Source organism: Ranitomeya variabilis, chromosome 4 (assembly GCF_051348905.1).
Source record: "Ranitomeya variabilis isolate aRanVar5 chromosome 4, aRanVar5.hap1, whole genome shotgun sequence".
Taxonomy (NCBI): domain Eukaryota; kingdom Metazoa; phylum Chordata; class Amphibia; order Anura; family Dendrobatidae; genus Ranitomeya; species Ranitomeya variabilis.
In genome coordinates, this window is record NC_135235.1 from 440838783 (window position 1) to 440972145 (window position 133363).

At 45.3% G+C, this 133363-nt stretch overlaps 1 protein-coding gene across 1 annotated transcript; it reads left to right on the plus strand.

Moving 5' to 3' along the window:
- Positions 1–52586: 52586 nt before the first annotated feature.
- On the plus strand, positions 52587–116922 carry USP36 (ubiquitin specific peptidase 36). The gene is made up of 19 exons (XM_077251466.1): positions 52587–52931; positions 56379–56629; positions 57747–57965; positions 59580–59690; positions 66241–66343; positions 75864–75931; positions 76012–76082; positions 82349–82431; positions 82719–82830; positions 82934–83074; positions 86660–86760; positions 87338–87476; positions 101945–102553; positions 105438–105568; positions 107103–107678; positions 111639–111793; positions 112219–112383; positions 112535–112650; positions 116645–116922. Exons 2-19 carry the CDS (start codon positions 56386–56388, stop codon positions 116771–116773), a joined length of 3273 nt encoding a protein of 1090 aa, XP_077107581.1. The 5' UTR covers positions 52587–52931; positions 56379–56385; the 3' UTR covers positions 116774–116922.
- The last annotated feature ends 16441 nt before the right edge of the window (positions 116923–133363 follow it).

Here is a 133363-nt window from a genome sequence, read left to right on the forward strand (position 1 = left end):
AGGTACCTCTGGCTAGCAAATGGAGGGCTATGCAGCTCTCCAAAGAAATACCTCCCCACACCATTACTGACCCACTGCCAAACTCATCATGCTGGTGGATATTGCAGGCAGCAGAATGTTCTCCATAGTGTCTCCAGACTTATTTCTGTCACATGTGCTTAGTGTGAGCCTGCTTTCATCCGTGAAGAGCACAAGTCACCAATGTCAAGCACAGTGAATATTCATTTGTCTTTAGCAGCGGGCACAGGCTTAGCCTCAGCAGCGGGTTCCTGCCTTCTGTGACCAGCTGCTCTGCCGCTGCCCCTCCCCCTTCATCTTCTGGGACCCTTACTCAAATATAAGCCGAGGGGAGCTTTTTCAGCACAAAATATGTGCTGAAAAATTCTGCTTATACTCGAGTATATATGGTATTCTACAAAAATCTGTGCTCCAGAAGGCAAATACCGCTCCGTCCCTCCCGACTCTCTCCGTCTGGCTAAGCAGTACTGTACAGCCACATATGGGGTATTTCCAAGTTCAGCAGAAATTGTGTAACACATTTTAGAAGCCATTTTTATGTGCGAAAATGTAAAATCTGGGGCTAAAATAACATTTTTGTGGTAAAAATTTAATTATTTTTTCTTCAAAGTCCAATGGTATAAAATTATGTGACATACCTGTAGTGTCAATACGATCATTGCACCCTTAGATTAATTAATTGAGAGGTGTACAGTGGGGGGAATAAGTATTTGCTCCTTTGCTGATTTTATAAGGTTGCCCAGTGACAAAGACATGAACAGTATATCATTTTAAGGGTAGGTTGATTTTAACATTGAGAGATTGAATATCAAAAATAAAATCCAGAAAATTCAAATTATATAAATAAATTATACATTTCTTTGCATTATGCAGTGAGAAATACGTACTTGTTGGCAAGCACAGCAGTCAGACTTTTTTGTAGTTGATGATGAGGTTTGCGCACATGTCTGGAGGAATTTTGTCCACTCCTCTTTGCAGATCATCTCTAAATCTTTAAGATTTTGAGGTTGTCGCTTGGCAACTCAATGCTTCAACTTCTTCCATAAGTTTTCTATGGGATTAAGGTCTAAAGACTGGCTAGGCCACTCCATGACCTTAATGTGCTTCTTTTTGAGCCACTCCTTTGTTGCATTGGCTGTACGTTTTGGGTCATTGTCTTCCCGGAAGACCCAGCCATGACCCATTTTTAATGTCCTGGTGGAGGGAAGGAGATTGTCACTCAGGATTTTACGGTACATGGCTCCCTCCATTCTCCCATTGATGCAGCGAAGTAGTCCTGTGCCCTTAGTAGAGAAACACCCCCATAACATAACCTTTCCACCTCCATGCTTGACAGTGTTCTTTGTGTCATAGGCAGCATTTCTCTTCCTTCAAACACGGCGAGTTGAGTTAATGCCAAAGAGCTCAATTTTTGTCTCATCTGAATACAGCACCTTCTCCCAATCACTCACAGAATAATTCTGGTGTTCATTTAGTGGTGTTTAGACAGGCATGCACATTTGCCTTCTTAAGCAGAGGGACCTTTGCGAGCACTGCAGGATTTTAAACCTTTATGGCGTAATGTGTTACCAATGGTTTTCTTGGTGACTGTGGTCCCAGCTGCCTTGAGATCATTAACAAGTTCCCCCCATGTAGTTTTAGGCTGATCTCTCACCTTCCTCATGATCAAGGATGCCCCACAAGGTGAGATCTTGCATGGTGCCGCAGATCGATGTTGATTGACAGTCATTTTGTATTTCTTCCATTTTCTTACTATTGCACCAACAGTTGTCTCCTCACCCAGCATCTTACTTATGGTTTTGAAGCCCATTCCAGCTTTGTGCAGGTCTATGATCTTGTCCCTGACATCCTTAGAATGCTCTTGCCCATGTTGTAGAGGTTAGAGTCTGACTGATTAATTGAGTCTGTGGACAGGAGTATTTTATAAAGGTGATTATGTAAGACAGCTGTCTTTAATGCAGGAAACGAGTTGATTAGGAGCGTCTACCTGGTTTGTAGAAGCCAGAACTCTTAAACTCTTTCTGACCTCGGACGGGATAGTACGTCCGAGGTCAGAACCCCCCGCTTTGATGCAGGGCTCCGGCGGTGAGCCCGCATCAAAGCCGGGACATGTCAGCTGTTTTGAACAGCTGACATGTGCCCACAATAGCAGCAGGTGAAATCGCGATTCACCCGCCGCTATTAACTAGTTAAATGCCGCTGTCAAACGCAGACAGCAGCATTTAACCGGCGCTTCCGGCCGGGGCGGGCGGAAATGAGCGCATCGCTGACCCCCGTCACATGATCGGGGGTCAGCGATGCTTCTGCATTGTAATCATAGAGGTCCTTGAGACCTCTATGGTTACTGATCGCCGGCAGCTGTGAGCGCCACCCTGTGGTCGGCGCTCACAGCACACCTGCAATTCTGCTACATAGCAGCGATCTGATGATCGCTGCTATGTAGCAGAGCCGATCGCGTTGTGCCTGCTTCTAGCCTCCCATGGAGGCTATTGAAGCATGGCAAAAGTAAAAAAAAAAGTAAAAAAAAATGTGAATAAAATAAAAAAAATATAAAAGTTTAAATCAACCCCCTTTCGCCCCAATCAAAATAAATCAATAAAAAAATCAAACCTACACATATTTGGTATCGCCGTGTTCAGAATCGCCCGATCTATCAATAAAAGAAAAGCATTAACCTGATCGCTAAACGGCGTAGCGAGAAAAAAATTCAAAGCGCCAGAATTACGTTTTTTTGGTCGCTGTGACATTGCATTAAAATGCAATAACGGGCGATCAAAAGAACGTATCTGCACCGAAATGGTATCATTAAAAACGCCAGCTCGGCTCGCAAAAAATAAGCTCTCAAACGACCCCAGATCATGAAAAATGAAGACGCTAGGAGTATCGGAAAATGGCGCAATTTTATTTTATTTTTTGTTAGCAAAGTTTGGAATTTTTTTTCACCACTTAGATAAAAAATAACCTAGTCATGTTAGGTGTCTATGAACTCGTACTGACCTGGAGAATCATAATGCCAGGTTAGTTTTAGCATTTAGTGAACTTAGCAAAAAAGCCAAACAAAAAACAAGTGTGGGACTGCACTTTTTTGCAATTTCACCGCACTTGGAATTTTTTTCCCATTTTCTAGTACACGACATGGTAAAACCAATGATGTCGTTCAAAAGTACAACTCGTCCCGCAAAAAATAAGCCCTCACATGGCCAAATTGACGGAAAAATAAAAAGTTATGGCTCTGGGAAGGAGGGGAGCGAAAAACGAACACGGAAAAATGGAAAATCCCAAGGTCATGAAGGGGTTAATGGTCGGTAGGGGATCAAATACTTATTTCTCACTGCAAAGTGCAAATAAATGTATATAATTTATACAATGTGATTTTCTGGATTTTATTTTTGATATCCCATCTCTCAATGTAAAAATTAATCTACCCTTAAAATTATAGACTGTTCATGTATCTGTCAGTGGGCAAACTTACAAAATCAGCAAGGGATCAAATACTTATTTCCTCCACTGTAGTTTGTAAAATGGGGTCACCTATGGGGGTGGGGTGTTCTGCTGTTCTGGCACCTAAGGGGCTCTTCCACTGGGACATGGCACCCACAAGCCATAACAGTAAAATAGTCACTATAATATGGCGCTCCTTCCCTTCTGAGCTTTGTACTATGACTGAAAAATATTCATGTGAAGGTGATAACGAATTCTTCCATTGGCTACAGTCACTTGTTTTTTTTGCCTTCCTCTGAAATTATGTTTTCAACCCAAATAACTATGTTATTATTCAGCTTTTGGCATTGAACAAAAATGTATACTCTGACAAGTGTTATACTTTAATATCATATTGTTTCAATCTCAATTTGCCTTAAAAATACATTCATTTCCTAATTCCAGCACTATTTTCTTTCTGTAAGAAAATTCCAGACATATTTTTGTGATGAGCATGTTTCATGGACAGTGTATTTTTAAATTCTGTTGAAAAATGCTGTTGAAGAAATTAAAGTGAACAATTAAGAAAAAATGTGTAACTAAAAATAACTGGGTTTTTTTTCATTCTATTGTTTTGCACTGTGCAGCAATTGGAATCAAATTTCAATATCCATCTGTTCCTTATCTGAGACTTTGTGAAATTGTTGCTATGAAGCTTTACTGTCATCCTAGAACAGCAGTTTCCAAGAAAATAGTAAATAAAAAAAAATGAGAGTGGGAGTTAAAAACATTAGATGGGTTGTCTGTTGTGAATTTGGATTCTGGGCTCCCCCGGTGGCTACTGGTGGAATTGAACTTGTGACATCATCTTCCCTGTTCACCTGTTCTGATTAGATCTGGGTGTCGCTATATAACCTGGCTTCTCTGTTAGATGCTTGCCGGTCAACAATGTTATCAGAAGCCTCTCTGTGCTTGTTCCTGCTCCCAGACATCTACTAGATAAGTTGGACATTCGTCCATGTTTTGTTTTTGTATTTTGGTTCCAGTTCACAGCTGCAGTTTCGTTACTGTGTCTGGAAAGCTCTTGTTGATCAGGAATTGCCACTCTGGTATTATGAGTTAATGCCAGAGTCCTAAAGTAATTTCTGGATGTGTTTTGTTAGGGTTTTCTACTGACCATGAAAGTATGCTTTCTGTCTTCTGCTATCTAGAAAGCGGACCTCAAATTTGCTAAAACTATTTTCCTGCTGCGTTTGTTGTTTCATCTCATATCACCGCCAATATATGTGGGGGGCTTCTGTCTCCTTTTGGGCATTTCTCTAGAGGTGAGTCAGGTCTTATGTTTCCCTCTGCTAGCATTATTTAGTTCTCCGGCCGGCGCTGGGCATATAGGGATAAAAAGTAGGACATGCTACCTGGCTACTTCTAGATGATGCGGTAGGTTTAGTTCATGGTCAGTACAGTTACATCTTCCAAGAGCTTGTTCCTATAGAGGCTTATGCTAGTTCTCTGGCCATGGAGATCATGACAGTTTGACCGGCCCACTAAAGGGTTAAAATCCTTGGCTGAGAAAGGAGAGAAATAAGAAGTCTGCTGAGAGTTTTTTTTTTTTTTTTTTTCCCTCTGTGCTCTTAATTGGATCACTTGCCAGTCTGTCTATGCTGCAGTCTTTCTTTTTTTTCTCTCTCCTTATAATCTTTGAATGGCTTTGTGTTCACCTGTTAATAATGGATCTTCAGAGTGTAACTGCAGGTTTGAATAATCTCACCACGAAAGTACAAAATTTGCAAGATTTTATTATTCATGCTCCGGTATCTGAGCCGAGAATTCCTTTGCCGGAATTCTTCTCAGGGAATAGATCTAGCTTTCAGAATTTTGGAAATAATTGTAAGCTGTTTTTGTCCCTGAGATCTCGTTCTGCTGGAGACTCTGCACAGCAGGTTGGGATTGTGATTTCCTTGCTCCGCGGCGACCCTCAAGACTGGGCTTTTGCATTGGCACCAGGGGATCCTGCGTTGCGCAATGTGGATGCGTTTTTTTTGGCCTTGGGCTTGCTGTATGAGGAACCTCATTTGGAACTTCAGGCAGAAAAAACTTTGATGTCCCTATCGCAGGGGCAAGATGAAGCTGAAATTTACTGCCAAAGATTCCGTAAATGGTCTGTGCTTACTCAGTGGAATGAGTGTGCCTTGGCGGCTACTTTCAGAGAGGGTCTCTCTGATGCCATTAAGGATGTTATGGTGGGGTTCCCTGTGCCTGCGGGTCTGAATGAGTCCATGACAATGGCCATTCAGATCGATAGGCGTCTGCGGGAGCGCAAACCTGTGCACCATCTGGCGGTGTCCACTGAGAAGACGCCAGAAAGCATGCAGTGTGATAGAATTCTGTCCAGAAGCGAGCGGCAGAATTTTAGACGGAAAAATGGGTTGTGTTTCTATTGTGGGGATTCTACTCATGTTATATCAGCGTGCTCTAAGCGTACTAAAAAGCTTGATAAATCCGTTTCCATTGGCACTTTACAGTCTAAATTTATTTTGTCTGTGACCCTGATTTGCTCTTTGTCATCTATTACTACTGACGCCTATATCGACTCTGGCGCCGCTTTGAGTCTTATGGATTGGTCCTTTGCCAATCGTTGTGGGTATGATTTAGAGCCTTTGGAAACTCTTATTCCTCTGAAGGGGATTGACTCCACCCCATTGGCTAATAATAAACCACAATACTGGACACAAGTGACTATGTGTATTAATCCGGATCACCAGGAGACTATTCGTTTTCTAGTGCTGTATAATCTACATGAGGATTTGGTGCTGGGATTGCCATGGCTGCAGTCTCACAACCCAGTCCTTGACTGGAGAGCTATGTCTGTGTTGAGCTGGGGATGTAAGGGGACTCATGGGGACGTACCTTTGGTGTCCATTTCATCATCTATTCCCTCTGAAATCCCTGAGTTCCTGTCTGATTATCGTGACGTCTTTGAAGAACCCAAGCTGGGTTCACTACCTCCGCACCGTGAGTGCGATTGTGCTATAGATTTAATTCCGGGTAGTAAATACCCAAAGGGTCGTTTATTTAATCTGTCTGTGCCTGAACATACTGCTATGCGAGAATATATAAAGGAGTCCTTGGAAAAGGGACATATTCGTCCATCGTCATCTCCCTTAGGAGCCGGTTTTTTCTTTGTGTCAAAAAAAGACGGCTCTTTGAGACCATGTATTGATTATCGGCTTTTGAATAAAATCACGGTTAGATATCAATACCCATTGCCGTTGCTGACTGATTTGTTTGCTCGCATAAAGGGGGCCAAGTGGTTCTCTAAGATTGATCTCCGTGGGGCGTATAATTTGGTGCGGATCAGGCAGGGGGATGAGTGGAAAACCGCATTTAATACGCCCGAGGGCCACTTTGAGTATTTGGTGATGCCTTTTGGTCTTTCTAATGCCCCTTCAGTCTTCCAGTCCTTTATGCATGATATTTTCCGCGATTTTTTGGATAAATTTATGATAGTGTATCTGGATGATATTCTGATTTTTTCGGATGACTGGGACTCTCATGTCCGGCAAGTTAAGAGGGTTTTTCAGGTTTTGCGGTCTAATTCTCTGTGTGTCAAGGGTTCTAAGTGCGTTTTTGGGGTTCAGAGAATTTCCTTTTTGGGATATATTTTTTCTCCCTCTTCCATTGAGATGGATCCTGTCAAGGTTCAAGCTATTTGTGATTGGACGCAGCCCTCTTCTCTTAAAAGTCTTCAGAAATTTTTGGGCTTTGCCAACTTTTATCGTCGATTTATTTCTGGTTTTTCGGATGTCGTTAAGCCATTGACCGATTTGACTAGACAGGGTGCTGATGTTGCTAATTGGTCCCCTGATGCTGTGGAGGCCTTTCAGGAGCTTAAGCGCCGTTTTTCTTCTGCCCCTGTGTTGCGTCAGCCTGATGTGACTCTTCCTTTTCAGGTTGAGGTCGACGCTTCTGAGATCGGAGCTGGGGCAGTGTTGTCGCAGAAAAGTTCTGACTGCGCCGTGATGAGGCCTTGTGCCTTCTTTTCCCGTAAATTTTCGCCCGCTGAGCGGAATTATGATGTGGGGAATCGGGAGCTTTTGGCCATGAAGTGGGCGTTTGAGGAGTGACGCCATTGGCTCGAGGGGGCCAGACATCAGGTGGTGGTATTGACTGACCACAAAAATTTGATTTATCTTGAGACCGCCAGGCGCCTGAATCCTAGACAGGCGCGCTGGTCATTATTTTTTTCTCGGTTTAATTTTGTGGTATCGTACCTACCAGGTTCTAAGAATGTTAAGGCGGATGCCCTTTCTAGGAGTTTTGAGCCTGATTCACCTGGCAACTCTGACCCCACAGGTATTCTTAAGGAGGGAGTTATCTTGTCAGCTGTTTCTCCAGACCTGCGGCGGGCCTTGCAGGAGTTTCAGGCGGATAGACCGGATCGTTGTCCGCCTGATAGGCTGTTTGTTCCTGATGATTGGACCAGTAAAGTCATCTCTGAGGTGCATTCTTCTGCGTTGGCAGGTCATCCTGGAATTTTTGGTACCAGGGATTTGGTGGCAAGATCCTTCTGGTGGCCTTCCCTGTCACGAGATGTGCGAGGCTTTGTGCAGTCTTGTGACGTTTGTGCTCGGGCCAAGCCTTGTTGTTCTCGGGCTAGTGGATTATTGTTGCCCTTGCCTATTCCTAAGAGGCCTTGGACACACATCTCGATGGATTTTATTTCAGATCTGCCTGTTTCTCAGAAGATGTCTGTCATCTGGGTGGTGTGTGACCGTTTTTCTAAGATGGTTCATTTGGTTCCCCTGCCCAAATTGCCTTCTTCTTCCGAGTTGGTGCCCCTGTTTTTTCAAAATGTTGTTCGTTTGCATGGTATTCCTGAGAATATCGTTTCTGACAGAGGAACCCAATTTGTGTCTAGATTTTGGCGGGCATTTTGTGCTAGGATGGGCATAGATTTGTCTTTTTCGTCTGCTTTTCACCCTCAGACTAATGGCCAGACCGAGCGGACTAATCAGACCCTGGAGACATATCTGAGGTGTTTTGTGTCTGCTGACCAGGATGATTGGGTTGCTTTTTTGCCATTGGCGGAGTTCGCCCTCAATAATCGGGCCAGCTCTGCCACCTTGGTTTCCCCGTTTTTCTGTAATTCGGGGTTCCATCCTCGATTTTCCTCCGGTCAGATGGAATCCTCGGATTGTCCTGGAGTGGATGCGGTGGTGGAGAGATTGCATCATATCTGGGGGCAGGTGATGGACAATTTAAAGTTGTCCCAGGAGAAGACTCAGCTTTTTGCCAACCGTCACCGTCGTGTTGGTCCTCGGCTTTGTGTTGGAGATTTGGTGTGGTTGTCTTCTCGTTTTGTCCCTATGAGGGTCTCATCTCCTAAGTTTAAGCCTCGGTTCATCGGTCCGTATAAAATATTGGAGATTCTTAACCCTGTTTCCTTCCGTTTGGACCTCCCTGCATCCTTTTCTATTCATAACGTTTTTCATCGGTCGTTATTGCGCAGGTATGAGGCACCGGTTGTGCCTTCCGTTGAGCCTCCTGCTCCGGTGTTGGTTGAGGGTGAGTTGGAGTACGTTGTGGAAAAAATCCTAGACTCCCGTGTTTCCAGACGGAGACTCCAGTATCTGGTCAAGTGGAAGGGATACGGCCAGGAGGATAATTCTTGGGTCACTGCATCTGATGTTCATGCCTCTGATCTGGTTCGTGCCTTTCATAGGGCCCATCCTGATCGCCCTGGTGGTTCTGGTGAGGGTTCGGTGCCCCCTCCTTGAGGGGGGGGGTACTGTTGTGAATTTGGATTCTGGGCTCCCCCGGTGGCTACTGGTGGAATTGAACTTGTGACATCATCTTCCCTGTTCACCTGTTCTGATTAGATCTGGGTGTCGCTATATAACCTGGCTTCTCTGTTAGATGCTTGCCGGTCAACAATGTTATCAGAAGCCTCTCTGTGCTTGTTCCTGCTCCCAGACATCTACTAGATAAGTTGGACATTCGTCCATGTTTTGTTTTTGTATTTTGGTTCCAGTTCACAGCTGCAGTTTCGTTACTGTGTCTGGAAAGCTCTTGTTGATCAGGAATTGCCACTCTGGTATTATGAGTTAATGCCAGAGTCCTAAAGTAATTTCTGGATGTGTTTTGTTAGGGTTTTCTACTGACCATGAAAGTATGCTTTCTGTCTTCTGCTATCTAGAAAGCGGACCTCAAATTTGCTAAAACTATTTTCCTGCTGCGTTTGTTGTTTCATCTCATATCACCGCCAATATATGTGGGGGGCTTCTGTCTCCTTTTGGGCATTTCTCTAGAGGTGAGTCAGGTCTTATGTTTCCCTCTGCTAGCATTATTTAGTTCTCCGGCCGGCGCTGGGCATATAGGGATAAAAAGTAGGACATGCTACCTGGCTACTTCTAGATGATGCGGTAGGTTTAGTTCATGGTCAGTACAGTTACATCTTCCAAGAGCTTGTTCCTATAGAGGCTTATGCTAGTTCTCTGGCCATGGAGATCATGACAGTTGTCCCTTCAAAAAGCAGCTATGTTAGTTATGTGCTAAAAAAATGTAATGTGCTAAAAAAATGTATTAATTTACTTGTGGTCAGAAATAAAAAAAAGTTTTAAAATGGTTTTGTTTTCTTGTTTTTCTTTTAGTGTTCATAGTGCAGACATGTTAACTATATTGAATGCATTGGAATGATTATAGCTATATCACCACTGCTGCGCAATAGCAGCTATCGGATCTCTATACACAGCGATAGCTGCTACTGCGCAAGTGCGATGGGCGCGATTTTCAAATTGACTTTTTTTCCACCTCGCTTAATTAAATAAGCAAAAGGGATTAAGTGCACAGTAAACATGCGATTATGCTGCAGCGCAGGTGCCACAACCGGCAACTGTCTGCAGAAGTGTTTTTTTTGTATTCAGTATGTACTGATATTCATTATGCAAACTAGGGGGCGGGTCAGTGAGGGCTCAGTGACCTGTCAGCAGTCTGTATTATGAATATATATTCAGAGCACCACAAGTACCAAAACCACCTTAGGCCAGTTTGACATGTCAGTGGCTCCGGTACGTGTGGTGACAGTTTCCTCACGTACCGGAGACACTGACACACGTAGACACATTAAAATGAATGTGTCTCTGCAGATGTCAGCATGTTTTCACAGACCGTGTGTCCGTGTGCAAAACACGGAGACATGTCAGTGTTCGTGGGAGCACACGGATCACACGGACCCATTAAAGTCAATGGGTGCGTGTAAACACGTACCGCACACGGATGCTGTCCGTGTGCTTTTTTTAAAGTCATAGGGTTAAAATTGAATCAAATTGTTTCAATACACGGACACGGACAGCACACGGACGATAAACATGGACACACGGATAGCACACGGATGACACATGGATGGCCTACGTGCACACACGGACACAGATAGCTCCGAGACCGTTTCTTCCGATACCGGAAATATCTGGACGTGTGAGACCGGCCTTAGGGCATGAGAATTTCATCAACACAAAACTGAAAAAAAAGATTAAGAAACAACCACAAGTCGGATTTCATCAACCAAAGTATCATTTTATTCAGTATAACGGTGCCGACCTGGCACTATGTGTAGGTTACTATGCATAATCCTGACAGGTTCCCTTTAACCTCTTTCCAACATCGGGCGTAATAGTACTCCGATGTCGGACTCCCTCCCTTTGATGTGGGTGAGCCCACATCTTTCCCGTCAGCTGTTTTGAACAGCTGACATGTGCCCGGAACAGCTGCGGGTGGAATCGTAATGCACCCGTGGCTATTAACCCATTAAATGCCACTGTCAGACGCTGACAGCGGCATTTAACAAGAGCTTCCGGCAATCGCGCTGGAATTCTGCCCACCGGTGACCCCATCACGTGATCGCGGGTCACTGGTGGGTTGGCATGGCAACCAGAGGTCTCCTGGAGACCTCTATGGTTGTCACTGCTGGCTTGCTGTGAGTGCACCCAGTGGCCGGCGCTCATACCAAGTGAGTAATTCACCTACATATACTGTAGGTGATATGATCATCACCTATATGTAGCTGAGCCGACCAGGTTATGGCAGCTTATAGTCTCCCATGGAAACTATTAAAGCATGCCAAAAGTAAAAAAAAAAAAAAAAAGTTTTTAAAAATCGAAAAAAAAATAAAGCTTCAAATCACCCCCCTTTCGCCCCATTCAAAATGAAACAATTAAAAAAAAAAAAAGTCAAACATACACATATTTGGTATCGCCACGTTTAGAATCGCCTGATCTATCAATTAAAAAAAAGGTTTATCTGGTGATCATTAGCCTGTTTGCATTTAAAAATGATTGTGAATCGAGCATTCTTAAGAATGTGTCTTTAAGATTATCTTTGTAGTTGCAGCTAAGCTTCAGCAACCAAGAGGTGCGTATGTGCAGAAAAAGCAGAAAGATAAACCTACATAGGGCTAACCTGGGGTTCAACCTAGAAGAGGGCAGATGAGGTATGTGTGTAAGAGGGTGGTGCTGTTATGGACAGTAAGGAACATGCTGTCACTTTAAGAGACTGCACCCCCTTGTCTGGCGTGATGAAATGTTCTGCTTCTACCCTGCAATAGACTGTGTGAATGAACTGGACTGTGCAGAGGGTGGGGGTGGAGCCTGAACAGCGTGTGTGAGCTGGAGCTGCTGCAGAGAGAACTTTGTGCTGTTTTGCTGCAAGAGAAGATCCACAGCCTGTAACGTAGTGGACTTGTGAAATTTGACAGACTTCTCCGGGTGCAGCGAGAGTGGCTGTCCTGTGTGAGTTTGAGAAGCCACGAAGACACCGAGAAAGGGATTTACAATTTCCAGAAGCATCTCCAGGACTCAGAAGCAAGGCGAAGACTACGTTTCACGGAGCTGGCAGAAAGCCTTGTGCACTACCGTACTAGACTATAGGGGGCCCCCCCGGGACTGGATCTGAGTTCCCAACATCACCGTGAGTTTGTTCCTGTTTGGTGCACATGTTAGGGCCTAGTGTAGGCTTCAATAGACAGTACACGGGAGCCGTGTGGCCTGCTTAGTAAAGGCTAGGGAGGTTATACGTAGAGTAGCATCATTATTTGTTTATTGTTTGCATTTGCTTGTGTGGCATATATTGAATCTGTAACAGTTGGAGCACCGTGCTATTTGACGGACAGGCTAAAGAATATAACTCTTGTAAATTATCTTTTGGTATTGCATACCCATTTGCATCTTCCTCATCCACTTCAATCCTTGCCTTCCAATAAATTTATCCTTTGTTGTTTGCACCTCATCTTGTGTACGGTAGTCTTCCTGCAGCGTGGTGGTCCCCCGGCCATCGCTTCAAGTGGCGCTGCGAGCAGGGTACTGTCACCAAGATCGAGACAGCAGACAGCAAAGGCAGGAATGCTAATGTTAATGGAGATGCTGTGGGCATTGGTGGAACCCCTGCAAGGACACTCCCTATGAGCACCATATTTAGTGTGCTACCAAAGTTTGACAGCAAAAATATGCCACTGTCCGACTGGGTGTCCCGGCTGCAAAGCACCCTGAAGATTTATAACATCAGCCCAGACCTTGAAGCGGACATTGCTTTAACTGCCCTAGAGGGAGAAGCCCATAGAAACGTCTGCTTACAACCAGAACTCACCCGCAGTACCCTGAAGGAGCTAGTGAAAATCCTGGAAGAGATCTACGGCAAGACTGCTAGCGCCGGACACCTTTGCACCAAATTTTTCTCTAGGCTGCAGCGGGAAGAAGAAGGAATTTCTCAGTATGCAACAGCACTGCTAGAAGTGTTAGTGGAGGTGCAGAGAAAGGAGGCGGATGGATTTGGCAGCATGGGCTCTAAAGACTGGATACTCCGGGAGCAATTCATTCTGGGACTGCACAGCACATCCTTGAGGCGAGCACTGTCAGAACGGGTCCAGGCAGATCCGGCTCTTACGTTTCATGATGATGCATGTCCAGAGTGCCAATACCAGAAGGAACCCAAACGATCAGGAGGTGCTGGTCCAGGTGGTGCAAGACTTGCAGCGGTCCCTTGTCAATGTGCAAGAGAAACTGACCCAGATGGAGCGAAGGGTGGGGGAACTACAAGTCTCATCCACTGAACTCATGCAACCATTCTTCGGCCCGACCGATAAGTGATCAGTGGGAGCAAGCCCCCTCCCATCAGGCATCGGAGGCACGAGGACAGGTTCGAGGTGCCCCTCGGCGAGGAGGAGGCATACAATGCTGGAAATGTGGAGGATGGGGGCACCTTGCCAGAGACAATTGAGATCAGTGTGGGTATAAGGGACAGTTTAAAGGCACAGTATTTCAGCATGTATGCAAGAGTGGCAATTGTGTAGATGGGGAACATTTTAGAGACTAGACAGGCAGACAGTGTGAGGTGACAGCGTGAAGATGGGGTTCAGTGTGGAAAGGCATCAGCTTGTGGAGACAGTGTAAGGGTACAATGTGAAGAATAAGGGACACTAGCTTACAAGGTGGACATTGTGCTGGGTTATAGCTAGTAAGGGTGGACAGTGTGACGGTTGTCGCTAATAAGGGCAGACAGTGTTGTGGTTTTCACAAATAAGGATGGACAATGTGAATAGCCAGCCCAGTATGGAAAGATGGCAGGATGGAGAGGAGACTAAAGATAGACACAGGGTGGTGCTTATAGCTAATAAGGGTGGACATTAGTAAATATAGCTAAGGAGGGGAGGCAGAATAGTGGCTATAGCTAATAATGGTGGACAGTGTGGCAGTTAGGCCGGCGTCACACTAGGCGTATGAAAATACGGTCCGTTTTTTAAGGCCATAATACGCAGTAATTGTCCCAAAACACTGTTCCGTGTTCAATGCGAGGATGCGATTTTTAAGCACAAATTTATCCGTGTGTCATCCGTATGGCTTCCGTACGGCGATTTTTTCTCGCAGGCTTGCAAAATGGACATGTCATGGATCCATCGGCTCAAATATTCTTAAAAACATATATACAGTATATATATCTATATATATAATTGTCTAAGGGTTTTTCTGTCTGTCTCTCTGTCTGTCTGTCCTGGAAATCCCGCGTGGCGGCCTCGACCAATCAGCGACGGGCACAGCATGGCGACGATGATGTCATAAAGGTTGCCTCGACCAATCAGCGACGGGCACAGTCTGCCGCGAATTCGCCTCGACCAATCAGCGACGGGCACAGTATCGACGTAGATGTCATAATGGTTGCCATGGCGACGATGATGTCATAAAGGTTGCCTCGACCAATCAGCGACGGGCACAGTCTGCCGCGAATTCTGGAATCATCATTGTCCATATACTACGGGGACATGCATATTCTAGAATACCCGATGCGTTAGAATCGGGCCACAGTCTAGTATATACAGTATATATATATATATATATATATATATATATATATATATATATATATATATATGTCAGTGAGACACATATACCGTATTTTCTGGTGTATAAGATGACTGGGCGTATAAGACGACCCCCAACTTTTCCATATAAAATATGGAATTTGGGATATGCCCGCCGTATAAGACGGGGGTCATCTTATACGCCCAGTCCTTATACGGCGTGTGGTTCCCAGGGTCTGGAGGAGAGGAGACTCTCCTTCAGGCCCTGGGATCCATATTCATGTAAAAAATAAAGAATAAAAATAAAAAATATGGATATACTCACCCCTCCGACGAACCCTGGCTGTCACCGCTGCAAGCGTCTGCCTCCGTTCCTAAGAATGCAGTGAGTGTAGGACCTGCGATGACGTCGCGGTCTTGTGATTGGTCATGTGACCGGTCACCTAACCGTGACCTATTCTATGTGTACACATTTATTCTACCTATTCTATTCTGTCAGTGTGATTTTACTGTACACCGCACTGAATTGCCGGCTTTTCTATAGAACACCGCTGCGTATTTCTCGCAAGTCATACGCATGGTCTGTGTGTAATCCGTAATTTTCTCGCCCCCATAGACTTTCATTGGCGGATTTTTTGCGCAATACGCTGACAAACGCAGCAAGCTGCGATTTTCTACACCCGTAATATACCGTATATTACGGATGCATAATATACGGCAGATAGGAGCTGCCCCATAGAGAATCATTGGGCCGTGTGCAATGCGTATTTTCTGGACGTATTTTCTGCGCTCATACGTCCGTAAAACTCGCTAGTGTGACGCCGGCCTTATAGTTAGTAATGGAAATACAAGTTGCTGAGCAGAGGCACTGGGAGACAGAGCGGTGTAAATAAGCAGATGGCTGCAGAGAAAAACCTTGAAATTTCAATCCAAGTGAATCTGAAGCCTTTATTCAATTTTTAGTGAAGTCAGTTATGCTTAATTGTGTAGTGGGAGGAGGCTGTATTTTATCACCCTTTATTACAGGTTGGTGGTGGTGTTTCAATATAATCTGAGTGCCTGCTGAAAACTTTGGACTTCATTATCTTTGTGCTTAGATAGGAGATATTTAATTAAACAATACACTGCAATACTATTAGAGTAGCGCAGTGTATTGTACAAAGTCCCCTTAATGAAGTAAATTCTGAAAATAAAGGCATGTCTGTAAGGCTGCCGTCACACTATTAGTATTTGGTCAGTATTTTACATCAGTATGTGTAAGCCAAAACCAGGAGTGGAACAAATAGAGGAAATAATAATAATAATCTTTATTTATATAGCGCCAACATATTCCGCAGCGCTTTACAGTTTAACAGTTTCAAACACAACAGTCATAGGTAACAATGTTAACAATACAGCAATAAAGCAAAATAAGACGACCCTGCTCGTGAGAGCTTACAATCTACAATGAGGTGGGGAGATACAAAGTACAGGTGGGTATTTACAATGATGTATTTACAATTATGGTCCAGCCATCTTCAGGGGGTGGGGGATAGATGGAGATAGTGAATGGGCTACACACACACATAAAATGACTGATTAGGGAACGTGATAGGCCGCTCTGAACAAATGAGTTTTGAGCGAGCGCCTAAAGCTATGCAAGTTGTGGATGGTCCTAATATCTTGGGGTAGAGCATTCCAGAGGATTGGCGCAGCACGGGAGAAGTGTTGGAGTCGGGAGTGGGAGGTACAGATTAGTGCAGAGGTTAGTCGAAAGTCGTTTGCAGAGCGCAGCGGTCGGCTAGGCCGATAGACAGAAATGAGGGAGGAGATGTAAGGAGGGAGGAGAGGAAAAGTATAACAGAAACATATGCTCCACTTCTGCATTTATCACCCACTCCTGGTTTTGGCTTACAAATACTGATGTAAAATACTGACCAAATACTGCTAGTCTGAGGCAGCCTAAAAGTGTAATCTTATAAAATGTAACAGGTCACTGAAATAACTTGAAGCTGACAGAAATAATTTTCAATTTAAATTTACTTAATATCAACTAATGAAAATCAGACATTGCTTTTAACCCCTTAACGACCAGAGGTATTTTTGGTTTAGCATTTTAATTTTTTCCTCCCCTTCTTCCCAGAGCCATAACTTTTTTACTTTTTGGGTAATATGGCCATGTCAGGGCTTGTTTTAACATGTCGTGTATTCACATGTTCCTCTCGCTTCTGAGCGCCCGGCGCTATGCAGAAGCGAGAGTTCGGCGCTCATCTTCCAGACTGAGACTCCAATGCAGTAGCGTAGCTACTGGGGGGGCAGAGGGGGCCATCGCCCCGGGCCCTGTCACATGAAGGGGCCCACCGGGAGCCAGGGCCAATTCTGTGAGGAGGCAGAACACCGCATAGGAGCAGAGCAGTATAATGTCTGCTCCCATCTGATGTCTGCACGCTGCTAGCACCCTAAGCACAGTGGCCGGCTGCAGTCTCCCTCCTGCAGTGAATTGTTTCGCCCGTGTGGCCTGATGATGAAGCTTTTCCCCTGCTGCAGTTTTCTTCACTCTGTGCACGCTGGGATTGGCTCAGGCACGCTGGGTCCTAGTGCCCACACCCTGCATTACACTTACACTTCCTGGTCCTGCCTGCAGTGCAAACGTTATCAGTAAGTGCTGGGGATGGAACATGTTAGGTTTATTAAATTCAGGTATGTCACTGAGACCGTTGGGGTACTGTGGGGGCTGAAAGTGAGTGAGGGGGGACAGGGTACTGGGGGGTAAATGTGAGACCATTTGGGTGTTGTGAGGGCAGAAGGTGGGTGAGGTGGGACAGGGCACTGAGTGGGTGGATGTGAGTTGATGGGGGTATTGGGACTGAAGTGGGGGAGACAGGTCACTGGGGGCTGAATATTATAATGTTTAATTCTGATATTATATGTACTCCATCATGTAATATTTGCTGTCTGGGGAGGCTGGAGATGGGGGGGGGGGGGGTAGGGGGCTACACTGTGTTCCAAATTATTATGCAAATAACATTTCCTCATATTTTCTAAATTACCTATCTGAATTGCAGTCATTGTTATTTTCCATTCATCTACTATTCTAGTATAATTGCAATGTTTTGGAAAAAACTGCCTATGAAAACAGGATCTTTTTAAAAAAAAATAAACACTCAAAATGCATGTTCCAAATTATTATGCACAGCAGAGTTTTCAACCTTTTTTTTTTTTGAACAAAAAAATGGTCAATTGTGAAGTTATAAGCATTATCAGCTTATTACAAAATGAAATCAAACAGTTTTCAAGTGAAAACTTTATTCTAGGTGATGTTACATTTGCCCATAGGACCCCTTGTTGGAAAGAAGCTTCTGAACTCTCTCGTCCATTGAATTTGTCAGTTTTTGGATGGTTTCTGCTTCAATTGTTTTGCATGTGGACAGAATACCCTCCCAGAGCTGTTGCTTAGATGTGAACTGCCTCCCGCCATCATAGACACTCCTTTTGATGATGCTCCAGAGGTTCTCAATGGGGTTGAAGCCAGGGGAAGATGGTGGCCACACCGTAAGTTTGTCCTCTTTTATGCCCATAGCAGCCAGAGATGCAGATGTGTTTTTTGCAGCATGAGACGGTGCATTATCATGCATGAAAATGATCTTGCTGCGGAAAGCACAGTTCTTCCTCTTGAACCATGGCAGGAAGTGTTGTTTTAGAAACTCCACATAGATTATGGAGTTCATCTTTACCCTTCAGGGATCATAAAGGGGCTGACAATCTCTCTCCCCATGATTCCAGCCCAAAACATTACTCCACCTCCTCCTTGTTGGCGCCTTAGCCGTGTTTTCATGGGGTGTCCATCAACCAGCCATCCTCCACTCCATCCATCTGGACCATCGAGCGTTGCACGGCACTCGTCGGTGAACAAAACAGTTTGGAAGTCAGTCTTCATGTATTGTTTGGCCCACTGGAGCCGTTTCTGCTTGTTGCAGTGGATAGAGGTGGTCGACAGGATGGCTTACGCACAGCTGCAAACCTCTGAAGGGCCCTGCATCTTGTTGTTCTGGGGACGTTGGAGGCACCAGCTGCTTCAAAAACTTGTCTGCTGCTATGACAAGGCATTTTTGCAGCTGCTCTTTTAACCTTACGCAATTGCCTGTTGGAAAGAGTCCTCAATTTTTCCTTATCAGCACGCACACGTGTGTGCTGGGAATCAGCTACATACTTCTTGATTGTGCGATGATCACGATGAAGTGTCTTGGCAATGTTGATTATAGTCATACCTTGACCTAAATACTCCACAATTTCTTGCTTCTCAGCAGCTGACACATCCTTTTTCTTTCCCATTTTGGCAAAAAATGTAGGCTGCTTAATAATGTGGAACAGCCTTCTTAAGTAGTCTTGCCTTTATTTGGACACACCTTCCAAACTAATGTGCACAGGTATCTGCAATTGCTTTCAGTGATATAAAGAGCCCTGACACACATCACCATCAATGAGTTTAAATGACAAGCAAAAAAATTCTATCCTTATCACTCCTAAACTCTATGTGCATAATAATTTGGAACACAGTGTATTGATACGTACCACCTGGGTCTTTTATGAGTATTAGTATAAGGAGCCGGCATACAGTAACCAAGAGCTGCATCACATTTACAGAACCACTCCAGCATTATTTTTTATTTCATTGCTGGAGCGGTGCTGAAAATCCCCGTCCCCTGCCCCCTGTCTGATACTCACCTTCTGGCGTCTTCATCTGTTTTTGTCTCCCCTCAGCTCCGTCTCCTGCAGTTTGTGGCCTGTCCGAGGCTCCAGTGTTTCATGGAGCAGCGCAGAGGTCACTAATCAATGTAAGTCTATGGGAGCCTCGTTCTGGCCTCTTTCTCACTCTCAGGCTATGTGCACACGGTGCGGATTGGCCGCTGCGGATTCGCAGCAGTTTTCCGTCTGTTTTACAGTACCATGTAAACCTAAGGAAAACCAAATCCACAGTGCACATGGTGCGGAAAATATCGCGTGGAAACACTGCGTTGTATTTTCCGGGCCCATCATACTGTGTATAAGGGAGCTGCGGGCCCATCATACTATGTATAAGGGAGCTGCGAGTCCATCATGCTGTGTATAAGGGAGCTGCGGGCCCGTCATACTGTGTATAAGGGAGCTGCGGGCCCATCGTACTGTGTATACGGGAGCTGCGGGCCCATCATACTGTGTATAAAGGAGCTGTGAGTCCATCATACTGTGTATAAGGGAGCTGTGAGTCCATCATGCTGTGTATAAGGTAGCTGTGAGTCCATCATACTGTGTATAAGGGAGCTGTGAGTCCATCATGCTGTGTATAAGGGAGCTGTGAGTCCATCATGCTGTGTATAAGGGAGCTGCAGGCCCATCATACTGTGTATAAGGGAGCTGCGGGTCCATTATACTGTGTATAAGGGAGCTGCGGGCCCATCATACTGTGTATACGGGAGCTGCGGGCTCATCATACTGTGTATAAGGGAGCTGCGGGCCAATCATACTGTGTATAAGGGAGCTGTGAGTCCATCATGCTGTGTATAAGGGAGCTGCAGGCCCATCATACTGTGTATAAGGGAGCTGCGGGTCCATCATACTGTGTATACGGGAGCTGCGGGCTCATCATGCTGTGTATAAGGGAGCTGTGAGTCCATCATACTGTGTATAAGGAAGCTGTGCACACATCATACTGTGTATAAGGGAGCTGCGGGCTCATCATACTGTGTATAAGGGAGCTGCGGGACCATCATACTGTGTATAAGGGAGCTGTGAGTCCATCATGCTGTGTATAAGGGAGCTGCAGGCCCATCATACTGTGTATAAGGGAGCTGCGGGTCCATCATACTGTGTATACGGGAGCTGCGGGCTCATCATGCTGTGTATAAGGGAGCTGTGAGTCCATCATACTGTGTATAAGGAAGCTGTGCACACATCATACTGTGTATAAGGGAGCTGCGGGCTCATCATACTGTGTATAAGGGAGCTGCGGGACCCCATCATACTGTGTATAAGGGAGCTGTGAGTCCATCATGCTGTGTATAAGGGAGCTGCAGGCCCATCATACTGTGTATAAGGGAGCTGCGGGTCCATCATACTGTGTATAAGGGAGCTGCGGGACCATCATACTGTGTATACGGGAGCTGCGGGCTCATCATGCTGTGTATAAGGGAGCTATGAGTCCATCATACTGTATATAAGGAAGCTGTGCACACATCATACTGTGTATAAGGGAGCTGCGGGCTCATCATACTGTGTATAAGGGAGCTGCGGGACCATCATACTGTGTATACGGGAGCTGCGGGCTCATCATGCTGTGTATAAGGGAGCTATGAGTCCATCATACTGTATATAAGGAAGCTGTGCACACATCATACTGTGTATAAGGGAGCTGCAGGCTCATCATACTGTGTATAAGGGAGCTGCGGGACCATCATACTGTGTATACGGGAGCTGCGGGCTCATCATGCTGTGTATAAGGGAGCTATGAGTCCATCATACTGTATATAAGGAAGCTGTGCACACATCATACTGTGTATAAGGGAGCTGCGGGCTCATCATACTGTGTATAAGGGAGCTGCGGGACCATCATACTGTGTATACGGGAGCTGCGGGCTCATCATGCTGTGTATAAGGGAGCTGAGTCCATCATACTGTGTATAAGGAAGCTGTGCGCACATCATACTGTGTATAAGGGAGCTGCGGGCTCATCATACTGTGTATAAGGGAGCTGCGGACCCATCATGCTGTGTATAATGGCGAGTTTGTTGATTTAAATTTACTAGTTCTTTATTTCGAATATTGTATTTGTTCCCTGTATGTTTTTTTTACTTTAAAATGAGATATGTGTAGTGTACATAGGGATTTTCACAGTTTTTTTTATCGTCCGGCCTTCCAATGGTCTGAGGGACAGTGAACTGGCACCCTGTGTAAAAAGTTTGGGGACCCCTGGTGTGGTGGATCGTATATGGACCTTTTGTACTTTTGCCTAAATAAAGGTCTTGGGATTGTTCACTCTTCGCTGGCTCTGTTGATTGTGTGATACCGGAGAAGGACCCCGTGCCGTGACAGCCCCTAATTGCATGTTAATGCATGTTGTGACGACCAAAAAAAGTAATTCTGGCGTTTTTACTTTTTTTCTTGCTACGCCATTTAGCGATCAGGTTAAACCACACAAAAACAATAGTAAATAACATTTCCCTCATGCCTATTTTGCATCAGCACCATTTTCAAAATGTTTTATTTTATTAACATTTTAAAAGGTTTAAAAATGTAGCAATAATTTTTCATTTTTTTAAAGGAAGTTTACAAAACTTATTTTTTTTTGGAACCAATTTAGTTTTGAAATGACTCGGGGGGGTCCGATATACTGGAATCCACCAAAAGTGATACCATTTTTAAAAAAGCATCCCTCAATGTATTCAAAATTGCTTTTCAGGTAGTTTATTAATCCTTCAGGTGCTTTTCAGGAAATAATGCAAAGTCACATGACAGGAACGAAAAAATGTATTTTTATCACCTACAGTAGAGACCAAAAGTTTGGACACACCTTCTCATTTAAAGATTTTTCTGCATTTTCATGACTATGAAAATTGTACAATCACACTGAAGGCATCAAAACTATGAATTAACACATGTGGAATTATATACTTAACAAAAAAGTGTGAAACAACTGAAATTATGTGTTATATTCTAGGTTCTTCAAAGTAGCAACCTTTTGCTTTGATGACTGCTTTGCACACTCTTGGCATTTTCTTGATGAGCTTCAAGAGGTAGTCACCGGGAATGGTCTTCCAACAACCTAGAAGGAGTTCCCAGAGATGCTTAGCACTTGTTGGCCTTTTTGCCTTCACTCTGCGGTCCAGCTCACCCCAAACCATCTCGATTGGGTTCAGGTCTGGTGACTGTGGAGACCAGGTCATCTGGCGTAGCACCCCATCACTCTCCTTCTTGGTCAAATAGCCCTTACACAGCCTAGAGGTGTGTTTGGGGTCATTGTCCTGTTGAAAAATAAATGATGGTCCAACTAAACGCAAACCGAATGGAATAGTATGCCGCTGCAAGATGCTGTGGTAGCCATGCTGGTTCAGTATGCCTTCAATTTTGAATAAATCCCCAACAGTGTCACCAGCAAAGCACCCCCACATCATCACACCTCCTCCTCCATGCTTCACGGTGGGAACCAGGCATGTAGAGTCCATCCGTTCACCTTTTCTGCGCCACACAAAGACACGGTGGTTGGAACCAAAGATCTCAAATTTGGACTCATCAGACCAAAGCACAGATTTCCACTGGTCTAATGTCCATTCCTTGTGTTCTTTAGCCCACACAAGTCTCTTCTGCTTGTTGCCTGTCCTTAGCAGTGGTTTCCTAGCAGGTATTTTACCATGAAGGCCTGCTGCACAATGTCTCCTCTTAACAGTTGTTGTAGAGATGTGTCTGCTGCTAGAACTCTGTGTGGCATTGACATGGTCTCTAATCTGAGCTGCTGTTAACCTTCGATTTCTGAGGCTGGTGACTCGGATAAACTTATCCTCAGAAGCAGAGGTGACTCTTGGTCTTCCTTTCCTGGGGTGGTCCTCATGTGAGCCAGTTTCTTTGTAGCGCTTGATGGTTTGTGCCACTGCACTTGGTGACAGTTTCAAAGTTTTCCCAATTTTTCGGACTGACTGACCTTCATTTCTTAAAGTAATGATGGCCACTCATTTTTCTTTACTTAGCTGCTTTTTTCTTGCCATAATACAAATTCTAACAGTCTATTCAGTAGGACTATCAGCTGTGTATCCACCAGACTTCTGCACAACACAACTGATGGTCCCAACACCATTTATAAGGCAAGAAATCCCACTTATTAAACCTGACAGGGCACACCTGTGAAGTGAAAACTGTTATGATCTGGTGGCCTAAGAGCAGCATGAGACGTACTCTGGAGAAGGTGGTACCTGTACTGACCGCAGACCCTGAACTTAACACCGCAACTAGAAGTAGCCGTGGAATGTACCTATCTCTCCCTAGACATCTCGACACAGCTGGAGGACTAATCACCCCTAGAGATAGAAAAGGGAAAACTATCTTGCCTCAGAGAAAATCCCCAAAGGATAGACAGCCCCCCACAAATATTGACTGTGAGAGGAGAGGGAAAAAACATACACAGACTGAAATGAGAATTTAGCAAAGGAGGCCACTTCTAGCTAAATAGAAAGGATAGGACAGAGTACTATGCGGTCAGTATTAAAACACTAGAAAATATCCACCACAGAAAATACAAAATCTCCACAGCTAACTAAAGATATGGAGGGTATAGCTGCATCTCCAGAGATACCAGCTTGGCTAAACAAATCCTTATACAGACCAAGCTGGACAAGACAAAAACATGGAAAAGAACTGAACAATAAGGCCACAGCATGTGGACAGCAAAAATCAAGGCCAGAACTTATCTTTGTTGAAATGAACTGCAAAGCAGAAGAGACCAGGCAGGGATGTGAATCCTTAGGAACAATGGACAACTGGCACTGACTAAAGGGTGAAGCAAGACTAAATAGCCCAGTCAAAATTGCAAAAAGTGAACACACCTGATAAATGCTGCGATTCAGAAACAGCAGCGCTACCACTTACAACCACCGGAGGGAGCCCAAGAGCAGAATTCACAACAGTACCCCCCCCTTGAGGAGGGGTCACCGAACCCTCACCAGAGCCCCCAGGCCGATCTGGACGAGCCAAATGAAAGGCACGAACCAAATCATCAGCATGAACATCGGAGGCAACAACCCAAGAATTATCCTCCTGGCCATAACCCTTCCATTTGACAAGATACTGAAGCTTCCGCCTCGAAAAACGAGAATCCAAAATCTTCTCAACCACATACTCCAACTCCCCATCAATCAACACCGGGGCAGGAGGATCAACAGAGGGAACAACGGGCACCACATATTTCCGCAACAAAGATCTATGAAAAACATTATGGATGGAAAAAGAGGAAGGGCCAAACGAAAAGACACTGGATTGATAATCTCAGAAATCCTATAAGGGCCAATAAACCGAGGCTTAAACTTAGGGGAAGAAACCTTCATAGGGACATGACGGGAAGACAACCAGACCAAATCCCCAACCCGAAGCCGGGAACCAACACACCGACGACGGTTAGCAAAACGCTGAGCCCCCTCCTGAGACAACACCAAATTGTCAACAACATGAGCCCAAATTTGCTGCAACCTGTCAACCACAGAGTCCACCCCAGGACAATCAGAAGGCTCAACCTGCCCCGAAGAAAAACGAGGATGAAAACCAGAGTTACAAAAGAAGGGTGAAACCAAGGTAGCAGAACTAGCCCGATTATTAAGGGCAAACTCGGCCAATGGCAAGAAAGCCACCCAATCATCCTGATCAGCAGACACAAAGCATCTCAAATAAGTTTCCAAAGTCTGATTAGTTCGCTCGGTTTGGCCATTTGTCTGAGGATGAAATGCGGAAGAAAAAGACAAATCAATGCCCAGCCTAGCACAAAAGGCCCGCCAAAACCTAGAAACAAACTGGGAACCTCTATCGGACACAATATTCTCCGGAATGCCATGCAAACGAACCACATGCTGAAAAAACAACGGAACCAAATCAGAAGAAGAAGGCAACTTAGGCAAAGGTACCAAATGAACCATCTTAGAAAACCGGTCACAAACCACCCAGATAACTGACATCCTCTTGGAAACCGGAAGATCCGAAATAAAATCCATAGAAATATGCGTCCAAGGCCTCTCAGGGACCGGCAAAGGCAAAAGTAACCCACTAGCGCGGGAACAGCAAGGCTTGGCCCGCGCACAAGTCCCACAGGACTGCACAAAAGAACGCACATCCCGTGACAAAGAAGGCCACCAAAAGGACCTACCAACCAAATCTCTGGTACCAAAAATCCCAGGATGACCAGCTAACACAGAACAATGAACCTCCGAAATCACTTTACTAGTCCATCTGTCAGGAACAAACAATTTCCCCACTGGACAGCGGTCAGGTTTATCAGCCTGAAATTCCTGAAGAACCCGTCGTAAATCAGGGGAGATGGCAGAAAGAATCACCCCTTCCTTCAGAATACCGACCGGCTCAAGGACCCCAGGAGAATCAGGCAAAAAGCTCCTAGAGAGGGCATCAGCCTTAACATTCTTAGAACCCGGAAGATACGAGACCACAAAATCAAAGCGGGAGAAAAACAGGGACCATCGGGCCTGTCTAGGATTCAGCCGTTTGGCAGACTCGAGATAAATCAGATTCTTATGATCGGTCAAGACCACAATACGGTGCTTGGCCCCCTCAAGCCAATGTCGCCACTCCTCAAATGCCCACTTCATAGCCAACAACTCACGATTGCCGACATCATAATTGCATTCCGCAGGCGAAAACTTTTGAGAAAAGAAGGCACACGGTTTCATCAAGGAACCATCAGAATTCCTCTGAGACAAAACGGCCCCTGCCCCAATCTCAGAAGCGTCAACCTCAACCTGAAAAGGAAGAGAAACATCCGGCTGACGCAACACAGGGGCAGAAGTAAATCGGCGTTTAAGCTCCTGAAAGGCAGAAACAGCCGCAGAGGACCAATTCGTCAAATCAGCGCCTTTCTTCGTCAAATCGGTCAGGGGTTTAACCACACTGGAGAAGTTGGCAATGAAACGGCGATAAAAATTAGCAAAGCCCAAAAATTTCTGAAGGCTCTTCACGGATGTGGGCTGGATCCAATCATGAATGGCCTGAACCTTAACCGGATCCATTGCTATAGATGAGGGAGAAAAAATGAAGCCCAAAAAAGAAATCTTCTCTACTCCAAAGAGGCACTTAGACCCCTTCACAAACAAGGCATTATCACGAAGGATCTGAAATACCATCCTGACTTGTTTCACATGAGACTCCCAATCATCTGAAAAAATCAAAATATCATCCAAATATACAATCATGAATTTATCAAGATAATTCCGAAATATATCATGCATGAAGGACTGAAACACAGATGGAGCATTAGAGAGTCCGAATGGCATCACAAGGTATTCAAAATGGCCTTCGGGCGTATTAAACGCAGTTTTCCATTCGTCACCCTGCTTAATACGAACAAGATTATATGCCCCTCGAAGGTCAATCTTAGTAAACCAACTAGCCCCCTTAATCCTAGCAAACAGATCAGAAAGCAAAGGCAAAGGGTATTGGAATTTGACCGTGATCTTATTCAAGAGGCGATAATCAATACAGGGTCTCAAGGAGCCATCTTTTTTGGCAACAAAAAAAAAATCTGCTCCCAATGGTGAAGAAGATGGCCGAATATGCCCCTTCTCCAAGGACTCCTTAACATAGCTCCGCATGGCGGTATGTTCTGGCACAGACAGGTTGAAAAGTCGGCCCTTAGGGAACTTACAGCCTGGAATCAAGTCAATAGCACAATCACAGTCCCTATGCGGTGGAAGGGAACTGGACTTGGGCTCATTGAATACATCCTGGAAATCTGACAAAAACTCAGGAATTTCAGAAGAGGGGGAGGAGGCAAAAACACAACCTATTCTGACGTCTGAATCCTTGTCGTTCAGCTCTAGACACAATCCTATCACACTGCATAGGCTCAGGACTCCACTCGGAAGACAATGCCATAGTGTGCACAACTCTGCGCTCGCGCAAGCGCCGATCAATCTGAATGGCCAGAGACATAGAATCACTCAGACCAGCAGGCGTGGGGAACCCCACCATAACATCTTTAACGGATTCAGAAAGACCCTTTCTGAAGATTGCCGCCAAGGCATCCTCATTCCATTTAGTCAGTACAGACTATTTTCTAAACTTCTGGCAATATGATTCTGCCGCTTCTTGACCCTGAGACAGGGCCAACAAGGTCTTCTCAGCATGATCCACTGAATTAGGTTCGTCATACAATAACCCATGCGCCTGAAAAAAGGTGTCTACATTAAGCAACGCCGGATTCCCAGGTTCCAGGGCAAATGCCCAATCCTGGGGGTCACCACGCAGCAGAGATATAACAATTTTGACCTGCTGGATGGGATCACCAGAGGAACGGGATTTTCAGAGCAAAAAACAGTTTACAGTTATTTTTAAAGCTCAGAAATTTGGACCTATCCCCAAAAAACAAATCAGGAGTTGGAATTCTAGGCTCTAAAACCGGAGTCTGAACGATATAATCGGAAATACCCTGTACTCTAGCAGCAAGTTGATCCACACGAGAAGCCAATCCCTGAACATCCATACCAGCGCCGAACTCCTGAGCCACCCAGAGGTAAAGAGGGAAGAAAAAAAACACAACAGACTACAGAAAAAAAAATGGCTCAGCACTTTCCTTCCCTTCTTCTGAGATGCGGTTAACTCATTGTTGGCCAGTTGTACAGTTATGATCTGGTGGCCTAAGAGCAGCATGAGACGTACTCTGGAAAAGGTGATACCTGTACTGACCGCAGACCCTGAACTTAACACCGCAACTAGAAGTAGCCGTGGAATGTACCTAGCGCTCCCTAGACATCTCGACACAGCCGGAGGACTAATTAACCCTAGAGATAGAGAAGGGAAAACTATCTTGCCTCAGCGAAAATCCCCAAAGGATAGACAGCCCCCCACCAATATTGACTGTGAGAGGAGAGGGAAAAAACATACACAGACTGAAATGAGAATTTAGCAAAGGAGGCCACTTCTAGCTAAATAGAAAGGATAGGACAGAGTACTATGCGGTCAGTATTAAAACACTAGAAAATATCCACCACAGAAAATACAAAAATACAAAATCTCCACAGCTAACTAAAGATGTGGAGGGTATATCTGCATCTCCAGAGATACCAGCTTGGCTAAACAAATCCTTATACAGACCAAGCTGGACAAGACAAAAACATGGAAAAGAACTGAACAATAAGGCCACAGCATGTGGACAGCAAAAATCAAGGCCAGAACTTATCTTTGTTGAAATGAACTGCAAAGCAGAAGATACCAGGCAGGGATGTGAATCCTTAGGAACAATGGACAACTGGCACTGACTAAAGGGTGAAGCAAGACTAAATAGCCCAGTCAAAATTGCAAAAAGTGAACACACCTGATAAATGCTGCGATTCAGAGACAGCAGCGCTGCCACTTACAACCACCGGAGGGAGCCCAAGAGCAGAATTCACAACAGAAAACCATTCCCGGTGACTACCTCTTGAAGCCCATCAAGAGAATGCCAAGAGTGTGCAAAGCAGTCATCAAAGCAAAAGGTGGCTACTTTGAAGAACCTAGAATATAAGACATTTTCAGTTGTTTCACACTTTTTTGTTAAGTATATAATTCCACATGTGTTAATTCATAGTTTTGATGCCTTCAGTGTGATTGTACAATTTTCATAGTCATGAAAATGCAGAAAAATCTTTAAATGAGAAGGTGTGTCCAAACTTTTGGTATATACTGTAAATGTTTCTAACGTCTGAAAAGATCGCTATAGCTAGAAGACTTTAAGGCTGTTTTTTGCCCAAAAATTGCCACGCAAACATCACGACCACATGATCAAGATCTCAGGGTGCCAATGGGGTTAAAAAGGGAGCCCCTACACTTTGTTAATCATCTAGATGCTGTAGTCACTATTTATAGCAGTATTTAAAGGGTTAAACAGCCATGGTCGGTGCCAACACTGATCATGGCTGATGCAGCAAGTTGTCAGCTATACTGCACAGCCGACAGCTACTCGATTGTCACCAGTCGGAGAATGCTATTCTCTTTTATCTCAGCTAAGTTTTAAGTGGTATTGGTGGTCATTAACGGGTTAAGGACTGGTATGAAAAATTTCAATGCAAAGTATAAAACCCATTTTATGTTTATATTTGTGCAAGGATGCCATCTTGTGGTGAAATTTGGATGCTTATAAATATTTTAAGAACCTTTTACAAGAGCATCCATTCTATTCCCTGTCTAGTGGAAACAAGTCTGAAGATCAAATAATTAAACAATTGTTAATTGCATCTTAACCCCTTAGCGACCACAGATACATTTTAAAACGGTGGCCACTAAGGGAACTTATTCCCTCATCACAATCGGGAATAAGGTTGTAGCGACCCCCAGAGTTGGAAAATCTCCAGTCTCGTCTACGAGGGACATGATCAGGGCCGGATTTTCCGGTGTTCGATCACATGATCGCCATTCAGTGAATAACGGCGATCACAAAAAAAAAAAGAAGTGTGCAGACTGCTTCAATCATTTCTCTCTTCTGATATACATGTCAGAGGAGAGTAAAATGATGTCCGGCGACACCCTACATACCTCCATCATCCCCCAGTCCTTCCATATCAGTCCCCCGCCCAGCTTCATCTTCCTGGAGAAACAAATGGCAGGCGCATGCGCAGTGCACCCGCCGAGATCTGCCGGCCAGTACCCAACGACAATAGGTCATTTTTCCTATTAGTTCCTTTTGATCAGTGTGATAGACCCCATCACAGTGATCAAAATTAAAAAAATAGTACATCAACCCCCACCTCATTTGTCACCCTCTTCGTTAGATAAAAATTATAAAATAAATGTTTTAATTTTTTTTCCATTCTTTGCAGTTGGGCTTAGTGTTATGGCTATGTTAGGGTTAGGGGTGTGTTAGGGGTGAGGTTAGAATTGTTTGTTTTTTTTCAAAAGTAAAAAAAATTATGATCACAAGTGCTTGCTACTCGTGTTTACATTGGGTGCTTGAGTATGCACAGAGTAACATGGATCCCCGCATGTTTTTCTTTGGGTGTCTAACACCTGCGAAACATGCGGGGCAGGCACCAGCAATATTCGGTGCATATTCAAGCCCCCGATACAAACTGGAGTAGCTAGCAGTTGAGCTGAACACTAATGACGACATATTACCTGTGGGTTCAAAATGCTCACTATACCCCTGAATAAAATCCTTGAGGTGCGTTGGTGGGTTCTACTGTTTAGGCACAACAGGGACTCTCCAAATGCAACATTGCGTCCGCTAATTATTCCAGTAAATTTTACATTGAAAAACTCAAATGGCGCTCCTTCCATTCCAAGCCCTGCTGTACGCCCAAAATAGTAGATTCCCCCACAAATAAGGTACTGGCATATTCAGGAGAAATTTCACAACAATTTTTTGGGTACATTTTCTCCTGTTACCCTTGCAAAAAGAAAAAAGTTTTAGTTCAAAGTAATTTTTTTTAGAAAAAAATTAAATGTTAATTTTTCCTTCCACATTGCTTCAATTCCTGTGAAGCACCTGAAGGGTTAATAAACTTCTTGAATGTGGTTTTGAGCACCTTGAGTGGTGCAGTTTTTATAATGGTGTCACTTTTGGATATTTTCTGTCATATAGGCCCCCCAAAGTTACTTAAAATGTGATGTGGTCCCTAAAAATATGATTTTTGGAATGTTGTTGGAAAAATTAGAAATCGCTGGTGAACTTTTATCCCTTATAACTTACTAACCCCAAAACTTATGTTTCAAAAATTGTGCTTATGTAGACATGTGGGAAAATGTTATTTATTAACTATTTTATTTTACATGACTCTCTGATTTAAGGACATAAGAATTAAAGTTTGAACATTGTGAAATTTTCAGAATTTTCCAAATTTCCATTTTTTTCTCAAATAAATGCTAGTCATATTGAAGAAATGACTCCACTATCATTAAGTACAATAAATCACGAAAAAAACAGTCCCAAAATTAGTGAGATACGTTGAAGTGTTTGAGAGTTATAACCTTATAAAGTGGTTAGAATTGTAAAATTTGACTTAGGCATTAAAGTGAACCTGTCAGCAGGATTGGGCCCTGAATAGGGAAGGGGGGTGGACGTGCACTGGTCAGTCCTCACTGTACACGAAACAGAAGGGAGACAAACAAGGGGGAGGCAACTAATCTTGAACAGACTCAAGAGAGGTAACACCAAACGTCCTCCCACGGCACCAGAGAGAGGAAATTAGCTGACTGATATAGCTCCCAAGCCTTCACAAGGGAAAATGTGAATATCACCGGCGACTCCCTGCAGCAGACTGGGAGTCTATAAACACCCAGGTCCAGGTGTATCAATTAGAACTAGAGGGAGGTTGCCACTAGGTCCAAGTCAGAAGGATTAAGAAGGGTATGTTCCCACGGTCAGTAAACGCTGTGGGTTGGACGATGCGTACATCTGCAGGGTCCAACCCGCAGCATCCAGATGTTACAGCATAGCGGATGGGATTTCAAGAAATCCCATCTCTACTATGCGTGCACCAGCGTCCGCGGCTTACCTTCAGAGATGCACATGTGGCACTTCTTTCCAGACCGCAGCATGTCTATCTATCTTGTGGAGACGCGAGTCTCCACAAGATAAATTTCACCCGTCCAATGTATTTGGATATAAACATATGCCCCAAACCCATTACCACACACTAGGGATGGGTAAAACACTCTATTGAACCATTAAACATACTGATCCAACCAACAGTTATTGAACTGTGCACTGAATCAAGAAGTGTTACACTGATTTTTTGATAAAAAGATGTAATTTTATTAAGACATACAACAAATATAATAAAACAATGCCTCAAAACCATTTGAAAAATTATACAGGGCAAGTAGACGTGAAAACAATTCTATTAGTGGCAGGGAACTCCTAGGAATACGTGTAATTTAATGATTCATTACTTATTTACGCAAAGCAAAGCATACCAAGAAAATATCTTGATTTAAATTCTTCACTTAATATCAAAATTACTTGTTTAGATTAATGATAAAAATATCACAAGCACAATTTTCCTGTTAATCTAATGCTGAGCTAGGAAAATGATGTAAAGAAATCTAAATAGCTGCAAACGTCACCCTGTGGGCTAATTTAGTCACCACTGTTTGAGCATACCGATGTTATATATCTCATATATGCTGGATACAGATAAATCAAAAGCAAAACGGTAATCCAAAGTAGTGCTCAAAACCATGGAGATAATATAAACTGATTACTCCCTTTGAGGAACATGATAAAAAACTTCTAATTTCATACCTTTTGGATCCGTCGAAATTAGTGAACTTCTTAGTTTTGACACAATTTGCACACGCCTTACAGCGGCCACAAGGAAAAAACCCAATCAAATCATGTTTCGCCCCTTTATTCCTGCTAACTGGCTCATAAACCACAGTTGGCGTATATTCACATTCATGTGTGTGAATATTACCGTTATATATGTTTGTGTTAAAAACATTCCGCTGATGTGGAAATACTTACCGATATTATGTTTACACTTATCATTATTGTTATGTATACATGTAGATTCATCTTGGTAATACTGCTATAATGTGCAGATACCGCAGATATGGAGGACTTGTCGCTATCAAGCTTCAAGCGGTCAGAGATATCTAACCTTGTTTAGGTCTTGTTCATTGGCTGAGGGTTGCTATAAAGTTCTGTGACGCCTCACTATAGACACACCCCCAAGAGGAAGCTAACGCGAAACGCGCGTCGGGGTTTACAGGCGGGGAGTGGCGTGTCACGAGTGGCTGGAAGTGGTGAACACCTTATTGTCAGGTAATACGTATATTATAGTTTTTCATTATAGTTTTTCATGTCTTTTGTTAGTTGCCGTTGCTATATCCATGGCACAGTTTGTAGGGCTGCTAGATCCTTAGTTGGCGTGTGCCCGTAGCTGTAGCGGTGCAGGTGTATTCTCTAGCGGTGTCAGCCCTCATGATATTCAGACTTGTGCCTGTAGCTGCAGGAGCTTTATCTGGCTTACGCCCATAGCTGTAACGGTGCAGGTGTATTATCAAGCCTGTGTCAACTTTAACATTTTCATAGCCTTATGCCCGTAGCTGCATGAGCCTTATTTTGTCTGTGCCGGCAGGTGTAGTGGTGCAGATGTATTCTTAAGCTTTGTCAGTTTATATTATCTCCATGGTTTTGAGCACTACTTTGGATTACCGTTTTGCTTTTGATTTATCTGTATCCAGCATATATGAGATATATAACATCGGTATGCTCAAACAGTGGTGACTAAATTAGCCCACAGGGTGACGTTTGCAGCTATTTAGATTTCTTTACATCATTTTCCTAGCTCAGCATTAGATTAACAGGAAAATTGTGCTTGTGATATTTTTATCATTAATCTAAACAAGTAATTTTGATATTAAGTGAAGAATTTAAATCAAGATATTTTCTTGGTATGCTTTGCTTTGCGTAAATAAGTAATGAATCATTAAATTACACGTATTCCTAGGAGTTCCCTGCCACTAATAGAATTGTTTTCACGTCTACTTGCCCTGTATAATTTTTCAAATGGTTTTGAGGCATTGTTTTATTATATTTGTTGTATGTCTTAATAAAATTACATCTTTTTATCAAAAAATCAGTGTAACACTTCTTGATTCAGTGCACAGTTCAATAACTGTTGGTTGGATCAGTATGTTCAATGTATTTGGATGCAGTAATTCCGCACAGTTCAATGAACACATGCAGAATCACTTGCGTTCAAAATCCGGCTGCGCTTTGGACACAGAGGACATGTGCTGCATCCAAAGCGCTGCCTAATACTGAACGTGTGGACATACCTGAAGGCATCTGCAATGCCAAAAGCAGAGACGATCTGCAGCTAGATGCAGAGCAACAGTAGCATCTGACACACCCGTGACATCTGTGTTAACCCCTTCATGACCTTGCCGTTTTTTGCAATTCTGACCAGTGTCCCTTTATGAGGTAATAACTCAGGAACGCTTCAACGGATCCTAGCGATTCTGAGATTGTTTTTTCGTGACATATTGGGCTTCATGTTAGTGGTAAATTTAGGTCGATAATTTCTGAGTTTATTTGTGAAAAAAAAACGGAAATTTGGCAAAAATTTTGAAAATTTCGCAATTTTCACATTTTGAATTTTTATTCTGTTAAACCAGAGAGTTATGTGACACAAAATAGTTAATAAATAACATTTCCCACATGTCTACTTTACATCAGCACAATTTTGGAAACAAATTTTTTTTTTGCTAGGAAGTTATAAGGGTTAAAATTTGACCAGTGATTTCTCATTTTTACAACAAAATTTACAAAACCATTTTTTTTAGGGACCACCTCACATTTGAAGTCAGTTTGAGGGTTCTATATGGCTGAAAATACCCAAAAGTGACACCATTCTAAAAACTGCACCCCTCAAGGTGCTCAAAACCACATTCAAGAAGTTTATTAACCCTTCAGGTGTTTCACAGCAGCAGAAGCAACATGGAAGTAAAAAATGAACATTTAACTTTTTAGTCACAAAAATGATCTTTTAGCAACAATTTTTTATTTTCCCAAGGGTAAAAGCAGAAACTGGACCACAGACGTTGTTGTCCAATTTGTCCTGAGTACGCTGATACCTCATATGTGGGGGGTAAACCACTGTTTGGGCGCACGGCAGGGCTCGGAAGGGAAGGAGCGCCATTTGACTTTTTCAATGAAAAATTGGCTCCAATCTTTAGCGGACACCATGTCGCGTTTGGAGAGCCCCCGTGTGCCTAAACATTGGAGCTCCCCCACAAGTGACCACATTTTGGAAACTAGACCCCCCAAGGAACTTATCTAGAAGCATAGTGAGCACTTTAAACCCCCAGGTGCTTCACAAATTGATCCGTAAAAATGAAAAAGTACTTTTTTTTTCACAAAAAAATTATTTTAGCCTCAATTTTTTCATTTTCACATGGGCAACAGGATAAAATGGATCCTAAATTTTGTTGGGCAATTTCTCCTGAGTACACCAATACCTCACATGTGGGGGTAAACCACTGTTTGGGCACATGGTAAGGCTCGGAAGGGAAGGAGCGCCATTTGACTTTTTGAATGAAAAATTATCTCCATCGTTAGCGGACACCATGTCGCGTTTGGAAAGCCCCTGTGTGCCTAAACATTGGAGCTCCTCCACAAGTGACCCCATTTTGGAAACTAGACCCCCCAAGGAACTCATCTAGAGGCATAGTGAGCACTTTAAACCCCCAGGTGCTTCACAAATTGATCCGCAAAAATGAAAAAGTACTTTTTTTTCACACAAAATTTCTTTTAGCCTCAATTCTTTCATTTTCACATGGGCAACAGGATAAAATGGATCCTAAAATTTGTTGGGCAATTTCTCCTGAGTATGCCGATACCTCATATGTGGGGGTAAACCACTGTTTGGGTGCACGGCAAGGCTCGGAAGGGGAGGCGTGCCATTTGACTTTTTGAATGGAAAATTAGCTCCAATCGTTAGCGGACACCATGTCGCGTTTGGAGAGCCCCTGTGTGCCTAAACATTGGAGCTCCCCTACAAGTGACCCCATTTTGGAAACTAGACCCCCCAAGGAACTTATCTAGATGCATAGTGAGCACTTATAACCCCCAGGTGCTTCACAGAAGTTTATAACGCAGAGCCGTGAAAATAAAAAAATAATTTTTCTTTCCTCAAAAATGATTTTTAGCCCAGAATTTTTTATTTTCCCAAGGGTAATAGGAGAAATTGGACCCCAAATGTTGTTGTCCAGTTTGTCCTGAGTATAATGATACCCTATATGTGGGGGTAAACCACTGTTTGGGCGCACGGCAGGGCTCGGAAGGGAAGGCACGCCATTTGGCTTTTTGAATGGAAAATTAGCTCCAATCATTAGCGGACACCATGTCGCGTTTGGAGAGCCCCTGTGTGCCTAAACATTGGAGCTCCCGCACAAGTGACCCCATTTTGGAAACTAGACCTCCCAAGGAACTAATCTAGATGTGTGGTGAGCACTTTGAACCCCCAAGTGCTTCACAGAAGTTTATAACGCAGAGCCGTGAAAATAATAAATGTTTCCTTTCCTCAAAAATATTTTTTTAGCCCAGAATTTTTTATTTTTGCAAGAGTAACAGGAGAAATTGGACCCCAAAAGTTGTTGTCCAGTTTCTCCTGAGTACGCTGATACCCCATATGTGGGGGTAAACCACTGTTTGGGCACATGCCGGGGCTCGGAAGGGAAGTAGTGACGTTTTGGAATGCAGACTTTGATGGAATGGTCTGTGGGCATCATGTTACGTTTGCAGAGCCCCTGATATGCCTAAACAGTAGAAACCCCCCACAAGTGACCCCATTTTGGAAACTAGACCCCCCAAGGAACTTATCTAGATGTGTGGTGAGCACGTTCAACCCCCAAGTGCTTCACAGAAGTTTACAACGCAGAGCCGTGAAAATAAAAAATCATTTTTCTTTCCTCAAAAAAGATGTTTTAGCAAGCAATTTTTTATTTTCACAAGGGTAACAGGAGAATTTGGACCCCAATATTTGTTGCCCAGTTTGTTGTGAGTACGCTGATACCCCATATGTGGGGGTAAACCACTGTTTGGGCACACGTCAGGGCTCGGAAGGGAAGTAGTGACATTTGAAATGCAGACTTTGATGGAATGGTCTGCGGGCGTCACATTGCATTTGCAGAGCCCCTGATGTGCCTAAACAGTAGAAACACCCCACAAGTGACCCCATTTTGGAAACTAGACCCCCGAAGGAACTTATCTAGATGTGTGGTGAGCACTTTCAACCCCCAAGTGCTTCACAGAAGTTTATAACGCAGAGCCGTGAAAATAAAAAATAATTGTTCTTTCCTCAAAAATTATGTTTTAGCAAGTAATTTTTTATTTTTGCAAGGGTAACAGGAGAAATTGGACCCCAACAGTTGTTGCCCAGTTTGTCCTGAGTACGCTGGTACCCCAAATGTGGGGGTAAACCACTGTTTGGGCGCACGTCGGGGCTTGGAAGGGCTGGAGCACCATTTGACTTTTTGAACGCAAGATTGGCTGGAATCAATGGTGGCGCCATGTTGCGTTTGGAGACCCCTGATGTGCCTAAACAGTGGAAACCCCTCAATTCTAACTTCAACACTAACCCCAACACACCCCTAATCCTAATCCCAACTGTAGCCATAACCCTAATCACAACCGTATCCCCAACACACCCCTAACCACAACCCTAACCGCAACACACCCGTAACCCTAATTCCAACCCTAATCCTAACCCTAATCCCAACCGTAACCCTAATCCCAACCCTAACCACAACTGTAACTCCAACACACCCCTAACCCTATCCGTAACCCTAACCACAAGCCTAATCTTAACCCTATTTCAAACCCTAGCCCTAATTCCAACCCTAACTCTAATTCCAACCCTAACCCTAAGGCTATGTGCCCACGTTGCGGATTCGTGTGAGATTTTTCCGCACATTTTTGAAAAATCTGCAGGTAAAAGGCACTGCGTTTTACCTGCGGATTTACAGCAGATTTCCAGTGTTTTTTTGTGCGGATTTCACCTGCGGATTCCTATTGAGGAACAGGTGTAAAACGCTGCGGAATCCGCACAAAGAATTGACATGCTGCGGAAAATACAATGCAGCGTTTCTGCACGGAATTTTCCGCACCATGGGCACAGCGGATTTGGTTTTCCTTAGGTGTACATGGTACTGTAAACCTGATGGAAAACTGCTTCGAATTCGCAGCGGCCAATCCGCTGCGGATCCGCGGCCAATCCGCTGCGGATCCGCGGCCAATCCGCTGCGGATCCGCGGCCGATCCGCTGCGGATCCGCGGCCGATCCGCTCTGTGTGCACATGCCATAACCCTACCCCTAACCCTACCCGTAACCCTAACCCTACCCCTAGTTCTAACCCTAGTTCTAACCCTAACCCTAGTGGAAAAAGAAAAAAATATATTTTCTTTATTTTATTATTGTCCCTACCTATGGGGGTGATAAAGGGGGGGGGGTTATTTATTATTTTTTTATTTTGATCGCTGTGATAGAACCTACCACAGCGATCAAAATGTACTTGTAATGAATCTGCCGGCCGGCAGATTCGGCGGGCGCAGAGCATGCGCCCGCCATTTTGGAAGATGGCGGCGCCCAGCGAGGAGACGGACCGACACCGGGAGCCTCGGTAAGTATAAGGGGGGGGAGATCGGGGCACGGGGGGGCGTCGGAGCACCGGGGGGTGACATAGGAGCAGGGGGGGCGGGCAGGAGGACGGGGGAGCGGAGCACAGGACGGAGGGGACCGGACCCCATAACGGAGCACTGGGGGGGCGATCGGTGGGGTCACTTCAGGTTTTCCAGCCATGGCCGATGGTATTGCAGCATCGGCCATGGCTGGATTGTAATATTTCACCAGTTTTTTAGGTGAAATATTACAAATCGCTCTGATTGGCAGTTTCACTTTCAACAGCCAATCAGAGCGATCGTAGCCACGGGGGGGTGAAGCCACCCCCCCTGGGCTGAAGTACCACTCCCCCTCTCCCTGCAGATCGGGTAAAATAGGAGTTAACCCTTTCACCCGATCTGCAGGGACGCGATCATTCCATGACGCCACATAGGCGTCATGGGTCGGGAAGGGGTTAAAGTAAGCTGGTGTCACGAACCAATTTTGGATTTGTGGCAGATCTGGTTTGCCTCAGTTTAAGTCCTTTTTTCCTTTCTGGCCATCAGGGGTCAATGCAGTTTTCCCCACCCAGTGGACGCTGGTGTTATTGCATTGCATTGCTGCTGGGTCAGCTGATGTTGGTGGTGACCACTCTCTCCATCCTTTGAGAGGTCACCTGGTTCATCAGCAGACTGTCGGTGTTACTTCATTCTTCAACGACCAAGCTGGGAGTAGGAGCTTGCTGGGAACAGTTGTTCTACTGCTGTGTCCGGTGAATCTGGTGTTTCTTTCCGCTGTGCTGTGCCTTGCAGCATTAAGCTAAGTGTTTTTTACCTTTACCTTGTCTGTATTTCCTTACCCCATGTTGTATTAGTGCAGCGGTGGGACCAGTGCTCTCATCTGCCAGTTCCCTACTTAGGGATAGGTACAGGGCAAGTGAGGGACTAGGTATCCTGGTCGGCGACGGGTTGAAAGAACCTGTATAGGGACGGTAGCAAGATCAGGGCACATCTGCAGGCCAGTGCAGGAGGTGCCCATTCCCCCAGTCCCTACTGACAGGGTCCACTGTTATAATTGTGTCCCCGGTGTTCCCTTTTGTGTTGTGCTGTTTGTGACAGACCTACGGTTGGGTCATTTTATACCAGGTCAGTCACTTCGTGACATTAACACCGACCATATTTTTTCTGGTGAGCCATGGCTCAAATGCAGGCCTTTGCCCAACTGCTCCAGACTCTCACCACTGAGCTTATTGATCTGCGTGGTGAAGTGGTGCAGCAGCTGCAGCAGTTGTTGGGGTTCTGGGCCTCGGCTCAGGTACAGGCTCTACCAGAACCCAAGATATCTCTCCCTGACAGGTTTTCTGGAGGGAGAGATACATTTTTGGTTTTTAAGGAGGCCTGCAAGTTATACTTCAGGCTCTGCCCTCGTTCGTCAGGGAGAGAGGAACAACGGGTGGGAATCATCTTTTCCCTTCTTAAAGGTGATCCCCAATCCTGGGCCTTCTCCCTGCCGACCGGTTCTCCATCTCTACTGTCAGTGGACGAGTTTTTTGCCGCTCTGGCACTGGTATATGGTGACCCGGATGGTGTCTCCTTGGCGGAATCCCGACTCCGTAAGATCAAGCAGGGGGGCTGGCCAGCAGGGGACTACTGTTCAGAGTTCAGGAGGTGGGCCACTGACACACAGTGGAATGACCCGTCCCTTAGGAGCCATTTTGTGCAGGGTCTGTCCCCTAGGTTGCAAGATACTCTAGTACAGTACGCCGCCCCCAAGTCTTTGGAGGCCACCATGACCCTTGCTATCCGGGTGGATAGACGCTTGAGGGAGAGGCATACACCAAATGTGCCCCCTGTAGTCCTTGCTAGGGAGGACACACCTGATCAGGCGGATGAACCCATGCAGGTGGGAGGAGTTGGTTCCCAAACGGGGTTGTCTGGGGCTCGCCGTGGTGTGGGAGCATATTTTTACTGTGGGCAGACTGGTCATTTTATCAATGTCTGCCCAGCTTGCGCCAAAATACCTGTTCTATCTAAAAAGCTTTGTCCCCATGGTTTTGTGGAAGGATGCGACCAGGAAGTGTATATTTCCTCCATTTTCTCATCTCAGTGTACCTTACCTGCTGAGGTGGTTGTTGGTGGTGTAACTGAGAATATTCCGGTGCTTGTGGACAGTGGAGCAGGAGTCAATTTGGTGGATGCTCATTTTGTCCAGACCCATGGCCTGATGAGTAGGTCGCTAGCTAGACCCCTAAGCATCCAGGTCATTGACTCTGCCCCGCTCAGCCAGGGAAGCATTACCCAAGTCGTAGACAATATACATCTGCATATAGGGGCTTGTCATGAAGAGTCCCTGTCATGCTACGTCTTGGAGGGCATACCAACACCCATGGTCTTAGGACTCCCTTGGTTGAAAAAACACAACCCGGTCATAGACTGGCGGTCCAGGGAAGTAGTCAGCTGGGGTCAGTCGTGTGAGGACTGCTGCCCGGGAGCTATGATCTCTGCCGTCCTTCTACAACCTACCCCTTCTTCTCCAGTGGGGCAGTAGAGGTGCTTGAAGGGAGTGGGAGCAAGACTCTACCCTCACTACATGCTAACCCGGTATGTCAGAGACCTCTTAGGAGGAGGGGTCAGAGGAGGGTGGAGGTTCCCTCGGTGCATAGTGGGGGTGTGAGTTTGGTGACACAGGGGGACGCCTCTGTTGTTGGTTCTGTAAAGAGTTCACCATCTTGTGGCAGACGCATGCGTGAAAATAAACATTCAGGTCCGGACCTGTGTGTGAATGATTACGTATGGGTGTCCACCACAAATATCAGGTGGAAGTGTGGTACTGGAATCTGGAGTTCGAGGGTAATCGGGCCATATCTGGTGTCAGCCATTGTCAGCCCGAAGACTTACCAGTTGGAGTTACCCTCAGTAATGCCCATACACAACTCATTCCACAGGTCAGCGCTCTGGAGATTTGTGCCGCCTACGTTGTCATCTCCATCGTGCTGTGTCCACCGTAAACCTGAGGGTCAGGTGACTGATGAGGTGAACTCTGGTGAATCAAGACGTCCTCACTGTAGGTTGTTTACTGGTGAGGTCCAGTGTTGAGGGTCCAGAGGCCCCTCATTGAAAGGGGGGTACTGTCACGATCCAATTTTGGATTTGTGGCAGATCTGGCTTCCCTCAGTTTTTTCCTTTCTGGCCATCGGGGGTTAATGCAGTTTTCCCCACGGTGGCCGCTGGTGTTATTGCATTGCATTGCTGCTGGGTCAGCTGATGTTGGTGGTGACCACTCCCTTCATCCTTTAAGAGGTCACCTGGTTCTTCAGCTGACTGTCGGTGTTAGTTGATTCTTCAGCGACCAAGCTGGGAGTAGGAGCTTGCTGGGAACAGTTGTTTTACTCAACCAGGGAGGCCTGGTTAATAGTCTCAGGTTTTGCAGAGCAGAAACAGCTTAGACTGGTTTCACACTTGTGTTTTGATCTGCAGCGTTTTTTTAAAAAACGCATGCGGTGAAAAAACGCATGTAAACACGGCAAAACGCCGCGTTTTTAGACGCATGCGTTTTTGCATGCAGAAAAAAAAACGCGGCGTTTTGCGGCGTTTACATGCGTCTTTTCCTGCGTTTTTTAAACGCATGCTGAGAAGTGTGTGACAGCTGCCAATCATCAAAATCAACTAGAAAACCCACTAAAAACAGAAATAGCTAGGGTTAGGGTTAGGATCCCTAATAACCCTAGGGATCCTAACCCTAACCCTAGGGATCCTAACCCTAACCCTAGGGATCCTAACCCTAGGGATCCTAACCCTAACCCTAAGGGTTAGGATCGTAACCCTAAGGGTTAGGGTTAGGATCCCTAGGGTTAGGGTTAGGATCCCTAGTAACCCTAGGGTTAGGGTTTTCTTGTTTTTTCTTGTGTTTAGGGTTAGGGTTTTCTTGTTTTTTCTTGTGTTTAGGGTTAGGGTTTTCTTGTTTTTTCTTGTGTTTTTCTATAAAAACGCATGCGTTTTTAACGCAAGCAAACGCATGTGCTTAAAAACGCATGCGTTTACATAGACAGCAATGCATTTTTTTGCCGCGAATAAACACATGCGTTTTTTTGCGGCAAAAAAACGCCGCTAGAAATTACTACAGGTTGCATTTCTGCAAATTAACGCATGCGTCAAAAAACGCATGCGTTGCCGAAAACGCGTCAAAACGCACGCTAAAAAACGCATGCGTTTTTTAATGTTAAGTATAGAAAAAAAACACATGCGTTTTTTAGCGCTAAAACGCTGCAGATCAAAACGCAAGTGTGAAACCAGCCTTACATGTCCAGCAAATGCAGATGGAAGTAACACGAGCAGCAGATGAAGGAGGATTACTGAATACTGGTGTATGCAGCAGGAACTCAGAGCAGAGTGTCAGGATCTCCAACACAGGTTCACAGGAGCAGGTGCAAGGCCAGGGAGTAATCAAGAGCTGGATGCAAAGCAAAATAATCTAGCACAGACTGAAGGCTGGGGTGGAGTTTTATAGCAGGTAGACAAGTGCACATGAGACCAAAGACGCCATGTTGGAAAAGGGCAGTAATGCACAAAAGGTAAAAAATTTTCAGATTCCTGACATTACTCCCTCCTTAGAAGCGGCCTCAGGACGATCCTGGACCTGGTTTCTCAGGGAATCTCTGATGAAAACGAGAAATCTTCTGTTGGGCATTGATGTTTTCCACAGGTTCCCAAGAGTCTTCCTCAGTAGGATATCCCTGCCATCTTATCAGATATTGGAGCCTTCCTGCGAATCCTGGAATCAATAATTTCCTCCACCACGAATTGTTCTTGCCCATCAATCACCACAGGCTGCGGAGGTGGCACAACACGTCCCTGGAAGGTATTAGGAGATACAGGCTTTAGTAAAGATACATGAAAAACTGGGTGTACCTTCATTGTCCTAGGTAGCTTCAGCTGGCAGGCCACAGAGCTCACAATACCGTTGATCTTGAAAGGGCCAATGAATTTCTGTCCAAGTTTTTGTGAAGGAACATTTAACTTCAGATTCTTAGTTGCTAACCACACCGAATCTCCTACCTTGAACATGGGTGCAGGTTTACGGAATCTATCAGCCGATCTCTTATAACGTTTTTGAGCCGTGGTCAGGGATTCCTTCAGAACCTCCAGATTTTGTCTCATCGCAGTTAGCCTTTCCTCCACTGCTGGAACCGGAGAATTAATTGGAGACCTAGGTAAAATACACGGATGATAACCCAGATTGGCAAAGAAAGGTGTAAATTTAGTGGAGGCGCTCTGAGAATTATTATATGAAAATTCGGCTAACGGCAACAACTCCAACCAATCATCCTGGAGATGGCTGACATAGCATCTTAGATATTGTTCAAGTGTCTGGTTGGTACGCTCAGTCTGACCATTTGTCTGGGGATGGTAAGCAGAAGAGAGACAGACATTAATATTGAGTGCAGAGCAAAACCCCTTCCAGAATCTTGAAGTGAACTGTACTCCACGGTCAGAGATGATCTCATCCAAGACCCCATGCAACCGAAAGACATTCTGTATAACCAAGTTCACTGTATCTTTAGCAGAGGGGAGGCCGGTGCACGGAACAAAATGAGCAGCTTTAGTCAGGCGATCAACTACCACCATGATTGTAATCATGCCCCCGATGTAGGTAGCTCCACAATAAAGTCCATTGATATAGACCCCAAGGGCGGGATGGAACAGGTAATGGTTGTAGAAGACCCGTAGGTGCCACATGAGGAGTCTTGTAACGGGCACATACCTCGCAAGAGAGAACATAGTCCTTGGTATCCTTCAGGCAAGTTGGCCACCAGAAGAATCGGCTCAGTAACTCTTGTGTCTTCTGTACCCCCCTGTGACCAGCCAACTTGGAGTCATGTACCAACTTGAGGATCTGCAGACGGACGACCTCCGGGATCTAGATACGTCGATCTCTGAACCACATGCCACCCTTAAAGACAAGATTAATATCCACAGGTGGGTTGGCCAGAAATACATCACCTTCATAGGCCTCCCTGCACTCCTTCCACAAGTCCTGAGCGTGGATAACTCCGATGAAATTGGCATCAGATAGAATGGTCTTGGACGGGGCTCCAGGTACGGAATCCGCAGCATGGATTCGGGATAAAGCATCAGCCTTCCCATTACGAGAACCTGGACGGTACGAGATAACAAAGTTAAATTGATTTAAGAATAAGTTCCAACGAGCCTGACGAGGAGAAAGACATCTAGCGGATCTAAGGAACTCTAGATTGCGATGGTCAGTTAGCACTATGATCTGTTGTGCAGCTCCTTGCAGATGATGCCTCCATTCTTTGAAAGCCGCAATAATAGCCAGCAATTTCTTGTCTCCCACGTCGTAATTCTTCTCTGCTGAGGTTAGTCTACGGGAAAAGAAAACACAAGGATGTAGCAGACCCTTCTCTCCAGTTCTTTGGGAGAGAATAGCCCCCAAAGCATTATCAGAAGCGTCCACCTCCACAATGAAAGGATGTGTTGGATCTGGGTGTATCAACAGCGGTGCTGATGTGAAACAGATCTTCAGCCGATCAAAAGCTTCTTGAGCCTGTGATGACCACTTAAAATGCTTTTCCTTCTTTGTCAAGAAAGTAATGGGACGGACAATATCAGAAAAATTGCGAATGAAGCGTCTGTAGAAATTTGCAAAACCAATAAAACGTTGGACGTCCTTAACGTTCTTGGGTGCCGGCCAGTCAAGGATAGCCTGAATCTTACCAGATTCCATGTTCAGCCCCTGGGGAGAGATGATATAACCCAAGAACTGTATCTCAGAACGATGGAACTCGCATTTCTCCGGCTTGATATACAGTTGGTTCTCTTTCAGATGTCTTAAAACAGTTTTGACATGTTCTTCATGTTCCTGTAGAAAGTCAGAAAAGATTAGTATATCGTCCAAATAGATCACCACAAACTGGTCCAACAAATTTCTGAAGATGTCATTAACAAGGTATTGAAATGCTGCAGGGGCGTTACAAAGCCCGAAGGGCATCACAAGAGATTCAAAGTGTCCATACCGGCATCTGAATGCTGTCTTCCACTCATCCCCTGGACGAATACGCACCAAATTATAAGCCCCACGAAGATCCAGCTTAGAGAACACCTTAGCGTGGCAGACTCTTTCCAGTAATTCGGGAATCAGAGGCAAAGGGTAACGGTTTTGTACGGTTACCTTATTGAGTTCCCGATAGTCAACACAGGGTCTCAGGGTCCCATCCTTCTTCTTTACAAAAAAAAATGGGTGCCCCTGCTGGTGAGGAATAAGGACGTATGAAGCCTTTGGCCAGATTTTCATCAATATACTCCTTTAAGGCTTGAAGCTCAGGTGCCGCCAAAGGGTATACGTGACCAAAAGGAATATCTGCCCCAGGAAGCAACTCAATGGAACAGTCATAATGCCTGTGTGGAGGAAGTTGATCTGCATTCTTCTTGTCACAGAGGTCAGAGAACTCTTTATATGCTGGAGGTAAAGAAGATACCTGTACATGTGGTTCCATAGCCGTGGACTCAGGGACAGCTTCTGTTAACGCTGAGTTGCTCCTTGTTGGAAAGATAATCTCCTTTGTCTCCCAGTTGATAATTGGGTTCTGAGAACGCAACCAAGGAATGCCTAAAATCACATGAAAATGAGGAGAAGAAATTAGCAAGAAAGAAAGTCGCTCCTGATGATTAGGCTCCAACAAAATTTCAAGGGGTACGGTCTCCTGATCCACAGGTCCAGAGATTAAAGGTGACCCATCCACTGTTTCCATGGTAATTGGAGAGGCTCTTTGCTGAATTTTAATACCATGTTCCTTGGCAAATGCGATATCCATGAAATTGCCACCTGCACCAGAGTCAATCATAGCTGAACTGGAAATCCACTTTCCTGAACACAGGATCTTAATAGGGAGAGAACAGTGAGAGTTCTTTTCCTTCAGCTCCTTGGGGGGTGAAGTCATAGAAAGTGAATGGAATACAGCGTTTAAAGGCAGGCTACATTCAGAGATGTCAGATTCATCATCACAGTTGTCATACTCCCCTATTGCTGCTAGCACCTTGTTAGGCCGTCTAGGACACTTAGGACAATTGATCAAGAAGTGGTCAGACTGGCCGCAGTAGAAACATAGACTTTCACGAAGGCGATGCTCCCGGCGCTCATTGATCTTGCGTCTCTGAACGGAATCAATTTGCATGGGCACCTCTTCCACTTCCCGAGATGTTTTACCTGCAGGCTCTTTGGAAGGAAGGGAAAAGTTAGAAATACGGTTATATGCAGCAAAATTTCTCCTGTCTACGCTCAGTAAGGCGAATGTCTATGCGCACACAATGCTGTATAAATGTCTCTAGTTCTTGTGGTGACTCTGAGCGAGCTAGTTGATCTTTTATAATACTAGACAGACCCCTTTTAAAAATAGGCAATTGTGCATAACTGTCGCAATTGGAATTTACCGCCAATCTCCTGAATTCAGTGGCATACTCAATAACAGAACGTTTAGCCTGGCGTAAAGACAACAAAGCAGATTCAGCAGTTGCACGGCGATTAGGGTCATCAAACATTAATGCCATAGCGGCCAAGAAATCATCCAAGTCATTTAACCGTGGGTCACAAGACTCAATCATCGGATTCGCCCAGGCGAGCGCTCGTGAGGTCAGTAGCATTATTACACACAATACTTTGGATCTATCAGTAGGAAAACGGTCAGCATGCACATCAAAATATAGCATACATTGATTCACAAAGTCACGAAATTTGTCGCGATCACCATTAAATCTGAATGGGGGCAACTTAGGTGGGCTAGCTGGTGGCGGTTGCCCAGAGGGTAAAGTCACTTGTGCAGCTATTTGCGAGCTTATGTCCTGAAAAGCCCGTCCATACTGGGACTCTATGCCAGCAAGTTTGTTTTCCTGGGCTGCCATGCGATTGCTTAAGTCCTGCAAAGTTTGTCCAAACACTTATTGATTGTGTTCAAAGCTTCCAAATTTCTTTTGCAGACCTTCCACATCTTTCTGCAGTGATCTAATTATGGAAAACACCTGCTCTAATCTGCTCTCTGCAGTCATATTGTTCCAGCAGTCTCCTTTTTTTTATGGCTAGATTATCCTGTAATAATTATAGGGGATAATTCAGGAGACTCTTTGCGTGGAACAAGACAACAGGACACAGTTTTATAAGTGGTAAAGTTTATATTATCAAACGGTGATTCAAGCAGGTGCAGAGAGAAACTCAAGTCCACAACACTTGGTGCAAATAATAAACGCAGCTTAGCAGTCAATAGGAAACTTCAGAGGTAGATGCAAACAAACAGAAAGTCTATGAAGCACAGTTATACTTGAGGAAACTTGACACGAATAGATCCTTGACTTAGTCCAGACACAGATAGATATGCTATTAGGCAGTTCAAATCATATCTTAGCTCAACCAGGGAGGCCTGGTTAATAGTCTCAGGTTTTGCAGAGCAGAAACAGCTTACATGTCCAGCAAATGCAGATGGAAGTAACACGAGCAGCAGATGAAGGAGGATTACTGAACACTGGTGTATGCAGCAGGAACTCAGAGCAGAGTGGCAGGATCTCCAACACAGATTCACAGGAGCAGGTGCAAGGCCAGGGAGTAATCAGGAGCTGGATGCAAAGCAGAATAATCTAGCACAGACTGAAGGCTGGGGTGGAGTTTTATAGCAGGAAGACAAGTGCACATGAGACCAAAGACGCCATGTTGGAAAAGGGCAGTAATGCACAAAAGGTAAAAAATGTTCAGAGTCCTGACACAACCGTGCTAAACTGCATGGCTGAGTCACTGAATCCATAAAATTTTTAACGAAAATATTTTGAAAGTGTAGTTGATGTACTCTTACAGTCATAAAGGCTTTGCAGAGAGTGCAAAGCCAGACAGAGAATATTACTAAGGTCACCATAGACCCCTGAAAGGCAACATCTGGTGGGCCTCATTAAAATATTGAATATTACAAACACTTCATGATTTGCTGTCATCTGGTTGTGTGGAAAAGGGTCGGCTAATTCAGACTATTTTCATTTTACTGAGAGTGAGCCTGTCTTTATTCTCCGACAGACAAAAGCTCCTGTCTGTTATGACCCCCCTTGGTGGCACTAAAAACCTGCTCAGGAAAGACACTAGAGGCAGGGCAAAACAACACCTCCAAGGCATAGAGGGACAGCTCATGCCTGATGTCCAGCTTTGAGACCCAATAGTTGAAAGTCACAGCATAATTAGGGAGTACACTGGTTTGGTCGGCCAGCTATTGCTTGACTATCTTTAAAAACGTTTCCCTCCTTGTCAAAAATACCTGGTCATAATGCCATGGGCTCGTGAAATTGGCCCACACCTTCGACAGTATACCCTGCCTCTGCTGTGTCTCTCTGGCCTCTCCTCCCTGGTTGGTCAAGGAAGCTTGCCCCTTGCCGATAGCGTTGTCTGATGGGAATTTTTTCAACATACTTTCCACAATGGCCTTCTGGTATAGCACCATTTAAGGAGACCTCTCAACATCAGAAATAGGAGATGCAAAGCTCTTCTTTTAGCATGGGTCTTGCAGGGTGAACAACCAGTACTTTTTTTGGCCAAGATGAATGTAACGCCAGGGTCATGGAAAAGGCAGTGGTAAACAAAGTCGGCCAAATGTTCCAAACTCCATTCAGTCAACAATTCCCTGTCTTCACCATGATGACTATCCATCTCGTCCCTCTCTTCCCATCCTAAGCCCATCCACGCAGGAAAGATGGGGCGAAGGTTGATGTGGGTGCTAGACACTAGCGCCTGTTCATCCTTATTGTTACCCAATCTACGCTGAACAGATGAGATGAGGCTGTGCTGGCTACAATCCCTCTGTGTTATGTCTTCCTCCATCCGTACCTCATCCCCAAGCAAATCTTTGTGAGCAGTGACTGCTTAAGTAGGCACAGAAGCAGGCTTTTTGCGTTGACTATGGCATCATCACTGCTCGCCATCTTTGTGGAGTCCTCAGTCTTGGACAACTAAACAAATATCAGACATCCATGCACACTCTTCAGTTGTTATGTGCGGAGCCTGACCAGAATATCGACGGGCGTGTTGGAGATGGTACTCAACCAATGGTCTCTTCTGCTCACAAAGCCTTTCCAGCATGTGCAGTGTGGAACTCCAGCATGTGGTGAACTGGCCCTTGTTTGCACTGCTGAAGCACTGCCAGAGCCACGGCAACTGTAGCCGACTTGCGGAAATAATCACTGATGCAGCGTACCTTGACCAGAGCTCTGGCAAATCTGGGTGTTTTCAGAAACCGCTGAGCTACCAAGTTGAGCACATGTGCCAAGCATGGTACGTGTGTGAGCTTGCCATGTTTCACAGCCGCCACCAGGTTATGCCCATTATCACACACGACCATGCCTGGTTGGAGGTTCAGCGGCAAAAACCTGTTCTGGTGTGTTATTCCATTAAGTATGTCTGCTGCGGTATGCGGTTTGTCTCCTAGACAAATTAGTTTCAGCAGAGCCTGTTGCCGCTTTGCTGAGGCAGTGTTGCAGAGCTTCCAGCTGATGTGGATGACATGCTCTGAGATAGATGTAGGGGGTGCAGGAACTGCTGCAGGAGGTAGAGGAACCCCTGATGGAAGTAGGGCCCGTTTAGCATTTGGGCTTGTGGGTGGGTGGCTGGGAACTTTCTTTTTCGTTCCAAGGCCTGGGACAGCGACAGCTGAACGCTTTGCTGGGACAAGGATTTGAAAGTGCCTAATGATGGCAAGTCAGAATGTGCAATCATAGATTTAGGGCAGAAGGCATCTGTGCCAGTGTTTTGGACAGGGGATTAGGAAGCACAGGAGAAGAGGCAATGGTGTCACCCGATAGCTTTAATCGTGGACCCAGGTGTTGAGTCAGGTGCTTAGATGACATGTGCCTGATCATGCTGGTGGTGGTTAGGTTCTTAGTGCTCAGGCCTCAATGATCATGGCATGGCACAGGTTGCAAATGGTCACTTTGTCTCTGAACTTTCTTTAAAAAATTCCCAGACTGGTGAACACCTCTTTTAAGGAGAAATTCAGGAGTGTTGGTGCTCTATGGAACAGTTGCCCAACTTCCGCCTCTGGTCACCCCACTGCCTCTTCCTGTTTCAGTGCTGCTGATCTCTCCCCCTCAGCGCTGATGGCCTAGCTCTGCTTGCCAGCTTCCCAAGTTGGGTCAGTGACTCATCATCCCCATTTTGTCTTCCATCACTGCACTCTAGTCCACCTGACTTTGTGATATAACAACAATATTTAGTGGCAACTGTATCTCCTCATCTTCCTCCTCATCCCAAATTTGTTGTTCCCCACCATGGCTGCTGTAGGTTTTGTACATCACTAAACATCATGTCCTCCTGTCCCTCTTGGAGCATGCAGGTTGAGAGGCCTCAATCAAGAAATGTGGCAAAGAGCTTCCTGGAGTGTCCTAGTGTGGAATCAATAGTCTACTGGGACTCAACATGGTGGGAGGAAGGCGGATTAGGATTAAATGATCCAGGCTTTAGGCTGGCGAGTATGGACTGTGTGGTGCTGCCAAGCCTGCTGAAAGCATTATCTGCTATGCAACGGACCACCTGTTCGCACCGCTTTGGTTTCAGGAGTGCAAAGTGGGACAGGATCCTATGTGTCGTGGATGGGTGTATTTCTTGTGCTCCAGTAACAGGCATGGTCACACCTGCCCTACGTCTTCGACATCTGTGTGCACCATCATCAGCACTGCCACTTCCCCATCCCTTAACGTATGCCTTATGCATTTTGTAATTGCTAGGTCTCTTGAAACCAAGTTTATTTTTTATAAAAAAGTTGGTCTCCTGCAGCAAAGCATGTTTTGGGAGTTTACTCCACTATATTTTAACAGAAAGAATGCAAAAATGTATGGATGACAACCAAATTCAGTTCAGAAAAATGTTTCAATGCTTTTGTTCACAAATCACGTAACACTGCATGTCTGAGAAATGGAAGCCTACAACATTTTTAAAAGCTTTGTAGCAGTTTTACAGATCACAGAAATGTACTTCACACTACAGAATAGTGTATGGCTGAAAATTTTGTCCAGGAAAATGTTTCAATGATTTTTGGGTGTGTTATATAACACAGATAAGGACCTCAAAGCATATAATACTTGATGGATCAAAATATATTCAATTTTTTCAGCCCCCACAAAAAACTGCAGCTATTTGACTGCACAGCCCTAATCCGTGTCTACAGACTGGATTCTGCCACTCTCCCTGATCTTGGGACTCTCTAGGCTAAATGCAGATTGTATGTGATACAAATAATTAGCTCTTAGGGCTGTTAGTATGATTGCTCCTCATCTTCATCACCAGTATCAACACTACAGGCCTCTGATTCATTATACTGTGCACACACAGGCCTAGAAAAGCACTCTCTGACTCCAATATGAAGGGTCGCAGAGCTGTGCGATGGCGTCAGTGTGCCTAGCCGAGCTGTGCCCGTCCTCCTATAACTTATGATGCCACACCATCACAATAATGCCACAACCAAGATGGCTACATTACAGTGGCTTACAGGCAATGCCCGCATGCTCATTTAGTGGCTGCCATACTAGGCTTCTAAGACGTGGGACGGGGATTCAAGTGTTACATCGAGCACAGCCCATTGCTCGCCGAGTAAAAAGCACATCAGAGCACCGTGATACTCGAGTGATAACCACTCGGCCCTAGCTCAAATAAAAAAAAAAAAAGGCAGGAAGTGCAAGAAACGAAATTGCCAAAACAAAAATTGACTCCGTCATGAAGAGGTACATATACTTCTTTGTCTTGTGCCCGTTGCTTTTATGGGACTAAAGTAAATGTTTACCCAGAAGTTACGGGAACTCTGACACTTCTGACAAGTACCTCAGAGGCAGCAGCGTCACTTGCTGTGTGGGTCCCACCATGCCCCCACTAGACTGCAGCACAGCAGTTCCCCAGCAATAACTGACATCACCGCCTCAGTACAGGCACTTTCCAGTAAGCAGCGCGCAACTGCGCTCCCATTGGCCCCACAGACTGCCCACAAAATGGCGGACTCCACAGGCTGCTGTACGAGGCCCCCGCACGCAGCAGACGACAGAGGTTGCGGCTCACATTCACATGCCAGTCTGCAGTAGCGCCGCCTGCACCGTCTCCCATAGCCAGTGTCTGACGCCGGACTACGCCATGATGGCGGAAGCGCGGCCACTATAGCAGTGTATCACTGAGCGCAGTCCGGAGCATTGCCATTCCCGAGACGTTATGGTTAGTGACGGTGTATTTCCAGCATAACGCCACAGTGCCATGAGGTAGCCATCGTCCCGGGAGCCGACATTACCGGGGCGGAACAGGAAGTACAAGCCTGGAGAGGAGACCCGGGCCGGGTGAGTGTTGTCGCCTGTCCCACAGCTGTATAGCGGCATTCCAGGTAGTGCCAGCTGCTCCCTGCCTGGCCCAGCAGGTGGTGGTGCCCGCACATGGACTATGGCGCTGCCTGTGCTTCCTCAGGAGCCTGACCTCCGGCACCGCAGGGCCTGTACCTCCCGTGTGCGGCCATGATGCATTCTATGCGGTGTGTGCAGGTGGCAATGTGCCACGTGTTGTAGCCACACTGCATGGTGCCCCCCGTGTGTGTAGCCACACTGCATGGTGCCCCCCGTGTGTGTAGCCACACTGCATGGTGCCCCCCGTGTGTGTAGACACACTGCATGGTGCCCCCCGTGTGTGTAGCCACGCTGCATGGTGCCCCCCGTGTGTGTAGCCACGCTGCATGGTGCCCCCCGTGTGTGTAGCCACGCTGCATGGTGCCCCCCGTGTGTGTAGCCACGCTGCATGGTGCCACCCGTGTGTGTAGCCACGCTGCATGGTGTAGCCACGCTGCATGGTGCCACCCGTGTGTGTAGCCACGCTGCATGGTGCCACCCGTGTGTGTAGCCACGCTGCATGGTGCCACCCGTGTGTGTAGCCACGCTGCATGGTGCCACCCGTGTGTGTAGCCACGCTGCATGGTGCCACCCGTGTGTGTGTAGCCACGCTGCATGGTGCCACCCGTGTGTGTAGCCACGCTGCATGGTGCCACCCGTGTGTGTAGCCACGCTGCATGGTGCCACCCGTGTGTGTAGCCACGCTGCATGGTGCCACCCGTGTGTGTAGCCACGCTGCATGGTGCCACCCGTGTGTGTAGCCACGCTGCATGGTGCCACCCGTGTGTGTAGCCACGCTGCATGGTGCCACCCGTGTGTGTAGCCACGCTGCATGGTGCCACCCGTGTGTGTAGCCACGCTGCATGGTGCCACCCGTGTGTGTAGCCACGCTGCATGGTGCCACCCGTGTGTGTAGCCACGCTGCATGGTGCCACCCGTGTGTGTAGCCACGCTGCATGGTGCCACCCGTGTGTGTAGCCACGCTGCATGGTGCCACCCGTGTATGTAGCCCCGCTGCATGGTGCCACCCGTGTATGTAGCCCACTGGGGGTCTCCTAGTTACTGGTATAACGGCTGTGACCCCTATTATCACTTGCTTCCAAAGATTGCTGTGTGTCCCTGCGTAATGCGTATAGATGGGGTCTCGTGACCCCCAAAAGTCTGACTTTCTGCTGGGGGTAATATAGCGACCCCCGTACTGCAATCGTTACCGCACGTCCTCATCACGTGTAGCCCCAGCCTGAGTCGTACATGCCTGCTGTATACCCCTGTGTTGTTTTTTTGCATTTTTAAACAGTGTGATGGGCAGAGGTCTATTAATGTTAGTGTGGGTTACCCATTCAGTAACATATGGGCACACAGGAAAAGAAAACCAATATGATTCAGCCACAAAAAATGTAATTTTTCTGCCACTTTGTAAAACATTGCGTGTTAGGTGAACACATGCAGAGGTGTGTGTGTTTAACCAACCTGTACTTAAATATGGAACTCTCAGGGCTTGTGAGCCCCATTGGGGACAGCAATGATAATGTATGTAAAGCGCTGTGGAATACAAAGGCTCTATATAAGCCTAGAATAATAAATCAAAAGGGGTTCTTCGACCTGAAGCTGCAATTTTGCTCCAACACTGGGACCTGGCAACTACTGATATGCATACTTGCAGGAACATTCTGATTAGACACATTTGGCTTTGCTCAATACACTTGTACTGAGCGAGGCCGCGCACGTCTAGTCTACACGTGACCGCATGTATGCAAATCGCATACTTTAGGTCATGTATTGGAGATTCCTAATACACGCTGTGAGGATTCACAAGTACACAGTGACTGCAGACTTGTAGCCTAAGGGCGGATAACCCCTTTAAAGGGAACCGGTCACCCCCAAAATTGAAGGTGAGCTAAGCCCACCAGCATCAGGGGCTTATCTACAGTATTCTGTAATGCTGTAGATAAGCCCCCAATGTATCCTGAAAGATGAGAAAAAGGTTAGATTATACTCACCCAGGGGCGGTCCCGCTGCGGTCCGGTCCAATGGGTGTCGCGGTCCGGTGCCTCCTATCTTCTTACGATGACGTCCTCTTCTTGTCTTCAAGCTGCGGCTCCGGCGTACTTTGTCCTGTTGAGGGCAGAGCAAAGTACTGCAGTGCGCAGGCGCCAGGTCTCTGTGACCTTTCCCAGCGCCTGCGCACTACAGTACTTTGGTCTGCCCTCAACAGGGCAGACAAAGTACGCCGGAGCCGCAGCGTGAAGACAAGAAGAGGACGTCATCGTAAGAAGATAGGAAGCCCCGGACCGTGACGCCCATCGGACCGCAGCGGGAACGCCCCCGGTGTAAGTATAATCTAACCTCTTTTTCTCATCTTTCAGGATACATCGGGGCTTATCTACAGCATTTCAGAATACTGTAGATAAGCCCCTGATGCTGGTGGGCTTAGCCACCCTCGATTTTGGGGGTGACAGGTTCCCTTTAAAGATCAGTTGTTCCCAGTGGCAGCCAGATGTGATCAGTTGCAGAACAGCTCAGCTCAGTCAGCTGTATTGTGGCCATAGCTGGTACTGCAGATTCACCCCGTTCGTTTCAATGAGGGCAGATGTGCAGTACCCCACTCTGGATGCTATACAGGTGACGGAGCCGAGCTGTTCTGCAGCTGATCACATCTGACTCTCAGTGGGAACAGCTGAATAGTGAGGGTAATATTGATGACCTGTTCTAAGGATAGACCATCAATATAGAAGTCTTGGCTTCTCTTTTAAAAGACAAAAATATATATTTTTATGAATCTGCTTATACCTACCCATGCCCTATATTAATGACCATCACAGATCACTAAATTTGAAGTCTGCTGATTATTCACCGATATGTCCCCAGATCCCTCTCTACTGATGGTCTCATACTTCCATTTTTTTTTTATAACGTTTGTTACTTTAACAGTAGGATATAACCCATGTTGTACTATTATATCCTGTGAAGAGCCATAACAAGATGAGTAGATTTGCTATAAAGCAAAGTGATGAAAATGTTGCTACACGTGGTGACGCAGTGTGCGTTTACTGAGGACGGCAGCACATGGAGTGTGTATAGATCAGAAGTCACAACATTTCGTGCCATCAGCAAAGCTTAGATGAAGACCACTGCTGTAATATGTCATGTCCAGCTGCTCACCATCATTTTTTTTCCTCTATATGGAATTGGGAAAATCCTGTGTCAGGCCATGATGATTTTGAGTGACAACTGCAGTTCACAGGAGTGCATGATGTTGCATCCAACCTGGTGCAGTTGTGTAGCCCCGGCCTAGGTACAGTGCTGTTTATATGTGCCATTGTATCCTTGTGATACCGATCATGAATACACCCATTAGTGTTGTCAAATGTGTAATTTTTGTTTTATTTTTCCATCTCCCATTTATAGAGCAAAGATGCCGATTGTGGAGAAGCTAAAAGATGCCTTGAAGCCAGGTCGGAAGTATTCTGATGACGTAGACCTGGGGAAGTTGCTCACCTCCTCTGCTAAAAAGATACTTTTACAAAAAATTGAATTCGAGCCTGCAAGTAAAAGTTTCTACTACCAACTGGAGACACTAAAGAGCAAATATATCCTACTGAGTCCCAGTCTGCAGCCTTCCACATCCCAGAGAGGCTTGGAGGGAGGCCTGAAGCAAAGTATGTAATAGTAAACGTTCTTTTATTTCCTTCATCATATAATCTGTGCATACTGGGTCTCAGCATAATTGTGATAACACTTAAAATGCGTCTATTCCCCCTCAATGATGATTGACAGCTGCTGTGTGTAAAGGCATATTCTACAACAGTCAAAGGAAGAGGAGAGATGCATGGTTTAGCTGTGACTATATACATGAAGGAGCAATTATTCAAATAAAAACTTCTTTTTTTTAAATTAACATGGTCACTGCTGGATAATACTAACGCAAACATCCATAAAATGATTGGTTTAAAGAGGTTTTCCATTTTAAGAAAACTCCTGTCCCAAAGCACTTTTGTTTAAAAAAAAAAAAAAAAAGTCCAGCATCGAGTCTCCTCTGCTGCTTCCAGTGTCTGTTATTGTGTGCTGAGCTCACATCATGACGACAGCTCTGCAGCCCATTAGTGAGCTCAGAGACACCAGCCGCTAATATCACTGATGGGCTGCAGCACTGTTGTCAGCTCTGCAGACAATAAGGGTATGTGCACACGTTGCGGATTTTGCTGCGGATCCGCAGTGGATTGGCTGCTGCAGATTCACAGCAGTTTTCCATGCGTTTTACAGTACCATGTAAACCTATGGAAAACAAAATCCGCAGTGCTCATGCTGCGAAAAAAACGTGCGGAAACGTAGCGGTGTTTATTCCGCATCATGTCCATTCTTTGTGCGAATTCCGCAGCGGTTTACACCTGCTCCATAATAGGAATCCGCAGGTGGAATCCACCAAAAAAATCGCAGGAAGTCCGCAGTGCGGTTTACCTGCGGGTTTACCAAAATCAGTCCAGAAAAATCTGTAGAGTAATCTGCAGCGAGTGCACATACCCTAACAGACACTGGGGGCAGTGGCAGAGACTCGACATTAGAACTGAGGAGGAGTATGAGCAGTTTTTATACAACAAACTGCAGCTAAGCGAAAAGTGTTTTCCAAAACCGGAAAAACCCTTTAAGTCCTATAATACTACTGCTACATGTAAATAGGTGAAGAATGATGGTGCAGCTATTGATACTTGTTTTGTGTAGCCCAAACGGTTTTAAGGGTCTTTTTTTTTTTTTTTTTTTTCTCCCCCTTTGTTTCAGGTGGTGATCACACATCAAATAGCACAGATGGAATTCCACATCCTCAAAAGATTCTCTTTCCAGTCGAGAAGCTAACTATGAAATGGGAGCGAATCTCCAGAGTGGGAGCAGGCCTTCAAAATCTGGGAAACACTTGCTTTTTAAATTCTACTGTCCAGTGTCTGACATACACCCCTCCTCTAGCGAACTACCTACTGTCTAAGGAGCATAGTCGCAACTGTAAGTATATTTTCACATATGCTGATTCTATTTGCATGACATTTATTTTTGATCACCATTTAAAGAGGTTTTCCCATTTCATGAAGTGGTGTCCCCTGGATGTTCCGGTTCAGCCAAACAGTTAAATAAATAAATTTAAAAAAAGTTTGGTTCAGGTACCAAAACAGTACCCGGACCGCATTTAGATGAATGGGGGGCCCGAACATCTGTTGCTTGCCATGTGTCATATACATGACAGCGTGGCAAACATTGCCTCTGATCGGCGGTAGGATCATTACCACTGGTCAGAGCTGCAGTTCCCATGCTGTCAGATGACAGCGTGAGCCGGCAGCTGTGACCGGAGGAAAAAAGTTTATGGTCGTCTTAACCCCTTTCTGACTTTGGGTGTAATAGTACCCCCGCACCGGAAACCCTCCCTTTGATGTGGGCTCTGGCTCTGAGCCCACATCTTTCCTAGCACGTCAACTTTTTTGAACAGCTGACATGTGCCTTTAACAGCCGTGGGTGGAATCACGATCCACCTGCGGCTGTTAACTTGCGATTACCGGAAGCACAATTCCGCCCGTCAGTGACCCTGTTGCATGTCACGGATGGGTTGGCATGACAATCAGAGGTCTCCAGCAGATCACTATGGTTGTCATAGCCGGATTGCTATCAGCGCCGCCTGATGGTCGGCTATTTATTTTTATTTTTTTTTTACCAAAGTTTGGATATTTTTTTCACTTACATAAAAAATAACCTATACATGTTTGGTGTCTATGAACTCCTAATCACCTGGATAATCATAATGGCAGGTCAGTTTTAGCAGTTACTGAACATGGTAAAAAAAAAAAACAGCAACTTTGAAATTGCACCTTTTTTTTTTTTTTTGTTTTTTTATGCTATTTCACCGCACATTTAATTTCCTCCTGTTTTCCAGTACACGATATGTTAAAACCAACAGTCTTTCAAAAGTGCAACTTGTCCCACAAAAAACAAGCCCTCATATGGCCATTTTTTTTTTGTAAAGTTAAGGCTCTGGGAACAAGGGGAGCAAAAAATGAAAATTTAAAAACGAAAATACCTCCGGTCGTTAAGGGGTTAAATACTAATCTACATGATCAAGTGAACTGTTCTTCAATATAAGGCCTCTTTCACACTTGCGTTGTTTGGCATCCGTCGCAATTCGTCGTTTTGGCAAAAAAAATGGATCCTGCAAATGTGCTCGCAGGATGCTTTTTTTCCCTGTAGACTTGTATTAGCGACGGATGGCAACACGTCGCGTCCATCATGCAACGGATCCGTTGTGTTTTGGCGGACCGTCGGCAAGTTCAAGTGAACTTTTTTTTTTGTCCGTCGTGTCCGCCATTTACGACCGCGCATGCGCGGCCGAAACTCCGCCCCCTCCTCCCCGGACTTCAGAATGGGCAGCGGATGCGTTGAAAAACTGCATCCGCTGCCCACGTCGGGCATAAATTTCACAACGTACGTCGGCCCGACGCATAGCGACGGACCTATACCGACGCAAGTGTGAAAGTAGCCTAAGTGGTTCTGCTTTAAATGATTTCCATCATATAATGAAGGCTGTTCTTCATAGAGCGCATTGATTACAAGACCTTTCTTCCTTGTTTTCAGGTCAACAGGGTGGATTCTGTATGCTATGCATTATGCAGAACCATCTGATTCAAGCCTTTGCCAACAGTGGAAACTCTATCAAGCCCGTTTCTTTTATTCGCGAACTGAAAAGTACGAATGTGTGAGATTTTACATTGTTTGCACCAATTAATAGCTGGGTTCATTGCTTTAGATTAGCTGCTACACTATGATAATAGGACGCTCTCGCAACATGTTTTATCTTTAGATAGTAAATCTATAACTAATTCTTTTTACCTACTTAAGGCTGTACCTGTAATGATTTTTTTAATTGCTGTTTCTCATTTACTGGCCTTACATTGGCTTATTTGTATTTGCATAGAACTCCATGTGTAATTTACATATACATTAACCCCTTCCCGACCCATGACGCCTATGCGGCGTCATGGAATGATCGCATCCCTGCAGATCGGGTGAAAGGGTTAATTCCTATTTTACCCGATCTGCAGGGAGAGGGGGAGTTGTACTTCAGCCTAGGGGGGGTGGCTTTGCCCCCACGTGGCTACGATCGCTCTGATTGGCTGTTGAAAGTGCAACAGCCAATCAGAGCAATTTGCAATATTTCACCTATGAAAATGGTGAAATATTGCAATCCAGCCATGGCCGATGCTGCAATAGCATCTGCCATGGCTGGAAATCATGTACTGGCCCCCCCCACCGCCCCCGATCTCCTCCCCAGTCGTCCGTTCTGTCAGGTACCCCCCTCCGTCCCCCTGTTCGCTCCCCCGTGCTCCTGTCCGCTCCCCCGTGCTCCTGTCCGCTCCCCCCCGTCCTCCGATCCCCCCCCCCCCTGTGCTCCGATCCACCCCCCCACCACCCCCTCATACTTACCGATCCTCCCGGTGTCCGGCCGTGTCCTCGCTGGGCGCCGCCATCTTGGAAAATGGCGGGCGCATGCTCAGTACGCCCGCCGAATCTGCAGGCTGGCAGATTCGTTACAGGTACATTTTGATCGCTGTGGTAGGTTCTACCACAGCGATCAAAATAAAAAAATAATAAATAAACCCCCCCCCTTTATCACCCCCATAGGTAGGGACAATAATAAAATAAAGAAAATATTTTTTTTTCTTTTACCACTAGGGTTAGGGTTAGAACTAGGGTTAGGGTTACGGGTAGGGTTAGGGTTAGGGGTAGGGTTATGGCATGTGCACACAGAGCGGATCGGCCGCGGATCCGCAGCGGATCGGCCGCGGATCCGCAGCGGATCGGCCGCGGATCGGCAGCGGATCGGCCGCGGATCCGCAGCGGATCGGCCGCGGATCCGCAGCGGATCGGCCGCGGATCCGCAGCGGATCGGCCGCGGATCCGCAGCGGATCGGCCGCGGATCCGCCGCGGATCGGCCGCGGATCCGCCGCGGATCGGCAGCGGATCGGCCGCGGATCGGCAGCGGATCGGCCGCGGATCCGCAGCGGATCGGCAGCGGATCGGCCGCGGATCCGCAGCGGATCGGCAGCGGATTGGCCGCGGATCGGCCGCGGATCCGCAGCGGATCGGCCGCGGATTGGCCGCGGATCGGCAGCGGATTGGCCGCTGCGAATTCGAAGCAGTTTTCCATCAGGTTTACAGTACCATGTACACCTAAGGAAAACCAAATCTGCTGTGCCCATGGTGCGGAAAATTCCGTGCAGAAACGCTGCATTGTATTTTCCGCAGCATGTCAATTCTTTGTGCGGATTCCGCAGCGGTTTACACCTGTTCCTCAATAGGAATCCGCAGGTGAAATCCGCACAAAAAAACACTGGAAATCTGCTGTAAATCCGCAGGCAAAACGCAGTGCCTTTTACCTGCAGATTTTTCAAAAATCGTGCGGAAAAATCTCACACGAATCCGCAACGTGGGCACATACCCTTAGGGTTAGGGTTGGAATTAGGGCTAGGGTTGGAAATAGGGTTAAGAATAGGCTTGTGGTTAGGGTTACGGATAGGGTTAGGGGTGTGTTGGGGTTACAGTTGTGGTTAGGGTTGGGATTAGGGTTACGGTTGGGATTAGGGTTAGGATTAGGGTTGGAATTAGGGTTACGGTTGTGTTGCGGTTAGGGTTGTGGTTAGGGGTGTGTTGGGGTTAGGGTTGTGATTAGGGTTATGGCTACAGTTGGGATTAGGATTAGGGGTGTGTTGGGGTTAGTGTTGAAGTTAGAATTGAGGGGTTTCCACTGTTTTAGGCACATCAGGGGTCTCCAAACGCAACATGGCGCCACCATTGATTCCAGCCAATCTTGCGTTCAAAAAGTCAAATGGTGCTCCCGCCCTTCCAAGCCCCGACGTGCGCCCAAACAGTGGTTTACCCCCACATTTGGGGTACCAGCGTACTCAGGACAAACTGGGCAACAACTGTTGGGGTCCAATTTCTCCTGTTACCCTTGCAAAAATAAAAAATTACTTGCTAAAACATAATTTTTGAGGAAAGAACAATTATTTTTTATTTTCACGGCTCTGCGTTATAAACTTCTGTGAAGCACTTGGGGGTTGAAAGTGCTCACCACACATCTAGATAAGTTCCTTCGGGGGTCTAGTTTCCAAAATGGGGTCACTTGTGGGGTGTTTCTACTGTTTAGGCACATCAGGGGCTCTGCAAATGCAATGTGACGCCCGCAGACCATTCCATCAAAGTCTGCATTTCAAATGTCACTACTTCCCTTCCGAGCCCTGACGTGTGCCCAAACAGTGGTTTACCCCCACATATGGGGTATCAGCGTACTCACAACAAACTGGGCAACAAATATTGGGGTCCAAATTCTCCTGTTACCCTTGTGAAAATAAAAAATTGCTTGCTAAAACATCTTTTTTGAGGAAAGAAAAATGATTTTTTATTTTCACGGCTCTGCGTTGTAAACTTCTGTGAAGCACTTGGGGGTTGAACGTGCTCACCACACATCTAGATAAGTTCCTTGGGGGGTCTAGTTTCCAAAATGGGGTCACATGTGGGGGGTTTCTACTGTTTAGGCATATCAGGGGCTCTGCAAACGTAACATGATGCCCGCAGACCATTCCATCAAAGTCTGCATTCCAAAACGTCACTACTTCCTTTCCGAGCCCCGGCATGTACCCAAACAGTGGTTTACCCCCACATATGGGGTATCAGCGTACTCAGGAGAAACTGGACAACAACTTTTGGGGTCCAATTTCTCCTGTTACTCTTGCAAAAATAAAAAATTCTGGGCTAAAAAAATATTTTTGAGGAAAGGAAACACATTTATTATTTTCACGGCTCTGCGTTATAAACTTCTGTGAAGCACTTGGGGGTTCAAAGTGCTCACCACACATCTAGATAAGTTCCCTTGGGGGTCTAGTTTCCAAAATGGAGTCAATTGTGGGGAGTTCCTACTGTTTAGGCACATCAGGGGCTCTGCAAACGCAACCTGACGCCCGCAGAGCATTCCATCAAAGTCTGCATTTCAAAACGTCACTACTTCCCTTCCGAACCCCGACGTGTGCCAAAACAGTGGTTTACCCCCACATATGGGGTATCATCGTACTCAGGACAAACTGGACAACAACATTTGGGGTCCAATTTCTCCTATTACCCTTGGGAAAATAAAAAATTCTGGGCTAAAAATCATTTTTGAGGAAAGAAAAATTATTTTTTTATTTTCACGGCTCTGCGTTATAAACTTCTGTGAAGCACCTGGGGGTTATAAGTGTTTACTATGCATCTAGATAAGTTCCTTGGGGGGTCTACTTTCCAAAATGGGGTCACTTGTGGAGGAGCTCCAATGTTTAGGCACACAGGGGCTTTCCAAACGCGACATGGTGTCCGCTAACGATGGAGATAATTTTTCATTCAAAAAGTCAAATGGCGCTCCTTCCCTTCCGAGCCTTACCATGTGCCCAAACAGTGGTTTACCCCCACATGTGAGGTATTGGTGTACTCAGGAGAAATTGCCCAACAAAATTTAGGATCCATTTTATCCTGTTGCCCATGTGAAAATGAAAAAATTGAGGCTAAAATAATTTTTTCGTGAAAAAAAAGTACTTTTTCATTTTTACGGATCAATTTGTGAAGCACCTGGGGGTTTAAAGTGCTCACTATGCTTCTAGATAAGTTCCTTGGGGGGTCTAGTTTCCAAAATGGGGTCACTTGTGGGGGAGCTCCAATGTTTAGGCACACGGGGGCTCTCCAAACGCGACATGGTGTCCGCTAAAGATTGGAGCCAATTTTTCATTGAAAAAGTCAAATGGCGCTCCTTCCCTTCCGAGCCCTGCCGTGCGCCCAAACAGTGGTTTATCCCCACATATGAGGTATCAGCGTACTCAGGACAAATTGGACAACAACGACCGTGGTCCAGTTTCTCCTTTTACCCTTGGGAAAATAAAAAAAATTTCGCTAAAATATCATTTTTGTGACTAAAAAGTTAAATGTTCATTTTTTACTTCCATGTTGCTTCTGCTGCTGTGAAACACCTGAAGGGTTAATAAACTTCTTGAATGTGGTTTTGAGCACCTTGAGGGGTGCAGTTTTTAGAATGGTGTCACTTTTGGGTATTTTCAGCCATATAGAACCCTCAAACTGACTTCAAATGTGAGGTGGTCCCTAAAAAAAATGGTTTTGTAAATTTTGTTGTAAAAATGAGAAATCACTGGTCAAATTTTAACCCTTATAACTTCCTAGCAAAAAAAAAATTTGTTTCCAAAATTGTGCTGATGTAAAGTAGACATGTGGGAAATGTTATTTATTAACTATTTTGTGTCACATAACTCTCTGGTTTAACAGAATAAAAATTCAAAATGTGAAAATTGTGAAATTTTCAAAATTTTTGCCAAATTTCCGTTTTTTTCACAAATAAACTCAGAAATTATCGACCTAAATTTACCACTAACATGAAGCCCAATATGTCACGAAAAAACAATCTCAGAATCGCTAGGATCCGTTGAAGCGTTCCTGAGTTATTACCTCATAAAGGGACACTGGTCAGAATTGCAAAAAACGGCAAGGTCATGAAGGGGTTAAAATGCTAATTACTAGGGAATACAATAATGGGTAGAACATATAAAGGTGTCAATGGTTTTACATTTCAAAGACACGAATGCTCATATATGTTTGGGAGGGATATCTTACAGACAGATTTCTTTTAAAACTGTCTCAATTGAAATTATAATGTACCGTATATACTCGAGTATAAGCCAACCAGAGTATAAGCCAACCAGAGTATAAGTCAACCCCCCCTAATTTTGCCACAAAAAACTGGGAAAACTTAACGACTCCAGTATAAGCCTAGGGTGGGAAATGCAGCAGCTACCGGTAAATGTCAAAAGTAAAAATAGATACCAATAAAAGTCAAATTAATTGAGACATCAGTAGGTTAAGTGTTTTTGAATATCCATATTGAATCAGGAGCCCCATATAATGCTCCATAAAGTTTGATGGCCCCATAAGATGCTCCATATTAAAATATGCCCCTTATAATCCTGCATAAAGGTTAAAAATGGCCCCATAAGATGCTCCATAGACACATTTGCCCCATATAGTGCTGCACAAATCTTGATTATGGCCCCATAAGATGCTCCATACAGACACGCCCCATATAATGCTCCACAAACGTTAATTATGGCTCCATAACGATATTTGCGCCGTATAGTGCTGCACAAACGTTGATTATGGCCCCATAAGGTGCTCCAGAAAGTTTATGATGGGCCCCATATAGTGCTGCACAAACCTTGATTATGGCCCCATAAGATGCTCCATACAGATACTTGCCCCATATAATGCTCCACAAACGTTAATTATGGCCCCATAGGATGCTCCATACAGATACTTGCCTCATTTGCTGTTGCGATAAAAAAAAAATCACATACTCACCTCTCCGTCGCTCAGGCCCCCGTCACTTTCAATATTCACCTGACTTCGTTCCGGCGCCGCTCCATCTTCAGCGTCTTCTGCACTGACGTTCAGGCAGAGGGCGCACACTAACCACGTCACCGTGCCCTCTGACCTGAGCGTCACTGCAGAAGACCGAGCGGCGCCGGAACGAGGAGCAGGTGAATATCGTGCAGTGCTCCCCTCCCCGTATACTCACCTGCTCCTAGCACAGTGCAGTCCATGCTTCCCCGGCGCTGCAGCTTCTTCCTGTATTGAGCGGTCACCGTTACCGCCCATTACAGTAATGAATGTGGCTCCACCCCTATGGGAGGTGGAGCCGCATATTCATTACTGTAATGAGCGGTACCATGTGACCGTTCAGTACAGGAAGAAGCTGCAGCACGGGGAACCAGGGACCGCGCAAGGAGCAGGTGAGTATAATTAGACAGCCCCCGCTCCCCCTCCCCTGCCGACCCCTGGGTATGACTCGAGTATAAGTCGAGAGGGGGACTTTCAACCACAGAAAATGGGCTGAAAATCTCGGCTTATACTCAAGTATATACGGTATGTCATACACTGCTGTGCTAGGTCCTCCAGAAAGAGTGAAGTCTTATTTAGTTTATATGTACTCTTTAAAAAAAATATTTGCCTCTCTGCAGATTCTATAGAACTGAGCACTGCATTTCAGCAGTCATTAGCTTGTGTATGGTCTGTCCTATTAACCCCCTTCCCTAATATGGTGCACCAAAAAGGTGTAACCATCGGATCATTTATTTTAAAACTGTATTTCAAAAGTCTGCCACACAGTCCTAATCCACCCTTTTACTTTTATCATTCTCACCTTAGAAATTGCCCGTCATTTCCGATTTGGAAGTCAAGAAGATGCACATGAGTTCCTGCGGTATACAATTGATGCCATGCAAAAGGCTTGTTTAAATGGCTATGCCAAGTAAGGAGCTAAAAAACTTGTAGTGATTGTTATATTTCCATATCAATGTATCACATCAGAGGCACCTTACAAGGGATAACATAATTTGTAAATCTAGTTCTTTATTATATATTATGCTGTTATAATATTTATTGTGCTTACGTGGTTGATACAAAGAGCTCGTTCTGAACGTCTTCTGAATATTGAGATAGATGCTGTGCCTGGAATCCATCTGAAAGGGACTTTTGGGTGCTGCATAGTGAGCAGCTGTCTTACAACTAGCTTCAAGCAGTGCCTCTCCAAATGTCGTCTTTTTATTTAGGTTGGAATCGCAATAGCAGTTTTATAAGCCAAAGGCAGTAATGGATCTGAAGGGAAAGACTGATACTTCTGCACTTCTTGTAACACGCCATTCCAGTTTTCGGAAATTTTGAAATTTTAACCTGTTCTATATTTCCCATTCTTTCTGAATCTGTGTTTGGCTGTGAATCAAAAACGTCATGTGTCTGAAATCACCCTTGAAGAGGATCTGGCACCAAATTTCACAATACAAACTACACACATTGTTTTTCTTCCTTATAATAAAATTAGCAGCTCATCTTAATATCTGGCTTATACAGTCCTTCTGACATGGACTTTTAGAGTAAGTTCCTCAGCAATGTATGCAGCTTGTATTGTGAAATCTGATGACAACTCTGCTTTACTTGCATGCGGGGCACCATATACTTACAGATGCATCTCACAAAATTATAATATCAAAAAGTTAATTTATTTCATTTCTTCAATACAAAAAGGGAAACTCCTATTTCTCTTTTACCTCATTGGGGGATACAGGACCATGGTTCATGCTGTGTCCCCCAATGACTGACTCGGAGAAAAGGATTTTACAGTGAGTACACAAAAATCCATGTATTAGTCATTACAAACAGAGTGAAGTATTTCAAGTGTTTCTGTTAATATTGATGACTATGGCTTACAGCCAATGAAAACGCAAAAGTCATTATCTCAGTAAATTAGAATACTTTATAACACCAGCTTGAAAAAATTATTTTAAAATCCGAAATGTTGGCCTACTGAAATCTATGTTCAGTAAATGCAGTCAATATTTGGTCGGGGCTCCTTTTGCATCAGTGCGGCATGGCATTGCTGAGGTGCTTTGGAAGCCCAGGTTTCTTTGATAGCTTTCAGCTCGTCTTCATTGTTGGGTCTGATGTCTCTCATCTTCCTCTTCGCAATACAGGTCAGGCGAGTTTGCTGGCCAATCAAGCACAGTAATACTGCTGTTTTTAAACCATGTATTCATACTTTTGGCAGTGTGGATAGGTGTCAAGTCCTGCTGGAGAATGAAATTTCGATCTCGAAAAAGCTTGTCGGCAGAGGGAAGCATGAAGTGCTCTAAAATTTCTTGGTAGACGTCTGTGCTGACTTAAGTCTTGATAAAATCCAGTGGACCTACACCAGCAGATGACATGGCTCCCGAAACCATAATTGATTGTGGATACTTCACACTAGACCTTGGAAATCCAGGTCCCAGAGTCTGGAGGAAGAGTGGAGAGACAGACAATCCAAGCTGCTTGAGGTCTAATGTGAAGTTTCCACAATCAGTGACGGTTTGGGGAGCCATGTCATCTGCTGGTGTAGGTCCACTGTGTTTTATCAAGACCAAAGTCAGCGCAGCCGTCTACCAGGAAATTTTAGAGCACTTCATGCTTCCCTCTGCCGACAGGATTTTTGGAGATGGAATTCTAATCCTCTGGCAGGACTTGGCACCTGTCCACACTGCCAAAAGCACCCAATTCCTGGTTTAAAAACAACAGTATCACTGCTTGATTGGCCAGCAAACTCATCTGACCTTAACCAAGAGGAAGATGAGACATCAGACCCAACAATGCAGATGAGCTGGAGGCTGCTATCAAAGCAACCTGGGCTTCCATAACACCTCAGCAGTGCCACAGGCTGATCACCTCCAAGCCACACCGCATTGATGCAAAAGGAGCCCCGACCAAGTATTGAGTGCATTTACTGAACATACATTTCAGTAGGCCAACATTTCGGATTTTAAAATCATTTTTCAAGCAGGTGTTATAAAGTAGCTCAGTAAATTAGAATAGCGACTTTTGGGTTTTCATTGGCTGTAAGCTATAATCATCAACATTAACCGCTTACCGACATCGGGCCTAATAGTACACCGATGTCGGCTCCGGTGGTGAGCCCACATCTTTCCGGGGACATGTCAGCTGTTTTGAACAGCTGACATGTGCTCGCAATAACTGCGGGTGGAATCGCGATCCACCATCGGCTATTAACCAGTTAAATGCCGCTGTCAAACTCTGTATCGCGCTTCCGGCCATCAGCCGGATCACGTGATCGCGGGTCACCAGTGTGTTGGCATGACAACCTGAGGTCTCCGGGAGACCTCTATGGTTGTCAGTGCCAGCTTGCTGTGAGCGCCACCCAGTGGTCGGCACTCGTAGCAAGTGAGCATATCTGCTATATAGGGGCCATCTGAACATCGCTTCTATGAAGCAGAGCCGATCGAGCTATGGCAGCTTCTAGTCTCCTATGGAGACTATTGAAGCATGCCAAAAGTTTAATATTTTTTATTTTTTTATTTTTTTTAAAGTTCAAATCACCCCTCTTTTGCCTTATTCAAAATAAAACAATAAAAAATAAAATCAAACACATATTTGGTATCGCAGAGTTCAGAATCACCCGATAAATAAAAAAAAAAAAATATTAACCTGATCGCTAAACAGCGAAGCGAGAAAAAGTCAACGCCAAAATTAAATTATTTTTTTTCTCCTATGCCTCTTTGGGGGACACAGGACCATGAGTGTTATGCTGCTGCCACTAGGAGGACACTAAGTAGATAAAAAAGATTAACTCCTCCTCTGCAGTATACACCCCTTCACTGGCTACAATTTCAACCAGTTCTTGCTTAGTGTCTGTAGGAGGCACTTGGGTCTTTTTTTCAGACCCCAATTTTCTTATTTTATTTTTAATTTTTAATTTTTCCGTAAATTTTTATTTTTTATTCAACGGAGTGAAGGGGGCGACAGATCCCTTTTATAGGGCCCGCTCTCCCCCGAACCAGCAACAGGTGAGCACGGCGAGTATACCTCCCCGTCCCTCTCCTGCGACGCTGGAGCACGCCAATTCTTTTCTGGGGCGACGGTCTGCCATCTTTGGTCCCGATCTCCCTTCCCCCTACAAGATGGCGAGTACATAGAGCCAGCTCTACTGTACCTCTCCGGGGGCCCGACATACAAGGCCCACTTTACACGGCGTTGCACAAAGGGAACGTACCAGTTCCAGAAGAGGATCCGAGGAAGGATGGAGCGCGCAGGGTCAGGGGGACCCGCACCGGCAGCCATGGAGGCCGCACTGTGAGTACACAGGAGTTCCTCCTGCGCTCCGGTTTTCTTGCCGCCGCCGCATCGTCGGGCAGGCCGGAAATTTAGCCCCCGGCTTTTCAGCCGGTGTAGGCCGCAGTGGCCCCTATCTTGCGGCAGAGTCCCTGGGGAGAGGCGCCGGCGGTCGGGAGACTGCGGCGGTTAGCGTCGCTCTGTTGCGGCCGCCGCCGCCGGGCAGGCCGAAAATTTAGCTCCGGCTTTTCAGCCGGAGTAGGCCACAGTGGGCAGATCCCTCCCACGGCCGTAACCCCGCCCCCTATATCGGCGCTTCTCGTCTGGGACGAGAGGCGCCCTACAGATCTCGGGGGCCATATTGTTCCTCTCTCCCTGCAAGGAGCCCTACTCCAGAGAACCGCCACGGCTAATTCCTCCCCGGGGACACAGGCACAGGACCGTGGGTAAGCTGCTTCAAGAAAGCTTAACCCCTTCCCTGCATATACTGCCCGCTCTGTCTCCAAAGACACTATGTCTCAATCCACGGAGACTAAAAGGGGTAACAAGAAGCACACAGTATTTTTCACTGTATGTGCCACTTGCAATGCGGCCCTGCCCCGAGCTCACACTAGTCCTTTGTGTGCGGATTGTGTCCCGGCCTCTGTGCAGCCGCCTCCTGCCGATGTTGCCGCTGCCGCCGACGACGACCCTGTGGAGCCTAGTTTCCCTGAGTGGGCAGCTTCTCTGACACGATCTATGGATTTACTAGTTAGGGCGGTTGATTCCCTCCGGGGCCCCCCTTCAGGTCAGCCCGTGGTGGATTCGTGCGACGGTACGGATCCGTCTACCAGCAGGGGGCGTACTCTATCTCCTCCTTCTCGGGGTTCCAGAAAACGGGTCCATGTTCCATCCCCTGACCACGAGCCAGTTGGATTTTCAGCGTCGGCGACCTCCGCTTCCCGGTCCCCTTCTCCAGACAACCCGAACGATTCTGAATATGAGTCCGACGATTCCTACGTTCAGGATTTCTCCCCCTCTCAAGAGACACTCGACTCTCTCATAGAGGCGGGTTAACCAGACCCTGAAGGTGAACGAGGAATCCGTACCTACCCCCGAACACGTGGTGTCGTTCAAAAAGACTAAACGTGTCCAAAAGTTTTGTCACTCATCCTGAGTTCAAGGAAATTGTACAAAAACATAGGGATCGTCCCAATAAACGCTTCATGGGTCAAAAGCCCATAGAGGGCAAATATCCTTTTTCTCAGGACCTAATCAAGGACTGGCTGCAGTCCCCCTCAGTCGACCCTGCTGTGTCACACCTCGCTTCCAAAACCATCCTATCCCTGTCAGACGGCTCCTCTGTTAAGAACCCCTCGGACCGCCAGATTGATTATCTGGCTCGCTCCGTCTTCGAGGCCACAGGAGCCTCCCTCTTCCCATCCTTCGCTGCTTCCTGGGTGGCTAAGGCTATGGTCGCTTGGGCCGAGTCGCTTTCCACGACCATGCAAGTTAGAGACTTGCCTCCAGAAGCGGTCAACCTGGCTAACCAGATAGCCCAGGCTGGGGACTTCGTAGTCAATGCCTCAATAGACGCAGCCAATTGCGCGGCACAGGCAGCCGCGAATGCAATCTCCATTAGAAGAGCCCTGTGGCTCAGGGATTGGCGAGCAGATTCGGCCTCCAAACGCTCTTTGACATCTCTGCCCTACCAGGCTGGTCGTTTGTTTGGAGAAAAGCTAGACCAAATGATCTCGGATGCCACCGGGGGAAAAAGTAAATTTCTTCCCCAACAAAAGCCTACCCGGCCGTTTCGGTATCAACAACAATCCCGATTTCGGCTTTTTCGTAACAATACCAACTGGTCTTTCACTCCCTCTACCTCCGCATCAGGGCAAGGCCCGCGCGGTGGCCGAGGCTCCCCAGTCTCTTACAGACCTAACTGGAATTGGAAACCCAGACAGAGACCACCCGGGTCTAAGGGATCCACATCCCATAGATCCTCCACTCAATGACTCTTTGCGGCTTCCGGGGGGCACCAACGGGGTAGGAGGGCGTTTACTTTTGTTCCGCCAGACCTGGCTTTCAGTCGTTTCCGACGAATGGGTCAGGGAACTGGTATCCACCGGATACAAAATAGAATTCCCCGCCCCCCACCGATGCGCTTCTTCCAGTCTTGCCCTCCAAAATCAAAGTCAACAGCTCTTTTTCAGGCCATACGGGCACTTCAAGGGGACGGAGTCATCATTCCGGTTCCCCCAGACCAAAGGTTCGAGGGGTTCTACTCGAACCTATTCGTGGTCCCAAAGAAGGACGGATTGCTCCGTCCGATCCTGGACCTAAAACTGCTAAACAAATTTGTAAAAATCCGTCACTTCAGGATGGAATCCCTCCGATCTGTGGTCGCGTCCATGGAAAAAGGAGAATTCCTGGCGTCCATAGACATCAAGGATGCTTACCTCCACATCCCAATTTTTCCTCCGCATCAACAGTTCCTCCGCTTCGCATGTCGCGGAGAGCACTTCCAATTTGTGGCCTTGCCTTTCGGTCTCGCCACCGCTCCCAGGGCCTTCACGAAGGTCATGGCGGCTGCCATGGCCATTCTTCATTCCACGGGAGTGGTGGTACTTCCGTGCCTGGACGACCTACTGATAAAAGGTCCTTCTTACCCAGCCTGTGTAGAGTCCGTCGCTCTCACGGTGGATACTCTTTCGCGCCTGGGTTGGAAGATAAACTTTGAGAAATCCTCTCCGATTCCGGCTCAGCGGATCTCTTTTCTTGGGATGACTCTGGACACTTCTCGCGGTCTGGTCATCCTCCCTCAAGACAAGGCCTTGTCCTTGCAGGAGGGAGCTCAGAGTCTTTCCCGTCCAGTCTCCCACTCCATCCGATTCAGCATGCGCGTTCTCTGGCAGATGGTAGCTGCCATGGAAGCGGTTCCATTCGCGCAATTTCACCTCTGTCCCCTCCAGCATGCGCTACTGTCGGCGTGGGACGGCAATCTGTCCTCCCTCGACCGCCGCTTCATCCTGCCCCCACGGGTCAGAAAGACCCTCAGGTGGTGGACGTTGAAGTCCTCCCTAACCCAGGGAAGATCTTTTCTCCCTGTGCAGTGGCTGGTGGTGACCACCGATGCCAGCCTCTTAGGCTGGGGGGCGGTTTTCAACCATCACACAGCTCAGGGGCGGTGGTCCGCTCGAGAGTCTCGCCTTCCCATCAATATCCTGGAGATACAAGCTATCAGACTAGCATTGTTCCAGTTTCACCACCTTCTGGCGGGTCTCCCAGTCAGGATTCAGTCCGACAACGCCACGGCCCTGGCGTACATCAACCGTCAAGGGGGAACCCGCAGCAAGACGGCTATGCTCGAGGTGTCCCACATCCTGCACTGGGCGGAATCCAATCATTCTCCCATCTCGGCGATCCACATTCCAGGGGTGGAGAATTGGGCGGTGGACTTCCTCAGCCGCCAGGGCCTCGCCTCGGGCGAGTGGTCCCTTCACCCGGAGGTTTTCCAGCAGATCTGTCTTCGCTGGGGGACCCCGAATGTGGATCTCATGGCATCCAGATTGAACAACAAGGTTCCACAGTTCTTTGCTCGGTCACTCAACCCACGGGCCATCGGAGCAGACGCCCTGGTCTTGCCTTGGCACCAGTTCCGCCTCCTGTACATTTTTTCCCCCTCTTCCCCTGCTTCCGAGGGTCATCAAGAAGATCAGGGCAGAGGGGGTACCAGTGATTCTCGTCGCACCGGACTGGCCGCGCGGGGTATGGTACGCAGAACTGGTTGAGCTGGTCGCCGACGCCCCCTGGCGTCTTCCAGATCGCGTGGATCTTCTCTCACAGGGCCCGATTTACCACCAGAACTCAGGGGCCCTGTCTTTGACGGCTTGGCCGTTGAATCCTAGATCCTAGACCAAGCGGGTTTCACTCCCAAGGTGTCTTCCACCATGATCAGGGCTAGGAAACCTGTCTCCATGCGCAGTTACCACCGTACCTGGCGAATTTTCTTCTCATGGTGCGACGCACAGGGGCGATCTCCTCTGGTACTTTCTATCCCTACCATACTGGAGTTTCTTCAGTCTGGACTAGAGTCGGGACTTGCCCTTAGCTCTCTAAAGGGTCAGGTTTCGGCATTGTCAGTCCTTTGCCAATAGGTTGCCGGTGAAGACTTTTTTCCAGGAAGTCTCCCACGTGGCGCCTCCCTACAAAATGCCCTTGGATCCGTGGGATCTTAATTTAGTTCTCGGAGCTCTCCAGGAGACTCCCTTCGAAATGCTACAGGACGTTTCCCTGACCTTCCTCTCCTGGAAGGTAGTTTTCCTAGTGGCCATTACGTCCATCAGACGGGTTTCGGAGTTGGCTGCACTCTCCTGCCGCCCTCCGTTTCTAATTTTTCATCCGGACAAGGCAGTATTGAGGACCTCTCCCGCTTTTCTGCCCAAGGTCGTATCTTCCTTCCACCTCAATGAGGAGATTGCTCTACCTTCGTTCTGTCCGGCACCTGTCCATCGCATTGAAAAGGCTCTGCACACTCTTGATGTGGTAAGGGCTCTTCGTCGGTACGTCTCGCGGACGGCTCCTTTCCGCACGTCGGATGTCCTGTTTGTACTTCCAGAGGGGCCAAGGAAGGGTTCTCCCGCTTCCAAAGCTACTCTAGCTAAATGGATTCGTTCGGCCATTGAAGAGTCCTATCGTGCCAAAGGCGTTCCTATCCCAGCTGGGATCAAGGCCCATTCTACCCGGTCGGTGGGCGCCTCGTGAGCCGTTCGGCACCAGGCGTCAGCACTGCAGGTCTGCAAGGCTGCGACATGGTCCAGTTTGCACACTTTTACCAAGCATTACCACATTCATTCTCTCTTCTGCAGATGCCGCCCTTGGCAGGCGCATTCTGCAAGCGGCAGTTCCTTAGCCGCAAGCCAGTGGTACATGGGGTATTAGCATATTGCTCCCCACCCAGGGACTGCTTTTGTACGTCCCATGGTCCTGTGTCCCCCAATGAGGTGTAGGAGAAAAGGAGATTTTTGTGTACTCACCGTAAAATCTTTTTCTCCGAGCCAATCATTGGGGGACACAGCACCCACCCTGTTAGCCTGTTTGGCTTGTTGTTACTTCCTTGGTTTTGACATAATTTGTCATTTGTTCATGCTCCTACTGCTTTACTACCGAACTGGTTGAAATTGTAGCTAGTGAAGGGGTGTATACTGCAGAGGAGGAGTTAATCTTTTTTATCTACTTAGTGTCCTCCTAGTGGCAGCAGCATAACACCCATGGTCCTGTGTCCCCCAATGATTGGCTCGGAGAAAAAGATTTTACGGTGAGTACACACAAATCTCCTTTTTTTTTTTTTGTCGCCGTGACATTGCCTGTTATTGCATTTTAATGCAATCAAAAGAACGTATCATTAAAAATGTCAGCTAGGCACCCAAAAAATAAGCCCTCACCCAGCCTGGGATCACGAAAAATGAAGACTCCACGGGTATTGGAAAATGGCACAATTTTTTTTTAATTGTTTGCAATTTTTTTTCACCACTTAGATAAAAAAGAACTTAGACTGTTTGGTGTCTATGAACTGGTAATGACCTGGAGAATCATAATGGCAGGTCAGTTTTAGCATTTAGTGAACCTAGTAAAAAAGCCAAACAAAGGACAAGTGTCGGAGTGCACTTTTTTTGTAATTTCACCGCACTTGGAATTTTTTCCCTGTTTTCTAGTACACGACATGGTAAAACCAATGGTGTCGTTCAAAAGTACATCTCGTCCCGCAAAAAACAAACCCTCACATGGCCGTATTGACGGGAAAGTAAAAAAATTATGCTTCTGGGAAGAAGGGGAACGAAAAACCGAAAGAAGCTCTCGGGGCTAACAGAAATAAACACTGCAAATAGATCACTCTGTGTGTAATGCCTCTATATAATGAGTTTCACTTTTTGTATTGAAAATCTGAAATAAATTACCGGTAACTTTTTGATGATATTCTAATTTTGTGAGATGCACCTGTATATAGTTCTCCTTCTCCCAGGATTGTGGTTTTGGAAGCTAGCTCAAAGCACTCACTACTTTAACCCTTAATTGGACATCTATTAGATGCTCTTTAAACTTTGCTAATTGTGTCAATAGCTTATTTTATTGAATTTACTTGGTTGTAAAATTCTCTTGAAAAAACGATTAGTTGCATAAATTGTTGTCCTTCCTAGGTTGGACCGCCAAAGTCAAGCAACTACTTTAGTTCATCAGATATTTGGAGGCTACCTGCGCTCTAGAGGTGAGTGTGGAAATGGGTGTCTTACAAAATAGTTTGAAAAAGATGTAATATACTTACACTTTTTTTTGTATCTCTTTTAGTAAAATGTTCAGTTTGTAAGAGTGTCTCTGACACATTTGACCCATATTTGGATATTGCACTGGAGATACGGGTAATTTTTAACTTCTTTATCTGTTTTATTTTTATGGCCACCAAAACTGCTTTTTTTTTTTTTTTTTTCTTTTGTGTACTTTGTCTAAACTGGCACTGCACTAATCTTAAAAGCTCCTTAGATAAAACTGGAATGTAAGAGAAGAATATTGCCAGATGAGATTCTCCACTAATGCAAATTTGCCTTGTCACTGCCACTAATGACACTCTCAAGCACATTGGCTTTAGATTCATTATTGCAGAATAAGAACCGTATGTAAGTGTCCCATTGCTCTAAACAAAATTTTAATACTGTAAGTGAGATGCTTTTTCAGAAGTAAAAAAATCTGACAGTCTTTGGCTGTCAAAATTTTTAGCTAAAAGCAATTTAGCAACAGCATCTGCCAGGTAAGGCTTCTTTCACACTTCCGTCGGTACGGGGCCGTCACAAAGCGTCGGCACGAGTTTGCCTGACAGTTTAATGTGTATGGAGTCACCGGGCAGATGATTGTCGGGAGTGTTAGGGACTATCAGCACAGAATGACTGTTCAAAGTTGAGTCCTGTTGCTTGGCGCTTCATGGCGGGGCCTAATATTTCAATACGCCTTCCCACCTGCTTCTTTTTCCTTGATGTCCACTTCCCCCCCGCTTTTCCTTGACTGCTCTGGCCTCATAGAGCTAGGGAAGGGAGGAGATTGATATAGAAAGCAGGTGTGAAGGTGTGTATAAGTGATTGGCCCCTTCCATGAAGCACTGAGCTACTGTACTTAGTATGAACAGTGATTGCGTGCTGACAGTCCTTTTAACCCCTTAATGACCAGGCCAAATTTTGCAATTCTGACCACTGTCACTTTAAGGTTATAACTCTGGAATGCTTCAACGTTTCCCACTGATTTAGAGAGTGTTTTTCCGTGACATAATGTTCTTCATGATAGTGGTAAAATTTCTTCGATATGACTTGCCTTTATTTGTGAAAAAAGCTGAAATTTGGCAAAAATTTTGAAAATTTCACAATTTTCAAACTTTGAATTCTTACTCCCTAAAATCAGAGTTATGTCACACAAAATGGTTAAATTAACATTTCCCACATGTCTACTTTACAGCAGCACAATTTCTCTTTCGCCTCATTGGGGTACACAGACCGTGGGTGTATGCTGCTGCCACTAGGAGGCTGACACTAAGTGAAACAAAGAAAGTTAGCTCCTCCTCTGCAGTATTCACTCTCCTGCTGGCTCTCAGCTAACCAGTTCTTGCTTAGTGTCTGTAGGAGGCACACGGACTGGTCTGTTATTCAGACCCAAAAACTCTTTTTACCTTTACAACGGACGAATGGGGCGACGGATTCTTTCATGTTCCGATCTCCCCGAACCAACAACAGGCGAGCACGGCAGTGTTACCTCTCCGTATCCTCTCCTGTGACGTGGGAAGCCACTGCCTGAGCTGATTCTAGGGGCGACGGGCCCCTTCAAGGGCACCGATCTCCCCCCTCCCTTATCAGACGAGCACTGGAGTGTCACCTCCATGTATCCTCTTCTGCAGCCAGGCCTAACGCCAGACAACCTGCCCTTGCCACCCGGAGACCTGAACTCTGTGGATGTACAGAGGCACCCCTTTTTGGTGTCCGAGCACCCCCTTTGTATCACCACTATTTAGCGGCTGATGCAAGAAAGCGGATGATTCCTCTCCACGTCCCTGTTAAGAGGATGGTGGATCGAGGGTTCCTAATTTTCTACTCTGCCACTTGGCAGACTAACCGGGTAGAATTTCTTGTGGTATACCTACCAGTATTCCTGCCCGATGTATCATCAATTAAAATACCACAGACGGTCGGATAGCAAATCTGGTACGTCTTGTGGCTTCGGGTTCAGCGCTCTACCCTTCCTTAGCCGCCACATGGGTTGCTTGACCAATAGTCTCCTGGTCAGAGACCTTAACTACTTCGATTCACACAAGTAACCTTTCCCCGAAGACAGTACAGCTGGCCAATCAAATCTTCTGAGCGGGAGACTAACAAGGGATCGTATCTTTTCTACAGAAGCTTTGTCCAGGATAGATCTAAGGGATCTTGGTTCCAAAAAGGGGGAATGAAAAGTAAGACCATTCCTGGACCTCAAACTTCTAACAACCTTTGACAAGGTCCTCCTTTTTCAGATGGAGTTCCTCCGCTCAGCCATTACTTCAACAGAAAAAGGTGGAGTTTCTGGCATCCATCGACATTCGGGATTCTTACCCTCATATTCCTTTTTTTCCCCTCTACAATAATCCCTTCGCCTTTCCATTCGCGAACAGCATTTTCAAGTCACGACCTTGCCCTTCGGCCTGACTACCGCACCAGAGTGGTCGCAAGGGTCATGGCAGTTGTCATGTGCCTCTTGCACCCTAGAAGCATGGTCGCCCTGCCCTATTTGGTCGACTTTCTAGCCGCTCTTCCAGGACTACACTGAGTCGTCTATATCACTTCCAATACCCTCTCACTTGGGCTAGCAGCTAAACTTAGACAAGTTTTTTCCTCATTCCCAGCCCAGCAGATCCTTTTTGAGGATGATCCTGCACAAGAAGGATGGTAATTCTCTCTCGAGTCAATTTCGTGGCCCTTCAACAGGGAGCTCGTGCACTTGATCACTCATTCCCTCGGTTCATTCAATTCGCTAGGAGGGTTCTGAGGAAAAAGACAATGGAAGCAGTTTCTTTCGCTCCGCTCGTTTTCAGCAAGTCAATCAGGCTTTCAAAGGGTAGTCTCTGAGCTCCTTCCTCATCCAGGGCCTTCTCCTGGTCCAATGGTTATTAGGGAATACCAATGCCAGTCTTCTCCCGATCATTGTTCTGGGGATCCGAACGGTACGGCTAATCCTACAGCAGGTCCACTGCCTTCAGGCGGGTCAACCATCCGTCTTCAATTAGATAATGCCACGGCTGTGCCATAAGTCAACCATCTAGCAGGTACCCACAGTCAAGCGCCATGGCCGAGGTACCTTGCACTCTCTGATGGGCCGAGATCTATCATTCGGTGATCTCAGCAGTACATATCCCTGGAGTAGAACACTGGGCGGCAGACATATTCAGCCGTCAGGGTTTCTCCTCAAGTGAGTGGGAACTTCACTCGGAAGTCTTCCATCAGATCTGCCTTCACTGGAGTACTCCAGATGTAGGTCGGATGGCGTCCAAACTGAACACCAATGTACTCCAGTTCATGGTTTGTCCTTGAGATCCAAGACCATCGCAGTGCATGCTCTGTTTTTCCATAACCCCTCTTCCACTACTTCTGAGATCTTTTTGGAAGCAGGAAGGGGCCCCAGTGATCCCGGAAGACCCACACTGACCATGTCAGGTTTTCTCGCTTGCGGTACTAGTATTTTTCTGTCTTATTGCGACAAAACTGCAAATATGGACTTTCTCGCAGGGAGTCTTCACCTTTAGTTCTTCCCTACCGTGTACCGTTAGATCTTTGGGACCTTAATGGTCCTGGGGATCTTACAGTAGACTCCTTTTTTGATCCGGACAGACTTTACTATCAGGGAAGGTCGCTCCCCTTTTTTCTCTGCGTTCCTGTCATCCTGATGAGTCTTCAGAGCTCGCCGCTCTGTTCTTTCAGACTTTTTTTCTTATTACCATCAAGGCAAGGTTGCCCTCAGGCCATCTGCTTCCCTTGTTACCAAGGTGGTATTGTATTCCCACTGTTGCAGGGGCATCGTCCTTCTCTCATCTCTTTCGGCTCCAGGCCACAAAACGGAATGGGTTCTCCATAATCTGGAAGAAGTGAGTGCTCCGAGTGGGTACGTATCGAGGACTGCGTCCTTCTGAAGGTTGGACACTTTACTTGGGCTTCTCGATGGTAAGAAGGCTTCCTGACGGTCACAGGAAGGGTTTAGCCATTTAATCAGCCGTGTTAGCCTGGTGGATTCTTTTGACCATCCAGGAGTCCTTCCGTGCTAGATGTCAGCCTGTCTCCCTGTCTGCGGGCTCTAGGCACCAGACGTCAGCAAGCACGGCCGCAAGCTTGCGAATTCCTCCAGTCCGCATGCATTCTTGAAGTACTATAATTCCCACACTTCCACAGATGTGAGTCTGGGCAGGCGGACTCTGCAGGCCGCGGTGGCGCACTAGTAAGTAGCGGTTACACGGCCTGATCTGATGTTGTCCCCACCCAGGGACTGCTTTGGGACGTCCCACGGTCTGTGTCCCCCAATGAGGCGAAGGAGAAATAAGGATTTTTGTGTACTCACCGTAAAATCCTTTTCTCCGAGCCATTCATTGGGGGACACAGCTGCCTCCCTATTATTAGTTTGTGCTTGTTTTATAATTTGACATGCTATACTCTCATATATAATGTGACATGCTACACGCTCATATGTTGTTACTGATCTCCTACTGCTTTTGCACCGAACTGGTTAGCTGAGAAGCCAGCAGGAGGGTGTATACTGCAGGGGAGGAGCTAACTTTCTTTGTATCACTTAGTGTCAGCCTCCTAGTGGCAGCAGCATACACCCACGGTCTGTGTCCCCCCCAATGAATGGCTCAGAGAAAAGGATTTTACGGTGAGTACACAAAAATCCTTATTTTTGAAGCATATTTTTTGGTTAGGTAGTTATAAGGGTTAAAAGTTGACCAGCGATTTGACATTTTTCCAACAAAATTTTAAAAAAACTTTTAGAGACTACCTCGCATTTGAAGTGACTTTGCGGGGCCTATGTGACAGAAAATACATGACACAATTCTTAAAACTGCACCCCTCAATGTGCTCAAAACCACATTCAAGAAGTTTATTAGCCCTTCAGGTGCTTCAAAGAAACTGAAGCAACATGGAAGGAAAATAATGAACATTTAATTTTTTTTTTTTTCACGAAAAATGTACTTTAGACCCGAACTTTTTTAATTTTCACAAGAGTAGCAGTAGAAAATAGACCCAAAATTTTTTGTCAATTTTTGTGAGGGAAATCTACAGTTTGGGCTTTTGGAAGGGAAGGAGCACTATTTAAGTTTGCTGAATAATTATCGGACACCATGGTGCGTTTGGAGAGCTCCTGATGTGCCTACACAGTGGAAACACCCCCATAAGTGACCCCATTTTGGAAACCACATCGCTCAAGGAGGGGGGGGCCGCATCATTTCACTCTCTTCTGACACATGTATCATGTCAGAAGAGAGAGAAATCATTGAAACATGTCTGCATCATTAGTAGTTGGATTTAAAGATATTGAGGGAAATACATGAGAATTCTGTTTCAATCCGCACAAAAGAAAATGGCATTAATTCTGTTTGTTAGATTTATAGTCTTTTGGGCAATTTTTGCTCATCGCTACAGTTTTCAAAAGTTAAACCAAATATTATTTTAAAGTAAGGAAATTGCCGGGTGGCTGAAGGAAGAGCATTGTTTAACAAGTCTAGCAAAATGGCCCATATGTATGGACCACAGTGACAACTATGGGACATCTTCTGTTTTAAAGGGAACCTATCACCCCGTTTTTTAAAGATTAGATAAAAATAGTGTGAAATAGGGGCAGAGCTGGGCTTTACATTAGTGCCTCTTTGGTGCCTTTACACCCCTGTTAGGCTGCCCAAATACCTTTGTGAAGTGTCCGTTTTGTCCTGTCACTCAAGCTGGTCAGGTCGGATGGGCGTGGTCACAGCGCTGTTTGTCCCCCAGGATCCTGCTCATCATTACATTGGTGGCGTAGTGGTGTGCGCATGTCCAGCAGATGAATCCACTGCACAGGAGATGAATAACGGCGCGGTCTTCGCTATTCAGCCGTTTACCGGTGGGCGCGGCCATCTTTCCTGTGGCCGCGCCTGCGCAGATGGAGCGCTCTGTTGCCCGGGGCTTCAGGAAAATGGCCGCCGCGATCTCCATCTGCGCACGCCGTTATTCATCTCCTGGGCAGTGGATTCATCTGCTGGACATGCGCACACCACTACGCCACCAACGTAATGATGAGCAGGATCCTGGGGGACAAACAGCGCTGTGACCACGCCCATCCGACCTGACCAGCTTGAGTGACAGGACAAAACGGACACTTCACTAAGGTATTTCGGCAGCCTAACGGGGGTGTAAAGGCACCAAAGAGGCACTAATGTAAAGCCCAGCTCTGCCCCTATTTCACACTATTTTTATCTAATCTTTAAAAAACGGGGTGATAGGTTCCCTTTAAGCTTGAGACAGTAATAATCAATCTCCTCCATTCTGTGCAGTTGTACACAAGATGTTTTACATGTCGATTGAATTTAGTATTTTGCAATTGTTCTTATTGTGAGATGTGTTTTTCTTTATTGTTTTTTTTCTTTTCTTTACAGCACTCAGCCAACATTATTCGTGCCCTGGAGCTGTTCGTAAGATCGGATGTTTTAAGTGGAGAAAATGCCTACATGTGTGCAAAGTAAGAGATATATATACGGTTGGCTTCATTAGCAACATCCCTATAAAAGTAAACCTTTTGTGTAGCATTTTTTTCTCTGAAACCATGCAGTGTTTCAGAGTCAAACATACCCTGCTGAAATCATGAAGCCAACGTCTGATAAATGCCGTCTGTCGATCGGGCAGCATGTATTATCTGCCAGGTACCCTTTCAATAGGGTGTTGCTCAATAATTGCATACTTACTTAAAATCAGCCATTTTTGCTCGTTTTGGTATGGCTTATAGTAATCTTTTTTATTCTTTGCAAGATGTAAAAAGAAAGTTCCTGCCACCAAGAGATTCAGCATTCATCGAGCCTCAAATGTCCTCACGCTGTCGCTTAAAAGATTTGCTAACTTCAGTGGTGGCAAAATAACCAAGGTGAGAAACTAAAATGTACTTGTATTTTAGAATAATGCTAGATTCTAATAACAATAAACATCTTTTGGCTGTTAATTAATTATTGCCTTATGTCATTTTGTAGGATGTTGGATACCCAGAATTTTTGAATATCCGTCCATACATGTCACAGTGTAATGGTGATCCTGTAATGTATGCACTCTATGCTGTTCTTGTACATTCTGGGTACAGTTGCCATGCTGGACATTATTATTGTTATGTAAAGGTAATTATATCTGCAAAATGTGGTTATTTGTTTGAGGCAATCAACTACTGTGATTAAAACCTTCAGGGACTTCAGGATGTCATTAGCTGTTCACTTATGCAGCTGTATTTCTGCTTTTTTAATTTACTGCAGCCTACAAGTCTTCACTTACATTTCACCTCGGTAATGCCCAAACCTACTTGGCCCTCCTCGCTAGCCACAATTCAGCCCGCACTGCCCCAGTACAGCTACCCTATCTCAATTAGCATTCAGACCAAACCACTCTTTGCACTTATTTTTTAGTTAGCCTTTTGCCAGCTTTGCTGTTGTGTGTCCTACAGGAACTGTCTGACTGGTAGAAAAAGCAGAGTTGGAACTTGCTTCAGGACTGCGTGTACAGTGGCATGTAAAAGTTTGGACACCCCAGGTCAAAACTGCCTCTGTTGTGAACAGTTAAACGAGTTGAAGATATAATGATCTGTAAAATGGCTGAAGTTAAAGATGACACATTTTCCTTTGTTTTGTTTTTTTAGGCAAAAAATGTAGTTTTTTACATTTTAAAAATTTCAAAAAGGAAAATGGACTAATGCAAAACTTTGAGCACCCTCGGGAGATTTGTGTGCTCAGAAAATTTTCACCAAAGTTTGATACCTTAACCCTAGAAAGCATACCCCTAGAAATCTACACATTCACGCACCTGGGGCCTTTTAGGCCTGTTTACAATTATCATGGAATAACTCAAATAATACTTTTCAAAATTTATTTTACAATTGCAAGTTAAGGATGCATTCCAACTAGCGCTGGGGTCCGCCAGGAGGGGATCCGTAATGGATCTGACCTCCTGGTGACCCCAGCTAAGGCTGGCGGAATCCTGGAGTTACCAGGAGGTCAGATCCATTATGGATCCCCTTCTGGCGAACCCCAGCGCTACTGGGAACACAGCCTAAGATGTGTATATTTCAAAACATAATTATGTGCATAAAACAACAAAAAAGTCAGTAAATGGGCATGCCAAATATAGGCATTCTATATGCAATTTTTTTATGAAAACATTTTTTGGTTGTAGCAAACTTGGTGCAGGAATATTTATTTGTAACTTTACATATTCCCCTGACAATTCTCGCATATTATTTTTTCGGCTGAATGTTCCTTGCATACATTTTGTCCACAAGTAGAACAGAAACGCTCCGATTTTCTTTCCTTCTTTGCTGGACAAATATAACAGCGCTTTCTTTCTTTTTCTCTTTGCTCTGGATGTTCCAGAAAGCGTATTCCACATCGGATCATTGCCTCCGTAATTTGCCTCCTTGATAAGCGTATCATGCTGCTTCTCTCCATCATAGTAGGCATCAAAAGTTCATAACAAAGTTCTGTCAAAAATAGATGTCTCTTGTCTTTCCTGTTGGCATGGAATTCTGGATTAGTTTGACAATAAACAATGTAGCTATTGAGGGCTGACACATCAAGGATATTGGAAAAAAGGGAATGCAGAATCCACACTCTTCCCAGCAATAGCAGAGTCATAAAAGTTCTTCCCCAGCAACAATACAGACAAAAAGACTGAGTATCACATGTAAACCTACTGGGGCCTTTTAGGCCTGTACGTGCGTGAATATGGGGTAGTCCTAAAAAAAGGTTGTTATACCGAAATGTCTGTAACATAAAAATATATGAATAACTGGAAATTACTAACCACTATATACCTGAGGATTACCTAGATTTTCAAAATTCTAACTAAAGTACTTTTACAGAAAATAGAAAACAAGTAACCTGGCAGGCCTGCGAGGCCCCAGGTATGCGTTCTAGGGTTAATTAGCCTGTTGGGCGTATGGCTTGTTCGCTATCACCGTTAGGAAAGGCCAGCTATAAATCCCAGTCTCCTGTAACCTTGTGCCAAAAAACAGCAGCCATGGGTTCTTCTAAGCACCTGCCTAGCACTCTGAAAATGGAGGCCCACAAAGCCGGAGAAGGCTATAATAAGATGGCAAAGCGGTTTCAAGTTGCCCTCTCCTCAGTTCGCAATGTAATTAAGGCAGTTCCAACAGGAACAGTGGAGGTAAAGATAAGGTCTGGAAGACGAGCAAAATTTGTGAGAGCTGCTTGTAGGATTGCTAGAGAGGGAAATCAGGTTCTCCTTCTTGACTACAAAAGACCTTCAGAAAGATTTAGCAGACTCAGGAGTTGTGGTACATTGTTCTACTGTTCAGAGACACCTGCACAAATATGGCCTTTTATGGAAGAGGCATCAGAAGAAAACCTCTCCTGCAACCTCACCATAAATGTCAGAATCAGAACTATGCAAAAGAACATCTAGACAAGCCTGATACATCTTGGAACAAGTCCTGTGGGCCGATGAGGTTATAATAGAACTCTTTGGCCACAATGATCAAAGGTATGCATGGAGAAAAAAGGGCAGAGAATTTCAGGAAAGGAACATCTTGCCATCCATTAAGCATGGGGGTGGATCAATCATGCTTTGGGGTTGTACTTTAGCTAATGGCAGGGGGAACATTTAATGGGTAGGGGAACAATGAATTCAATGAAATATCAACAAATTCTTGATGAAAACATAACATCAGCTATAAAAAAAGCTGAAGTTGAAAAGAGGATGGCTTCTACAAATGGATAATGATCCTAAACATACTCCAAAATCCACAATAGACTACCTCAAAAGGTGCAAGCTGAAGGTTTTACAATGGCCCTCACAGTCCTCTGATCTGAATATCATTGAAAATCGGTGGCTAGACCTCAAAACAGCAGTGCATGCAAGACGACCCAGGAATCTCACAGAACTGGAAGGATTTTCCAAGGAAGAATGGATAAAAATCCCTCAAACAAGAATTGAGACTCCTGGCTGGCTACAAAAAGTGTTATACTTTCAAAAGGGGGTGCTAGTTGGTACTAACCATTCAGGATGCCAAAACTTTTCCATCGGTCCACTTTCCTTTTTGTAATTTTTAAAATAGAAAAGATGAAAATAATTTTTTTTTATTTTTTTTTTTCTAAAATACAAAGGAAATGTGTCCTCCTTAACGTTAGGCCTTTTAGAGATCATTCTATCTTCAACCTTAACTGTTCACAATATCAGTAATGCTTGACCACAGGTGCCCATAACTCTACATGTCACTGTACCTCTGTGCGCCCATCTGCTGTATGAACAAATGCAAGAGAGCTCAGGCGGAGTTTTTGTATTTGTAATTTTGATTTGTGTCCAGCATAACAGTATGCATCTCAAAGAGAACCTTTCAGCACGATTTTGGAATGTAAAGACATAGCTGTAATACAGATTAAATTGATATCTTTGAAGAAATCCGCTTTGTTGTTTTTCTTTAATCACCATTTAAAGCTTTCTATTACTTAGATTTTGGAGCACAGGGGCCGGGCTGTACACTGGGTCTTCTCCTCCCTGTCTGTGATTTCCCCAGCCCCTCTGCCTGCCTCCGGTCTGTAAATGACATGTCAGGGCTGCTATTTCATACAGAGGAGGCAGATCATACAAAGACTGGAGGCAAGCAGAGGGGCTGGGGAATCACAAACAGGGAGGAAAATATGAAATAGTTTATTATAATGCATTTACCATCATTTTATATACATCGTGTTTTGCAGGCAAGTAATGGACAGTGGTATCAAATGAACGATTCACTCGTTCATGCCAGTAATATCAAGGTTGTGCTAAATCAGCAGGCCTATGTTCTCTTTTATTTGAGGTATGTGTCTGTTTTGATTTTTTTTTCCTCAAACATCTTTATCATCTTCTGTATTCACGGATTACCTATTTACTGTGAAACAAAATTGCAGTGAATAATCATGATAAAAAAGTCAGATATTGCCTTTATGCACTCTCCAACTTTCTTCTTCTTTTTTTTAAATCCTCTCACCATATATGTTTGCGTAATTGTGTGACCCAGTGAGCAGATTTGGAGTTTGCCATAGTTAGCATAGTTTGAGTGTGTATCCTGATTCCACCACTTTAATGACCCCATTCTGTAGTTGAAGGAGAGGTTCAGGCAGCCTTCTATTTTCCCTTCAGTATCTTTGTATCTGTGCTCAGGATGATAGAGAAATTTTTTAAAAAATACATAGAAATTGTCCTGCAAAAAATAAAGCTCTTGCATGGTTATACATACAGGAAAAACAAAGCTATGGCTTTCATAAATTGTACTGTTGATTGTGGCATTGAAAATAAAGAGAGGACATAGCTTATTGGACTTGCTCAGTCAGGCAATATAGCTCTAAACTGACAAATCGCCTTAGTTCATATTTGTATTGTTTCCTGCTTTACAGGGTTCCAGAGTCCAAGAAGAATTTTGATCCCTCTGTCTGTAAAGTGTCACAAAGCCAAATGCCTCGCCCCAGCTCTGTCCCTCCTACTCTGAAGAAGACCCAATCCAATGGCAGCTTGTCATCCCCTCTTATTGGGAAGGTGAGTAATTCAAAGGTCATGCAAATGTTGTTTTATTCCAAGTTTCATTATTTCAATATTAACCAGATTCTCCCTTGTGACAGCGCAGTGCATTTTCTTTCTCGCCTCATTGGGGAACACAGGTAACCATGGGTGTATGCTGCTGTCACTAGGAGGCTGACACTATGCAAATAAAGAAGTAACTCCTCCCTGGCAGTATACACCCTCCAACAGGCACCAGGCAACTCAGTTTTTGCTTAGTGTCTGTAGGAGGCGGACCTGGATCTAACCCCAGATCCGCATTTCTTTTACAGGGATTTGTCGTGTGTTGTTAATAATTTCACCTTTTTCAGATACATTCTTCAGGGTAACAGGGTGCAGTTCTTCTCTCACCCTGTTTTCCCCACTTTGAGCGACCGAGAGAGCAGTGTGGTATCACCCACATCTGACCGCTGGGCAGGACTTTGTCCCCTGTCACCCTTTTGGGTGTTCAGGGTGACCTTCTTCTCGGTGGCCAGTCCTGCCCGTTTTCCCCTCCCCATCCCTCTCCTCAGGAAACTGGCTCTGGCTTTTCCCTCTCTTTTATTCAAACTGTGCGCCCGCCATTTTTTTCTCCTTCTCCCGGCTTTCTTTCTCTCATTCGGCGCTCGCGCGCCCTCTTGTGGCGGCCGGCATTATTGCGGCCGGAAGTTCAGCGCTTGGGGGCGTTCCTTATACTTCCCCCCCTTCGGCGCTTGTATATGCCCACAGCACCACGCTGTCTCCACGCTCTTCCTGCTTTCTGCAGCGTCTGCTCACCGCGTGGAACAGAATCCTCGGGGGAACACAGGCACAGACTTCTGCGGCTACCGCTGTCACTGTCTCTCAGCAGGCTCAGCGCTACTGCTCTCTTGGGCTCCACTACCCCCGGCAGTACTTCTCCTCTTCTGGACAAGGTAATATCCACCTATGTCTGACCCCACTCCGGCCTTTGCCACTACGGCCATCCATTACGCCTGCGCTCTCTGCAAGAAAAAGTGGGCCTCAGGTCAGCCTTCCCCTTTCTGCCAGTCCTGCGTTCCTCCCACCATGTCAGCTCCCCTGGAAGCTCCTAGGTTCCGGGATGAGTGCACTCCCCCGGAGTGGGCTGTTGCTATGTCTCAATCAGTGTCTGACCTGACTAAGGTGTCTCAGTCCCTGGTCCAGGCACTTGAACGTATCCTGCTTCTCTCTAATGCCACCAATGCCACGAACGCCTCGCACGGCGATTCGCTCGCACCTGTCCAAGACCCTCACAGAGGCAGACCGGACAAGAGACAGAAAAATGACCTTATCTAGATCCTCCTCCAGTTCCCCGGGCCACATCGGGATTCCCCTATCTGCCCGTTCCCCCTCCTCGCAGGCGGACGTCAGGTCTGACGTAACCTCTCAGTCGGAATCTGACTCGGATGCAGATCAGACTTCCGGAACACAGGACATGGTAGGTAGCCTTATTTCAGCTATCATTCAGACGCTTGATCTTAAGGAGGATGAGGCAAGCTCTCAGGACGTCTCCGTTTCGTTTAAACGGATTAAACGTCCCTCTAGGGTTTATCCTAATCACAAGGAGTTTGACAACACTACGTCTACACACTGGGAAAACCCTGGTAAACCTTTCCCTGGCAGGAAACGACTAGACGTGTTATACCCTTTTCACTCCGACCTGGTCCCCAAATGGTCAGAGTCTCCTAAGGCCGACCAACCCATCTCCAGGCTATCTTCACAGACAGTTCTGTCTATCCTGGACGCGGCTTCCCTTAAGGACCCCACGGACAGACAGATCGAGACGCTAGCAAAATCGGCATTTGAGGCCTCCGGAGCTTCCCTTTGCCCTAGTTTCGCCTCGTCATGGGTAGCCAGGGCTGTATCAGCCTGGGCCAAGACCCTGCGCAGGGGCATTTTGGCCGCTGCTCCTGCTGAGGAACTGTCTGTTTTGGCGGATCAGATTTCTCTGGCAGGAAAATACCTCATGAATGCCTCCCTTGATGCGGCGGCCTGTTCCACCAGGGCTAACAGCAACATTGTGGCCATTCGCCGGATTCTCTGGCTAAAGGTGTGGAACGCTGACCCCGCCTCTAAGAAATCTCTCACTGGTCTGCCCTTCCAGGGTTCCAGACTCTTCGGCACGCAGCTGGATCAAATGATCTCGGACGCTATGGGTGGTAAGAGTACCTCCTTACCCCAGTCCAAGCCGAAACGTCCCTTCAACACAAGGGGCCCCCAGTCCTTTCGTCCCTTTCGGTCCTTTACCACCTCAGGAAACCCCAACCAGGACCGTTCCTCCTCTCAAGGGGACCGAAGGAAACCTTCTTTCAGGCCTCCGCCGCGCTGGAGAGCTAAGCGTCATCCCGCAAAACCAACTGGATCTCGGAGCCACAGGTTTTCTAATAAATGACGGGTCGCCCCCACCTGGAAATACTTCCAGGGTGGGAGGCTGCCTGCTTCTGTTCTCAGAAGTTTGGCTTTCAGTAGTCGACGACGCCTGGGTCAGGGAGATCGTCACGTCAGGCTACAAAATAGAATTTTCTTCGCCCCCAGGAAGTCGTTTCCTCCTCTCTCGTCATCCCAAACAGCCCTCTCATCTCCCAGGGCTTCTCCAGGCCGTCTATTCGCTTCTCGCCTCGGGAGTCGTAGTGCCGGTTCCTTTTCGCGAGCGGTTTTCGGGTTTTTACTCAAACCTGTTCGTGGTTCCAAAAAAGGACGGTAAGCTCCGTCCGATTTTGGATCTCAAGCGATTAAACCGCCACCTACGGATTCGGCACTTCAGAATGGAATCTCTGCGCTCGGTGATCGCGTCCATGGAACCGGGAGAGTTTCTGTGCTCCGTGGACATTCGGGATGCGTACCTTCACGTTCCGATTTGCGTACAGCATCAGAGGTTCCTCCGGTTCGCGATCCAAGAGCATCATTACCAGTTCACGGCCTTCCCTTTCGGGCTGGCGTCTGCTCCCAGGGTCTTTACAAAGGTCATGGCAGCGGTCATGGCCATTCTGCTCTCAAAAGGGATTTTGGTAATCCCATACCTCGACGACCTCTTGATCAAGGGTCCATCCCGTCGGGATTGCAGCCAGTGCCTCCAGCTTACTCTGGACACGCTTCTTCGCCTCGGCAGGTTAATCAATTACCAGAAGTCTTCCCTGATTCCAACTCAGCGGCTGGAGTTCCTGGGCATGGAATTCGACACCTCTCAGGCTCAGGTCTTTTCTTCCCAAGGAGAAGTTCCTTTTTCTTCGTCGGGGGGTCAGAGCACTAAAGAGCCCGAAACCCCCGTCTCTCCGCTTCGCCATGAGGGTTCTGGGAAAGATGGTCGCCTCCATGGAAGCGGTCCCCTATGCCCAGTTCCACTCTCTCCCCCTCCAGCTGGCCCTTCTGTCGGCCTGGGACAGGAATCCACTTTCCCTGGATCGCCCGTTTTGCCTCTCTCCCAGAGTGAAACAGTCTCTCTTGGTGGACGCTGTCCACCTCCATGCTGCATGGGAGGTCATTTCTCCCTCCCCGCTGGCAGGTGATCACCACCAACGCCAGCCTCCAAGGTTGGGGAGCAGTTTTTCTCCACCTCACGGCCCAGGGCCGCTGGACTGCTCAGGAGGCGCGCCTCCCTATTAACCTCTTGGAAATCAGAGCCATCTTCCTAGCCCTCATCCGCTGGGAGTCTCTCCTTTCAGGGAAACCGGTCCGCATTCAGTCGGACAACGCCACGGCCGTGGCTTACATAAACCATCAGGGAGGGACTCGCAGCACACAAGTCATGGCGGAAGTGGCAAAAATTCTGCGTTGGGCGGAGGGTCACGTTCCCTCTCTGTCAGCCGTCCACATCCGAGGGGTGGACAATTGGGAAGCCGACTTTCTAAGTCGCCAGGGCATCATGGCGGGCGAGTGGTCTCTTCTTCCCGCAATCTTCAACCAGATTTGCCAGGAGTGGGGCGTTCTAGACATCGACTTGATGGCCTCCCGGGCAAACAACAAAGTTCCCCAGTACGTCTCCAGATCTTGGGATTCGATGGCCGTTGGAGTCGACGCCCTCGTGATCTCGTGGGCCCGGTTCCAGATGCCCTATCTGTTTCCACCCCTCCCCTTGATCCCAAGGGTCGTAAAAAAGATCAAGTCAGAAGGGGTCCCCGTGCTCTTGGTAGCTCCGGATTGGCCTCGCAGGGCCTGGTATGCGGAACTGGTGAACATGCTACCAGATGTTCCGTGGAGGCTTCCGGATCTTCCGGACCTTCTTTCGCAGGGGCCCCTCTTCCACCCGAATTTAACGGTATGGCCGTTGAGGCCGCGGTCCTGAAGAACGCGGGTTTTTCTCATAGCGTCATCCAGACTATAAGAGTGAGAAAACAGGCTTCCTCGCGTATTTACCACAGATGTTGGAAGGCCTTCTTCCGGTGGTGTCAGGACAACAATCTGTTTCCTATGACCTTTTCCCTTCCTTCCCTTCTCAGCTTCCTTCAAACGGGTCTAGATTCGGGTCTTTCCCTTAGCACCTTGAAGGGTCAGATCTCCGCTCTTTCCGTTCTTTTTCAAAGAGACCTGGCCTCCCTGCCCCAGGTGAGGACCTTCATCCAGGGGGTCGCTCATATAGCTCCCCCTTATCGTTCTCCTGTAGAGCCTTGGGATCTCAACCTCGTCTTAGACGCCCTCCAGCGTGCGCCCTTTGAACCACTTCAGGACGTTTCCTTCTCACTTCTATCCTGGAAGGTAGCCTTCTTGGTCGCCATCACCTCCATTAGAAGGGTGTCAGAGCTGGCGGCATTATCCTGTTGTTCTCCCTTTCTAGTCCTGCATCAGGACAAAGTGGTTTTTCGTCCGGTTCCTTCCTTCTTACTGAAGGTAGTCTCATCTTTTCACATCAATGAGGACATTGTCCTCCCTTCCTTTTGCCCTTCCCCGGTTCATCCCTTGGAGAAATCTCTTCACAAGTTGGATGTGGTCAGGGCTATCCGGATTTACCTCACCAGAACTGCCTCCTTTCGTCAGGCCGATCCTCTGTTCGTTGTCTCGGATGGGCGTCGAAAGGGGCTCCCCGCCTCTAAGTCCACAATTGCTCGTTGGATCTGTTCGGCGGTTCTGGAGGCATACCGTGTCCAAGACAAACAGCTCCCTTCGGGGGTGAAAGCTCACTCTACCCGGGCTGTGGGAGCTTCCTGGGCAGTTCGTCACCAAGCTTCGGCCTCGCAGGTTTGCAAGACCGCGACGTGGTCATCCATTCACACCTTTGTCAAATTCTACAAGGTGCATACTCCGGCTTCTGCAGACGCGAGCCTGGGTAGGAGGATACTGCAGGCGGCGGTTTCTCACCGGCCGACCTAACTCCTCTTTTTCTGCAGAATACCCGCCCTAGGGACTGCTTTTGGACGTCCCATGGTTACCTGTGTCCCCCAATGAGGCGAGAAAGAAAGAGGGATTTGTGGTTCTTACCGTAAAATCTTTCTTGGAGCCTTCATTGGGGGATACAGCACCCTCCCTTGAAGTTGTACCGTGTTGGCTAACGTGCCGTTGTTGTGGGTTGGTACATAGATTGAGTTATATATTACCTGTTCCTACTACTGCTTTTGCACCATCTGAGTTGCCTGGTGCCTGTCGGAGGGTGTATACTGCCGGGAAGGAGCTACTTCTTCTTTATTTGCATAGTGTCAGCCTCCTAGTGACAGCAGCATACACCCATGGTTACCTGTGTCCCCCAATGAAGGCTCCAATAAAGAGATTTTACGGTAAGAACCAAAAATCCCTCTTTTCCATGGAATCTGTCACTAAGTATGTGTATCAACAGTGTGCACTAACTTGTCAACATGGTGTCTGTGAGATCGTACAAAGGGAGGGGTGTGTCGACTTCACTCACCTTCGGGGAGGGGAGAGAATGACCCAGCAGGGATTGGCTCTCTGGTGCCACCATTTACCCCAGGTCAGTCAGGGAACTGCACCGAGGACAAATAGATGCTGGAGAGGCTTGAGGAGCTCCCAGTGAGGGGGGGCTATATATCACCAGTCCAAGCTGGGGATATATACATACCTCCCGGCCATCACTGTCAGAGTTCCTCACTAACACAGTATGGTATGCTGCCACCAGTTCCTCGTTAAATATAAGCCTCGTCCGACAACCAGCTTATATTGGGTCAGAAGCCAACCCTGGTTAGCGTATAATAACCAACCGAGTATTGGGATTCATGAATCGAGATAAAAGAGCAGCCCAAGATTAATTTTGTATTTAATTGCCGAAAGGCACACTAGTGAGAGAGAGTGTGTGTATGTATGTGTGTGTGTGTGTGTGTGTGTGTATATATATATATATATCCCGTATATATTCGAGTATAAGCCGACCCCCCCTAATTTTGCCACAAAAAACTGGGAAAACTTATTGACTCAAGTATAAGCCTAGGGTGGAAAATACAGCAGCTACCGGTGAATTTCAAAAATAAAAATAGATGCTCCATACCGTTCATTATTGCCCCAAAGGAGGTTCCATATAAAGCTGTGCCATATATAATGCTCCATACCGTTGATTATTGCCCCATAGATGCTCCTTATTAAGCTGTGCCATATATGCTCTGCACTGTTCATTGTTGCCCCATAGATGTGCCATATAAATCTGTGCCATATATAGTGCTCTGCCCAGTTGCCCCATAGATGTGCCATATAAATCTGTGCCATATATAGTGCTCTGCACCGTTGCCCCATAGATGTGCCATATAAATCTGTGCCATATATAGTGCTCTGCACCGTTGCCCCATAGATACTCCACATAAATCTGTGCCATATATAACGCTGCTGCTGCAATAAAAAAAAAAAAAAAAAAACACATACTCACCTCTCTTGCTTGCAGCTCCTCAGCGTCCCGTCCCGGCGTCTCTCTGCACTGACTGATCAGGCAGAGGGCGGCGCGCACACTATATGCGTCATCGCGCCCTCTGACCTGAACAGTCAGAACAAGAGGACGCGAAGACAGAGCGGCGCCCGGCGGGTGGAACGTGGACAGGTGAATATAAAATACTCACCTAGTCCCGGCGATCCTGGTGCTCCCCCTGCCTGTCACACTGTCTTTGGGTGCCGCAGCTCTTCCTCTGTCACCGGCACCGCTGATTAGAGAAATGAATTTGCGGCTCCACCCCTATGGGAGTGGAGTCCATAATAATTTCTCTAATGAGCGGTCCCACGTGACCGCTGAACAGGGGAAGAGCTGCGGCACCCGGAGACCGTGTGACGGGCAGGGGGAGCGTGGGGAGCGTCAGGAGCGCCGGGACTAGGTGAGTATGCCTCAGCGCCCTCTCCCCCTCACCCGCCGACCGTGACTCGAGTATAAGCCGAGAGGGGCACTTTCAGCCCAAAAATCTCGGCTTATACTAGTACGGAGTATATACGGTGTATGTATATGTGTGTGTGTATATATATATATATATATATATATATATATATATATATATATATATATATATATATATATATATATATATATATATATATATATATATATATATATATATATATAATTTTTTTTATTTTTTTTTTTTTTTTTATTAATATGTGTGTGTGTATAATATAGCAGTACGGTTTACCTGCGGACTTGCCAAATTCAGTCTGGAAAAATCCACACCACTTTCCGCAACGTTTGCACGTGGCCTTAGATTACAATTACCGTGTTAAGTAGCATGTGACCACAGGACGGCTGTGATGAATCACAGGTCCAAATCTTTGTTGCATGATTCTCTGGCCGCATCAGCTAACGGGCCTCCTTCCAGTAGACAAACCGAGTCCAAAATCAGAAGCTGCCTATTATCCCCTAGGCTGCGCCCTTCCACACGCTGCGCCGACCCCTGGGCTGTGCAGCCTGAGTCCAACAAAGGAAGCCTGTTGGCTGGTAACTGCACAAGAGTTCACAGCTCTGTGATAATTGGTGGACTTGGTGCTGGGGGACACAGGGTCTATGCCTTTTGCCCCCCACCCGGGGAGGGTTTCAAAGGCCTTTTTGCTTGAGCTAATTCAAAAAAAGCCATTGGTCTGCCCTGTCTAAGGGTACTGTCACACAGTGGCACTTTGGTCGCTACGACGGTACGATCCGTGACGTTCCAGCGATATCCATACGATATCGCAGTGTCTGACACGCAGCAGCGATCAGGGACCCTGCTGAGAATCGTACGTCGTAGCAGATCGTTTGGAACTTTCTTTCGTCGCTGGATCTCCCGCTGTCATCGCTGGATCGTTGTGTGTGACAGCGATCCAGCGATTCGTTCGCTTGTAACCAGGGTAAACATCAGGTTACTAAGCGCAGGGCCGCGCTTAGTAACCCGATGTTTACCGTGGTTACCAGCGTAAAAGTAAAAAAAAACTAAACAGTACATACTTACATTCCGGTGTCTGTCCCCCGGCGTTCTGCTTCTCTGCACTGTGAGCGCCGGCCGGCCGGAAAGCGAGCACAGCGGTGACGTCACCGCTGTGCTTTCCGGCTGGCACAGACACAGTGGAGAGAAGCAGAACGCCGGGGGACAGACACTGGAATGTAAGTATGTACTGTTTGGTTTTTTTTACTTTTACGCTGGTAACCAGGGTAAACATCGGGTTACTAAGCGCGGCCCTGCGCTTAGTAACCCGATGTTTACCCTGGTTACCCGGGGCCTTCGGCATCGTTGGTCGCTGGAGAGCTGTCTGTGTGACAGCTCCCCAGCGACCACACAACCACTTACCAACGATCACGGCCAGGTCGTATCGCTGGTCGTGATCGTTGGTAAATCGTTATGTGAGACGGTACCCTAAGGAAGTGCCTTCGCTGGATAATGAGGTCCCATTGTTTGTGTATTTGAATTCCCTTTTGGCCTGGTGGGGAATGCAAAGGCGGGGGCTGAGTTTATGAGCAAGTATTTTGGGCCTAACTGTGTCTGATAGGGAATTCCATCAGATATTTCCCATATCTGTGTCGTTTTTATAAAATCATGAGCCATTAGCTGAGTTATGGTGCAGGTTAGTCCTGCCTGCCACCAGCTTCCCACTGCTGACAACTTTGTCACTATTATGCCAATTTCAGACAAGTGTATGACAAATTGGTCGTTTTTCACCCTGAAAACAAATTGAAGGTTTTTCATCCATATGGTGATCCATATGTAACCTGTTTGTTTGTTTTTCTTTCAAATAATTTTTATTAAACATTATACATGGCAGATGTCAAATACGTGAAGATTTATAAATTTTATAAAGGGAAGGAAGATGGTGGGATAAGGGAGGGGAGGAGGGGAGGGAGAGGGAACGGTAAAGGGAAGGAAACATAGGAAAAGAAACTGGAGAACTTTAATTCCAATATTATTTTCCAAGATGAGATAAGAAATAAAACCATAACTTCCATTTTAGGTAAGTACGATCTCAGATACTGCCAACAGGGAATGTAAAAAAAACCTGAGATCTCCCCTAAAAGTTGGTGTAACAAAATTAGCAATACAGGAGATACCTAAAAAAAAAGAAAATTAATCGACCCAATAACAACAGATAGGTCAAAAGGACAAACTATGTTTGAGGAAACACAGCATTCCACCTGTCCCATTTTAAACCGTACTTGGATAAATTTCCGTTTATAACTGCGAATCTGCGTTCCAGTGAATTATGGACATTTGACACTAGTTGACCTCTCCTCTATAAGAAGCAACGTGAAAAGAACAAGTTTATTACATACAATTGAAGCAACAAATTATAAACTTTTAAACAGTTAAACAGCAAGGAGTGAGAACCACTAAAGTTCTCTTGAAGGATCTCACTCTCAGTGAGATCTCTTCTGGTATGGGGAAAAGTTTGTGTAATGAGAGACTCCAGCTACACCCATGGTGAGCGTAAGAGACCAACAAATAACAAAACTACACTACGCAGGGTCAAAGAAGTATAATGTTAGGCTACCCATTAGAGAGAAACTTAAGGAAGTCCCAGCCTTCATCTGGACTTATCAAGGGGATCACCTTCCCTCTATACGAGACCAGAAGTTTAGTAGGGAAGCCCCACTTGTATTGGATCCCCCTGTCCCTCAACTTTGCAGTGACCTCTCTAAAGGACCTGCGAACATCAATAGTGTGTTTTGAAAGGTCCGCATAAAGTTTTATGTGCGTATATGGATCCGGGAATGAGCCTTTCTCTCTCAGGAAATTTTGCACCTTTTCTTTAGTCTCAAAAAAGTGTATCCTAAGGATGGTATCTCTCGGTTTATCTGGAGAAATTTGGGGGGGTCTAGGCAATCTATGTATCCTATCTATGGATAACTCGAGGTCCGTTAGATTGGGGATGGCTGTTTTAAAGAGGGTTTTAGTATATTCAGAAAGGTCTGTTTGAGCGATATTTTCAGGGATGCCTCTGATCTTGATATTGTTTCTTCTATTCCTATCCTCAAGATCTGCAAGCTTGAATTGTAAATTAACCAATTCTGTTTTCATATCTGAGTTTTGTTTTTCAAGGGATACAGTTCTGATCTCTAGCTCTTTAACCTTTTTTTTTGCTCAATTCTAATTTCTTGGTAATTCCCTCACAAACTTCAGAAAAGGAGTTTTGAAACTTCTCCAGACCCTTCTCAAGCCTCTTATCTATAAGATCAGACATTTTTTGGAAAAAAATCTCATTAGGGTCTATCTTCCCCTCCTCTAATAATGTTTGGACATCAATTCTTCTTCGGGTAGCGGGACTCTCATTAGGGGAGTAATCCTTAAATGAGTCAGAGTCCTCAGATCCAGAACCGTCTATAAGGTCCCTAGACGCGGTGTCCCTTTTTGATGACTTAGATGTGTCCATGGACTCAGAAGGCAATATTTAGGTCAGCGGGAGGTTGTTTTTTAGTGGCCCTTAGTGCTTTGGGGGATGTAGGAACTACTTTTCGTTGGGTATGAGGGCAAGGATTTTTGAGTGCCTAATTTGGGTATATTACTAGAAGCATTTCCAGATGTTTTGCCTTTGCTAGGAAGGGGAGATATTGGTTTAAAGGGAACCTATCACCCCGTTTTTTAAAAATTAGATAAAAATAGTGTGAAATAGGGGCAGAGCTGGGCTTTACATTAGTGCCTTTTTGGTGCCTTTACACCCCCGTTAGGCTGCCGAAATACCTTTGTGAAGTGGCCGTTTTGTCCTGTCACTCAAGTTGGTCAGGTCGGATGGGCGTGGTCACAGCGCTGTTTCTCCCCCAGATCAGGCTCATCATTACGTTGGTGGCGTAGTGGTGTGCGTATGTCCAAAGAGAAGATCCACTGCCCAGGAGATTCAAAACAGCGCGGTCTACGCTATTCGCCGTTTACCGGTGGGCGCGGCCATCTTTCCTGTGGCCGCGCGTGCGCAGATGGAGCGCTCTGCTGCCCGGGGCTTCAGGAAAATGGCCGCGGGATTCCACGCGTGCGCAGATGGAGATCGCGGCGGCCATTTTCCTGAAGCACCGGGCAGCAGAACGCTCCATCTGCGCACGTGCGGCCACAGGAAAGATGGCCGCGCCCACCGGTAAACGGCGAATAGCGTAGACCGCGCTGTTTTGAATCTCCTGGGCAGTGGATCTTCTCTTTGGACATGCGCACACCACTACGCCACCAACGTAATGATGAGCCTGATCTGGGGGAGACACAGCGCTGTGACCACGCCCATCCGGCCTGACCAACTTGAGTGACAGGACAAAACGGCCACTTCACAAAGGTATTTCGGCAGCCTAACGGGGGTGTAAAGGCACTAATGTAAAGCCCAGCTCTGCCCCTATTTCACACTATTTTTATCTAATCTTTAAAAAACGGGGTGATAGGAATAGGTGATCACGATTGCGAGATTGAGAGATATCCTCTGAGGATCTGGAGAAGGAGGGGAGCAGAGGGTTTTTGTCTTTTGAAACATATTTCCTTGTTCCTTTTCTTTGTTCCATTTTTAAGTATTTGTACCCTGTCTTTTAATCTTATTAAAGGGGAAGCAGCCTCAATAGTTTGTGTTGTAATGAATCAGTAATTGTTCCTTATAAACAATGTAGATGGTTATGCACAGTGCACTCCGCACAATGTTACAGAGCTTTATAAACAAATCACAGGCTTGTATCACAGTATTATACTCTGTCTGTGGAAGTGGTAGTCCACAGTGTGTCTCCCGTGGTCGAAATATGCAAAGTTCTACAACACAACCTCACGTATAGTGACAGCCACGTTCCGCAATACGGTTTCTATATATGATGTGGGTGGTGTAACACAGCGCAGTTTCTGTTAGTAAAAAAGATAGAGGCTCACAGTATAGCACCTGTATACAAGTATAAAGTGTTCCTTGGCTCAGCTCTTTATTAGATTTAGCAGAGTTATAATGCGTGATACTTGCAAACCAGATTAACTCTGTTCCACGGCGCGACTCCCACTAGCAGGTCAGCAACGCTTCACAATACAGCTCCAACTAGTAGTAATATAGTGATCCGAGTCACAGCTTCAGCAAATTATAGATTGAAAATGCACAGCGCGACTCCCACTGGCAACAATGAAGTCCCACACCGCGGCTCCGCCCACCGTAGTAACCAAGTTCCACAATGTGGCTCCCGCTGCTTATGTTACCTATGCCCGTGGGGGTGATGAGGCAAAGTTGTCAATCTGTGGTGGCTTGTTGATTGATCCAGCAGCGGTGTGTCCTCCAATGACAGTTCTGCCTCTTCTGTCTGTGTGCAGGCACAGCGGTCAGGAGCGGTTCCCTGCTAGTGAAACAGGGGCTCCAGAGCGAGTGCTGCGGCCCGTGACTGCAAGGAACTAATGAGAGAGGTCAGGGGCAGCGTTAAGGAGAGTAACGGCTGGGGCTGCGCGGGGAAGGAGGCTCAGTCTGCGGCGCCGGTGTGGCTGTCACTCAATGCTCCCTGTTGTGCTGCGTGCAGAGAAGTAGCGGCTGTAGCAGCGCGAGGAAGGAGGCCCGGGTAGCAGCGTCGGTGAAGCGGTCACTCACCGCTCACTGCTGGGCTGCGTGCAGGAAGATATCGGCTGGGGCTGCGTGGGGAAGGAGGTTCGGTCAGGGGCGCCGGTGGAGCTGTCACTCACCGCTCCGCCTCCGGTCTTCTTGTCTGCTGCTTTAGGAAACCTCCACGTCGCGCAGGTGCTCCGCTCCTGGTTCTTGTCTCAGGCGGCTGCAGGCGGCTTGGGATGCAGGGGATCCGGAGTAGATGTTGCGGGCCGACCTTTCACCACCGCGGTGAGAGCAGGCTTCTTCAGACTCCTATTGCTGCTCGGCGGTCCCGCCCCTCTGACTCCTGTTGTTGTTCGGCGGTCCGGCTCCTGTGAGAAGGGATGGCGCCGCTGTGTCTGGATACACCAATCTAGTTGTTTCTGTACTAGGCTGGTGTTATTCAGTGGTAGGGGCCACTCCAGTATTCACAGCTTTTAGGTATCCTCGGGTGAGTTGCTGGAGTCCTGTGCCCGGCTTGGAGAGAAGGCTCTTCTTTGCAACAGGTCACACTTACTGGCATGTGTCTCTTCCCACTGCAAAATCTCCTTGTTTGTTAATAAAGGGAAGGGGTGAGAGCCCTCACCCTCTTTCTGTGTCTGTAGTGGGTATTCAAAGCCCGATGAGGTTTTAAATATATCTGCAGCTTCTTTGCCTGCATAGGCAGCAGATTACAGGGGCTGGATTCTCCACCATGCGGCTCCAAAATGGGCACCGTCTTCTTAGGAAGGAGGAGAGCAGCCCGTTGCTCAAAGTCCACAACTCGGGGTCTCCTGAGGCTAGAGACCTGCTTCAGGGCTCCTCTTGCTCCCAGTAGCGTTGTAAAAGGAAATATGTCCCTGAAAAAGCTTTATCTGGACTCTAAAGTAGCTTTAAGTAGCTTAGAATGGGGTTCCTAGCTGGAGCTCACAACTCGTGCCTCTTCACATGGCAAGAGCTAGGCCACACCCCCCTGTTTGTTTGTTTTTAACATCTGTTTGATACATAGAAATTCAAGGCCAAGTTCCATTTTTTTCTGTTAGTAATGCAGTGAATTTGTTATAATCAGTTGCCATAAGGATTGCATGGTGTCTGTATCGCATTCATAGAGGTGTTACCACGCAGCCAGTAATGAGGAGCTGGACGAGTGCTGAGTTTTCTCCTCAATCATTGAATAGCCTTGGTTTATGTGCTGTCCTTATGATATCTGTTGTGTGAAATATGCTCCTCTGAGCAAGACCTTATTTTGGAGAGGAATAAATCTTTGTATCGGTGATAGCTGGAGCTCATGAATATGAAGGTGAACGTTAGATGGCATTGTGAGGCGTCCAGAGCTCAAGCCACAATTAATAAAATGTGATTATGTAAATGAAACCATATTGACCGGTATGGGAGACACATTGGTACTCGTCACTAGAGAGGGCAGCATAAACCCAGTGACTGATTCCCCATTAATGTATGATTGCTCTTTCCATTTGTATTTTGAGCTCTGTAATTCAGGCTTAGCTTACTGCCGATACTGATGCAGGAGATCCGGTAAAAATTACTTGGTGGTATTATTGCTTAATCTGAACTGATTTGCCCATGTATTTTTTTTTTATTTCCAGAAACTTGAGGGTTTGCATGAGAAAAAGCCACAAAAAGTGGAAGACATTGGGGTCCCAGTCAGTCACTCGCACATTTTGCCTTGCAACAAGGACCATAATGGAGTTAACCGTACACGACCTCTTAGCGCGGGCCCTTCGCCGAAGCTCAGCTGTAAAACATCATATGCCCCTTATTTCTTGGATGATCAATTGAGTAGAATGAAAAAGCCTCTTCATGCCAAGTTAAAGGTGTCCAATTCCACAAGCCCCACTAATGAAGCAGTAATGCAGGAAGATTCCAAACCAAACTGGGATAATGAGGATCTGGCTCCATCTTCTGCTGCTAAAACTGGAAATATTGAAAACCAGGAAAGTACTAACAAGACAAAGCAAGAAGAGATGGAAAATGTAAAGCAACAAGAATCTCACATGAATGGACAGTCTTCAACTCAAAGCTCTCCCACTAGTGGGAACACAACTTCCTCATGCTGCTCTCCAACAATGGAAGCTGAGCATCCTGGGACAGCCAGTGCTATGAAATCAAAGTCACCCACACTGGCCAGTGTCTGTGAGGCGTTAACTACAATGTCACCACCACCTGCCAAAAAACTAGCCCTATCAGCTAAAAAGGTGAGTTTGTGAAGACCGCAATTACCATGGCATACAATGCTCTGTACAGTCAGACATTGACAGTAGACGGGGTAAACTGATTTTCTTACATGCTAAGAGGACAGTAAACCTAATGACACCTTCTATAGATGATAGTTGTTAAGGGGTCTGTCTACTCTGATTCCCTTCTTATCACTCAGATCAATAATACAATTGTTACATTGTAATTAAATTAGCATGAATTGAATTTCGTATGAGATTTTAATGTTTTGACAATAAAATACAAACCGTACTTACCTCTACAAAAAAAATTGACTTGAGGCTATATTCATGTACTAGAGTTGAAGGGCTACTCCAGGAATTTCTAGAACAATAACTAATGGTAATGTCGTTATTAATAAATTCTTAAATACTTTTAATAAGCTAATCCAGATTCTGTTGCGATGGAGGTAACCACTATAGTATAAAAATAACAGCAATTTTGTTACACTGACAGATATCTGTCCTAGAACGTTAGAATTAGTGCCAGTGACCATGTGGAGTCGAAATCGTGACCTGTAGCTATGAATAGTCTTTCAGAAAGATGGCGAGGGAGGTGAGAGACAGTGTTGTGGGCAACCTCTTCTAATACTAGAGAAGAGGACAGATGGTGTGAGCAGCCTCTTCTTACCACAACACCCCTGGTATCGCCAGTATTGGATCAGAAAGCAAGGGTGGACAGCAGTCTGAGCGACCTCTTTTTACCTCCGTTAGCCCCTGGCATCGTCAGTATTAGATCAGAAAGCCAGGGGTGGACAGCAGTGTGAGAGACGTCGTCTTACCTCAACACTCCTGTTATCTCCAGATTAGAATATTCATTTGGAGCATGTTTCTATATATGAAGGAGACCCTGGAGCTTCCTACTGCACATACTCTGACACCTGTCTTAATGTAGGAGGGCAGGTTTCTGTTAGTGTAACAAGATGGGCGTCATTTTAATTCTAAAGTGATTACTTCCATAGAGAAAATGATTGTGATTTTCTAATCAAACGTATTAAATAAATATAGGACATATCATTATAAATTCTTAATATTTTTACTGTTCCTGAAGAAAATCTTCAAAGGGAAACTCGGTAGAATCAACCGTGCTAAGCCATTTATATGATTCTTTGATATCTGATGCCTTATTCTTGAAAAATCCATACTTTTCTTATTGTGTAAATGAGCTGTTAAGATCTTTAGACTGGATACTGATCTTCAAGATACTTGGCTTCCAAAGTTTATTTTAAATGAAACAAGGCATTACCAGTGTGAGACATGTAATGACTGACAGCTATAATCACATTTAACAGAATTGATCTTTCTTGCATTACAAACACATCTACAGCTGCAGTTGTCCTATAACAGTGCTGTTAGCTCTGCTGTGTCAGACTTCAAATAACACTTCAGCTTTCAGCTCATGATCAGACTGTGGGAGGGGAGCAGTACTACAGCAGAACTTTGTCTCATTACCAACACATCTGCATTTGTAGTTCTCATCTCATAGTGCTCTCAGTTTTGTTAAACTGCCCACTCCTCCCCACACTGGATGTGTGAGACAAAAGCTAAAGAAAAGTTAATTGTAGTCAGGCACAGCTCTGCAGCTGTGCTGACAGCAGAAGATGAGAGGTGGAGCTGCAACGTGTTTGTAGTAAGCCAAAGTTCAGCTCTGCTGTACTGTGAGTTATCACACACAGCTCTGCAGTACGATCAGGAGAGCACACTGATAGTTATTACATGTCTTGAACAAGTAACACCCCCTTTCATTTAACTTCTTAGTGACCAGTCAAACTTCCACAAACCCAAGATCGGGGCTCTAAGGTCCACCTTTTCAATTAAGTGGTGGATGAGCATTTGCCCAACCTCTCCATTTATTATCCACTGGACATTATTCATTCAGTTGCCTCAATCTGCACCATGTAAATTCTTTAAAAGTTTTTAAACCGTTTTTCACCATTCAAATGTATGGCGAAAAGATAAAAAGGCATTAAAAAGTGCTTTTTTTTTTTTACAGAGTTTTTCCGGAGACCACTCTGGTGTTTGGTGCAGAAGTTGTCCACTACTTGGATAACTCCTTGTCATACCCCATGCTTGGTCCCGAGTTAACATAAAAAAGCTTATACTCTCCTTCCGTGCCGGCATCCTTCCCGCGATTTCGACATTCGCTCTCCTTGGTGTTCCCGTCCTGTTGTGACACGTGACCCTGGCGCCCAATCAGCCCTGGCGTCAGTCAAGAAGTGGTTGTCCTACTAGTGGACAACCCTTCTAAACTTGTTGTCACAGGCAGTTTCAGTGACTGGTAAGCTCACTATACACAGCTGATAACACAGGATTCACCAGTTACAATAGCTGATGTCACACATGAACATCCCCCCACATCATAATAATTTTGCACACGCTCATTATATGCTTCAGTACAAAATATACGTCAGAGTCTGTTCATTGATGCTAACTTACATGTGGATTCCAAAACATACCTTTAACAGAAAAACCTGATTTTACACAGTAGGTCATTTTGTGATGGTGCACAGTCCCTTTCATTAAAGTGCATGGTGGAATTGTGTGGGAATAGAATTAGTTAAAAATTAGTAGTCAAATGTTTCTTTTTGCTTAATATCCTTATGCATCTTTTTCTTTATCCTATTAACTGTGTTGTTTTTGCTATGGCTGTGGTCTACGATTTCCACCTGTCGATGTCCTTTTCTCTCCTCATTATATCCTTTCTATACATCCTTATCTACACCTATATTTCATATTAATTTCTGTGGCTTCTAGAAGTATATATAAAATCTCTATTTTTCCCCTTCTTTTTCATTTGTTTTAATTTGCCTCAAACCTCCCTTTTTTCTTTACACCACCAAGATTTTATTTATGTCAATAACTACAGGGCAGCATGCCGCAGAAGGGAAGCAGAAATGACGCCCGCTCCCTTCTTCCTCACTCAATCACTGCCGGCTCCACTCATCCCATCTCAGTTTCCCCTGGTCCCGCCACAATCAGGCTGCTCCATACTCATTGGTAAGTGAAGCTGTCTCATCTCTGATAATGGATTTCATAGTAAAGACAGAAATATCATATCATATATATATATATGCTTTTCACCTCTTATTAGTAAAAATATCATGTGGTGTGCAATATGCAAAGTCATACAGTGTCTTTTACATAACTTTTATTTTGTAACTAGCTGTTTCCAGCCAGCTAACGCTCGGCACGCTCATTGCTATCTAATTAACGCTGCTGGGTAATGTGTGGGGACAGAGCCTCATGTGGTAATGTGTGGGGACGGAGCCTTGTGTGGTGATGTGGTGGGGGGGCGGCTTTACGTGTGGTAATGTGGTGGGGGGGCGGGATTATGTGTGGTAATGTGGTGGGGGGTCTGGATTATGTGTGGTGGAGGGGCGGGATTATGCGTGGTGATGTGGTGGAGGGGTGGGATTATGCGTGGTGATGTGGGGGGGCGGGATTGTGTGTGGTAATGTGGTGGGGGGCGGGATTGTGTGTGGTAATGTGGGGGGCGGGATTGTGTGTGGAAATGTCGTGGGGGGGCGGGATTGTGTGTGGAAATGTCGTGGGGGGGCGGGATTGTGTGTGGAAATGTCGTGGGGGGGCGGGATTGTGTGTGGAAATGTTGTGGGGGGGCGGGATTGTGTGTGGTAATGTGGTGGGGGGACGGGATTGTGTGTGGTAATGTGGTGGGGGGACGGGATTGTGTGTGGTAATGTGGTGGGGGGACGGGATTGTGTGTGGTAATGTGGGGGGGCGAGGTTATGTGGTGGGGGGGCAGGGTTGTGTGTGGTAATGTGGTGGGGGGCAGCATTGTGTGGTGATGGGGCGGGATTATGTGTGGTAATGTGGGGGTGGGAATGTGTGCGGTAATGGGGTGGGGGGCGGGATTGTGTGGTGTTGTGGGGGGCGGAGCTACTGTGCAGGGGACGGGATTAGCGAGTAATCACGATGCTTTATATATATATATATATATATATATATATATATATATATATATATTTTATTCTTGAGTAAGACAGTTACTATCAGTTTCATTTCTTTTGGGTAAATGGTATAATGGCGCAATATGCTTAACACTGTGATCATTATTGGATAATGGTGGTGTAGTGTGGGAATTGGGAGTGCATTAGGGCCTGAAATAATCCTGGCTCTTAGTAAGTTGGTGAGCATGCATCAGTGGTTGTCCAGGACTAACCTATTGTACACCTGTTTGCTTTTAATGAAGTGCCGGACTTGGGTGTGGCCATGAAACAATGTATGGCGCTGCCTTCAGTACATTGCTTACATCTGGCCACTGCCAGAGCAGGCATCTGCTAATCGGTAGTGGTATCAGACCCCAAAGATCTCATATTGATGACCTATCCAGAGGAAGGTCAGCCATAGGCAAGTCTCCATCACCTTCTTTGGCTGCATTGGCTCGGAAGCATGGCCAGGCATATGGCCAAACGCAAAAAAAAAAAAAAAAAAAAATCAAATGTGTCACTAGAAGTAATAGTAAAGTTTGCCCGGCTGGGTAAAAGCAGTTAATACATTTCTTGTCTTATAGGGAATCACAAGCTGCAGAAAACAATTATGGGACTTGTAGCAATACCCCTAAGCAGAAATCTTTCAAATTCCATGTAAAACATACACAGCATAGTGTGTCACAATCCCAACAACTTCCTTCACTTAGCCACCGTGCCAACCTTTCTTCAGAGAAGACCAATTCGTCAGCCATGGCATTCCAAGCCACTGTGAAGGACAGATCTGTAGAAACACTGGTTACAGGGTCTGCAAATGAAAGTGACAAATACCAGTTACAGTCGCTTAGCAAACATTGTAATGGGGACAATGGAGTCAGTAATATTATGAAGAAAAAGAAGAAGAAAAAGAGGAAAGCTTTGGAAATGGAAAGAAGGACAGAAAGTATGACATCTCATTTGGAGACACGGACTATGAATGCCCATGAATTAAAAGAAGGCAAAGTAAAACGTAAGAAATGTAAACCTCCAAAGGCCAACAAAAGGACAGACCTTATATTAGAAATGCTTTCCCCAACTTCACAAGAGACAACAGAAAGAAAGCGGAAGAGTTTGCAGTCTGCTCAGCATGAGATGGAGAAGCCCCTGATACACTCAAATGGGTAAGAACTCAGCCCGTTATCACATTGTGCTCCTGATTCAGCTAGGATTGAGAGGGCGAATCCACAGTGGAAAGCCACAAAATGTATGTGCTAGAATTGGTATAATGTGGATTTCAACAGCATGTTAATACTATTTTCAGAATATTTCTACTATAAGCGGGTTTTGAAAAACTCTTATCCACCATTTATTGTACTGTACATGGTTTCCATTCCTTAAAGGTAACCTTTCATGTAAAATAACACTAATAACCTGCCGATATGGGGTTAATCTGTAGGTTAATGGCATTCTGACACTGTGCTGTGCCCACACCGAGAGCCCCACTGCCAGGAGGAAATGAACTTCATTCCTCTCAGCAGCCCCTCTCTTTCTTTCAGCCACAGGGGTGGCGCTGTCACTGTTTCAGTTACCCCTTCTGTGCAAAAAGAGCTGTGGCTGTATCTGCGCTCCCAGCACTGACTGATAGCGAGCAATAATGCTGATCCTGCTGTCAGTCAATAACGGAGGCACGGTTCTAGTCACAGTTCTCTGCACTGAACGGTAACTGCAACTGTGATACCTGTGTGGCTGAAAAAGCAAAGCTGGCAAGTGGAATAAAGAGAGTTTCCTCCCGCAGTAGGGCTTTCGGTGCACAGAGTGCTGTTAACCTGCAGGTTAATAGCGCTATTTTACATGACATGTACCCTTTAATGTGGTCTAAAAGAAAAAACCTTTCTCCTAACGTCAAAGGCATCTTGCTGCTATTGATTTTGAGGTGATGTATAATAAGAACTTTTCCAGCTATGTTATGTCTGGCCATGTGTGAAATTCCCCCTATATGTTTTAAGAGGTAAAGTTTCTCCCTGTAGAGAATGCAAATTTGGCATAGGAAGATACTTGGGCCATGCAATGCTTCACTGGGAATTTAAATATCCAAGTAGCCAATTCTGAGAGGGACAGGACCCTAGTGCCGAATATTGGTGGATGCAATACTAAAACATGGGACATCATACTTTGTAGGTGGCTGTGTGGGGAGGTGCTAGTGGACATCCTACTATTGTGCTGACATTGTGCTGTGGGGGGACATCATAACATTCTGTTTGAAGGGACATCATATTGTTTGACTGGCTGTGTGGACGGACATCATATTGTTGTGGAGGGAGGCTGGGTGGAAATCATACTGTGTGGGGGCATCATACTGTGTCGAGAGCTGTTGCTCAAGATACAAGGGCTGAATAGTAGCATTATGATTTACTGGGTTTTTATAATAAACTGTTAAAAAAAAAGTAAACCGTAAACTATATGGTTTTGATTCACTGCTACTGGTAAGAATACAGGTTACGATAAGCCCTGCCGTAACATGTATTAGCAGTAGCAGCTAGTGAACATACTTAAAGGGTAATCGTTATGTTCACATGTACATGTGATTTATGCAATAAAAATGAAAATATAACTTCTTTCTCCAACTAGACTGATCAGTCATTCTCAAAATTCTCAATTCACGGGTAAAATCTGTATTCGTTGAATATTTTCAAATTACTGAGGTAGAATCTTATCAGTAGCAAATGTCATCTTCTATGTAGCTGAGAGGGGATGAGGAGCTGGAAGCGGAGTTCCTGCCTCTTGACCCCTCTCATCTATATGGAATCTTACTGAACTGCCATCTCCTACCTAACTAATGTAAAAATCTGTTTTCACGGGATACCATCTCAGTGGACAGAGAAGCACAGGTCTCTGATAAAATATATTACAAAATGTTATATTTTCATGTGTACTAATGAAACGTAAACGACAGTTTATCTTTAATTCTGATCAGTATTAAGTGATAAAAATTAATATCATTCTGCTCATCAATTATTATGATTATTGTTTTAAGATTGACATTTTGGTCTGGCCCTCCACAATAGCAGGGCTGTGGAGTCGGTACTTTATGTACATGCTCAGTAGTGACCAGTGCTCTAAATCGTAGCCAGGGAAATTGAGGAGTCTGAGTCGGGCATTTGGCCACAGTCTTGCACATGTTCTCTCATGTGTGGCCCCTTGGGAAAATGTAATTACCCACCTTTGCTCTAACTCATTATTTATGTTCTCACGTCACTCGTTTGTGTCAAGGGTTGTCGCAGTGCCTTTGTACGTTGTAACTAGCATTATCCCAATTTCCTTAAATTTGACCACCTCCATTTTATCCACTAAGATATGTTGATGTGTGCAGTTCTTGAAATACTGGCCCTGACTAACCTAGCTAGACCATGCTTTGTTTGACGTTGCTCTTAACGTTTGATTCTCATACTAATGTGGATTCACACTGAACGTGATCCATAACAATCTCACTTGATATAATGCTGCACTCCAGGGTCCAATGTCTAATTTTTGTACGGGGAATCTCCAATGAAGAGCAGATATCTCTAATAAAGTGGTCATTCAGTGTGGGAGGTATGTTCCCACATAGCGTAAATGCTTTATTTTTTCTGGTGTGTTTAACCCCTTAACTTCCGCCGATACGCCTTTTAACGGTGACATAAGTACCCTTTACTTTTGCCACAGCGCCACTTTTTAACGGCCCTGAGGAATAAAGCTATAGCGCACCCCAGAGTCGGAATTTCTCTGGGGTCTCTGCTACCAGGGGTAGCTGAGACCCCAGAGAACATGATTCGGGTCGGTTTTTACCGACCCCGGTGTTGCAATCGCCATTAACAGTATAACGGCGACCGCAAAATTTTTTTTTTTTTTTTTTTTCCTTCTCTCCCCATACAGGCACGTTGTCCTTGCATGGGCTCTCCAAACACGACATGGCACCACCATTGATTCCAGCCAAACAGTGCTCCCTGCCTTCTGAGCCTTGCCATGCACCCAAACAGTGGCTTTTCCTCACATATGGAGTATCGGCGTACTCAGGAGAAATTGCACAACTTTTATGGTCCATTTTCTCCTGATACCGTTGTGAAAATAAAAAGAAAAAACGGCTCCAAAGTAAATTTTTTGTGAAAAAAGTAAAAATGTTCTTGAATGTCGTTTGGCGCACCTTGAGGGGTGCAGTTTTTAGAATGTTGTCACTTTTGGGTATTTTCTGTTATATTGACCCTCCAAACTAACTGGGTGGTCATTAATGGAAAAAAATGGTATTGCAAATTTTGTTGGAAAAATGAGAAATCGCTGGTAAACTTTTAACCCTTATGACGCCCTACCCAAAAAAACTTGTTTCCATAGTTGTGCTGATGTAAAATTGACATGTGGGAGATGTTATTTATTAACTATTTTGTGTGACACCACTCTGATTAGAGTGCGCAAAAATTAAAAGTTTGAAAATTGAAAGATTTTTGCCAAGTTTCCGTCCCCCCCGCCCCCCCCCCCCCCCCCCCCCCGAAATAAACGCATGTTAGACTGAAGAAATTTTACCACTAACATGAAGTACAATGTCACGAAAAAAACCTCAGAATCAGTGGGATTTGTTGAAGTGTTCCAGATCTATAACCTCATAAACTGACAGTGGTCGGAATTGTAAAATTGGCCCGGTCAGTGAGCTGCAAATTGGCTCTGTCGCTAAGGGGTTAACAGCATTTAGGATGATGCAGGCAATTGTTTGTTTTTTTGGTGTGGCTTTCTATATTTACGGGGAGTCTGAAAAAATGTGGAATCACGTCATTTCTCCTCTAATAAAAATAAAGGCGTTCAAAACAACCGTTGTATAAACCCTCACCAAAAAGCATCACCAAAAGGGAGAATGCATCAAGAAAAGTAGTAAACAGGACAGATTTCGACTAATTTGGGGTGTGGCCAAAAAAAAGTACCATTTCTGTATGTGGGAACATAGCCTTAATGTCAAAATGTAAAACCATAACACTGGGAAAATTAAAACCTTTTAACTTTATTTATTTATTTTTAGAATAGAGAGATGTATCCTGAAATTGATTGTCAAAGAGACGTCTTAAACGAACTGCTGTTAGTAATAGTTGATAGTAATCTCTATGTTGACTTTATCTTAGTACCACTGACCGTTCATATGATGACAAAGGTGTGGATTGTGTTGCTAGAAAAGCAAAGAAAATGAAGCTGAAAGTACAAGAAGTGGACAGTGTTCAGACTCTGGAAACGGAATCTAGTGGAAAACAGAAGCAAAAGGTTCAGAGAGAAAATTCTGGTAAGATGAAGTTACTATTTAAATAGATTTCTGGATTCAAGTTACACAAGAACAACATCTGCTTGGTGATTGTTGTCCCCTAGTTTGGGGGTGTTTCCCACACTCCAAAGACATACTGCTGGGGAATTGTGACAACGTATGTAAAGCGCTGCAGAATGTCTCCACTGTACAAGCAAGCAGCTACATGTATGGAACCTCTCGCCAGGTGTTCACAATATAAACTAGAGCTATTACCTTTAACTGGTCTATTACCAGGCCGTCAACCTTTAGAAAAGTCTTCCAGCTGCCCCTGAACATCCAAACAAGTGCATTATTCTACTCGGCACAGTCTGGTCCAATAGGCGCATTCCCATAGATGGCAATTCTTCCCAAGTTCTGTTTTCATTGCAATCTAGGAAAAGTAATCTTATTTCTTCCCTACTTAGATTCTGTGTTTGTATGGGACACCCACATCAAAGATGGATACAAACGATATAATTCAATTAATGGTGCTGACAAGAAATTTCGCCTTAATTGGGATGGTACGAGGAATTCATCTGTTGTCCAAGAACTGATGAAAAACTCTAGTAATAAAGCCTATGGGACTGAAGGTAAGATGTGGAAGAAAAAGGAACCGATCATTTGAAACACATATATGCAATAACTAAACAAGTGTGAGGAAATGCAATTTAAATGACTATTCTGAAGCTGACATGATAGAGGATATTGATTACAATTCTCACTATATATTCTCTGCTGTAGTGCATACGTGGGATGGAGAAGCATCTGCAGTGAGCCAAGATGCTGTGAATTATGCAGAGGAGGCAAAAATTAGCACCGTTATAGATGACTGGGATGAAGAATTTGACAGAGGAAAGGTAATCAAACTTTGACTTGAATTTGATATTAAATTTGACTTAAAGAGCACTGAACAAGTCCCCCATGCCCTCCAACCCATCGCACTTTATAAATACCTTGCCTAACAAGCCATTTATCCTGGATGACGCATTAACAGATGCTTCAAAAAAAGTATTTTTACAGTCTGTTTATTAATATGCAAATAATTTTTTGACTAGTCGTCCAACTCGGCATGTGATTAGCAAGAGCCAGTGTCTCATGCATGCCCACGACTTTATTTCCTGCATGTCATTGTGCCCCTGAAGCCGGGTGTACGGCTCACTGCACATATCCAGAAGTGAAGACGACTGGTAACGAGCACAGAGGGAGTAAGAACTGTTGCTGACTCGCTGTGAGCTCTGTTCTTATGAAGTCAGGTTTCTTTGCTTCTGGACATGCGCAGTATCTGATGAAGCCAGGGGCATGATGACATGTGAGTGGGACACTTAGTCTGGGAAAACAAACACCCCATCGACTAGTCAAAAGATTATTTGCATATTAAAAACAGACTTAAAAAAAATAAACATCTCTTGGCCCCTTCACCACCGAGCGAGTTTCCATGTTTGAGGTTTTTCATTTTTTGCTCCCCTTCTTCCCAGAGCCATAACTTGTTTTATGCCAGACGATTTGTAAACTTGAGTGACAGCAATGATTTTACCACATTGGATAACAGAAAAAAACAACTCCAAGTTAAGTGCAAATGCAAAACAAAAGTGCAATTCCACAATTGTTTTTGGGTTGTTTTTTTTTTTTACCATGTTAACTAAAAGCTAAAACTGACCTGGCAAAATTATTCTCCAGGTCATTACAAGTTCGCAAATACCAAACCTGTGTAGGTTCTGTTTTAAGTGTTGGGGGGGGGGGAATCCGACCTTTGGTAAGAAAAAATTTTTTTGTTTATGGTGCCATTTTCCGAGACCTGTACTTTCTCTCAATTTACCATCATCTGGGCTAGCTAAGGGCTTATTGTTTTTTGTCTGACGTGCTGAAGGTTTTTTTATTGATACCATTTTGGGGTTGATACAATGTTTTGATCACTTGTGTGGGTTATAGAGTCCGTCTCGTGCTACCACGAGCGTCTCCAGACTCTGTCACATTGTCACATGTGCTCAGTGTGAACCTGCTTTCATCCTTGAAGAGCACAGGGCGCCAGTGGCTAATTTGACAATCCTGGTGTTCTGTGGCAAATGCCAAGCATCCTGCACAGTGTTGCGCTGTGAGCACAACCACCATCTGTGGTAGTCGGGCTCTCAGATCATCCTCATGGAGTCGGTTTCTAACCGTTTGTGCATACACATGCACATTGTGGCCTACTGGAGGTCATTTTGCAGGGCTCTGGCAGTGCTCTTCTTGTTCCTCCTTGCACAAAGACTGAGGTAGCGGTCCTGCTGCTGGGTTGTTGCCCTCCTATGGCTCCCTCCACATCTCCTGGTGTACTGGCCTGTCTCCTGGTAGTGCCTCCAGCCTCAGGACACTACGCTGACAGACACAGCAAACCTTCTTGCCACAGCTCGCATTGATGTGCCATCCTGGATGAGCTGCACTACCTGAGCCACTTGTGTGGGTTGTAGAGTCCATCTCATGCTACCACGAGTGTGAAAGCACAACCAACATTCAAAAGTGACCAAAACATCAGCCAGAAAGCATTGGTACTGAGATGTGGTCTGTGGTCCCCACCTGCAGAACCACTCCATTATTGAGTGTGTCTTGATAATTATATAACAGTATTCACTGCGTTGAGTAAAAAAAGACTATATAACGTGATGTAAATATCAAAAAGTAAGGTATACTCACTTTTGTAGTGGAGATAGTTGGAAAATATTCATAGAGCCATAAGAGGATAAAATATCCAATGGTAGAAGCTAGTGAGATGATATGGTAATTAGTACCTGGTATCGGTATAATAATAGTGACATGCAGACTGGTTCTGAATAGTAGATAATTACTTGCTCCAATAAACAGATGAAAAAGTACCAAAACTAGTCCAAAAAAGAATAAGTGCTGGTATGCGTGATCCAAAGGTAAAAAAAAAATAAAAAAAAATACTGGAAATAAAAATTATAATAAAGGGATCACAGTGTATTGAAATGATGTATAGGAGTTCCAATTGTATAATGGCCCTTACTGGGTTAAATCGCTGTTTGTGAGTGGGACCTAGGTCCTGCAAGTCATCTAGAGATGGCCTTTAACTGTAGCCTGCCCAGTACTGCTTGTAAAAGTGGTGATACAGCGTTTTACTGATAGGAAGAGCAACTGGAAGCAGTTAATAAATGTAAAGTGTTACCATCCGGGGACTTGCATTGGCGTCTGTAGAAGTCTGTGCCTGAGGTATACTTAGGCTACGTTCACATTTGCGGTCAGCGCCGCAGCGTCGGGCGCCGCAGCGTCGCCGCATGCGTCATGCGCCCCTATATTTAACATGGGGGCGCATGGACATGCGTCGCACTTGCGTTTTGCGCCGCATGCGTCACTGCGGCGCCCGCGTCCGGGCGCAGAGGACGCAGCAAGTTGCATTTTTGCTGCGTCCAAAATCAATGGAAAAAAGGACGCATGCGGCGCAAAACGCAAATGTGAACGTAGCCTTACTGGAGTGTAAACATTGGTGGCAAAGCTGCTGTCTGGTGAGAGCGGATGGATGCCTGACGCTGCTAGCAGGTGCTGATCTCTGCTGTAGATAGGTTCCCAGCGGGGAAAGCAGGAAGACGAGAGACGCCAGCACCTAGCGTGCCCCGGCCGGAAGCAGACGCTGAGGACGCAGCAGGATAGGGAGACGGAACTACTGTAACGTCACTGGGAAGAAGGGACGGGTGCGCGAATGGATAGTTTTCCTACTCGTTTCAAGGGGTAACTCCACTATTCACCAGCAGTCTAGCACTTTTTTTTTTTTTCTCTCCCCTAGTGGATAGCGCCACTGTTTTCTAGTACTATCAATTTTCCCTCTCCTGTGTCTTGATAATTGCCAATAATTTCCATCTGTTGTCTATTCCATTTGCACAACAGCATGTGAAATTGATTGTCAAACAGTGTTACTTCCTAAGTGGACATTTTGATTTCACAGAAGTTTGATTTACTTGGAGTTATATTCTGTTGTTTAAGTGTTCCCCTTTTTTTTTTTTTTTTTGAGCATTGTACAAATGCTGGTGGGTTGGAGGGCATGGTGGACCTGTCAGGTTCCGTTTAATTATAAGCCTTTTTACTTGGTTGTCTTTTGGCTGGGGTGACAGTGGACTTGTGAATCCGTACATTGTGCACTGCGAGTAATTCTGGAGCGGGCAGTTATGTGACTGCAAGTATGCGATTTGCATATTTTCGGCCACATTCCAACTAGACTGTCAAGCCTCGCTCAATACACTTGAATTGATTGGGACTGTGTATTGATTGGGATTGTGCCCATCGAGTCAGCACATAGCCACATGTGTACAAATCACATATTTGTGGTGACACTCCTGATGCCGGCACCAGAGAATCCTAACACTGTGCATGCGATGTGAGCATTCACAAGTCTGTAGCCACATAGTGACTGCAGACTGGTAGTCTAAGGCTGGACAACCCCTTTAACGCTTTCCTGATACAGGACTAAATGTAGAACATACTGGAAAGTGCAGTTGTATTGGGCATACAAGGAGCTGACCTCGTTTCATACAATGCAGGTGCTAATAATCTCTGAATGCGGCATTTAAATGGTGCAGCGCCACTGGTGTGTCCGTTCTCATGTCGCTCCCCTCCCTCTCGACCCCACAAGCACCCAGCGTTAGCACTGATTGGTTTCCATGTCCGCCAAAAGCCTACTGATTTCTACTATAAACTATAATTTTGATGTAAAAGTAGTGAAAAATAAAAGCTAGCCATATGCCTTAGTAGTACATGAGATCACCCCTTTACCTCTCACAGCTAAGTAAGGCTCTCCTTTATATACATGGAAAAAGAAATAGAAAAAGATGTCACTCTTGCTTATGTATCTACTTTTTTTTTCAGGTGAAAAAGATCAAAATTCGTCGCGACAAATGGAGAATAAAAAATGGTTTTCAGTCTTTGCAGAGCCGACGTAACTTCTGGTCAGTCACTCACTCCCGACAGTTCTCAGTGATGCCATACAAGTACTGATGACACGATGGGAGATCACTTGTTTTCTGATTCCCTACAATATCTTCCATACACATTATCAGTAATAAAATAACTGAGAGCCGTGTGCTGTGTAATAGCTCTGTTATTGTCAGACGTGACAGATTCTGCACGAAAATTGCAATGAAAACTTAACGACTCAATGGTATGTGATGAGAAATGGGGATTTACCGCCGCAGAAGGACACAAAGAAATCATCAAGAAGCAATATTTTCCAGTCCCTGTAGGCCAGGTGCTTAGCATACTCTTATCCATCATGCCATGTAGAGTGATCAGTCAAGGGCTGTGATCACACCACATTTAGTGTGTACGCCCCACAAAAAATGTTTGTGTGCATCTGTGTGTTGTACAAGTGCATTGATTATAATTGTTGACATAAGAGGTAGTTGCATACCTGTAAGATGCATCCTAAAAGTACTAAAAAACATCCTGCTTATACAGTATGTTTGATAGTTTTATCAATGGGAAATCAAAGTGCATGCTCCAAGGATAATATATATGTCAGAAATGTCCCCCCCCCCCACCCAATGAATCCTTAAAGGGAGAGTGTTATCAGAAAATGACTTATTGTTTAAATCAAAAATGTATCTTTTAAATATATATTTTTATACTTATTAATAATTTTTTCTATTTTTGTGTACAAAAAATAATCCCAAGCTGGATTACAATGAAAGGTAGAACCTGTATATAGATAACACTGGATTACAATATTCAAAATAGATGATGGTCACAGTCACAGAACATGCTTAGAAAATGCACATGGCAGTCACTGAACATCTGCAGTCTACAGGTTCTTATTGTCCAAGTAACAACTGTAGAAGAATATGTCTAAATATTATTAACAGTATCTTGACAAGATGGCTGCTATTTACATACAAATAATAGATGTAAAAAGAAAAACACATTAGGGAAAAAAAAATCAGTATCTGCTTATATTACTAAAATAAATATGGTTGATACATTCCCTTTAAATCTGACTTGTTCTGACCTTTTAGTTAAGTGCTTATAAGAAGCAGAATTAAACCCATTCCCAGGTGCTGTAATGTTTCAAGATGGGATACAAGACCTGTCCAGTATCAGGTAATTGTAATTTTTCATAACTTTTGAGTCCTGCTCGCCTTTTTATATCAAAGATTTGAAGCCTATTTTAACTGTTTAATGAACTAAATAGATTTTTTTTATTCTGTGTAAAATTCTACTTTTCCAATATCCTTTTTGTTTTGGCGACTGTTGATGTATGCCATTTAGGTCATTTTAACATACAAGGTGATTAGTAACATCTACATTTCTTATCTGTATGTAGCTGTAGCCCATCTAAAAATCTACATTTGCTACAAAATGACCATTTTGCAGGTTCAGTTGATGCCGTGTTGTAAAAGGTTGATGCATGAAGATAATCTCCATCCATCCATATTGCTTATATATATATATATATATATATATATATATATATATATATATATATATATATATATATATATATATATATATATATATATATATATATATATATTAAAAGAGTTTAATAGATGTTTTTATTAAGAATTAACCTATGCACTGCAATGTAAAAAAATAAATCAAACGCGACCCGCCATGCTTATGTTCGGTCTTTTGAGTGTCTTTTAACTGCTTTACATTTGTAGAGACACAAATCGGCTAAAAGAAGCAACCTAACTATCCTCTGGGGGGCTTCCACTTGGAAGCCACACACTATTTTTTTACATACAAGTGAAAAAACACCTGCAAACAGCAACCATAAAGGACAGTCCTGGAAAAACACTGCCGGCATTTTCCTGAAGTGTCTCCTGCATGAAACACTCGGCGTGTACGCTGGCGTGTAAAATACGCCATGTGCACATACCCTTATATTCAAACGTCCCGTTCTTTCAGGAAATGCATGCACATTGGCAGCAGTGAACGGGCTCTGAACTTATATTTTATATGAAATCACCTACTGAACGCGTACAAAGGTTATTGTGCCTGGCTGTGACCTCGCCTATTGGGAATAGTGGATTCTATGTTATCAGCCGTGTCTAGAGGTGTTAGTGGTTATTGTATTCCTGTCTCTGATAAGGAGCCTGCTGAAAATTTCCTGAAAGGACAGGAAGGCGTATTTAAAAAAGACAAAAACAATGGGCACTGTGAAAAATGCAATATTAACTTGTTTTTATTTATTTTTTTTAATAAAGATCTTGATGTGAAAAATTTGCCCCAAGCTTTTTAAAAACGTATGTAACACAAAACTCTTAATCTAAATAGGTCATTTTCTAATAATACGCTCGCTTTAACGCTTAAAGAAATGGCAATGAAAGCACTTATTTCATGAGGACTATGATCTAACATGTTAAAATCCATCATATCTGACTGTCGTTTATGAACTGATGGGTTCATGATGTCGCTGTAGACATTAAATTGCCAACATTTGTATAATGTGTATGACCTGATATAGTTTGTTATAATACATGTCCGGCAATGTTTCACCCTAAACATCGTATACACTAATGTAATTGATCTGCTTAGCAAAGGGGATAAACTAAACACAGACATTGTTCTAGTGATTGTCGGAGGCCATATCGTTTTTACATCAAATTGGCAGCATCTCTAAGTAGCGCCATATCACACATCTTTTTCCCATCATTGCAAGGGTTTCAATCGACTAGCATCAGACATAGGTGGCATATGACTGAGTTATGCCACCAAAGTTCGTGGCAAGTCCTTGAATAGTATGGTAGGCTGACAACAGTATTTTGTGCCAAGCACAGTTGTCATTTCTCTGACTTTACACATAGGCTTATCTAGCCTTTGGCTACCTGCCAACGGACTGCAAATTTTCTGATTTTTGTGTTAGTATGTGTAGGACAAGATATTCACAAGCATGGTGTATTTATCAGTGCTGCAGGGGGTATAAAGGATCTAAACGCGGTCTAAAATGCCATGTTAGTTGCCATAGCTTTATTTCGTAGCTATCTAGGGGATGAATCTGGCACAGTTCTTTCAGTTAACAGTCTTATTGCTCTTGATAGTCGGCTATGACTTCCTAATAAATTATCTATATTTTTTACTTTAAAAAAAAAAAAAAAAAACACACCTAATGTGCAAAATGACTATACTAATATGTTCACAATCATATAGTGGATTTCCAATGATTGTGTACTTCTAATGGGCTTCATCTTTCAGCTTTATCTGAAGAACAACTGTTTTCTCATTTGAGATTCTCATGTGAATTCTAATTTCTGATCAAAAATAAAATATAACTTGTCCCTTTTATTTATCAAAGGGGAGATGTTCTCATGTTTGCAATGTGTTCTTGCATCTCTTTTGTACTGCACTATTGTTCAGGTAAAAAGTTTTTTATTGTTAAGGCATCCCTGGTTCTTCCTAGGTATCATACATACTGTAAGGCACAGGACATATGTATAAGTATAAATAAATATTGAAGTATATAGATTGGTGTGGTGTTTTTTGTATGTAATACAGTCACAGCAGCTTGCACCTGTTCACACTTGCTTTATTCTGTTAGGAGGTGCTGGTCAGTCTTTCATAGTAGTAAACATTTGGAGGTAGAAAGGTCACTTTGTTGTGGTTGGTTGACACTCTCAAACTGGTCAATTTGTTCACTAACTATATTCATTTTATAAGAATATTCCATATGACAGTAATGCAGTTTAAATTTCACATATTCGGTGTTTTCATACATCTAGGCAGTGTTCTGTACTCTTTAGTTGTTACATATACAACCCCCTTATATGTACATCTAAAGTGATTATGTATTCTAGAGAAAACGGGGAAGTGAAACTTTAGTGGCATTACATTGTGGGCAATGGGTAGGTGATTGCCCGACACAACAATGGCGGAGATTCTGTTCACAAAGCTGCAGTGCTGAGACTGTATGAGAGTTTCAGGCAAGCAGCATACTAGGTGTGGGAAAACAAACCTGCCAGTGATTTATTCACCTTGGATTTTGAGATAGCAACATACTAGGTGCAGTGAGCAGAAGGCAGACAAAAATATCTGAGCAGTGATTTAGCCCTCTTGAGACTGTATAGGAGTTTCAAGGTGGAGTGAGCAAGCAGTGAGGGAGTGTGTGAGCTGCATGTAGTGCTAACAGAGAAACCAGAACACAATGTCTCTTGGGAAATGTAGTCTAGAGATAACAGAGGGAGTGTTGGCAAGAAGTACAAAACATCAATCTGCAGGGGCTGAAGAGTGGAGTTTGAAGACTCAACATTACATGGACTTAAGATAAATTACTCTCAGATGTAATAGAAAAAGTATATGCCAATAGTTTGCCGACCCTGCTGTATTTATCGACCAGAGAGTGCCGAATCCAGCTGGCAAAGTGTGCACAAAACTGGACGGGAAATCCAGCACAACCATCCGTCAGTAAAAAAAATGCTTCCATTTTATTAGTAATCCATTAAAAATAGAAGAAAAAAGTTGAAGAAAACTGTAAACTCTTACGTGTTTCAAGCGGAACTGACCTTAATCATAACATTTGTTATGATTTATGTTCCGCTTGAAACGTGTAAGTCTTTAAAATTTTCTTCAACTTTTTTTTCTTCTAATTTTAATGGATTACTAATAAAATGGAACATTTTTTTTACCGACTGATAGTTGTGCTGACTTCCTTTCTTACCTACTCATAGATGTGTCTTTACTATTTTTCTCCACATCAGATTCTACCACATACTGTTATGCGACCATAAAAGCTTTTTTTTTTTTTTTTTTTTTTTTTAAATCAGTCATACATTCACAGTTTAGAAAGAGCCCAATTTGTAAATTGACTAGGATGTGTATGTACAAAATCCTACCAGAAAAGAGAACATGCTGAAGTTGCAGGACATGATGCTTAGTTGGAGTGGTGAATTTATGGTGGGGTCGTTATGCTCCAGAGTGTAATACACTGATGTTTATTGTCCATGAATTTTTTTCTAATGTTGCCTAACTTTAAAACCTTAAATTACTTTTACTTGTGTGCAGGAGAACAGCAAATAGACCTACAAAACCATGCCACTGATTGTGATGGCCACAGCTGCTCCATCTGGCCTTACATGTAAGAGGGTTGTTCACTACTTTTAATATTGATCAATTATCCTTGGGATAGGTCATCAATATCAGATCGGTGCGGGTGTGACACCCAGTTCCCCCACAATCACTGTACAGTTGACAGAGCTGCTGCGCTGGTCTGCTCCGCAACTGATCACATCTGCTGGCACTGGGAACAGCTGATTGGGGTGTGTGCCTGGTGTCGCACCCCAACTGTTATGATTGATAACCTATTTTGAGGATATGTCATCAGTCTGAACATGTGTAAACCCCCTTTAAGGTAAAGCCAGACTGTACAGCTGGCCACATTTGATTGCAATGCCGGACCCCAGTTGGCCAATTAATGCATGATTTTATTTCTGTATCATGCAAAATATATATTTATTTATGACTGCCTTCGACACCAGATGCTTAATTTCATGTTCTTTTCAATTGTACTATTGGGAATACCCACTAGGTTGAGCACCAGTATAATGATTGACAGTCCAAAAAAACTAATCTATTACCATATGATGGGCCATCCAATTTTTGATGGTGAAGTGGGTTTTTCAATGATTTTTTTAAAATCCATAAAACAGTATCGTTTTGGACTGATGCACACGTGAGTACACGCACGCGTGCTACATCTGGTTAAATGATATATAGGATAAGTTTATTTGGCCACATTCTTTTTTCCTGCATTTTGAATGCTCTTACAGCTTCATCCATGGCTTTTGAAGTTCATAAATACTTGTGAACTTCAACTTAATACCGGTTGTTGAGATTTAAAAAAAAAAAAACTTGCTTTCTCTGATCGCCCATGACGGCACCACGGAGAGAGGGGATCCGCCCACCAAGGACAGGAAACCTACGGATAAAAAGGCGGTACCACTGTCCTGCATCAGTTGGTTTCCTGTCCTTGATGGGAGACCTACAGACTTACCGAATCGACGTGGGAAATTCCGGGGCCATCCAGTCCGGTTCAGGCAGCTGGGGTCCCTCTGCCTCGGCTGAGGTGGTGACCCGAAGCGCCACCGCGGGGGGCTAGTGGGCCTCTAGGGTGTGCGGGGGAGGTGACAAGGAGTTCGCGGTCACCTCCCCAGGTAAGATGCAGCAGGCAACATCCAGGGGGGTCCCTCTGGTTGCGGGAGGTGCGGCGCGGCCCTCCCCAAAAACATGCGTCAGTCTGCACACTGCACCGCCATCGGGCGTGCAGAGCCGCGCGGTAGGGACTGCATAGGACCGGGGGTGCCGGTCAGCAGCGCCATATCTGCACTCCCGGTGCCATCTTGCAAGTTCGGCGCATGCCCAGGATTAAGCTGGTCTCGCGAGGCGCCGGCGGGGCGCTCGTGCGGATACACGCTTCTGCGCAGGCGCCGCTTAAGCCCGACTGCGCAGGCGCCGGCGTTCGGCGCTCCTCGCCATCAGCTGGGCGCTACTGCGCAGGCGCAGATATAAAAAAAAAAAAAAAAGCGGCGCGAAGGCTTTAAATGAGGAAAGTTACTTCCTCCTAGCGGCTCTGCAATATATCAGCAGGAGCCTCAAAAAAAAGCTACTTGCGACTACACCAGAGTGCTGTCAAAGCAGTGACCGCAGACCAGCAGCAATATGAGCGACCCGGCATCTCCCTTGCCAGAATCACCTCAACCTATAGCATCGCCACAGCAGCAGCAGCAGCAAAAAAGGCGACAGCAGCGCCAGGACACCAGCAAAGAACGCCAGAGGTCCCAACACAGTAAGGGGTCCAGTACGGCGTCGGGGGAAAAAGCCAGAGGCGGAGAATCCCCAACCGGTATTTATGGGTCCTGGAGGTGGTAAGTGGATCTTCGTGAAAGTCAGAGACAGTAAGGTTATTATTTGTCTCTTTTAGGGGAGGAAGAGCGTAGGCAAAACAAAGCATAAAATTTGTGCCATCTGTAGAGAAGATCTTCCACCTGCCTGGGAGAAGACGCTGTGTAACGCTTGCATACAGCAGACAGTATCTGAAAGTCTGCCAGGGTTTGCAACCGACTTAAAAAAACCTGATTAAGGAGCAAGTAGAAGACACCCTTAGATCCCTAAAGAAGGGAAAAAAAGGAGAAAGACCAGGGATAGGTCTCCGTCTCCGGTCTCAAAATCTGACAGCGACAGTGCGAGTTCAGTATCCTCCGACTCCTCCTCATCTGCATCATCCACTTCTTCCTCGGGGGGGGGGGGGGGGCACAACTGTTTCCCACTAGAGGACACCGATGGCCTCATAAAGGCGGTGAGAAGTACTATGGGGTTAGACTCCCACCCCAAAAAATCGGTACAAGACATCATGTTCGGGGGCCTAGAACAAAAAAAGAGGAGAGCTTTTCCACTTAATGATGCAATTGCAGCTTTAATTAAAAAAGAATGGAAAAAGCCCATGAAAAAGTCTCTCTTAACTCCCAGAAGGAAATACCCTTTTGAGGATGAATCCTGCTCCTTTTGGGAAGAAGCCCCCAAATTAGATGTGGCAATAGCTAAAGCATCAAAAAAATTCGCACTCCCGTTTGAAGACATGGGGGTACTAAAAGACCCTATGGACAAGAAGGCGGACGCCTTCCTCAAAGGCTCTTGGGAGGCAGCAGGGGGGGGGCTTAAAACCTGCAGTAGCAGCGGCGTGTACATCTCGCTTCCTAATGATTTGGCTAAATCAACTAGAGGGTCAATTAAAAGGGAAGACTTCCCGAGACTCGATACTGAATACTTTACCAGTAATGAGGGGAGCTGCGGCTTTCCTGGCTGACGCCTCGGCCGACTCAATCAGATTAGCCGCTAGGTCAGCAGCACTGGCTAATGCGGCCAGGCGCGCCCTCTGGCTTAAGAACTGGCCAGGCGACCTCCAAACTAAAACAAGACTGTGTACCATCCCCTGTGAAGGAGAATTCTTGTTTGGTTCCACTTTAGACGACATTTTAGAAAAAGCTGGGGACAAGAAAAAGTCCTCCTCTGGGCCTCCCCTCTTACCGGAAGCCCTTTCGGAACAAGAGGTTTTTCCGCAAAAACCCGGGGAGAGGACAAGGGAAATGGGAGGATAAGAGGAACAAAAACAAGGGGTTTATCTTTAATAAAAACCCCAATGATAACAAGAAACCTCCGCAATGAAGGTTCGCCCCAGGTGGGAGGGAGGCTGTCTCTCTTTCTCCCAGCCTGGGAAAAGATTACCTCCAGTCAATGGATACTGAACATCATAGAATCAGGACTGAGGTTAACATTCAAAAGATACCCTCGTCCCTCTTTTACGATGACATCTACAAGATCTTCGGCAGAAGAGCAGCTGGCACTAGAAAAAGAAGTCATCGGGTTAGTAGAAAAGAGAGTTCTCCTGGAGGTTCCCCCTCAAGAAAGAGGACAAGGATACTATTCCCCTCTGTTTCTGAGAAGAAAACCAGACGGGTCTTTCAGAACCATCATAAATCTGAAAAGTCTAAACAACTACTTAGAGGTTCAGGCATTCAAAATGGAAACGATAAAGTCGTCTATCAAAATGCTGTTTCCTCAATGCTTCATGGTGGTCCTAGACCTAAAGGACGCATATTATCACGTCCCAATACACAAAGATCACCAAAGATTCCTCAGGATGGCGGTTCACATCAGAGGAGTCCTAAGTCACTTCCAGTTCTCAGCTCTGCCTTTTGGTGTAGCCATAGCCCCGAGGATTTTCACAAAACTGATTGCGGAGGTAATGGCTCACCTCAGGGAAGAAAATACCTTGATTGTACCATATCTGGACGATTTTTTGGTAATAGGCTCCTCCCCGCAGCATTGCGAGAATCAACTGGCAATTGTGATTCATTCCCTAAAAGAACTGGGCTGGCTAATAAACATAGAAAAATCCAGACTAATACCTTCTCAAGTTCAGGAGTACCTAGGTCTCACCATAGACTCCATAAAAATGGAATGTCGGCTCCCGGAGAGCAAAATACAAAAACTAAAAAGTTTGGTATCAAGGGTTCAATCTCTCCCCTCCATAACACTCCGTCAGGGTATGTCCCTCCTAGGCTCCATGACCTCTTGCATCCCCGCAGTCCAGTGGGCCCAATTACATTCGAGAGACCTCCAATGGCAGATATTGTCAGAACAAACCCATCTAGGAGGGCATTTAGACGGGCGGTTAATTCTATCTCCTCGTACCAGCCACTCTCTGACATGGTGGAAGTCGCAGAAAAATTTTTCCCAGGGGGTCCCGTGGGTAATTCAGATCTCAAAAGTCCTAACTACGGACGCAAGCCCCTCAGGGTGAGGAGCTCATCTGGGCGATCTGGTAGCCCAGGGCACCTGGTCTCCGTCCCTGGCAGACAAATCCTCCAATATGAAGGAACTTCTTGCGGTCAAATTTGCCCTTCAGGAATTCTTGGAAGTCCTTCACTCTCATCACGTAAGAGTGATGTCGGACAACCGGGTGGTAGTATCTTACCTAAATCACCAGGGGGGCACCCGTTCCAAAAATCTAATGGAAGTGACCAACTCAATCCTGCAAATAGCCGAGAGCAACCTCCTATCCCTAACAAGCCTACACATAAAAGGGGTAGACAACTACAAAGCGGACTTCCTCAGTCGGTCCAGCCTAAAACAGGGAGAATGGGAACTGAATCAGGCAATATTTACCCAGATCACAGAGAAATGGGGGGTTCCCAAAATAGATCTCTTTGCGAGCCATCTAAACAAAAAAGTAGCCTCCTTTTGCTCCCTATCGTCTCTGGGGAACCCAGTAGTTGTGGACGCTTTCCTGATGTCTTGGGGTCATCATCTGCTCTATGCCTTTCCTCCTCTCATTCTGATTCCAGCAGTGCTGAGGAAGATTCGGGAGGACGGGGCGCTGGTTATCTTAATTGCCCCGTTCTGGCCGAAGAGACCTTGGTTCTCATGGATGAGGAAGATGTCAATATCCGACCCCTGGGTATTACCAGACCTTCAGGATCTATTGTCGCAGGGCCCAGTCCGTCATCCACGGGTCAAGAACTTGCACTTGACAGCTTGGCTCTTGAAAGGAAGCTGCTAAAAGACAGGGGGTTCTCCCCAGGGTTAATCTCAACCTTGCTACAAAGTAGGAAGCCAGTTACAACGAAACAATATGGCAAGATATGGAAAAAGTTTCTGTCTTCATCAGGGGCAAAAATAGGGAAAGAAATTCCCCTTAATTCCATATTAGAGTTCCTACAAAATGGGTTGGAGATGGGGCTGGCCACTAGTACCCTGAAAGTTCACGTGGCAGCATTGGGAGCCCTATTCAATTTTGATTTAGCTTCAAATAGGTGGGTCGCTAGATTCATAAGAGCAGCAGGAAGATCAAGGCCTCTTCCGGTAAAAATCGTTCCTCAATGGGACTTAAACTTAGTCCTTAAAGCCCTGACCAGTCCACCATTCGAACCATTACACGAAGCTTCAATAAAAAAACCTATCTCTCAAAACTGCTCTGTTAGTCGCCCTCACTTCTGCCCGTAGGGTCAGCGACTTACAGGCTCTTTCGGCTAACCCTCCTTACACACAATTTCTAGAGGATAGGGTCATTTTAAAAACAGACCCAGCATATCTCCCGAAAGTGGCATCAAAGTTTCACAGGTCTCAAGAGATTTCTCTCCCTTCCTTCTGTCCCAACCCTGTAAACAAGAAGGAACAAACATTACATACACTAGATGTACGAAGATGTCTCTTACGCTACCTAGAAGTCACTAAGGAGAGTAGGGAGGATGCCTCTGTTTGTGTGTTTCCAGGGTCCCCGGAAGGGGAAAAAAGCATCGAAAGCCACCATAGCAAGATGGATTACGGATGCCATCAGTCTTTCATACTCGGCAAGTGGGATGTCCGTTCCCGGGGAGGTTAAGGCTCACTCGACAAGGGCAGTGGCATCTTCCTGGGCTGAGAAGGCCGGAGTTCCCATAGACCAGATATGTAGAGCTGCTACCTGGTCCTCACCATCTACATTCTATAGGCACTATAGATTGGACCTAAACTCCTCTTCGGACCTTACCTTTGGTAAAAGGGTTCTGGAAGCGGTGGTCCCTCCCTGAATGTACTATCTATGCAATTCTCTCCGTGGTGCCGTCATGGGCGATCAGAGAAAAATATAGTTCTTACCGATAACGGTATTTCTCTGAGCCCATGACGGCACCCATACATTCCCTCCCTTCACTTATGGGTGCTCACATTAAATAGTGCCATAGTTTATTCATAGTTTATTCATAGTTTATTCATAGTTTATTCATAGTTTTTAAAATCACGCGGTATCTCGTTATGCTAAACAGTTAAAGCTAACAAATGTTTTAGTAGTCTCCCATCATTCTCTATGTAAAACAACTGATGCAGGAGAGTGGTACCGCCTTTTTATCCGTAGGTTTCCTGTCCTTGGTGGGCGGATCCCCTCTCTCCGTGGTGCCGTCATGGGCTCAGAGAAATACCGTTATCGGTAAGAACTATATTTTTATTCCCAAAACAGTGACCCACCTGTCCACTTGTGGTAGTTTTGTATTTCAGCTTCATTGCATGAAAAGAGGCTTAGCTGCAGTACTACACATTGTAGACAAATATGGCACTGGTTTTCAAAGAAGGCAAACCTTCTTTTTTTTTTTTTTTTTTTTTTTTTTTTTTAACTTTGACAACCTCCTAGAAAATTAAGATTGATGAGTGTAGCCTGGAATAGCAAGTATCTTTATACCGTTGTGGCCAAAAGCTTTATAGACTGACACGCGTTAGTTTTTACAGTTTGTAAAAGGGTTGATTGTGACTTGTAGGATCGCTACTTCCAACAGGTGGTGCTATAGAGTTAAGTCCTCTTTTTCTCAGAAGAGGCAATTTGCATATTATAGTTTGTTGCTAATTGGTACTATAAAATAAAAAATGAACATTTACTCCAGTTATGAAGAGTGATCAGATAAATTATAAAACAAATTGCGTTCATTCTTTTCCATACAAAATAGACATTTACACTTAAATTCATCTCTGCTACACATTGGCCTGCTTAAAACCTGCTTCAGTGATCTTGTTCGCTCAGGAGAGAGTGTTAGAGACCCCTAATTTTGCCACAAAAAACTGGGAAAACTTATTGACTTGAGTATAAGCCAAGGGTGGGAAATGCAGCAGCTACTGATAAAGTTCAAAAATAAAAACACAAATAAAAGTAAAATTAATTGAGACATCAGTATGTTAAATGTTTTTAAATATCCATATTGAATCAGGAGCCCCATATAATGCTCCATACAGTTCATGGTGGGCCCCATAAGATTCTCCATATTAAAATAAGCCCAACATAATGCTGCACAAAGGATAATGATGGCCCCATAAGATGCTCCATATTAAAATATGCCCAGCATAATGCTGCAGAAAGGATAATGATTGCCTCATAAGATGCTCCATATTAAAATATGCCCCTGCGATTTAAAAACATAAAATAAAAAAATTACATACTCAACTCTCGTCGCTGCTCCTCAGCGTCGGTGGCTCTCTGCAGTGACTGATCAGGCAGAGGGCGCGCATTAACCAAGTCATCGTGCCCTCTGACCTGAATATCACAGCCAGAAGACCCGGAAGACACAGCGCAGCGGTGGAACGGGGACAGGTGAATATAGCATGGCTCACCCTCCCCCAGTCCTACTCACCCTCCTGGCGCTGCATATCAGTCCCTGCATCTCGGGCGCTGGCATCTCTTTCTGACTTCTGTCCTGTGCTGAGCGGTCAGTGAAACCGCTCATTAACGTAATGAATATGCATTCCACGCCTATGGGAGTGCAGTCGGGTGCATATTCATTACTTTAATGAGCGGTACCACGTGACCGCTCAGCACAGGAAGAGAGATGCTGGCGCCCGAGTTGCAGGGACTGAAATGCAGCGATGACACCAGGAGGGTGAGTATGATGTCTTCCACACCCCCACCCATCTCGCTGGCAATGACTCGTGTATAAGCAGAGGGGGGCGTTTTAAGCACAAAAAATGTGCTGAAAATCTCGGCGTATATACGGTAATTTCCTTTCGGCTGCGTGGGTCTAGGTGCCAGCGCCAGACAGGTTCAGAACGTTAACATGCAGATTAACCCCATATCTACAGTTTAATAGTGTTTTTTGACATGACAGGTTCCCTTTAAACGGTGGGTGAAATAATTGTCTTTTTCTGTTAGCCATGGTTATTCCCCCCAAAAAAAAGAAAAGTACTGTTGTCATTGCATTGCATCAAAAGGGCTTTACAGGCAAGAACAGTGCGGTTTGTAAGATTGCTTCTAAATCAACTTAGGCCAGGTTCACATTACGTTTTTGGCGTCCATCAGACTGACTACGTTACACCGCAGTGTAACAGTCCATTAATGCCGCCATTTAGTCCAATGTCGGACTCATTGCTAGCACACGCCCATTGTGGGAATGCGCTAGCGATGTGCCGTCATTGATTGACGGACCCTGGGACGCGGGCTTTCCGGGTCCGTCACTGCTAGCGCGACGACATATCGGCGCTTGCGTTAACAGCAGCCCGTTAACGCATGTGTTGAACGGGCTGCTGTTAACGCAATGTGAACCCAGCCTAACTTGAAAAAGAGAAGTTTATTGCTTTGCAGAAGGCTTTAGCGTGCCCAAGAAAGTGCCAGACCTTCTCCTAAACCAGGTTCAGCTATGGCTTCAGTTCAACTCCAGTGCAGAGGCAGGTAGGAAAATGGTGGTGCATCTTGCATGCACAGTGAAGCAAAGGCTTTTAGAAACTGATCTGATGTCAAGAAGGACGTTGAAGCCACTGCTTATCAAGAAATATCAAGGGCAGATGGCCATTCTGCAGGAAATACAGGGCTGTAGATGACTGTGGTAGTGTTATTTTTGCAGATGAAGTCCTCTTTGTGAAATCTGGCAGACTGATTTTTCTGGAGAAGAAAGGGTGAGCTTTACTATAAGTCCTGTGTCAACAGTAAAGCATTCTTTAGGCCGGGACCATAGACAAACTAACTACATTCTGACAAGTCACTCATTCTGGTCCTCTAATAACATGTGGCAACTCTAACCAACAATAAACCATTTTAATTTTGTTTGTATTTAAAGGATTTTTGTTAACCCCTTCACCCCCAAGGGTGGTTTGCACGTTAATGACCGGGCCAATTTTTACAATTCTGACCACTGTCCCTTTATGAGGCTATAACTCTGGAACGCTTTGACGGATCTTGGTGATTCTGACACTGTTTTCTCGTGACATATTGTACTTCATGTTAGTGGTAAAATTTATTCGATATAACTTGCGTTTATTTGTGAAAAAAATGGAAATTTGGCGAAAATTTTGAAAATTTTGCAATTTTCCAACTTTGAATTTTTATGCCCTTAAATCACAGACATATGTCACGCAAAATACTTAATAAGTAACATTTCCCACATGTCTACTTTACATCAGTACAATTTTGGAACCAAAATTTTTTTTTGTGACGGAGTTATAAGGGTTAAAAGTTGACCAGCAATTTCTCATTTTTACAGCACCATTTTTTTTTAGGGACCACATCTCATTTGAAGTCATTTTGAGGGGTCTATATGATAGAAAATACTCAAGTGTGACACCATTCTAAAAACTGCACCCCTCAAGGTGCTCAAAACCACATTCAAGAAGTTTATTAACCCTTCAGGTGTTTCACAGGAATTTTTGGAATGTTTAAATAAAAATGAACATTTAACTTTTTTTCACACAAAATTTATTTCAGCTCCAATTTGTTTTATTTTACCAAGGGTAACAGGAGAAAATGGACCCCGAAAGTTGTTGTACAATTTGTCCTGAGTACGCTGATACCCCATATGTGGGTGTAAACCATTGTTTGGGCGCATGGCAGAGCTTGGAAGGGAAGGAGCGCCATTTGACTTTTCAATGCAAAATTGACTGGAATTGAGATGGGACGCCATGTTGCGTTTGGAGAGACCCTGATGTGCCTAAACATTGAAACTCCCTACAAGTGACACCATTTTGGAAAGTAGACCCCCTAAGGAACTTATCTAGATGTGTGGTGAGCACTTTGACCCACCAAGTGCTTCACAGAAGTTTATAATGCAGAGCCGTAAAAATAAAAAATCATATTTTTTCACAAAAATGATCTTTTCGCCCCCAATTTTTTATTTTCCCAAGGGTAAGAGAAGAAATTGGACCCCAAAAAATGTTGGCCAATTTGTCCTGAGTACGCTGATACCCCATATGTGGGTGTAAACCATTGTTTGGGCGCATGGCAGAGCTTGGAAGGGAAGGAGCGCCATTTGACTTTTCAATGCAAAATTGACTGGAATTGAGATGGGACGCCATGTTGCATTTGGAGAGCCCCTGATGTGCCTAAACATTGAAACTCCCTACAAGTGACACCATTTTGGAAAGTAGACCCCCTAAGGAACTTATCTAGATGTGTTTTGAGAGCTTTGAACCCCCAAGTGTTTCACTACAGATTATAACGCAGAGCCGTGAAAATAATTTTAATTTTTTTTCTCAAAAATGATTTTTGTAGCACCCAGCTTTGTATTTCTACAAGGGTAACAGAATAAATTGGACCCCAAAATTTGTTTTCCAATTTGTCCTGAGTACGCTGATACCCCATATGTGGGGGGGGAACCACTGTTTGGGCGCATGACAGAGCTCGGAAGGGAAGGAGCGCCATTTGGAATGCAGACTTAAATGGATTGGTCAGCAGCCGTCACGTTGCATTTGCAGAGCCCCTGATGTACCCAAACAGTACAAACCCCCCACAAGTGACCCCATATTGGAAACTAGACCTCCCAAGGAACTTATCTAGATGTGTTGTGAGAACTTTGAACCCCCAAGTGTTTCACTACAGTTTATAACGCAGAGCCGTGAAAATAAAACATCTTTTTTTTCCCACAAAAATGATTTTTAGCCCCCCAAATTTTTATTTTCCTAAGGATAACAAGAGAACTTGGACCCCAGAAGTTGTTGTTCAATTTGTCCCGAGTACGCTGATAACACATATGTTGGGGTAAACCCCTTTTTGGGCGCACGGGAGAGCTCGGAAGGGAAGGAGCACTGTTTTACTTTTTCAACGCAGAATTGGCTGGAATTGAGATTGGACGCCATGTCGCGCTTGGAGAGCCCCTGATGTGCCTGGACAGTGGAAACTCCCCAATTCTACCTGAAACCCTAACCCAAACACACCCCTAACCCTAATCCCAACGGTAACCCTAACCACACCCCTAGCCCTGACACACCCATAATTCTAATCCCAACCCTAATCCAAACGTAAATGTAATCCAAACCCTAACTTTAGCCCCAACCCTAACTTTACCTCCAACCCTAGCCCTAACCCTACCCCTAACCCTAAACGTGACTGAAATACGTGGCACTGAAATACGTGGCACTGAAATACGTGGCACTGAAATACGTGGCACTGAAATACGTGATACGTGGCACTTAAATACGTGGCACTGAAACACGTGGCACTGAAATACGTGATACGTGGCACTGAAATACGTGGCACTTAAATACGTGGCACTGAAATATGTGATACGTGGCACTGAAATACGTGGCACTGAAATACGTGATACGTGGCACTTAAATACGTGGCACTGAAACACGTGGCACTGAAATACGTGATAC

What these genes read in the sequence shown, in the direction of transcription:
- USP36 (XM_077251466.1), top strand. Translation starts at nt 56,386, where the DNA reads ATGCCGATTGTGGAGAAGCTAAAAGATGCCTTGAAGCCAGGTCGGAAG. An exon ending in AATGCCTACATGTGTGCAAA is followed by an intron (nt 82,432 to 82,718) that starts GTAAGAGATATA and finishes ATTCTTTGCAAG; the next exon opens with ATGTAAAAAGAAAGTTCCTG. An exon ending in GGTTCAGAGAGAAAATTCTG is followed by an intron (nt 111,794 to 112,218) that starts GTAAGATGAAGT and finishes TTCCCTACTTAG; the next exon opens with ATTCTGTGTTTGTATGGGAC.